Source organism: Mobula hypostoma, chromosome 30, assembly GCF_963921235.1.
Source record: "Mobula hypostoma chromosome 30, sMobHyp1.1, whole genome shotgun sequence".
Taxonomy (NCBI): domain Eukaryota; kingdom Metazoa; phylum Chordata; class Chondrichthyes; order Myliobatiformes; family Myliobatidae; genus Mobula; species Mobula hypostoma.
In genome coordinates, this window is record NC_086126.1 from 5,200,555 (window position 1) to 5,344,733 (window position 144,179).

Consider the following 144,179-nt stretch of genomic DNA (forward strand, 5'->3'; position numbering starts at 1 on the left):
TATATTGTCGAAGTGCGTATACGTCACCACATACCCGCTACCTTGACATTCAGTTTCTTGCAGGCACTCACAGTAGAAAAAAAAGAAATACAATAGAATAAATGAAAAACTACACACAAATAAAGACTGACAAGCAACCGATATGGAAAAGAAGACAAACTGCACAAATACTATAACAATAATAATAATAAATAAACAGAAGGGTTCTTAGGGCAATACAGGACCAGGTGGTTAACACAAAAATGACCAAAAATGCATAATAAAAGACCAACAAATTCAAGACAATAAAATGCAGAAAATCCTAAGGGAAACCAGAAACAATCTAACACTTCAAACACGAGGAAATCTGCAGATGCTGGAATTTCAAGCAACACACATCAAAGTTGCTGGTGAATGCAGCAGGCCAGGCAGCATCTCTAGGAAGAGGTACAGTTGACGTTTCGGGCCGAGACCCTTCGTCAGGACTAACTGAAAGAAGAGCTAGTAAGAGATTTGAAAGTGGGAGGGGGAGGGGGAGATCTGAAATGATAGGAGAAGACAGGAGGGGGAGGGATGGAGCCAAGAGCTGGACAGGTGATTGGCAAAAGGAATATGAGAGGGTCATGGGACAGGAGGCCCAGGGAGAAGGAAAAGGGGGAGGGGTGAAGCCCAGAGGATGGGCAAGGGGTATAGTCAGAGGGACAGAGGGAGAAAAAGGAGAGAGAGAAAAAGAATGTGTGTGTAAAAATAAATAACGGATGGGGTACGAGGGGGAGGTGGGGCATTAGCGGAAGTTAAAGAAGTCAATATTCACGCCATCAGGTTGGCGGCTACCCAGACGGAATATAAGGTGTTGTTCCTCCAACCTGAGTGTGGCTTCATCTTTACAGTAGAGGAGGCCGTGGATAGACATATCAGAATTAGAATGGGATGTGGAATTAAAATGTGTGGCCACTCTGGCGGACAGAGCGTAGGTGTTCAGCAAAGCGGTCTCCCAGTCTGCGTCGGGTCTCGCCAATACATAGAAGGCCACATTGGGAGCACCGGACGCAGTATATCACCCCAGCTAACTCACAGGTGAAGTGTCGCCTCACCTGGAAGGACTGTCTGGGGCCCTGAATGGTAGTGAGGGAGGAGGTGTAAGGGCATGTGTAGCACTTGTTCCGCTTACAAGGACAAGTGCCAGGAGGCACTTTACAGGATCCTGCAGCAGTTTAACTCAATCTGATTACTTATACAAGCACGGTCAAGGGGCAAACATCATTCCTCAAAACCTTGCTTTAAAATGCAAACTCATAAAAGACACCATACCTTCCAAGCCTTGATCCAGTTTTAGAGTCAGAGTCCCACATATTATATTACAACCAATTTGTTATTACAGATAGGACAAACCATAATAACTGGAAATAATATTACAGGATAAACAAGCAAGGATAATTTACTTAATAGATATAGCCATTCCAGACACTCATAACATACAGAAATCAGTAAGTGAAAGAACACCAGAAATATGCTGGATTAAAAGAGGAAATTGAAAGACTATGGAATATGAACAGGGTTTACATTATACCAATAGTAATATCAACAACTACTATTGGTATAGTATATACCTTGTTCATATTCCACGGTCTTTCTATGTGGGACCTAAGGGCTTCTGTGGCTCCGTCCCAATGGTAGTAGCAAGACGATAGCGTGGCCTAGATGGCGTTTCCTTGTGACAGTGCTCTTTGTAGCTGAGCTCAGTGGTAGGGAGGGCTTTGCCTGTGGTGGAGTGGGCTGTAGCCACCATTGTTGTAGATTCCTGGGCTCTGGCATCGCCAACGCAAATCACTTTACAACATGTTCGAACCACAATGCTCAAGATGTCGGAGGAGCTTAGTGGGCCAGGCAGAATCTATGGAGTGAGTGTCCCCTCCGCCATCTACCTATCACCCCTCCACCAAATTCTTGTCAGCTCTTGCTCTATCTCCTTAAACTGATTACCTCTTCTCTATAGAAACAGCCCAGTCCATCACGGGTAAAGCCCTCCCCACCATTGAGCGCCGATGTGGGAAAGCAGCATCCATCGTCAGAGACCCCCACCACCCAGGCCATGCTCTCTTCTCACTGCTGCCATCAGGTAGAAGGTCCAGGAGCCTCAGGACTCGCACCACCAGGTTCAAGAACAGTTACTACCCCTCAACCATCAGGCTCTTGAACCAGAGAGAATAACTTCATTCAGCCCATCACTGAACTGTTCCCACAACCTATGGACTCACTTTCAGGGATCTCATGTTCTCGATATTTTTTCTTTTTTTTCTTTTTGTATTTGCACAGTTTGTGTTCGTCCATCAAGTGTGCAATCTTTCTGTTGTGTTTCTTTGAATATACCGCAAACGCCCGCAAGAAAATGAATCTCAGGGTTCTGTATGGTGACACACAGTACATGCACTTTGAACTCTATGCTTTGAGTGCAGATGAGGCCCTCTGTGGAGGATGCAGAGGTTCGCCAGGATTAGAGGGCGTGAGCTGTAAGGAGAGGTTGGACGAGCTCGGGTTGTTCTCCCTCGAGCGTCGGACGCTGAGCGGATCAAAGTTCAAAGTAAATTTACGATCAGAGTACATATATGTCACCATTTACAACCCTGAGGTTCATTTACTTGCAGGCGTACTCAACAAATCCACAGGATAATAACCATTACAGAATCAGTAAAAGGCCGCATCGACTTGGGCGTTCAACCAGAGTGCGAAAGACAACAAACAAAAGGAAAGAAATAATAATAATAAAGAAATAAGCAATAGATATTGAGAACAGGAGATGAGGAGTCCTTCAAAGTGAGCCCATAGGTTGTGGGAACATTTCACTGATGGTGCACGAAGTTGAGTGAAGTTTCCCCCCCTGGTTCAGGAGCCTGATGGTTGAGGGGTAATAGCTGTTCCTGAATCTGATGGCATGAGTCCTGGGGCTCCCGTACCTCCTTCCTGATGGCAGCGGCGAGAAGAGAGGGTACCCTGGGCGGTGGGGGTCCCTGATGATGGACGCTGGTTTCCTGTGACCATGCTCCGTGAAGATGTGCTCAGTGATGGGGAGGGCTTTAACCAGGATACCATATCCACTACCTTTTATTGGGTTTTCCATTCAAAGGCATTGGTGTTTCCATACCAGGCTGTGATGCAGCCAGTCAGTATACTCTCCCCTACACATCTATAGAAACTTGTCACACTTTCAGATGTCGTGCCGAATCTTCGCAAACTCCTAAGGAAGCAGAGGCGCTGCCGTGCTTTCTTCGTAATCGCACTTACTGGACCTCCGAAACAATAACACCAGTCAGTCAGGCCGTCAGAATCTTTTCCCCCGGGGTAGAAATGTCGAGCGCCAGAGGGAATGAGTTTAAGGTTAGAAGGGGGAAGCTTGAAGGTGGAGGGAGAGGCAGGCATTTTTTTACGCCGAGAGCGGTAGGCGCCTCGAATGGGTTACCAGGGATACTAGTGGAGTGGGCACTTTGGTGGAGTTAAGGGGCTTTCAGATAGGCACGTGAATATCTCTCCTCGTTACCACCATCAGGGAGGAGGTACAGGAGCCTGAAGGCACACACTCAACACATTAGGAACAGCGTCAGTTATCCGATTTCTGAACAGTCCACAAACCACATTATCTTGCTCTCTTTACGCACTAATTCTTTTTCTATATTCCTACAGTAATTTACGATAATTTTTATGTACTGCACCCCCCTGCTGCCGCAAAACGTCAAATTTCACAACATATATTCCCGATAACAAATCTGATTCTGAGTTCTGAACTTGGATAATGAAGGGAATGGAGGGAGAGTGGTGAACCTGCGGAATTCGTTGCCTCAGGTGGAGGCCAAGTCATTCGGTATATTTAAGCCAGAGTTTGATAGATCCTTGATTGCTCAGGGCATGAAAGGTCCCATATCTCAGAAAGGAAGTGTTGTCATTGGAGAGAGTCCAGAGGAGGTTCACGAGGATGATTCCGGGAATGAAGGGGTTAACATATGAGGAGTATTTGGCAGCCTTGGGTCTGTACTCACTGCAATTTGGAAGAAGACTGGGGGATCTCATTGAAACCGACTGAATGTTGAAAGGACTGGAAAGGGTAGATATGGAGAGGACGTTTCCTATGCTGGGGATATCCTGAACTAGAGGGCACATCCTCAAAATTGAGGGGCGACCTTTTAGAACAGAGGAAGGGAGGAATTTTTTGAGCCAGGGAGCAGTAAATCTGTGGAATGCTCTGCAATAGACTGCAGTGGAGGCCAAGTCCATGGGTATATTTAAGCTGGAGCTTGATCGGAGACTGGTCAAGGACATGGCAAAAAGGCAGGTGTATAGGGTTGAGTGGGATCTGGGATCAGCCATGATGGTGGAGCAGACTCGATGGGCCAAATGGCCTAATTCTGCTCCTATATCTTATGGTCTTTTGCGGAGAATACACAGGAGGAGGACATTTAGTATAATTTGGCATTGAGATCAGAACAGCTTTATTGGGCCGAATGGCCTGTACTGTCCTGTGCACTGTGACCCAAGAGCATTTCCCTCCCCAGGTACACACAATGCTAGAGGAACTCAGCAGGTCAGGCAGCATCTATGGACGTGAATAGACAGTCGACGTTTCGGGCCGAGACCCTCCTTCAGGACCGGGAAGGAAAGGGGGTAGACAGCAGAATTAAAAGATGGGGGGGGGGGTGGGGAAGGAGGCTAGCTGGAAGGGTGAGAGGTGAAGCCAGGTGGGTGGGAAAGGTTAGAGAGGAAGGAATCTGATAGGAGAGAAGAGCGGCCCACAGCAGAAAGGGAAGGAGGAGGGGACCCAGGGGGAAGGTGATGGGCAGGTGAGAAGAGGTAAAAGGTCAGAGTGGGGAATAGAAGTGGGGGGGGGTAATTAGTTTATCTGAAGGAAAAATCGATATTCATGCCATCAGGGTGGAGGGTACCCGGACAGAATATAAGGAGTTGCTCCTCCACCCTGAGTGTGGCCTCATCCTGGTACAAAAATCCCTCCTCGGGTGCTGCCTGACCAGTCGAGCTTCTCCAGCATCTTGTGTGTCGCCCCAGATTCCAGCATTCGCGGTCTCTCTTCTGCTTCCATACCAACTCTGCTTTGGCACATCACTGGTTAAATTCTATCACAGCAGAGAAAGACTGGGTGGGGTGGGGTGGGGAGAGTGGGGGGTGGGTTTAGAAATAGCTGTGAGCTAACTGTCCCCTGAGTCATGCCTCCAGTTCCCTTGCCAATGGAATAGCTGAGGAAGAGAAGGAGGAGCTGGGAGTTCAGCTGCGTACCGAGACAGGCACCGGCAGGACGGACCGGCAGCCTCCCCCCCCAGTGATTCCAGCCACCTCCACCCAAAACCAGGGCCAAAGGCACCCAAACGGGGGCGGGACAGAGCCCCAAGGAAGACGGCGGGAACGTGGAGCCGGATAGGTGGGGCTCCTCAGCTGGGGCGGGGGAGTCAAGACTTCGTTTTAACTAGTCCACAGCAGTGTTACCTTGTCTTCGTTTCGGTGAGTCAGCCTCTGGCTGCACAGCGCCCGAGTGAAATGGGAATCCTCGACCAAGAGATGGAGTGCGTGCTTTGCGGCGCCAGCTGTCGGATCGGGGTTCGGTGACCAGCTGCTCTCTGTGAGCAGTTTGTACGTTCTCCCCCTGACTGCGTGGGTTTCTTCCCAGTGCCCTCATTGAACAGGGATCTGTCAACCTCCGCCTTAAGTATACCCAATGACTTGGCCTCCAGAGCCGCCAGTGTCAACAAATTCCACAGATTCACCACCCTCTGGCTAAAGAGAGTCGTCTCTGTTCTAAAAGGACACCCCTCTATTCCGAGGCTGTGTCCTCTGGTCTTAGACTCCCCCACCATGGAAAATGTCCTCTCTACATCCACTCAATAGAGGTCTTTCGACATTTGATAGGATTCAATGAGATCGCCCCGTCATTCCTCTGTATTCCAGTGAGTAGAGGCCCAGAGCCATCAAACACTCCTCATATGACAAGCCCTTCAATCCTGGAATCATTTTTGTGAGCAACACACATAAAAGTTGCTGGTGGACGCAGCAGGCCAGGCAGCATCTCTAGGAAGAGGTACAGTCGACGTTTCAGGCCGGGACCCTTTGTCAGGATTATCTGAAAGAAGAGCTTTCAAATCTCTTACCAGCTCTTCCTTCAGTTAGTCCTGACGAAGGGTCTCGGCCCGAAACGTCGACTGTACCTCTTCTGAGAGATGCTGCCTGGCCTGCTGCGTTCACCAGCAACTTTTATGTGTGTTGCTTGAAATTCCAGCATCTGCAGATTTCCTTGTGTTTGCATCATTTCTGTGAACCTCCTCTGAACCCTGTCCGATGTCAGCACATCCTTTCTAAGATACTGGGCCCAAAATTGCTCACAATACTCCAAGTGAGGCCTCACCAGTGCTTTATAAAGCCTCAACATTGCATCCGTGCTTTTATATTCCAGTCCTCTTGAAATGAATGCTAACACCACATTTGCCTTCCTCACCACAGACTCAACCCGCAAATTAACCTTTAGGGAGTCCTGCACAAGGACTACCAAGTCCCTTTGCACCTCAGATTTTTGAATTTTCTCTCCATTTAGAAAATAGTCTATGATTTATTTTTTCTACCGAAGTGCATGACCATATACTTCCCGAAACTGTATTCCATCTGCCACTTCTTTGCTTATTCTCCTAATCTGTCTAAGTCCTTCTGTAGCCTCTCTACTTCCTCAAAACTACGTGCCCCTCCACCTATCTTCGTATCATCTGCAAACTTGGTCACAAATTCCACCATCCAAATCATTGAAGTACAACGTAAAAAGAATTGGTCCCAACACAGACCCCTGTGGAACACCACTAGTCACTGGCAGCCAACCAGAAAAGGCTCCCTTTATTCCCGCTCTTTGCTTCGTGCCAATCAGCTAATGCTTTATCCATGCTAGGATCTTTCCTGTAATATCGTGGGCTCTTAATTTATTAAGCAGCCTTGTTTGTTCAAGGGCTCATTTATTATCAAAGCATGTGTCCATATACAACTCTGATATTTGTCTTCTCCAGATAGCCACGGAACAAAGAAAGAACATGAAAGCCATTCAGAGAGAAACATCAGACCCACCTCCCACCCCCGTACAAAAACAAATGGTATCCCAACCATCAAACCCCACTCTCCTACACAAAATGGAACAGGAACATCGATCCCCCCCAAAAAGAACCTCTCCCCCACACAAAGAACGAACAGAACATCAACCCCCAAACACGCTCCCCTCGCACAACTAAACGGAAAAGGAATGGGGAATTTTAAAAAAACACAGAATATAAAAACCATCAGTCTGGAAAAGTTCACAGTCCATAAACGCAATAGTGCAATCTATAAACGCAGAACCACGATACCATCCTACGATATCACTGATACTCATCGAAAGACAGGGACACCACACGAGGCAGAGAGGCCTACCCGCCCGCCACAGCCAGCCACACAGCGGTAGGCCCTTCCAGCAGCAATCAAAAGGAAGGCAGTTAGCGCTAAACTCTCACTCGTCTTCAATGTTCGCCTTGATGTCTCAATCTTCCTCGATGCTTTAACAGGGATTAATGGACACTCTAAACAGCGAAATGTAGTCAAACGTCGGCTCGCACGCCGTCTCAAAGCTTCTTCATATCGAGGCCGAGTACGCGCTCGCTTCATGGTGTCTTCTAGGAGACTGCAAAGCGCTGGATCGCTCAAGCAGTCTCCAAACTGTAAATCACAGGCACTAAGAGTCCCCGAAACAAAATTAAGATGGAAAACAGGCATGAAAGAAGCAAAAAGGATATTTTCGTGAGCTATCTGGAAGATGTTGACCAAAGGAGCGTTGTACGCTGGCGTTGCCTTTCTGAAAAAAGATGGGGCCTGTGTACCTTTGCGGAACCTTGTCAAAGGCCTTCTGAAACTCCAAGAACATAACATCCATCTATTGTCTATCTAGGCATCCTTTGTCTATCCTGCTTGTTATTTCGTCAAAGAATCCCGACAGGTTGTAAGGAAACTACACTGATTAGGTTTCAAAGGTGCATTTAATGTCAGAGAAATGTATACAATATACATCCTGAAATGCTTTTTCTTCACGACCATCCACGAAAACAGAGGAGTGCCCCAAAGAATGAATCACAGTTAAATGTTAGAACCCCAAAGTCCTCCACAGCTCCCCTCCCTCCCGCGCGTAAGTGGCAGCAAGCAACGATCTCCCCTCCACCCCGACAAAATAAAGCATTGGCACCCACCGAGCACTCAGACGTGAGCAAATCAACAGCAAAAACACAGACGCAGTTACTCCAAAGACTACTTGTTCAACATTACCACAAGCTCTCTCTCTCCCTAATAAGGGAGAAAGAGATGTCTCCATTTCACAGCGAGAGGGGAGACATAACAAACAACTCACTGGTTTACGATGTTAAAAGTCCGTTGCATCATTTTTTCTGAGCTCTGTGCCCAAAGATCTCAGGTCCCTGGGCACACAGCCAAAAATCTTCCAGCTCCCATGACACACTGGTCCGGGACACTGACCTTCAATCCGCCCGTTTCCAGAGGCCCGAGATCCCAGGCCTCCAAAGGCAGGCCGAACTCTTAGGCCACGCCCTTGGCAGGTCGGATAACAGCCCGTCGTGAAACCCCGGGAGCGGGTCCCAATCCCGCAAAGAACCAAAGTCAGCGTGTAACTCCAGGTCAGGGTCTTCAAAAGAACCCTGAAAGGGAAAAATAGAGATATTAAAGATGGAAAAAAAAATGTTTCTGAAGATGCAAGCAAAGGAGTTGCCATTTGGCGCCATCTTGACTAATCTCCGCCCTCCAAATTATGGCCTATTCTATCATGTTCCTCCAAGTACTACATCCTTAATAATCGACTCCAACATCTTTCCAGCTACTGAGGTCAGACTAACTGGCCTATAATTTCCCTTTCTTATACCTCTCTCCACTCTTGTAGAGTGGAGTGACATTTGCATTTCTCCGCTCCGCCAGAATCAATTGATTCTTGAAAGATCAACACCTCTTTTAGAACCCTGGGTTGTACACCGTCAGGTGACTTGTCTACCTTCAGGCCTTCCAGTTTCCCGAGAACCTTCTCCCTGGTAACGGCAGCTTCGCACACTTCTGCCCCCTGACGCTCTTGAACTTCCGGCCTACTGCTAGTGTCTTCCACATACATAACAGAGTGGCAGAGGAACAAATTATATATTTAAACACAGAACAACACTAACAATACCACTACAGAACAATAAAACTCTCCTTCCTAAGTTATCTACAGAGGAATTGATCTGTGTGAAGGCGTTGCTACTGACACAGTAGCGTGGGAGAGGCTCTGTGTGAGGGACCTCCTGCATGGCGAGTCAAACAGTGGTCCTGCAGTAATCACTACACCTGGAGGGGAGAGTAGACCTCCTTAAGTGAGCAGGACGTCCAGCCCAAGACTCACCTGTCCCCAAATAGGTATGTATTGCCACCTTAGGTAGATCCTGTTAATGAAAATATGAGGAGCAATTTGATGGCTCTGGGCCCGCACTCGCTGGAATGAGGTGGCGGGCGAAATCGCATTGAAACCTATTGAATATTTTAAGGCCTAGATAGAGTGGATGCCAGGAGGACGTTTCCTTTGGTTGGGGAGTCGCAGCCTTGGGAAAGAAGGACGTCTCTTTGGAACAGAGACGAGGAGGAAGCTCTTTAGCCAGAGGGTGAGGAATCTGTGGAATTCGTTGCCACAGGCGGCTGTGGAGGCCAAGTCACTGGATGTATTTAAAGCGGAGGTTGATAGGTTCATGGTTAGTCAGGGGGGCAAAGGTTACGGGGAGAAGGCAGGACAATTCGGTTAAGAGGGATAAGCCATGATGAAATGGTGGAGCAGACTCGATGGATCAAATGACCTAACTCTTCTCCTATGTCTTATGGTCTTATCATCAGTCAGGTCATCGAGTATAGAAGTTGGGACATTCTGTTGCAGATGTGTAAGTTGTCTGTGACGCCGTGGCTGGAGAACTGTGTGTGGTTTCGGTCACCCTGTTATAAGAAAGACGTGGTTAAAATGGAAAGAGTACGGGAAAGATTCACAAGGACGTTGCCAGGTCTCGAGGCCCTGAAGCTGGAACTCCTTGGAGAGGGCACCTTGCAGAAGGGTTTAGATTTACGGGGGACGCAGGTAAGGTGGATGGCCACGGTCTTTTCTCCGGGGTGGAGGAGTCCAAAACTGGGAGGGGGGGGGTAATCAGTTTAAGGTGAGAGGAGAAAGATTTAAAAGGGAGCAGAGGGGCAACTTCTTCACACAGAGGATGGTGAGTAGATGGAATGGGAGGCCCAAAGAAGTGATTGAGACAGATGTAATGGCATTGTATCAGAAGCATTTGAATAGGCATATGGAGGGGCAGGATTTAGCCGAACCATGTGGTTGGCGTGAACTGTGTAGAAGCCATCTATCTGTAAGGGGGTTCCGTCTTTTATGTTACTGCGGAGGCTAATCAAAATGGCTTCTTTGTTATGTTAAATGCTGAGAAAGCTTTGCGCTGGCAGCTTGTTGTGGGTTAGGGGGGTGATAAGAGGATGTTACGAACCAATTGGGATAGTTGTTATGACTTTGGTGTATCTGTAAGATATTGTATGTGCGGGGTTTTGAGGCAGAAGGCGGGAGAGCGAGACAGAGGATGGACCAGGTGCTGTGAGTCCGCTAACAGGGACGGACCCCGAGTGGGGCGTTCGGGTAGGAGACGGAGATGGACTCGCGTGGAGCGTCTGGTCGACCACCATTGTTGGTCCCAGGCAGCCGGTCGAGGTGGTCCGAGGGCGTCACAGGGTGAAGAAGAAGGGTCCCGAGCTCCAACTGTGCACGAAGAGATTGAACTTTGGTAAGTGTGGCGCCTTTTATTTTCCTTTTATATTTTATTCTCTATCAATTATATAGTTCCAGTAATATCTATAAACTGTAAATCATTTAATCGTATCTGGTGTATTGTCTGTTATTTGGGTGGGGTGGGGTACATCACACAGCATCCACACAAACTAGTTACCCAGTTTGGCTGTTTCCCTAGACGACAGCGAGCCCAGTGACCCTGAGGGTGGCGGGGGGGGGGTGCGGGGGGCTACATATCTATTTTCTATCTGCGATGAAGTTTGGTTCCTTATGGTTATCATAGTTGGGGGATGGTAATGGGGACAAGCTCCCACTACCTATTAAGTGCTCCCAATAACGTTAATCTCAAATCGCCTGTGACAACAAAGTCCAGATTCTGGCCTTCACGGGTGGTTTAGCTACTAAGCCCAGTGGAACCGTATCTACCGACAGGAGGAGGGGCAAAGGTAGGTTACTGGTGCCTTAAAACCAGTCACTTTGGGAAGATGGGGCTCGTCAGGCCGTGGTTGGCAACTCATCTAGGAGAAGGAAAACTCTGATCTCAAATCTCCGCTGCCTTGGAGCTGTACCCACTCATGGGGAAGGCTTTGGGAGTAAACTCTGAGGGAAAAGTCTGCAGTTGGATTCCCTAAGGCAGTCCTACGTTGACTGGCAACTCTTGCGACGCTCCTGGCACCAAACTGTATCGGTCTCTGCGGTTCCTTTGGGCTCATCAGATGCGTGGAGACGGGGAGCTCACTACATGGGCAACAGCTCGCTCTCCATATCGTACTGCCCTGGCTTATGTATCTAGACAGCTGGGACACAATATCATTGGTCGGCTCTGACCGATGGAGGCCCTCACCTCACCTCGCTGAACTTTGTGCTACGCGTTTATTATTTTACTGTTTGTATATCTATTTATTTATTCAGATAGAGCGCGGAACACGTCCTCCCAGCCCTTCGAGCCACTCCACCCAGCAATCCCCCAATTTAACCCTAAACTAATCACGGGACAGTTTACAACGACCAATTAACCTACTAACCAGTACGTCTTTGTTCTGTGGGAGGAAACTGGAGCATCCGGAGGAAACCCACGTGGTCACGAGGAGAACGTACAAACTCCTTGCGGGCAGTGGCGCGAATTGAAGTTGTGTTAACCGCTACTTTACCGGGCCACCAAATTATGTTAGTCAGTCACCTGGGTGGGGACGTTTCAGAAGCAAAGAGTTTAGTTACGCACTAATGCTTTATCTTTGAAGTTCAGTAGCGCTGGGGTGGTACCTTTATTGTTGGCCACTTAATTACAATTGAAATCGCTCAGCTTTGTTTAAACACACTTAATTAGCTTAATAGTGTTGAAGAAATCTCAATTATGTTCAATACACCAAGGCTGTTCATTTCGTTATATCGCTGGTTTTCGTTTCATTAGCTTTAATCGTTTGCTTTGCTAGATGCTTGATGAAAGATCCAAAATATTCTTCAAGTTTGGAGCCTTGTTATTTTTAGAACATAGAACATAGAACAACAGCACAGTGCAGGCCCTTCGCCCCACAATGTTGTGCCGACCCTTAAACCCTGCCTTCCATATAACCCCCCACATTAAATTTATTGGTTCAGGTTGGAGGGTGCATCATACAGGATCAACCTGCTCCCCCCTCCACCCGTGTTTAGCCACTAAGCGGTGTTGATTTGTTCGAGTAACTGCTATAGCCTGGTTGGGCCGAAAGGCCTGTACTCATGCTGCAGAGTTCTGTGACTCTGTCTCACGCTCTGGACCTGCGGGCAGAGGATTCCAGAGACTCTTCCCCCTCTCAGAGCGAAATTTCTACGCTGCCCAGTATTAAATCCATTCAAGTTGCAGTTTATCTTTTGCCCGGTACGCCGCTGGCGTTTAGGGCAGCGGTGAAGGTTGTCCGTCTCTGGCGGCTGTCACGGCTTCCTCCATCGTGGGCTCAGTTTTCACTACCGTCAGTCCTTCCAGGCCCGGGTGGAGACTCAGGAACACCGTCGCACTCAGATGTAGAAGGATTCTTCAGTGCTGTTTCCGTAACTATTCAGTTTTACCGGTCAGGGTTGTTAGCCCTGAGCTGAACTCCGAACCTGGAGGACCGGTGGACCACTCCCAGTCTCACCTCTCACCTTTGACCTGTTTGGCATGGGTGGCCCTACCAACAGCCAAAGCCCTGACTCCAACCAGTATAGCTCTCCAGGTCATTGGGGCATGCAAGCCTCCAAACCCAACGACAAGGTTGTGGTCCATCTTGGAGGAAATTGCAGTTATGACTCTCCCACTAATGAAAACATCTACTCTGCCACGGTCCCTGAGGATTAGTAAAGCAGCTTCCAACCCTTAATGAATCACAAGCGTTTCATATGACAATCCTAAGGTGTTAATTCATACCTCTAATGGCAATTTTATGTAATGACTTGAATTAAAATTCTCCAGCGGACCAGGTGTGATCCCAACTCTCGTCCCTGCTCAGGACATTGTCTTACGAATTATACTGAAGTTCACCAGGGGTTGCAGAAGCTTGGGAAGTGGCCTCACAGTCACAGATCTAATCGGGTATTCAGCAGAAGTGAGGCTTGACCAGGGTGGCACCACAGTGCAGCGGTTAGACAGCGCCTGTGAGCACCGACTGGAGTTCGATTCCCGCCACTGTCTGTAAGGAGTTTGTATGTTCTCCCTGAGATTGCGTGGGTTTTCTCCGGGTACTCTGGTTTCCTCCCACAGTCCAAAGACGTACTGGTTAGGGTGTACTCTGCTGTTGTGGGAAGTGTAGCGACACTTGTGGGCTACCCACAGCACATATAACCATATAACAATTACAGCACGGAAACAGGCCATCTCGGCCCTTCTAGTCCATGCTGAACTCCCACTCTCACCTAGTCCCACCGACCTGCACTCAGCCCATAACCCTCCATTCCTTTCCTGTCCATATATCTATCCAATTTAACTTTAAATGACAACATCGAACCTGCCTCAACCACTTCTGCTGGAAGCTCGTTCCACACAGCTACCACTCTCTGAGTAAAGAAATTCCCCCTCATGTTACCCCTAAACTTTTGCCCTTTAACTCTCAACTCATGTCCTCTTGTTTGAATCTCTCCCACTCCTATCCACGTCAACTCTATCTATCCCCCTCATAATTTTAAACACCTCTATCAAGTCTCCTCTCAACCTCCTACGCTCCAAAGAATAAAGACCTAACTTGTTCAACCTTTCGCGGACTGCGTTGGCCATTGGCGCAAATCGATGCATTTCACTGTGCGCTTCGATTTATGTGACAAATGAAGATTTTTTTTAAAATTAAACTTTACTGTCATTGTGCCGAGTACAGATACAAAGCCAATGAAGTGCATTTAGTATCTGACCAGAAATGCAAAGAATGGTGTTATTTACAAAATAACTGTGAATAAAAAAAGCGCTACAGCACACAAATATAAAACTACTGAGACAGTACAATACGGGTGCAATACGGGTGCAATACTGCTTAGCGCTGTGATGTGAGGTTCAGCAGGGTCACAGCCTCAGGGAAGAAGCTCTTCCTGTGCCTGCTGGTGCGGGAGCGGAGGCTCCTGTAGCACCTACCGGATGGGAGGAGAGTAAAAAGTCCACGGTTAGGGTGAGATGCATCCTTGATAATGCTTTTCGCCCTGCCCAGGCAGCGTTTATGGTAGGTGTTCTCAATGCTGGGCAATTGGGTGCCGATAATCCGCTGGGCAGTTTTCACCACACACTGGAGTGCTTTGCGGTCCGATACGGGACAATTGCCATATCACACTGAGATGCAGTTGGTGAGTATGCTCTCAATGGTACAGCGGCAAAATGAAGCTAATCTCTGAAAACAAAACTGCTTTCTCTGGCACGTCGGAAGCTGAAGGGGGAAGTGATAGAAGTTTATAAGATTATGAGAGGCAGGGGTAGGGCAGACAGTCAGAATCTTCTCTCCCCAAGGTAGAAATGTCAGATACTACTATTTGAGGAGACTTGGTATGTCACCAAGGACCCTCACAAGTTGCTACAGGTGGACCGCGGAAAACATTCTAAATTGTGGCATCACCATCTGGTTTGGATTGGCCACTGCACAGGTTCGGGGAAAGCTGCGGAAAGTTGTAAACTCAGCCGGCTCTGTCACGGGCACGAGTCTCCCCTCAATCCAGGACACCTTCAAAAGGCGATGCCTCAAAAATGAAGCATCCATCATTAGGGACCCCCATCACCCAGAACATGCCCTCTTCTCATTTTTACCATCAGGGGGAAGGTACAGCAGCCTGAAGACACACACTGAATGTTGGACGCAGAGGCTGGCCCGTCGAGCCTGCTCCACCACTTAGTAAGATCATGGCTGATCTGGCCATGGACTCATCTCCACCTACCTGCCTTTCCCCCATAACCCTTCATTCCCCTATTAGGCTAGACATGGCTCCTACATGTTCCATGCCAACCACGTCACTCACCTAATTTTTTTATATATGAAACAACAGACCCAACCTGTTCCCTTCCACCACCACACTCCTCTGTGTGGTGGAACTGGTCCTCACCCTCAACTATTTCCTACTTCCTTCAGACAAAAGGTGTAGCCATGGGCGCTCGCGTGGGACCCAGCTACACCTGCCTGTTTGCTGGCTGTGTGGAACAGTCTACGTCACAAACCTACACTGGCATCGCTCTCCTACTCTTCCTACTCCTCATCGATGATTGCAGCCACGCAGAGCTCGTCAATTTCATCAACTTCACCTCCAACTTCCACCCTGGCCCATATCTGACATCTCTCTCCCCTTTCTCGATCTCTCTGTCTCCATCTCTGGAGACGGTCTATCTACTGATGTCTTTTATAAACCCACTGACTCTCCCAGCGACCTGGACTATACCTCTTCCCACCCTGTCAACTTGTAAGAATGCCACACTCTTCTCTCAGTTCCTCCGTCTCCACCACATTTGCTCTCAGGGTGAGGCTTTTCATTCTAGATGTCCTCCTTTTTCAAAGAAAGGGGCTTCCCTTCCTTCACCATCAGCGTTGCCCTCAACCGCACCTCTTCCACTTCGTGCACGTCTGCTCTTACCCCATCCTCCCACCACCCTACCAGGGATAGGGTTCCTCTTGTCCTCATCTACCACCCCAGCAGCCTCTGCGTCCAGCATATAATTCTCTACAACTTCCTCCACCTCCAAATGGATCCCCCGACAAGCACATCTTTCCCTCCCCCCCCCCGCTTTCTGCAGGGATCGCTCCCTACATGACTCCCTTGTCCACTCGTCCCTCCTGGCACCTATCTTTGCAAGTGGAACAAGTGCCACACCTGCCCCTACACCTCCTCCCTACCATTCCAGGCCCCAAACAGTCCTTCCAGGTGAGGTGACACTTCACCTGTGAGTCTGTTGGGGTCACCTCCTGTATTCGGTGCTCCCGGTGTGGCCTCCTGTATATCGGTGAGATCTGACGTAGATTGGGAGACCGTTTCGCCGAGCACATTCACTCTGTCCTCCACAGAAAGAGGGATTCAGGTAGTCTCCTGATGCTGCTTTTGTTTGATATTACTGGCATACGTCGTGAAACATGTTGTTTCACATAATAATAACAGGCAAGGTTGTATGGAAGACCAGCAGTTGCCCATGCTGCAAGTCTTCCCTCTCCACGACACCAATGTTGTCCAAGGGAAGGGCATTAGGACCCATACAGCTTGGCACCAGTGTCGTCGCAGAGCAACGTGTGATTAAGTGCCTTGCTCAAGGACACAACACGCTGCCTCGGCTGGGGCTCGAACTCACGACCTTCAGATCGCTAGACGAATGCCTTAACCACTTGGCCATGCGCCAACACTTAAGGCACACAGTACATTGTAATATATAATAATAAAAGAACTATAAATACATTAAGAAACAAATATAAAATATTTAATTAAATTAGTGCAAAAAAAGAAAGAAAAAGAAAATAGTGAGGTAGTGTTCATGGGTTCAATGTCCATTCGGAAATCGGATGGCAGAGGGGAAGAAGCTGTTCCTGAATCGTTGAGTGTGTGTCTTCTGGCTCCTGTACCTTCTCCCTGGTGAGAAGCATGTCCTGGGTGGTGGGGGTCCTTAATGATGGACCTCGCATTTTTTGAGGCATCACTCCTTGAAGATGTCCGGGATGCTGGGGAGGCTGGTGCCCATGATGGAGCTGACTGACTTTACAACTCTCTGCAGCTTTTTTTGATCCTGTGCAGTGGCCCCTCCATGCCGAACAGTGATGCAACCAGTTAGAATGCTCTCCACGGTACGTCTGGAGAAATTTACAAGTATTTTTGGTGACATACCTAATCTCCTTGAACTCCGAATGAAATATAGACTTTGTCGTGCCTTCTCTGTAATTGCACCAATATGTTGAGCCCTGTAGAAATTGGGTATAATTTGTGTTTAAGTTTTCTTTGCAAATATGGTTTATCTGATGCCATGGGTAGTCAAAACTGCCTAGCACCAGCCCACCCGCCATCACGGACATGTATACAGAAAGGTGCTGGAAAAGGGCCAGTAACATCCTTAAGGATCCCACCCACCCTGCTCGTGGTCTGTTTGTCCCACTCCCATCAGGGAGGAGGCTATGTAGCATCCACGACAGGACCGCCAGACTCGAAAGCAGTTCCTTTCTCCGAGCAGTGAGGCTGATCAACACCTCCACCCACTAACCCACCCCTTCCACACCCCCCAACTACCACTACTTTATCATTTCCTGTCAGAGTCACCTTGTGTACAGACACTCCTGTGCCCAGCGTCACTTTATGGACGTGCAATCAATTTGTGTCTATAAGTTATCTTACCTATTTATATTCATTGTATTTTTAATTATTATGTTCTTTATCTTATTGTGTTTTTTTTGTGCTGCATCAGATCCTGAGTAACAATTATTTTGTTCTCCTTTACACTTGGGTACTGGGAGTGACATTAAACCATCTTGAATCTTGAATGTGCCAGAGGTGCTGCTGTGAGTCTTGCAATGCACCTATGCATGTGTAAATAAACTTGACTTCGACTTTAGAGTTAAATCCAGGCTCGGACTGGATAATGAGGGCAGATTTATGATGCTGGAGACTTCCATGAATCAGGTGAGATGTTTTGTGTTGTCTTTGCTAAAGGGCCAAGTTCTGGAAACTCCGCACGCCAATGGGCTGTTACCTTGTTCGAGCTGTGTTAATTAAATTCATATTTAGTTCATGCTTTACTTGCGAATGCTGCTTACGCGATTCGATTTGCCTGTGATGCTACTACAAGTAAGTTTTTCCATTGCCTCTTCGTCGAATTTACTTTCACAAGCACATGTTGTCACCGCTGTTCTTCTTCCGTGAGAGAGGGGTTGGGGGTTTTGGGTTTTTGATGTCCAGCTGACGTTTTCCGAGTGGGTGATCTGTTAGATTTTGTGCGAGGGAGGATCATTTCTTTTTCCTTTTCGTGCTGGGGGCAGGGGGGGGGCGGCTTATTGATGTCTTTCAACAACGCCCACGGTCTTTCTGTATTTCATGGCTATCTGGAGAAGACGGATATCAGAGTCGAATTGTACCTGCTTACCTTGACAATAAAATGAACTTTTGAATCTTTGGAAACCACTACAAATGTCAATATTTTAAAAATACTGTACCTGTTGGAAATCTGGGTTTAAAAAATTAGTTCTGGAAATGCTTAACAGGTCAGATCTGACAGGGCAATAAACCGAAGAGAGAACATGGCACCAGTGAACAACGTGACCTACAGCGACAGTTTACAAAATACTTCATTCAAATATGATTCTGTTACTATTGGAACCTGTGCTTCATATTTTGATGGTGTGTTTTTGAATGGATTGAGCGATCGGGCGCTTTGCTGCCTCTGAAGGAGTTTGGTGAGATTTCGAGCGGAGAGAGCGGCCCGGAGGCCACGAAACCTAGAGAGACCGTGATCGACTCTATTTTCCGCCAATTAAAGCGTCGGGCAAGATTGAAATCAACAAGGACAAGTACAGAGTGCTCAGCGCCGTCGGCCAGCGTTCGACCGGTCGCCGTCTCTCCCACAGCTGCCGGAGGAAGGTGCCTGCATTTGAACGCACTCTCTCTCCCTCCCTCCCTCTCACTCACAGCTCCTGTAGGAAGGAGCCTGCATTTGAACGTGCTCTCTCTCTCTCTCTCCCCCCCTCTCACTCGCAACTCCTGGAGGAAGGAAGGAAGGAGCTTACATTTGACTGCTCTTAGTCTCTCTTGCTCACAGCTCCTGGAGGAAGGTGCTTGCATTTGACTGGGTGGTCTCTCTCTCTCCCTTTTGCTCGATGCGGCCGGAGTCTTGGGCAAGGTTTAATCGACGCGGCTTATGCTGTGACATATTTCTGGTCATTCGGTTTTTTTTTGTGCAAATTTCATCAGGGCAGACTGGCTCTGTGACCGGCAGCCTACCAACGACACAGTCAATGAACTGAACTAAGCTGCACTTTTAACTAGACTGCTTCAAGGACTCTGTGGTCATATTCTGTGCGCAGTTTCTTTTGTCATTTGCTCCATTTGTCCTTTTATTTTGCACATTGGGTGTTTAATGTTTTCTTTCAGCGGGTTCCACAGTGTATCGTTGTTTCGTGACTGTGGAGAAGGCGAATCTCATGGTTACTTTGGTCATCAATGAATGTACCTCCGACCTGACGTCGCTCTCACCTGTCTGACGTCATCACGGCGTCACCCCTCACCTGGATCCCGACGTCCATCGCCCCACCCCTCCACGCCGAATCAGTGACGACACCACAGCGCGCCCCTCCCGGCTCTGCGAAGCCGCGTTCAAATTTCCCGCCCAAACGAGGGGTGGAGGCTGATGGGAGATGGGTCGGTCAGCTGACTGATCCGCGGAAGGAGGCCGCCGTCTGGAAAATTCTCTTCCCAAAGTTCATTTAAACAATCTCTCCCTCAGAAATCGACGTTAAACTAACGCAGTGTTCCGCTCCTACCCTTAAAGGCCATATTTATTTTTTTTAAATGTTACACAGACTTCTTAACTTCTTTTCTCTCGTTAAAGGAGAAAATTATCATCTTGAATCTCGTAGTAGTTTGAAGAGAAAAGTGTTTTTACGGTTTAAACCGGGCGGAAGTGCGGAGAGTTAAAATAATAACCACCAAATGCAAAACAGGGGTGGGGGGCGGGGAGTTTTTTTTACCTGTTTACCCTTAAGAACGGGGCGGACCGTTTTTGATTGACGGGATCGTGGACCAATGGGAGGCAGAAGGGCGAGCAGCCCAGCCAATCGGAGCCGCGGCCGGGCGAGCTACCGAGGAGGCGTGCGCGTTAACAAGAGGGCAGCGCGGACGGCGGGTTTCGTGGGCAGTCTGGACCTCCCACCGTCCTGAAGAGTCATCCCAGCCGGGACCGCAGACGTCCTGGTCAGCAGAGCGATGGAGGAGCGTACTCACCTGTTCGAGGGGGAAGATACCAAGGTAATATTCTTAACCAACAAACCTAATGAGCTAAAAACCCCTTTTGCCTCGTTCCTCAGTCAGCAGACCGGTTAAAAAGTGGGTCAGCTGATGCAGGCAGTCAAGTGCTGGGGGAGAGAGAGACATCGGTAATCTGCACTTTAATTTGCAACGAAACAGCTCTAATTTAACATTGTTAAACCTCTTGCTCATTCCATTCTTCAGTCTCTGAGCTCCCTTGTATTTTGCTGCCTACAGCCAATTGTACATTGTTTCTTGTTAACGCGATAAATCCCCTCTGTGGACTTGTGTTGAATCTGTGTCTTGTCTGTCTTTCTGTGCCTGTGTGTGTGTCTGTTGTTTTTTTCCCTCCATCAGTCCTATTCCACCTCCAGTACTGTTCATTCCTACTTGCTGGGATGAAACCTCCCCCCATTTTGACGGAGTTAACCCTCATAAACTAGGCCAGTGCTGAGGGAGGGGAGGGGCCATGTTTTCTGGAGGTGATACACTAAAAATCCTACCTTCTCTTGGGAAGAGCCGGATGTAACAGACGTAGTGGCCACTAATGGCATAAAAACTACAGCGAGATAATGCCCGCTGGTTGAGTGGTGTCGCAGCAACAACCTGGCACTCAACATCAGTGAGACCAAAGAACTGATTGTGGACTTCAGGAAGGGGAAGAAGAGGGAACACACACCAGTCCTGATAGAGTAGAGAGAGTGAGCAAATTCAAGCTCCTGGGCGTCAGGGCCTAACCTGGGCCCAACATATCAGTGCAGCTTTCAGGACGGTGACTATATTTCATGAGATTTGTTATGTTACCAAAATCACTTGCCAGTTCCAACAGATGTACTGTGGAGGGTATCAGTGTCTGGTATGGGGAGGGGGAAGAGGTGGGGACTACTGCAGAGGATTGAAATAAGCTGCAGAGAGTTGTAAACTCAGTTAGCTCCACCATGGGCGCCAGTCTCTGTAGTATCCAGGACATCTTCAAGGAGCGACGCCTCAGAAAGGTGGTGTCCATCATTAAGGACCCCCACCACCCAGGACATGCCCTCTTCTCACTGTTACCATCAGGAAGGAGGTACAGAAGCCTGAAGACACACACTCGGCAATTCAAGAACAGCTTCTTCCTCTCTGCCAGCTGATTTCTGAATGGACATTGAACCCATGAACACTATCTCACTACTTACTTTTTGCACACTATTTAATTTAGCTATTTAATATTTACTGTAACTCAGTTTTTTTCTATTATTATGTATTGTACTGCTGTCACAAAGACAAATTTCACAACATATGCCACAACCTGATTCTGAAGAGCCACGGTTTGGGATGGACACACACACACACACACACACACACCTGGAGAAACTCAGCAGGTCGGGCAGCATTTACGGAGAGGAATAAACGGTCGATGTTTCAGGCCAAGGCGCTTCCTCGGTGCTGGAACGGACGGGGGCTGAAGGCAGTCGACAGTCTGGGCTGCCCCGTTAAAGGAAGGATGCTATTAAACTAGAAAGAGTGCAGGAAAGGGTGCTGCCTGGACTCAGGAACCCAAGTTACAAGAAGAGGTTGCGTAGAGTGAGACTTTTATTCCCTGGAGCTTGAGAGGGGTCCACAAGGTCATGAAGGTGAAAAAACTTGGGCCTGTGCCCCAGAGAGCTAGAAATAAGGGGGCAAGCATTTAAGATGAAAAGTTAGAGATTTAAACGGGGCGTCGGCCAGCCTCTTCACTCGAAGAGTGGTGCATATTTGGAATGAGCTCCCAGGAGCGTTGGTTGAGTCGGGCGCATTAGCGGCATTTAAAAGCCATCTAGATATGTCCGTGGTGAGATAAAGTCGAAGAGGTCACTGACCAAACGCAGGCAGGTGGGACTGCCTCGCTGGACGGCGCTGCCGGTAGGGATGAGTTGGACCTTGCAACAGCTGGGAGCTTCTCTGTCCCTCGAGCACCGCGGACGCTGGGATCTGCCCGGGGCGGGGGGGGGGGACTTGGCAGGCCGAGCGGTATCGGGGGGGGGGGCGGGAAGGAATTGTTGAGGAATCTCCTCTTACGAGCGAAGTCTTCTTGGGCTGTCAGGGGGAACGAGAAGGAGTTTATTTGTCACGCACGCCGGGAGATCGCTAGAACCTTTCTCGCCACTTTGCACCTTAATTCTGTCCTCCTGCATCTCCTCATCCAGCCCCTTCGCGCCAACATCCAGGGCACCTCTTTTGAGAGCTGGCAAAGTCTTGGTCCCTCACTCTTCACCGTTCATAGAGGAGGTACAGGAGCCTGAAGGCACAAGCTCAATAGTCCAGCAACAGCTTCTTCCCCTCTGCTGTCAGATTTCTGAATGGCCCATGAACTCTTATCTTATTATTTTATTTTCTCTTTTAGAGGTACAGCACGGTAGCCAGCTCCTCAGGACCCACGAACCCACGTATGTCCAACTAACCCGGACACCTTTGGGATGTGGGAGGAAACTGGAGCACCCAAAGGATACACTGGTGTTCATGGGTGGGGGGGGGAGGTCGGGGTGTGTACAGACTCCTTGCAGACAGTGAAAGTGTTGAGCACAGTAACAGCGACGCGCTACCCTGCCGACTACAACATGAATTCGGCTTCGCGCTGCACTGCTGTCACAAAACGGTTTTGCATCGACGCAAGTCGGGGGGGGGGGTGGTTAATAAATCTGATTGTGGATGTCCCTGCTCCAGATGTGCCTCCCCACCCAGTCTCTTCCGCCGCTCCTCAGTTCACCATTCGCCTCGGGCTTCTGTCTCGTCACCAGCCCCCTCCACTCTCCGCCTTAGAATATCGATCGGTGCAGGCCCTTTCGCCCAGGATGTTGTGATTCTTTAACCTGTTTGGTGATCAATCCAACCCTTCCCTCTCTCATAGCCCTATGTTCTTCTGTCATCCATGTGCCTATCTAAGTGTCTCTAATTTATCTGCCTCTACGTGTTCCACGCTCCCACCACTCTTGTGTTTTTTTTTAAAAACTACCTCTTGATGCATGAATGAAGTCACTGGAGAAAAGTGTCAATAGGTGCATTTAATGTCAGAAATGTATACAATATACACCCTGAAAGTACTGATAGATACAAAGCAGCCTCATTCTTCGATGGAAGAAGATACAGGCATCATATTGAGGCCCTTACGATCTCTGGCGTAGCGTGAGGCTTGGTATTTTGTGTGCTAAGCGTCAAAGGGCAATTCCATATTTACGCTGCTTTTTTTTTGAAACTACACCACAAACTTCACACCCCGCAATTCACACGCACACACCGCAGATATCTTAAGTGAATTTTAATCAGCATTGTCTGGTCAGTGATTCGAGTTTTTTTTTAGGATCCTCTTGTTCAGAGCTGCATTTTAAGTCAAATCCACAATCCATTTTCAGATCTGAAGATTGGTGGCTGAAGTCATTTGCTAAATGTAAATGTGTTGAACCCAAAAATTGCTCTAAAACCTCTGACATCCCTTTCTCTTCCCCCCCCCCACTTTCTTCCAAACATCTTAAAGTTATAGCCCCCTCATATTAGCCATTCCTACCCTGGGGAAAAGTCCCTGGCTGTCCACTCGATCTATGCCTCTTATCATCTTGTACACCTCTATCAAGTCACCTCTCATCCTCCTTTGCTCCAAAGAGAAAAGGCTTAGCTTACTCAACCTATCCTCATAGGACACGTTCTCTAATCTAGGCAGCATCCTGGTGAATCTCCTCTGCACCCTCTCTAAAGCTTCCACCTCCTTCCTATAATAAGGCGTCCAGAACTGAGCACAATACTCCCAGACACGAGGAAATCTGCAGATGCTGGAAATTCAAGCAACACACACCAAATGCTGGTGGAACGCAGCAGGCCGGGCAGCATCTCTAGGAAGAGGTACAGTCGACGTTTCGGGCCGAGACCCTTCATCAGGACTAACTGAAGGAAGAGCTAATAAGAGATTTGAAAGGGGGAGGGGGAGACCGAAATGATAGGAGAAGACAGGAGGGGGAGGGATGGAGCTAAGAGCTGGACAGGTGATTGGCATGAGAAACAGGAATCATGTCTTGGGGACATGGAGGGCTTGGTGGATGAGCCTAGGGCCAGAAGGCACAGCCTTAGAAGGGGATTCCTTTAGAATGAGAGATGAGGAGGAATTTCTTTAGCCAGAGGGTGGTAAATCTGGAATTCGTTGTCACAGATGGCTGTGGAGGCCAAGTCATTGGGTATATTTAAATTGGAGATTGGTGGGTGTTGAAGGTTAGTTTTATTTGTCACTGTATATTGAAAGATGTAGGTGATAGATGTTGTTTACATCAATGACCACAATTGATTAGTCCAGGGCATGCGAGATTATGGGGGAGAAGGCAGGAGAATGGGATTGAGAGGGGAAAATAAATCAGCCATGATGGCGTAATTCTGCCCCTGGGTGTTATGACTCTCTCACACGGAGAGACTGTCTTTGATTGTTGGAAACGTTCTGAGAGCTGAACTGGGCTTGAAGGACCAAACGGCCTTCCTTTTTGGTGAGAAGCGAGAATAATATCTTTGGAGCTTCCTGACAGGGAGAGGGAATTAGTTTGCTTTTCACTAAATCCTTTTAAATTTCTTTATTGCGTTACCAGATGGGCAGGAAGTCTATTTATATAAGTGGGTTGAACACTGGAAACTGGGACATCGAGTGTGGTGATTCAGGATGAGACTTTCAGTAAAATGTATCATGCGTTTTCGCATGCCCTACTTTCATAAGATGGTAAAGGATTTCTACTTTTTTTATTTCTGAAGAGAGGTCAGTTTTATGTTGAAACCCTGTTAGCAACCTTTTTTATTTCCCACCACCTCCCCCATCCAGTCCTAACGTCTAAGGCTATGTCCACACTAGACCGGATAAATCCGTAACCGAAGCTTTTTCTCTTCGTTTTGACCCTCCGTCCACACTGAAACGGCGTTTTCTTCCCCCGAACGCGGAGCTTTTCAGAAACCTTCTCCAGAGTGAATAAATCTGAAAATGCCTAATATCCGGCGTAGTGTGTACGGGGTAACCGGCTATTTTAAAAACCGCTGTCATGACGTGCTGGAACAAATGGTGGTGGTAGCACGGCATCTCATTGTTTTCTTGAACGCAACCTCCAACACCACAACAATATCTGACAATAGATATGTAACAGCCTAATGTAACATTGTATGGAAATACAAGATAACACTGATGCAGACATGTTTTATCATTTAACAAGGTGTTTTATTAATGTATGGCTTGTGCAAACATTCAACAGATGCAATTGTCATTTTTGCCCAGTAACCGGTTTTATTGCACATGTTAAATACAGCAAAATAATACACAAAGACATGGCAAAAGTAAAGGCAAACAAATGAGGTAACAGCAAATTTCACTTTTGCCCAGTAACAAGCCGTATTGCATTTAGTTGTAGGTGTCGTCCCTTTCATCGGTGAAGAAACTTCTGTAGGAAATATTTCCGGACAAACGTGCACCAAGTACACTGTTTCCTCTTTGCTTGTTTTCTGTGTGTCCTGCGCATGCCCAGTAGGAGGAGATTCGCCCAAATATCTGTTTTAATGTGGGCTGAGGTATTTTCAAAAACGCCTAGTGTGGACGCCTGTTGTTTTTACGCAAAACCGGCATTTTCAAAATTAGCTGGTCTAGTGTGGGCATAGCCTCAGTTTGCTTTATAGGAAGCAGTAGTTGAGGTATATCTAGTCATCTGACTGTTCGTAGTGGTGGGATGGAGATGCATTTCTACCGAAGGAAGGGTAAGGTGCTCCTTCCCTCAGATCTACAAAACATCCCAGGGTCCCACTCTTCTCTCTGACAAGGCGCAGAACCAAGATCCCATGGTTGTTGTTTGCAAAGGCACACGGATGTCTAATAAAGTTGGCCATGGTTCATTTGGACAAGTACATTTTTGCCCAAATAAATGGCTGCCGCAATTAGTTGAAGCTTCATGGAGATAGTTAAGCATCTTAAGCCAAGTCAAAAAAATGTATTTAAATGAAAATACAGCACAAATTTGAACACTGTCAATAATACTGCAGTACAATAAAACTATTAGTTAATAGTTATTGATGGAGGAATTCATCCAGTGTACACTGTGTTCTTTTGATTCTGACTGTAAATAAACAAATTCAGCACCTGACACCTAGTACAGACTGCCTTCATACAATGCTTTCAATAATTGCATCCTCCAAATCTTCGTTTTCATTGTAACATTCAAGGTGATTGTCGATACGTTCAAATTCTTCATAGTTCCTAACTCATTGAAGTAGATGAATCATTTAATTTTCACTCCCAGCTGTTTCTGGCATCTCCAGGCCTGAATGCTTGAGACCGCAGTGAGCAAGAGAGTTACGATTTGTCTTGCTGCTTGTCTCTCGCCAGCTATCAGTGACAAAAATCACTGCCTTTTTGAGCACAGACACACGCTACTGATGCTGTTTTAAAAACTGCTCGCTGTAAGTGCGGTGTAGTGTCGAAAGGCCACACAAGTGCAGGCGACTGACGTGAGTTGGGACCTGTTCAGCAACAGTCTCCTGTCCCAATTAAATGGTTTAGTGTCACCCTTGGATTAAGTATAGCATCTGCTTAGCCCACCCCCCCCCCCACAGATCAGGGTCATGAGCAGGGGGCGGACAGTCATACGAGCAGCCGGTGCACACTACAAGTCCTGGTTATGCGACCACTGACGCCAGGCAGACAATCTCTTCAGAGTAATGATAATGGCTGGGGGTCACCCATCTCTTAAAGACACTGCCCAGAAGAAGGCGATGGCAAAACCACTTCTGTAGGAAAATCGTGGACAAAGACCGTGCTTGCCCAGGTCATACAACGTGGCGCATGATGATGTTAATGAGTGTCCCAAATAAATGAATAAAGTCCTAGCAATCTAATCGATTAATTTTAGAGTTGGCTCAATTAAGAGGCTGCCCTGATGAACTGATGGCCCAATTAAATGGAATCCGCTATTTGTTCATGAATGAATGTGTCTGAATTAAATAATCGGGGGCCTCTGCCAATTACCTGTCAAACACCCAGTGCATGGGAGGGGGTGGGGGGGGTTGTGCAAACAATAAAAGAAAGCAAATAGCATTTCTCCTTGGAGCAACAGAGGATGAGAGTTGACCTGGTAGAGGTGTACGAGATAATGAGAGGCTTTGATCGTCTGGATAGTCAGAGGCTTTTCCCCAGGGCTGAAATGGCTAGCACAAGAGGGCACAGTTTTAAGGTGCTTGGAAGTAGGTACAGAGGAGATGTCAGGGGTAAGATTTTTTTACACAGAGTAGTGGGTGCGTGGAATGGGCTGCCGACGACAGTGGTGGAGGCGGATGCGATAGGGTCTTTTAAGAGGCTCCTGGATAGGTACATGGAGCTTAGCAAAATAGAGGGCTATGGGTAAGCCTAGGTAATTCTAAGGTAAGGACATGTTCAGCACAGTTTTGTGGGCTGAAGGGCCTGTATTGTGCTGTAGGTTTTCTATGTTTCTACAATTATACCCACCATCATGGGCACTAGCTTCTGTAGTGTCCAGGGCAACATCAATAAACGATGCCTCAGAAAGGCAGCGTCCATTGTTACGGACCCCCACCACCCAGGACATGCTCCCTTCTCATTGCTACCATCAGGGAGGAGGTACAGAAGTCTGACGACACACACTCAGCGATTCAGGAACAGCTTCTTCCCCTCTGCCATCCAATTTCTGAACGGGCATTGAACCCATGAGCATTATCTTACTACTTTATTTCTTTCTATCTTTGCACTAATTTAATTTAACTATTTATATACTTCAATTCGCATTTTTCTCTATTATTGTGTATTGCGATGTACTGCTGCCGCAAAGACGACAGATTTCAAGACGTGTGCCGATGTTAATCGTGATTCTGATTTATTTTGCGAGGAAGAGCACAGTTGGAACAAACAAAATGCAAAGTGTTTAAAGTAATCATGGTCTTGTTCGTCTGTGTAATTAGGTGTGTGCCAAGACCAAATGGTTTAAGGCAGAGGTCCCCAACGCACAGTGAACGGACCCCTTGCTTAATGGTGTTGGTCCGTGGCACAAAAAAAGGGTTGTGAACCCTGGTTTAAGGGAAGTAGCTGTTCCTGAACTTGGTGGTGTAGGCTATTGGGCTTCTGCACTGCCTGCCCGACGGGAGCCGCGCAGAGATGGCGTGTCCCGGACGGTGGGGATCTCTGATAGATATTGCCTCCCTGGAGCAGAGCAGATACTAACATGATGTGACTGAATGTTGTCACAGGCTCAAAGGGCCGAGTGGCCACTGCTCATTTTGAGCATCAAGTTCTCAGGTGACTGGTCACCGACTACCGGTTCGGTGAGAGTTGGCTGCATACTCGTCCGTTTGCAGTTGGATTTGGTGAACTGTGCTCTGTCTCGTTCTGAATGCTCATTTCTGCTCAGCAGCCATCTGTTAAATTTTCTTTTTCAGTGTACAGCCCACAGGTTTGGCCCGGTTGCTGTCTCATCCCATTGAGTTGGGTGAGATTGCAAGATAAGGGGTGGGAGTGTATACATAAGGACTGAACATTTAAACTTTGCTCTCCCCCCCCACCCCCGGTGAAGTTTTGTGTATTTTGCCTTGTGAACTTTATACCCAGATTGATAACTCCTGTGTATACAGCACTCGGACTGCTGGGAAATGTCCCTGTGCAAATCACTACACTGTAAGCAAACAGTGCTGATGCTTTATAAGATAAGGAGACTGAGGAGCAGAATTAGGCTATTCAGCCCATCGAGTCTGCTCCACCGTTCGATCGTGGCCGATTTTATTTTCCCTCCCAACCCCATTTTCCTGCCTTCTCCCCCATAACCTTTGGCACTCCTACTAATGAAGAACCTCTCTCCCTCCGCTTTATCGGAGGTTGACGTTGGAGAGGGTTCAAGGGGGGGTTCGTGAAAATGATTCCAAAATTGAATGGCTAATCATACTCTACTCGCTGGAGTTCAGAAGAATGAGGGGGGGATCTCATTGAAACCTATCGAATGTTGAAAGGCCTAGGTAGAATGAAGGTGGAGAGGATGCTTCCTATGGTGGGGGGAGTTTAAGACCAGAGGACGCAGCCCTCCGAATAGAGGGAAGAAATGTGAGGTAAGTTACTTTGACTGTGGAATGTTTGTTGGTGCCAGATGGGGTGATATGAGTATTTCAGAAACTGCTGATCTCCTGGGGTTTTTCACCCACAAGACTTTCTAGAGTTTACAGAAAACAGTGCGGAAAAACAAAAAAAAAAATCCAAGAAAATTCGTAGAAGCATGGATTTCTACAAACAATTACGTAGATGGATATGTAGACCTCAATCCCGATTTATAAGCCAATGTAGGCAGAATTCCAGACCACAATGCGCAGAGTTTACCGTGCAACCAATCAGTGATGAGACCTCCTTCCTACATCATAAATGAGTTTCCATAATGACGGCCCGTCAGCTGATTGATACGAATATAAAGGCCAAACATTTGGAGGACACTCCGCGAATGAACGGCGCACTGATGATGTCTCCTCGAAAGCGTTTGCAAATGGATTGCCAAGATCGGAGAACAACCCAACCTTTCATTCCCACGATCCTTCTCCGATGCCGGTGTACAGGGTGGGGAGCGTTCTTGCTGCGTGGCATCGCCACCCGGTATGGAGTGTCCAGTGCACTGATACAGAGGGTTTGCAGTTTCAGCTGGCTTCCATCACTGGCTCCTTTTTCCCCCAGCCCCCCTCCTCCCCCAGAGGGGGCATCTTCAGGACGCTTGACTACAAGTTTTCTCACAAGATCTCCTGGTGTGCTGCATGCAGCTTTAATCAGGGCTGCTGGTTTGAGTCCAGCTCGCAGCTTGTGAGGGTGTTTCTGATCTGTGATTTATTTCCTTTTTTTTTTCCCTCACTGTCTCTGCAAATGTCCCGTTGCTGAAGCTGTAAACAGAGGCGGGAGTGCTGAGGTAATGCAGAAGGCATGGAGCCAGCTGATCAAATCCTTGCTCTCCGTGGCGTTGACGTTAACCAGCACTTGCAGCCCTGAACACTCCGGCAGTTGGCAGGAGGTGCCGCCTGTGATCTCGTCAAGCCTGATGTGCCCGTGGAGGGGAGAGGATGGAGTGGGGCAGCGTGCGTGCCCAGCGCTACTTCATAAGCTTGCTCTCACCGGCCATTCCTCCTAGGGCCTGAGTCTTGTCATGTGTGTGTGCCAGTTACTCCAGGCTTGCCAGGGCTGCTTCAAAATTCCTTTCCAAAGACGTGTGGGTTACGGCTAGTGAGTTGTCGGCATGCTGATTCGGTGCCGGAAGCATGCACGCTGACCCCTGGCATGTCCTCAGAGTGTGACCGTTGGGGCAAACGATACACTTCACTACGTTTCAATGTTCTGTACCTGTGACAAATAAAACTAATCCGTAATCGTCAGAAAGGGCAGGGTGAGGGATCAGAAGTGGAGGGGGGAGCAAGTTCGAGTTCCTGGGTGTCAGTCTCTCTGAGGATCTAACCTGGGCCCATCATATCAATACAGCTACAGAGCAGGCATGACAGCGGCTACATTTCATTGAGTTTGAGGAGATTTGGTTTGTCAGCTAAAGGACTTGAAAACTTCTACAGGTGTGCTATAGAGAGCATTCTGACTGGCTACATCACCGTCTGGTATAGGGAGGCGGGTGCAGCTACTGTACAGGATCGAAGTAAGCTGCAGAGAGTTGTAAACTCAGTCAGCTCCATCACGGGTACTGGTCTCCGTAGTATCCAGGACATCTTCAAGGAGCGATGCCTCAGAAAGGTGGCGTCCATCATTACAGAACCCACCAACCAGGACATGCCCTCTTCCCGATGGTAGCAATGAGGAGGAGGTAAAGGAGCCTGAAGACACACACTCAACTATTCAGGAACAGCTTCTTCCCCTCTGCCGTCCGATTTCTGAATGGACATTGAACCCATGAACACTACCTCCCTACTTTTTTTTATTTCTGTTTGCATGACTTATTTATATATGTTTACTGTAATTAAATTCTTTCTATTATTATGTGTTGCATTGTACTGCTGCGGCAAAGTTAACAAATTTCACGACAGATACCGGTGATATGAAATCTGATTCTGATTACAAGCTTCGCTGTTGGAGGTGTAATGCGTTGTGACACGGGTACATTGACAGATGCGGTGAAATGAATGAACTGAGGGCGTGCTCGGGGCAGCCCGCAAGGTGCTGTTACACTTTTCAGTTCGGTCCCTCTCCTTTGAGGCTGCCTGATCCACTGAGTCATCCCAGCCTTTGTATCCTTGAGTGACCTTGGCCCGATTTCCACGTAGCTGTGGAAACCATTCCCTTGCCGTGTACCTGTCCAAGTACTTATTTGCCTGGTAAGCCCAAGGGGTTTTGCGGATGCTGGAAATTTTGAGCAACAAATACAAAACGCTGGAGGAACTCAGCGAGTCGGGCACTATCTATGGAGGGGAATATAGGGTGCATATCGGACAGTTAGAATGCTCCCCATGGTCCATCTATGGAAATTTGGGTGACAAGCCAAATTTCCTCAAACTCCCAACGAAATATAGCCGCCATTGTGCTGTCTTTCTAAGGCACCGGGGAGAATATACAAGTTCCTTAAAGACAGCAGTGGGAACCGAAACCTTATCGATGGTTGCTGCCACTTGAAAGCGATTGTGTGTTAACAGCTACGCTGCTGTGAAGGCCCACACTCTGTGTTTCTTCCCCTCCACTACCAGATTTCTGACTAGTTCATGAACAGTACCCTTTCTGTTTTTTGCATTGTTTATATATGTTTGTAATCTATAGTAATTACTTTTAGTCTTTTCACTGAATTGCTGTAGCAAGACAAATTTCACACCCAAGTTGGTGGTGATAAATCTGATTCTGTAAAGACGTGATATTTCTTGCGTTAACACATTAAGAAAATGTTGATTCGAATGTTTTCAATTAATGTAACCTTAATGAAAATTTTTAAGCGTATTTTGAAATTTGTTTAGTTGCAAGACTTCCTCCATGCTGAACCGTCCAACTTTTTTCCCCCAGGCTTGTAGCGCGCGTTCAGAGCAATCTGTTCTTGTTTGATGGATCGCTGTGTTTGTTTTGTTTTTAATTGCAGTCGAGGACCATGTCAGTAGACCTGCAGGGAGACACCTCGCTCCAGGTTGAGATCTCGGATGCTGTCAGCGAGAGGGACAAAGTGAAGTTCACCGTCCACACCAAGGTATGGGGGGGGGAGGGGTCCTAGAGGTTGGCAGCTCGCCATCTCGTCCTGTGAGTGACGCAGGAACGTTACCTGCTGGGCCACCAGAGTGCGGGCATGACTCATGCCTTCTGGCTCGGTCGCCTGAAGCAGAAGCTTGTGTCTTTGAGCCCTTGTTTAAGGGACTGCTTCCTCCCCCTGGAGGTACTGGGGGGGCGGGGAGGAGGATGGGAAAGTTGCCCTGGGTGAAGAGTGAGGCATGAGAGATTTACAACACAGTTCAGGCCCTTTGGCCCGCAATGTTGTGCCAACCCTTTAACCAATCCAAGATCAATCTAACCCTTCCCTCCCGCATAGCCCTCCACTTTTCTAAGAGCCTCTTAAACGTCCATAATGTATCTGCTCCCACCACCACCCCCGGCAGGGCGTTCCACACACCCACCTCTCTGTGTTTTTTTAAAAAGAAAAGGTGTGACTCTGGCTTCCTGCTCTATACTTTCCTCCAATCACCCTGAAATGATGTCCCGCCTCATATTAGCCACTTCCACCTTTTGGGTGTGTCTCTGGCTGTCCATTCTATCTATGCCTCTTACCATCTTGCATGTCTCTATCAAGTCGCCTCTCATCCTTCTCTCCAAAGAGGAAAGCCCGAACTCGCTTAACCTATCCCCGTAAGACGTGCTCTCTAATCGAACCTCAAGGGCGTAATTTTAAGGCGTTTGCAGGAAAGTCAAGGGGAGATATCAGGGAAGTTCTCTGCATAGGGTGTGGTTGGTGTTTGTGGAACGTCCTGCCAGAAATGGAGGGAGATGTGTCAGCGGCAGCTAAGAAACTTGTAGGTGGGCACACGGATGAAAGAAAGGTGGAGGGCTGTGTGGGAGGGAAGGGTTAGATTGACCTTGCAGGAGGTAAAAGTTGGGCTGAAAGGCCTGTACTGTGCTGTAGTGTTCTGTATAACTGGAAGACCACCATAGCATAGTGGTCAGCGCAACGCTTTACAGTACAGGCGACCCGGGTTGCCTGTTTATTGTACAAACACGAGAAAGTCTGCAGAGATGGAAATCCCACGCAACATGCAATGCACGCATACACAGTAACTCAGCAGCTCGGGTAGCATCTATGGAAAAGAGTAAACAGTCAACTTTTCATGCCGAGATCCTCCTCCAGGACATGGGGAGTTTGTACGTTATCGCCCATGACTGCGTGCATTTTCTTCTACAGTCCAAAGATGTACCAGTTGGTAGGTTAATTGCTCATCGTAAATTGCCCCATGATTAGGCTAGGGTTAAACTGGGGGATCACTGGGCGGTGTGTCACAAAGAGCCTGTTCCACACTGTATCTCAATAGATACATTTTTTTATCGTCACGTGTACCGAGGTGCAGTGCAAATACTTAAATATTTTGCATGCTGTCTGTATAGATAATGTTATCAGGTCAATACACCGAGCTGGTATCGGGGAACTTCCAAGAGGACCACAATCTTGCAGGGTTTGGAGGCTTGCATGCTTCAGTGACCTGGAGAGCTATGTTGGCTGGAGTCGGGGCTTATTGCTTTGACTCTTGGCAGGGTCACCCATGGCAAACAGGTCAAAAGGTAGAGAGCACACGAAGGGCGGTCCACTGGTGCCGCAGGTTCGTGGGGTTCAGCTTGGGGCTAATAACCCTGACCGGTAAACCAAAACTGACGGAAACAGCAATGAAGAATCCTCCTTCAGCTCTGCGTGGCCAGACAGATGGAGGGCCACCTTTGCTGCCCTGAACTCCAGCGGCGTAACGGGCAGGGTGGCGTGGTGGCACCGGGCAAAGCAATAGCAGAATCTAAAATATTGTGTGACAGAGAAATGCAGGCAAAGTGCGCAGCCACGCCGAGCGAGGTTGGGGGTCAGGAGTCCATCTTGACCTTGGGCGAGGTCTGTTCAATAGTCTTGCGACAGGATTGAAGCTAGCCCTCAGCCTGCCGGTGCGTGCTTTCAAGCTTTTTCTATCTTCTTGGAATGTCCAGAGTGCGAGGGATCACGAATGGTGTTGGCTGCTTTACGGAGGTAGTGAAGAGACCATGGCGGGGAGGGTGGTCTCCATGTCTTGCTGAGCTGTGTCCCCGATCTCTCCGCAGTTTCTTGCGGTCACGTGCGGAGCAACTACTGGATCCAAAGCGTTGGATAGGATAACTCGTTGGTCAGTGGTTCCATTTACTATCAGAGAATGTGTGCAACCTGAAATTCTTACTCTTCACAGACGTCCATGAAACAGACGGGGAGAAAAACCCAAAGGATGAATGACAGAGAAATGTTAGAACTCCAAAGCCCCCCCCCCCACGCACAAGCAGCAGCAGAGCATCAGCCCTCCTCCTCCTTTCTCCCCGCCCCCCGCGCCGTGTTCCAGCAGGATACAACAGCACCCACTGCCCACCAAGCAAAAGCAAAGCCCCCCCAAGAGAGTCCATGATCTGCTGTCCAACAAAAACCATTGTTCACCCAACGTGTTCAATGTGCCACAGGCTTTCTCTAGCGAATGGGGCGGGGGGAGAGAGAGGGGGGTGTCACAGTGAGAGGGGAATCTAACAGCTCGCTGTTTCATTGTTACAACCTGAAGCGACACTTATTTGAGCTGGCCTGACTAGAGAACCTGCAGACTGCTTCCCACCCCCATTGAGATAGAGCCATCACCGGAGCGCAGAGGCTTCTGACCCCGCCGTCTCGATGTTCTGATCTCCTGCAACGCTTCAGTTGGCGAGACTGGCGTGGAATCGGGTCCGCAGTTGCCACTCCAGGCCGCTCCTGGAGATACCGAGGGCAGCCGGTGTCCAGGATTGGGGACCCACCGGAGTGACGAACCGCAGTTTGAGTGCATCTGTAGATCACAGAGTCGGACAGTACCCCGGTCACCTTGAAAAGTGGGGGGAAAAGACATTAAAGAGAGTAGTTCGGGCTTTTTCACAGATGAGCCTTCAGTCTCCCTCTGGTGCCATATTGGCTCCTGCCCTCAGTGAGCTTGGGGTAATGGTGGGTGTAGGGATCGGATCAGAGTTGGTTTATTTCTAAGGTATTAAATATAGATATCTCTCCTCACCCTATTACTGCTATCTTTGGACTACCTAAAATTTCTAGTAATCTTTCCCCTTCAGCCCGTAGAATGATTGCATTTCTTACTTTAATGGCGAAAAGATGTATTTTACAACATTGGAAAGAGCTTAATGCTCCAACTACCTTTTTTTGGTTTCCTCAGACGATTTTATGTTTGAATTTGGAGAAAATTAGAAGTAACCTTTATGATTCTTCATTTAAATTTGAACAGATTTGGGGACCTTTTATTCGATATTTTCATTTAATGTAATATTTACCCTTGTTTTTTTTTCACTGTTTTTAATGGAGGTCGGGATTGAGGACGTGATTTTAAGTTTAACTCTGTTTGGTTTCAAGTTAGCCCATTGCTTTGCCTTGCTTTTAGTTAGCTGCACGGTGGGTTTTTTTTTGGGTTTTTTTTTCTTTTTTTTCCATTGATATATATAAAATTTAGTATAATATTATGTTATCTTGGTTTCTTATGTTTAAATTACATTGTTTGTAGTATTTTCTTTTTGGTATTGATATCTTTTGGAATTTTATTATACTTTAACATTGTATTAATGTTTATATGGCTTACCTTTTTTGTATACTTACTCAATAAAAAGATTTAAAAAGAAAGAAAGGATCAGAGTTGGTTTACTTGTTGTCACAGGCACCGAGATACAGTGAAAAGCTATTCTTGTGTACTGTTCGTACAGATCAGATCATCGCACAGTCCATCGAGGTGGAACAGGGTAAATCAATAATAAAAGGCAGAATAAAGCGCAACAACTACAGAGAAAGTGCAGCGCAGGTTAGCAGGTGCAAGTCATAGCGAGGTAGATTGTGAGGTGGAGAGTCCGTCTTATCGTACAATAGTCTGATAGCAGTGGGGTCGAAGCCGTCCTTGGGGCCCGGTGGTACGTGCTTTCAGGCCTGACGGGAGGGGAATGTCTTGGGTGGGTGGGGTCTTTGATTATGTTGGCCGTTTTACTGAGGCAGCGGGAAGTGTAGGCAGAGCCCATGGGGGTGGGGGGGTGGTTGGTGGCGAGGCTGGTTTCCGTGGTGTGCTGAGTTGTGTCCACAACACTCTGCGGTTTCTTCTGGCCGCAGGCAGAGCCGTTGGCACACCGGCCCACGATGACTATTTTTTTTTAAGATTATGAGAACACTCAGTCCTCTTTTATTGTCATTTAGAAATGCATACATGCCTTAAGAAATGATACAATGTTCCTCCGGAGTGATATCACAGAAAAACAGGACAAACCAAAGACTAACACTAACAGAACCACATAATTATAACGTATAGTTACAGCAGTGCAAAGCAATACCATAATTTGATAAAGAACAGACCATGGGCACGGTAAAAAAAAAGTCTCAAAGTCCCGAGTCGATGGACTCCCGAGTCCCCGATAGCAGGCGGCAAAAGGGAGAAACTCCCTGCTATAAACCTCCAGGCACCGTCAACTTGCCGATGCCTTGGGAGCAGCCGACACTGAGTCCGTCCATCCAAAAACTTAGAGCTTCTGACCAGCCCTCCGATACAGCCTCCCGAGCGCCATCCTCTGCCGAGCACCTTCGACCTCTCCCCGGCCGCCGAAACAAGCAAAGCCGAGGATTCGAGGCCTTCTGCTCCGGAGATTCCGGTTACCTCACAGTAGCAGCGGCAGCGAAGCGGGCATTTCAGAAGTTTCTCCAGATGTTCCTCCGTACTCTCACGTCTGTCTCCATCAAATCAGGATTGTGCATGGTACCCTACTTGACGGATGACAGATACCATTCACCGAAGAGGCCGCGCGCGCTGCGTCACGCCGCCATCTTCTCCTCCTCCTCCAAGAATTGGGGAGGATTCTTTCTGTGTGCAATCGAGGAACGTGCCGAATTTCTTTAGCCTCCCGAGGAAATAGGGATGCTGGTTCACTTCCTTGGTCGTGGTGTGACCAAGTGGTTGGACCAGGACGGGCTGCTGGCAAAGTTTACTCCCGGGGGGCCTGGAAGTCCTCAACCCACGCGACCTCAGCACCGCTGACGTCAGCAAAGCCAACGGTGCATGGATAGGGAGCCAGGCAGGTGGGACTAACTCTCAAGGCAGCACGGGTCAGTATGGATGAGTTGGGCTGAATGGCCTGTCTCACTGAGGTACGACTCTGAGAACACTGTTGTATGCTGGCTGGGCCTGTGCGCGCTGTGGCAAAGTCATGGCAAAATTATTATCACGTACACGTAGGTCACCATATTCTACCGAGGTTCACCTCCTTGCGGGAATTTGCAGGGAAGTAAAGAAATGACACAGAATTTGTATTCTGCAAGAAGAAAATAGAGAAATGTATGTCCCACGGTAGCAGGGCGGTTGACACGACACCATGACAGCTTGGGGCATTCTGGAGTTCAATTCCGGTGCCAATCTCGAAGGAGTCTCTGTGCGTCCTCCCCCGTGGAATGGGTGTGTTTTCTCCGGATGCTCCGGTTTCCTCCCACAGGCCAAAGACGCGCCGGTTGGTAGTAAATTGGTGATTAACCCTCACCTCATCAGGCGCACCAGGGGTCACTGGGGCAACATGGCCTAAAGGATCAGAAGGGTCTGCTCCACACTGTATCGCTAGATAAGTAAAACTTTGTGTAAAACTATTCATAAAGACTGACAAGCAACCAATGTGCAAAGCAAGACAAACTCTACAAATAATAATATTGTGAACACAGGGTTCGGGGGGGCACGATGATCCTGATGAAGAGCCTCGGCCCGAAACGTGGACTGTTGACTCTTTTCCATAGACGCTGCCTGGCCGGCTGGGTTCCTCCAGCATTTTGTCCGTGTTGCTCTGGATTTCCAGCGTCTGCAGGTGTTTCTGAAGGGTGTGTTTCTGCGCCGAGCTTTTCACTTCTCTGAGGTGCAGAGTCGGTAAGCGTGTGCGGTCGGTGACCAGAAGGAAGAGCTGGGTGAGGTGGTGTGTGGGGTTGTTTCTCTCGCAGCCAGTGTAGCTTGTAAGCACATCATCTTCTTCACCGTGGTCTGTGGTTTGTAGCTCGTGAAATCCGGCTGCATGCTGCTCTTCACTTTGTACTTTCCACCTTTCAGACGAACCTCCCCCACTTCAAGCAGCCGGAGTTCTCTGTGGTTCGACAGCACGAAGAGTTCATTTGGCTCCACGATGCCTATCTGGAGAACGAGGACTACGCTGGGATCATTGTGAGTGTTTGTAGGCTGGAACGCAGTGGGGTCCCTTCAGGTAGCTGCCGGAGCACGGTGCCGTGGGTTAGTCACAGAGTGAAGCTCCCTCCGCACCGTCCCATCACACACTCCCGGGGTCAGACACAGAGTGAAGCTCCCTCCGCACCGTCCCATCACACTCTCCCGGGGTCAGTCACAGAGTGAAGCTCCCTCCGCACCGTCCCATCACACTCTCCCGGGGTCAGACACAGAGTGAAGCTCCCTCCGCACCGTCCCATCACACACTCCCGGGGTCAGACACAGAGTGAAGCTCCCTCCGCACCGTCCCATCACACACTCCCGGGGTCAGACACAGAGTGAAGCTCCCTCCGCACCGTCCCATCACACACTCCTGGGGTCAGACACAGAGTGAAGCTCCCTCTATACTGTCCCATCACACACTCCCGGGGTCAGTCACAGAGTGAAGCTCCCTCTACACTGTCCCATCTCTCACTCTCGGGGTCAGACTCAGAGTGAAGCCCCTGGATTCTACCACCAGCCTAGCAGCTGTTTAACATGCTCCCCTCCATGTGTTTGGAGTGTGGGAGGATACCGGAGCTGCCAGTGGGGGAGAATCCACACAGTCACAGGGAGAGTGTGCAAACTCCCCACAAACAGTGGCAGAGGTTGGGATCAAACCCAGTTCTCTGGGGCAGTGAGGCTCTGCCCCTCAAACCAAGTCACTAGCACTCACCTCTTCTGTGGGCCTCCTGCTGTGTACAAGTTGGCTGCTGAGGGATCTCATTGAAGCATACCAAATATTGAAAGGCCCAGACAGAACCGAAGTTGGGAAGATGTTTCCTATAGTGGGAGAGCCTAGGACCAGAGGACACAGCATCAGAATAGAAGGCTATCCCTTTAGAACGGAGGCGAGGAGTAATTTCTTTAGCCAGAGGGTGGCAAATCTGTGGAATTCCTTGCCACAGGCAACTGTGGAGGCCAAGTCATTGGGTATATTTAAGGCAGAGGTTGGTAAATGCTTGGTTATTGTTGAGATTAAGTGCAGGCTAAGTCTTCCTGGCCTTCGGAGCCACACCACCTAGCAATTCTCCAATTTAACGCTAGCCTAATCACGGGACAGTTTACAACGAATGACCAATTAACCTACCAACCGGTACGCCTTTGGCCTGTGGGAGGAAACCCACGCAGTCACGGGGTGAACTGTACAAGCTCCTTACGGGCAGCGTCAGGAATTGAACCCGGGTCACCCGCACTGTAAAGCGCCGTGCTGGCCACCACGCTACCGTACCGCCCTAGTCAGTGGCGTCGAAGGTCACGGGGAGAAGGCAGGAGAATAGGAGGTTGAGAGGGGTAACAAATCGGCCATGATGGACCGGCAGAGGAGACGCTGGTCAGGAAGAACGGAGCTGTTGGACCCAGATGCTTTTGTGCTCCAAGGGCTTCTTCGGAGGTTAAGAATGAGGCATAAAACTTGTTGCTTGCGATCAAGCGCTTGGTCACAGGAACAAAGAAAGACGGGAGAGGAGAGGAAGAGAGCCTAAGGGGGGGAAAAAAAAAAGAGAACTAACAAAGGTGGTCAGGTTCCTACAAAAAAATTTAACCAGTGAAATGCAAACAGGAGGAAACGTGCAGATGCTGGAGATTTAAGCACACCCAAAACGCTGGTGGAATGCAGCAGGCCAGGTAGCATCTACAGGAAGAAGCACAGTGGCCAGATTTAAGTAACATGACTCCTGCCACAAAAACCGAGCAGCTTCCTGAGAAATAGAGGTAACTGTAACCATATAATATAATTGGTCAGTGAGTTTTCCAATGGTTACAGTTACCTCTCGTTCTCAGGAAGCTGTGGCAGGAGTCACGTTACTTAAATCTGGCCATTTCTTTGGTTAAATGTCTTTGTTGGACGTGTATCACTCACGCACGCACGCCAGGGGCTGAGGGAAGATCTGATCAAGGTTTTTAAGGTTATGAGAGGCTTAGATAGAGTGGACAGGGAGTAGCTGTTTCCCAGGGTTGAAATGTCTAACACCAGAGGGCTTGCATTGGAGGAGAGAGGGGGTAGGTTCAAAGGGGGTTGTGAAGGGTAAGAGTTTTGTTTCCTCAGTGGTGGATGCCTGGTGTGGTGGTGGAGGCAAACACATTAGAGGCTTTAAGAGATGTTTGGATAGGCAGGTGGATGTGAGGAAGATGGAGGGATGTGGACATGGGGTAGGTAGGAGGGATTAGTGTTTGCTTTTGATTTTAGTTGGTCCGGCACAACATTATGGGCCGAATGGCCTGTTCCGGTGCTGTACTGTTCTATGTTCATAAGAAAGTTAGACTGCAAGGAAAGTAACTATTCTACCACCCAAAACAACGGAGCTGAGAGGGGAAAATAAGTCGGCCATGATCGGATGGCAGTGCAGACTCGGTGGGGTGAACGGCCGGATTCTGCTCCTGTATCTTGTGGTCTTGCAGTGGTAACCTGACCTCATCAGTACCCATTCCGTTTTACAGTGCCGAAGGGGAGACTAGTCCCTGTTCAAGTGTATCGCTGTCTGACTGTACATGTATACAACGAAACGAAACAACGTTCCTCCAGACCACGGTGCACCCACAAAGCATGTATCACACACAGAACATAAACCAAAACGTTACCATTATTAAGTTAATAAAATGTATGTAGTATGCAGCATAGGTTAAACACCTCCTTGTCCTGGTGACGAGACCTTGGTGGTGGCAGGGTTATTCAATAGTCTCACAGCCTGAGGAAAGAAGCTGTTACCCAGTCTGGCAGTCCGAGTCCTGATACTCCTGTACCTCCTTCCCGATGGTAGTGGGTCAAAGAGATTGTGGGATGGGTGATTGGGATCCTCAACGATGCTTTATTCCTCAGTCTGTCAAAAGTGGTAGGGAGGGAGACCCCGGTGGTCCTCTTGGCAGTTTTTACCTACAGGGTCTCTCAGTCCAGACAGGGCGCTCTCGATGGTGCTCCTGTAGAAAACTGTTAGAATTGGGGGGGTGGGGCGAATGAGTGTCTGAGCTCTTCCACTGTTCACAGATCCCGCCCGCGCCCCCGAGGCCCAACTTCGACGCGTCGAGAGAGAAGCTGCAGAAGCTTGGCGAGGGCGACGGCTCTATGACCCGCGAGGAGTTTGCCAAGATGAAGCAGGAGCTGGAGTCGTAAGCCGGGCTGGGGGCGATGTCGGGGGGTGGGTGTTATTGGTTGATTAGGGTGGATTGATCATAACTGTGATGGGGTGGGAAATTACCTACAGATGACCATTCCCAGGGAGAAAATTGCTAATATAAAGGGGCTTAATTTTTGAGGTGATCTGGCATCTTTCACCCTTCCTTCTCAGACCTGATGAAGGGTCCCGGCCTGAAACGTCAACTGTTTATTCATTTCCATAGATGTTGCCTGACCTGCTGAGTTCTTCCAGCATTTTGTGTGTGTTGCTTTGGATTTCCAGCATCTGCAGACTGTGTTCTGTATCTCCTTCCCGGTGATGATACTGAGAGCAGATCACATCCTTGGGGGTTCCTGATGAAGAATGCAGCTTTCTTGTGCCAGTGCTCCTTGCAGATGTGATCAGAGGTGGGAGGGAGCTTGCCTGTGATGGACTGGGCTATGTCCACCACTCTTCTGTTCCAGGGCACTCTACTGCTGCCACAAAACAACAAAATTTCGCCGCTATAGGACAGATGTGGAAGCTTTAAATGATGCAGAGGAGATTTATCAGGATGCTGCTGGGATTAGCGTGTCTTATGAGGAGAGGTTGAGCTCGCTAGGGCCTTTCTGTTTTGGAGCAAAGGAAAACTGAGAGCTGACTTTATCGAGGTGTACAAGGTAAAAGGAATAGATACTGGACAGCTAGAGACTTTTTCCCAAGGTGGAAATGGCTAATATGAAAGGCTATAATTTTTAGGTGTTGGGAGTAAAATATGGGGGGGGGGGTGAAGAGATGACAGAGGTAGGTTGATTGATTGATTTATTTATTTACAGAGAGTCATGGACGCATGAACTGCCCAGCCAGGGGTGGTGGTAAAGGTGGTTGCATTAGGGGAATTTAAGAGGCACATGAATGATAGAAAAATGGAGGGCTATGTAGGGGGAAAGAGATTGATCTTGGAGAAGGTTAAAACGTTGGCACAATACTATGGGCCAAAGGGCCTGTACTGTGCTATAATATTTTATGATGGAAAGCTGAAGTGATAACCGGGAAGGATGGAAACACTCAAAAGGTCGGGCGGCATCCGTGGGGAGAGAAACGGTTTGATTTCGGGTCTGAAGCACTTTGTCAGAGCTGTGAAAGAGAGATGGGTAGAGCAGGGCAAATATCTTTGATGGGGAGAGACCAAATGTGGAAGTTAAGGAGCAATTAACATTATTTCCTGGTGGCCAAATATTTTAATTCCAATTCTCATTCTGATATGTTGGTCCATGTGCCAAGGTGAGGCCACCCTCAGCGTGCAAGAGCAACACCTTAAAATCTGTCTAGGTAGCCTCCAACCTGATGGCGTGAATATCAATTTCAACTATCGAGTTTAAAAAAAAAAAAAAAATCCTCCTCCCCCCCCCCTTCTATTCCTCATTCTGGCCTCTTGCCTCTTCTCACCTGCCTATCACCTCCCCTGCCTCCTTTCCTTTCTCCCATGGTCCACTCTCCTCTCCTATCAGATTCCTTCCTCTCCAACCCTTGACCTTTCCCACACACCTGGTTTCACCTCTCTCCTTCCAGCTATCCTCTTTCCCAGCCCCTACCTTTCAAATCCTGGTGTCTTCCCATTTCCTTTTCAGCCCTGAAGAAACGTCTCAGCCCGACAAGTCGACTGTCTGTTCACTTCCATAGATGCAGCCCGGTCTGCTGAGTTCCTCCAGCATTTTGTGTGTGTTGCTCTGGATTTCCAGCATCTGCAGACTGCCTCGTGTTTAACATTGATTAAAGCTGCTTTTTTCTGTGTAACATCTTGTAACCTTATAGGGCTTAGCCAGATCACAAGACTTTACCAAAAAAAAAGGAAGTTAAATTAAAGGCATCCGTTAGCCTTGCGAGACCATGGATCTGCGCCTGGAAAGTCTTCACTCTCCAGGGTGCAGGCCTGGGCAAGGTTGTATGGAAGACCGGCAGTTGCCCATGCTGCAAGTCTCCCCTCTCCACGACACTGATGTTGTCCAAGGGAAGGGCATTAGGATCCATACAGCTTGGCACCAGTGTCGTCGCAGAGCAATGTGTGATTAAGTGCCTTGCTCAAGGACACAACACGTTGCCTCGGCTGGGGCTCGAACTCTCGACCTTCAGGTCGCTAGTCCAAAGCCTTAACCACTTGGCCACCTGCCCACCAAAACAAGGAAGGAGCAGTTTTTATAATGTCAGGGAATCTGATATTGCGTCCTGTCAGAAAGTGTCATATCCAGGCAGAAGTAGATGTATTATTCCTTGAGTATTGAATACAGGAATTGGGATGCTGTAGAAGTTTTATAAGACTTAATTTGGAGTATTCGAATCCTGATGAAGGGTCTCGGCCTGAAACGTTGACTGTTGGCTCTTTTCCATAGGTGCTCTCTGGCCTGCTGAGTTTCTCCGCACATCTTGTGTGTGTTGCTCGGAGATGTATGTAATTCTTGTCACCTACCTACAGGAAGGATGTAAATAAGTTTGAAAGCGTGCAGAGAAAGCTTACAAGGATGTTGCCAGGACTTGAGGACCCGAGTTATCGGGAAAGGATGAATAGGTCAGAATGCGGGAAGATTTGATAGAGGTATACAGCACTGAGGGTATAGATCAGGCAAATACAAGCAGGCTTTTTCCACTGGGGTTGGGTGAGACTAGGACTAGAGGTCATGGGTTAATGGTGAAATGTTTAAGGGGAGACTGAGGGGAACTTTCTCACTCAGTGGGTGGTGTAAGTGTGGGATGAGTGCCAGCGGAAGTGGCAGCTGCACGTTTAATTCCAACTCTTAAGAGAAGTTTTGATAGGTACGTGGATGGGAGGATATGGGGGCCATGGTCTGGCTGGGACTGGGCAGAATAACAGTTTGGCATGGACTAGATGGGTCATCTGCGCTTAAGTGAGACTAGAACTAGAGCCCATAGTTGAGGGGCAAAAGCTGAAATATTTAAGGGGAACTTGCGGAGGGACTTTCCTCACTCAGAGGCTGTTGAGTTTGGAATGAGCCTCCATTCATTAGCGTGTTCCTCTGGCTCTCCCGTTCATTCCCAACCCCTCTGCAGGTGGGGAATGAGGAAGCGGGCGGAGCATTTCGACAACTGCTTTGTGCCTGTTTTCACTGGGAGAACGCACAGACTGGGAGTAAATGAATCTGGGCTGTCTGAGTTGTTGGGGTGGGGGTCCGCTACGCTTTGGGATGGAAGGAGCTTGGGGTTTACAATCTCGCGTTTGGCAGGGAGGAGTCCGTGTTCTATTTAAATCAAATCGAGTTTAATTTGTCATTCAACTGTACATGGAGACAGCAAAACGAAGCAGGGTTCCTCTGGGGGCCAAAGTACATGGCACGTTCAAAATAGCAAGCAAAAAGAAAACAGTCACACAAAAAAAAAACAACAGATAGTCCAGGGGTTCTCATCCTTGAGTCCACAGACCCCCTCAGTGAATGGTGCAAAATCCATGACATAAAGGCTGGGAACCCCTGTTCTACTCACGTGCCCAGTGTGGTTACAAGAGTAGGTGAGAGGCTGGGAACCCTGTGGGGAACAACTCTCCTCCTGGCTCCCCAAAGCCCATCCACCCCCTACAAGGCTCGGGTCAGGAACACAACGGGATGCTCCCTTCTAGCCTGGACGAGTGCAGTTTCTACGGTGTGCAGGAAGGCTGACACCAACCTGGACATAGTGCTCCCCATCCACAACCATTCGCTCCCTCCCGCCACTGACCCACAGTAGCAGCAGTTTGTGCCGACTACAGGGAGCACTACAGCAACTCACCAAGACTTCTGAGACAGCTTTTTCCAAAACTGTAATCTTTTCCAGAAGCATAAAAGCTGAATTACATCATCGTCTGCTCTGCCGTTCAGTCATGAGTGGTTTATCCCTCTCAACTCCATTTCCTGTCTTCATATCCTTTGACACCCTTACTAATCAAGGACCTAGCAACCTCCACATGTGACTTAGCCTTTATAGCCGTCTGTGGCAGTGAATTCTACAGATTCACCACAGTCTGGCCAACAAAATTCCTCCTCATCCTTCTAGATGTCCTTCTATAAGACTGTGTTCTCTAGGCCTAGATTTCCCCCACTTTAAGAAACATCCTCTCCAATTCTGCTTTATCTAGGCCTTTCAATATTGGATAGGTTTCAACGCGATTTCCCCTTCCCTCTTCATTTAAACGCACAGAGCCATCAAGTATTCCTCATATGTTAACCCTTTCATTCCCGGAATCCTTCTCATGAACCTCCTCTGGACCCTCTCCAATGCTAGCACATCTTTTCTTGGATAAGGAGCACAAAACTGCTCACGATACTCCCAAGTGTGGACAGAACAATGTAAAGCCTCAGCACTACATCCTTGCTTTTGTATTCTAGTCCTCTCGAAATGATCACAAACATTGCATGTGCCTTCCTCGCCACCAACTCAATCTGCAAGTTAGCCTTCAGGGAACCCCCTGCGAGGACTCTCAAGTCACCTTGCACCTCCTGATTTTTGGATTGTCTCTCCATTTAGAAAATAGTCTACGCCTTCATTCCTTCTACCAAAGTGCATGACCATACACTTTCCTGCACTGTATTCCACCTGCCATTTCTTTACCTATTCTCCTAAACTGTCGAAGTCCTTCTGCAAACTCCTTCTTCGACACAAACTGGCCCTCCACCTATCTTCACATCATCCACAAACTTAGCCTCGAAGCCGTCAATCCTGTCGACTGAACATCGACTGTTTATTCCCCTCTGTAGATGCTGCCCTGACTTGCTGAGTTTCTCCAGCAGACTAGGAGCTCTGACAGGGACCTTAGTGGTAAGGAAAGATTTAATAACCAGTTTTACGCTGACACAGAAGGGTGCTGATGCAGGCACCTTTAACATCTCTGCCGATGCTGGAAACCTGGAGTAACTCACAAAATGCTGGAGCAACTCAGCCAGCCAAGCAGTATCTGTGGAGGGAAATGGACAATTGGCATCTCAGGTCATCCAGTGTCGACCTTAAGCATTTTCTATCCATCTCCCTCCACAGATGCACTTCGACTCGCTCGGTTTCTCCAGTAGTCTTCTTTGCTTCGGAGGGATCAGTCTGACTGTATAAGTGTGGCCAATGATCTCTCCTTCTCCCCTACAGCGAGTACTTGGCCATCTTCAAGAAGACGGTGGCCATGCACGAGGTCTTCCTGCAGCGGCTGGCTGGTCACCCTGTGCTCAGAAAGGATCACAACTTCTACGTATTTCTGGAGTACGATCAGGATGTAAGTCCGGCTGCCATGGCGCCGCGATAGTCCGGCGGTTAGCGTAACGCCGTTACGTCGTGCAGCGTCAGTGACCCAAACGCCACAGCCTGTAAGGCATTTGTCCGATCTCCCAAGTATTTTCCCGAGTTCAATGTATTGTCTTTCCAAGCAATCTGTACGCAGATTTTAAATGTGCCACCTCCTCGATGGTAGTAATGTGAAGAGGCATGCCCTGGGTGATGGGGGCCCTTAATGACGGACGCTATCTTCGTGAGGCATCCGTCACCCTTTGAAGATGTCGAGGTGGGGAGGCTACTGCCAATGATATACCTAGTTAGAACTTCCTGCAGCCTTCTCCGATCCTGGGGCGTGGCCCCCTCCGTACCATACGAATCCTCAGGCTTCTGTGCCTCCTGCCCGATTGGGGGTGAGGAGGAATGGTGTGGTCTGGGTGGTGGGGATCCTTTGCAGCACCTCCCGCAGATACAGCCGACGGTGGGGGAGGGACGTGCCTGTCATGTAGCGAGCTGCTTTCTTCCAACAGCTAAGCGTCCGCGGGAAGAACAAGAAGGAGATCCTGGGCGGGTTTCTGAAAAACATTGTGAAGAGCGCCGATGAGGCGCTGATCACCGGCATCTCTGGCATCAAGGTGAGGCTCAAACTGCTTAACTCGTTGCACTCCGTAAAGCAAAATGCTAATAATTGGCCGCGCTCTTGACCCTGGTGCAGGATTGACGGATGCTTTCAATTCGCTTTAAACTTTACACAGTATAATAAAATCTTCCAGGAAGACTGGAAACAAATCCTCGTGGGTATCAGCAGGGTGCAGTAAATATCTCCCCAGTAAAGCAGATGTCTGAATGAATCAGAATTGGGTTTAATATCGCTGGCATATGTCTTGAAGTTTGTTTGTTTTAGGGCAGCAGTACACTGCAATACATAGTAACAAAAAAAACTATATAAGTATTCATTAAGAAATTAAGCAGTGCAAAAAGAGAGCAAATAGCAAATAAAAGAGTAAAACATAGGTAGTGTTCATGGGTTAGATTATGAGGACACTCAGTCCTCTTTTATTGTCATTTAGAAATGTATTCGTGTACTAAGAAATGATACAATGTTCCTCCGGAGTGATATCACAGAAAACAGGACAAACCAAAGACTAACACTAACAGAACCACATAATTATAACGTATAGTTATAGCAGTGCAAAGCAATACCATAATTTGATAAAGAACAGACCATGGGCACGGTAAAAAAAAAAGTCTCAGAATCACGAGTCGATGGACTCCCGAGTCCCCGATAGCAGGCGGCAAAAGGGAGAAACTCCCTGCCATAAACCTCCAGGCACAGCCAACTTGCCGATGCCTTGGAAGCAGCCGACCCCAGCTGACCCTGACCCCATCCGTCCGAAAACTCCGAACTTCCGACCAGCCCCTCCGATACAGCCTCCCGAGCGCCATCCTCTGCCGAATGACCTCTCCCCGGCCGCTGAAACACGCAAAGCTGAGGATTTCAGGGCCTTCAGCTCCGGAGATTTTGGTTTCCGCACAGTAGCAGCGGCAGCAAAGCGGCATTTCAGAAGTTTTCCAGATGTTCCGCTGTGCTCTCATGTCCATCTCCATCAAATCAGGATTGTGCACGGTCCCCTCCTTGACAGATAGCAGACACCATCACCGAAGTGGCCATGCGTGCTGCCATTTTCTCCCCCCCTCCCTGTCCATTTAGAAATCTGACGGCGGAGGGGAAGAAGCTGTTCCTAGGACATTGAGTGCAGCTCCTGTAGCACCACCTCATCGGTAGCAATGAGAAGAGGGCATGTCCTGGGTGGTGGGGGTCCTTGTTGAAGGGCGCTCTCTTTTTGAGGCATCGCCGTTTGAATGTCTCCTGGGTGCTAACAGGCTGGTGCCCGCGATGGAGCTGGCCGAGTTCACAACTCTCTGCCTCTTCTTCCGATCCTGTGGAGTGGCCCCCTCCGTGCCGAACGGCGATACGATGCTGTCCACGGTACATCTGTAGAAACTTGCGAGAGTCTTCGGTGACAGCGAGAAGACGTGGAGACCTTCAGAGAGCAAGGGGGAGGGCAGAGCGTAGAAGCTATGGGCTGAGAAAATGTAAGCAGAGGGTAAACTGTGATATTTACACCAGGAATACAATAGCTTTAGAGGGATTCCTCCATAAATAAAGGCATCCGTTAGTCTTGCCAGACCATGGATCTGCGCCTGGAAAATCTTCACTCTCCAGGGCGCAGGCCTGGGCAAGGTTGTATGGAAGACCGGCAGTTGCCCATGCTGCAAGTCTCCCCTCTCCACAACACCGATGTTGTCCAAGGGAAGGGCATTAGGACCCATACAGCTTGGCACCGGTGTTGTCGCAGAGCAATGTGTGGTTAAGTGCCTTGCTCGAGGACACAACACGTTCCCTCAGCTGGGGCTCGAACTCACGACCTTCAGGTCACTAGTCCAATGCCTTAACCACTTGGCCACGTGCCCACTGGGATTCCTCCAACAGTGTGCTAATATGGTGTGTGTTCTTGCGTCCTGTGGGTGGATCACACATGATGTCACTGGGCACCAACTCTGACTGGGGACGCTCCGCCAAACATAACCAAGTCTCCTTGGACTCCCAGTGAAATGTAGCTGTCGTGCCTTCTTCTCGCGTCCTTGAGGAACGCCAGGGTTGATTGTCGGCGAGGAGGAGATGTTAACGCCGCTCCGCACTGACTGTGGTCGCCCGGTGAGAGGAAGTCAACCATCCAGTCGGACCAAGGGTAGATCTTCAGAGATACTGACACCCAGGAACTTGAACCTGCTCACCCTTTCCAGTGCTGATTTCCCCCGACGAGGACTGGCGTGTCTTCCTCGTCTTCCCCTTCCTGAGGTCCGCGATCAGTTCGTTGGCCCTGCTGACGTTCAGTACGGGGCTGTTACTGTAACACCACTCGGCAATGACCCATCGCTTTCCTGTACACCAATGTGACGTTCAGCCAACAGTAGTAGTGTCATCAGACGGCGTTTGAGATGTGCCCAGCCACACAGTCATGGGTGTAGAGAGGCTAGGCACGCATCCTTAAGGTGTGCCAGTGTTGATTGTCAGCGAGGAGGAGACGTTATTTCCAATCCGCGCTGACTCTGGTCTCTCGACGGGACGAAGACAAGGGTCCAGTTGCAGAGGGCAGGTTCGGAGGCCCAGGTTTTGGAGCTTGTTGATGGTATGATGGAGTTGCAGTCAATAAGAAAACAGCCAGGCGTAGGTATTGCTGTGGTCCAGGTGATCCAAGGCCAGGTTGAGAGCCAGTGAGACTGCATCTGCTGTAGACCTATTGTGATGGGCAGGAGTTGATTCTGGCCCTGAACCTCTCAAAGCACTTCATGGCAGGAGATGTGAGTGCAACTGGGCAATGTCTGAATGTTGGGATTTAATGATAGTGGATACTGGAGTATTGTTGCATCTTTGATACTTCCCACAGGTGATACAAGCTGCTGACATGGGGATGGGGTTTAGAGCAAATGTAACCGCTACACTAGTCACACTGTCCCGGAGAGAGACACTGAGATGTTCCTAGGGTCAGACATAGAGTGAAGCTCCCTCTACCCCGTCCCATCACACACTCCAGGGGTCAGACTGAGTGAAGCTCCCTCCACACCGTCCCATCACACACTCCCGGGGTCAGACACAGAGTGAAACTCCCTCCACACCGTCCTATCACACACTCCTGGGGTCAGACACAGAGTGAAACTCCCTCCACACCGTCCCATCACACACTCCCGGGGTCAGACACAGAGTGAAGCTCCCTCTACACCATCCCATCACACACTCCCGGGGTCGGACACAGAGTGAAACTCCCTCCACACCGTCCCATCACACACTCCCGGGGTCAGACACAGAGTGAAGCTCCCTCCACACCGTCCCATCACACACTCCCGGGGGTCAGACACAGAGTGAAGCTCCTTCTACGCCATCCCATCACACACTGCCGGGGTCAGACACAGAGTGAAGCTCCCTCCACACCGTCCCATCACACACTCCCGGGGTCAGACACAGAGTGACATTGCCCCTAAAACTGTTACCGGGGTGGAACAGCGTGGAAAGGAAGTGTCTGAAACGTTTTACTTGCTTCTGTCTTGACTCTCCTGCAGGAAGTGGATGAATTCTTTGAGCACGAGAGAACCTTTCTGATTGAGTATCACAATCGGGTCAAGGATGCCACCCTGAAAGCAGACCGCAAGACACGATCTCACAAAAGTACGTACCCCACCACCCCCATGGCCAAGTTGACTGTTCATCTGGGTTTTATTTAATCCCACTTTGTCCAACTTCTCTACAACTGGGTTCCCTGTTGTCCAGACCCACCACCACAGCCACCTCGTTTGAACCCGACCCTGTTGTGTAACAAAATTAGATTTTAGTTGATCGCAAACTTGCAGTGTGTGCTTGCCTTATTCCAGCCATCTTCATCCATTATAATTTTTTTTTAAAAAGAGAAACTTCTATGAATTTTAGCATGGGTTCCCAAGATCAGGATTGTTTGATGTCATTTCCAATACACCAGTGCACAGGAGAACAAATAATTGTTACTCCGGATCTGAGGGGTGGGTCAGTGGGTGGAGGTGTTGATCAGCCTTGCTGCTTGGGGAAAGTAACCGGTTTTCGAGTCTGGCGGTCCTGGTGTGGACGCTACGTAGCCTCCTCCCTGATGGGAGTGAGACAAACGGTCCGCGAGCAGGGCAGGTGAAATGCTTCCTGATGTTACTGGCCGGTTTCCGGCATCCTTCTGAATTGTTGTCCTTGATGATGGGAAGGCTGTTGCTGGTGATGTGTCTGGCAGCTTGGTCTCATCTTAATCCGATTTTAAAACCTAACGGTCCTTCTCCTGCAAGCTCTCACCTGGCCAGTCTAGGGTTTAATCTAATCTTAAAACCTCTGGAGTTGTGAGCACTGTTCCCTAACTCTTTTGATTTATTTTTATCATTGAGGTGCAGCGTGGGACTGGCTCTTCAAGCCACACCACCTAGTCACATCACAGGACAACTTACAGTGACCAACCGGTTCATCCTTGGGCTGCGGGAGGGAACCCACGCGGTCACGGGGAGATCGTACGAACTCCTTACAGGCATAAGCGGGGATTGAACCTGAGTCAGCTGTACTGTAAAGCGTTGTGCCAACCACTGCACTCTAATTCAAGCTGAGTTTTCTGTGCTTTGCATGAAGGAGGGGTGTAAGCTATTCGTTTAATTTGCTACCCTTTCTCTTTAATCTCTGGCCTCGATGGGACCCACAGTGGTGCTTCTGTCCGTAAATCACCGCACCAGTTTAAGAGACTCACTAGTGCCCCCGTGAGGGCATTTGGGGAAAGCCAATACAGATCAGCTTTTTTCTGAATGCTTGCAATCTGAATGTTATTTTTTTTAATTGCCTTGGTTAACCACCACCCCCCCCCGGCAAATATTCCTCTAACCTTCTTAACTTTTCCTGTTGGCTTCCATACTTGAAATTGTATTTAATTTTTTTAGAGCTGCAGTGCGGTTCAGACTGTTCTGGCCCAACAAGCCACACTGCCCAGCAACCCGCCATTTTACCCTTTGCCTAATCACGGGGCAATTTACAATGATCAATTAACCTACTAACCAGTACGTCTTCGGACTGTGGGAGGAAACCCACGTGGTCACGGGAAGAACGTACAGACTCCTTACAGAGGACACTGGATTTGAACTCCAAACTCTGCCCTGAGGTGTAACGGTGTTGAGCTAACCTCTACACTATCGTGGCACCTTTTAGGGCATAGAACGTAGGACAGAACAGCACCATACAGGCTCTCGATGTGCCAACCTTTTAACCTACTATTACTTGCTGCCCGTTGCACCACTGGCGTTTCGGGCAGCAGTGAAGGTCCTCCATCTCTGGCGGTGCTCACGGTGTCAGTGGCTTCCTCTCTGTTTTCACCACTGTCAAGTTGAGCAAGTTCCAGAGGGAGACTCGGGAATACTGTCTCACCCAAGTGTAGAAAGGTTCTTCATTGCCATTCCCGTTACAATTTTGTTTGACCAGTCAGGGTTGTCAGCCCTGAGTTGAATCTCCGAGTCTGGAGGACTGGTGGGCCACTCTTAGTCTGGCTTTTACCCTTTGACCCTGTTTTGGCCTGGGTGACCTTACCAAGAGCCAAAGCATCAAGTCCTGACTCCAGCCCATATAGCTCTCTCGGTCATTGACACACAGAAGTGTCCAAACCCTACGACAAGGTTGTAGGTTTAGTCTACTCTATAATCAATCTAACCTTTCCCTCCTACATGACCCTCCATTTCTTATTTTTCTTTTATCCATGTGCCTATCTCAGTGTCTCTCAGATGTCCCTAATGTATCTGCTTCTACCACTACCCTGGCAGGGTGTTCCACACGTGTCTCTCTGTCTCTGTGCCTCTCTCTCTGGAAAAAAAACAGCAACCATCTCTGACATCTGCTCCCCCCAAGTATTCCTCCATTCTCCTTAAAGTTATACCCCTCTCATATTACCCATTTCCACCCTGGAACTAGGTTTCTGGCTGTCCAGTCGATCTGTGCTGCTTATCATCTTTGTCAAGTCTTCCTTCGCTCCAAAGGGAAAAGCCCTAGCTCACTCAACCTCCCCTCACAAGTCGTGCTGTGTAAATCTCCTCTGCACCCTCCAGACCCTCCAGAGGTTAATCTTGGTTTTCAGTTTCCTGCCCCTTGCCACCAGCAAGGCCACTTTGCTCGGACTTGCAGTAACTTAAAGTTACCATTTGTTGCGGTGTTTAGTCTGCTGGCATTGCCAAACTTGACCAGGTGCGTCCACACCCTTTATTTTTAATTTATTTTTGTGGGGGGTGGGGTGTGTGGGGGTAGCACGGCCGTTAGCTCATCAATTCGCAGCACCAGACAATGATCAACGATCGGGTTTCAGTTCCTGCCACTGACTGTAAGGAGTCTGTACGTTCTCCCCGTGACAGTGTGGGTTTCCTCCGGGTGCCCCGGTTTCCCCCCACATTTAGGTTTAGAGTTGTGAGCGTTCTGTGGTCCGTCAGTGTCGGGGAGCAGGAGTGAGTGCCATTGCTATTACAAAGGAAAATCTGCCAGGCAAACTGAAAGGTCTTAAGATGGATAGGTCACCTGGGCCAGATGGACTACATCCCAGAGTCCTGAGAGAGGTTGCTGAAGAGATAACGGATGCATCGGTCGCGATCTTTCAAGAATCAATTGATTCTAGCATGGTCCAAGAGGACTGGAAAATTGCAAATGTCACTCCACTCTTTGAGGAGGGAGGAAGGCAAGAGAAAGGAAATTATAGGCCAGTTAGTCTAACCTCAGTGGTTGGGAAAGTGTTGGAGCCTATTATTAAGGATGAAGTTTTGAAGTGCTTGGAGACTAATGATAAAATAAGTCAAAAGTTAGCATGGTTTCTGTAAAAGGAAATCTTGCCTGACAGATCTGCTAGAGTTCTTCGAGGAAGTAACAAGCAGGATGGACAAAGGGGAGGCAGTGGATGTCATTTACTTGGATTTTCAGAAGGTGTTTGATAAGGTGCCACATGAGGCTGCTTAACAAGATAAAATCTGATGGTGTTACAGGAAAGATACTGGCATGGGTAGAGGAATGGCTAACAGGCAGGAGGCAGCGAGTGGGAATAAAAGAGGGCCTTTTCTGGTTGGCTTCCTTTTACTAGTGTTCCTTGGGTCAGTATTGGGGCCGTTACTTTTCACATTGTTTGTCAATGATTTAGATAATGGAATTGATGGCTTTGTGGCAAAGTTTACAGATGATATGAAGATGGGTGAAGGGTTAGGTAGTACTGAGGAAGCAATGCGATTACAAAAGGACTTAGAAAAAATTGAAGAATAGGCAAAGAAGTATGAGGGGCTATGGGTATCCCTAGGTAATTTCTATAGTAAGGGCATGTTCGGCACAGCTTTGTGGGCCGAAGGGCCTGCATTGTGCTGTAGGCTTGCTATGTTTCTAAGTGGCAGATGGAATACAGTGTTGGGAAATGTATGATGCATTTTGGTAAAAGGAACAATAGTGCGGACTATTATCTAAATGGGGAGAAGGTTCAAACATCAGAGGTACAGAGGGACTTGGGAGTCCTCGTGCAAGACTCCCAGAAGGTTAATTTTCAGGTTGAGTCTGTGGTAAAAGAAGGCAAATGCAATGTTGGCATTTATTTCAAGAGGAATCGAATATAAAAGCAAGGAGATAGTGCTGAGCCTTTGTAAGACACTAGGCAGGCCGCACTAGGAGTATTGTGAAAGGTTTTGGTCATTGGAGAGAATCCAGAGGAGGTTCACAAGGATGATTCTGAGAATGATGGGGTTAACAGAAGAGCATTTCGTTGCTTTGGGCCTGTACTCACTGGAATTTAGAAGAATGCAGGGGGGATCTCACTGAAACCTCCTGAATGTTGAAAGGACTAGATAGGGTGGATGTGTAGAGGATATCTCCTGTGGTGGAGGTATCCACAACTAGAGGGCATAGACTCAAAATTGAGGGTGACCCTTTGGAACGGAGGCAAGGAGGAACTTTTTTAGCCAGAAATCTGTGGAGTGCTCTGCCACAGACTGCGGTGGAGGCCAAGTCCATGTGTACATTTAAGGTGAAAGTTGATCACTTCCTGATCAGTCAGGCCATCAAAGGGTATGGCGAGAAGGCAGATGTATGAGGTTGAGTGGGAGCCTGGATCAGCCATGATAGAATGACTGAGCAGACTCGATGGGCGGAATGGCCTAATTCGGCTCCTATGTCGTATGGTGTTGGCATCGGATGACTGGAGACACTTGCAGGCTACCTCCCTGCCTCACAAACCCCACTGATTTGATTCGGCACAACTGTCAGATTTCACTATCTTTCAACACGTGTGACTTCATTGTCTGCGAGCAGTTTGTACGTTTTCCTCGTGACCGCGTGGGTTTCCTCCGGGTGCTCTGGTTTCCTCCCACAGTCCAAAGACGTACCGATTTATTTTCCCTCTCAACCCCATTTTCCTGCCTCCTTCCCTTTTCAAAGACTCATCTCATGCTTTCAATGTTTATGTATTTATTTATTTCTCTTCGTACTTACACAGCTTGTTGTCTTGTGCAGACTGGTTGTCCGCCCTGCCGGTGTGATCTTTCGCTCAGTCACGGTTATTGGATTTATTGAGGGAAAAACAAAATAAACCTCAGGGCTTGTATATTGTGACACAGGTGTGCTTTGATAATAAACTTACTTTGAACCTTTCACACCCTTGCTAATCAAGAACCTGTTGACCTCCGATTCAAGTATACCCAATGACTTGTCCTCCAGAGCCGTCTGTGGCAATGAATTCTGCAGATTCGCCACAGACTGGTTGAAGAAATTCCTCCTCATCTCCATTCTAAAGGGGCTTCCCTCTATTCCCTCTGGTCTTACACTCCCGCTATAGGAAACCTCCTCTCCACTTCAACCCTACCTAGGCCCCTCAATATTTCGATGAGATTCCTCCTCCCTCTCCCCCCCGCCCCACCATTCTTCTGAACTCCAGCAAGTGTAGGCCCAGAGCTATTAAACACTCCTGATACATTCTTCTGAACGACCTCTGGAACTTCTCCAATGCCAGTAGATCCTTCCTTAGATACTGCTCACGATACTTCCAAGTGCGGTCCGACCAGTGCCTTGTAAAACCTCAGCATTACGTCCTTGTGATCTTACCTTTTTTTTTTGTGTGTGTGAAGGCTAATTTATACTTGTGCGTACGAGCTTACGCCGTAGCCTACGCAAGTGGGTTACGGCGTTGTGAGCATTTATACTTGTGCGTTGGTGTGTCTGCGTCGCTCTGCAATTCACCGCCGAAACGCTAGTTGGCGGTGGGGTTTCTGTGCCACTGTGTTGAAACTCAAACTTCAAACAATGGCGACTGAAACTGAAGCGGGGTGTACAGTACCGTTTCTGTAGGTACAGTGTAGTTTCACTTAACAGAATCGGGAAGTTTGAGCCAAAATTTGATTTGTCAAAAAAATTCAGCATGTACACGCATGTGCACACACCTGCCCACGCAAGGCTTCATGGTCATGGTAGTCTTTCTCCGGGTAAACACAAGTTTAAAGCGAGCGTCTTTTTTTCGTAAAAAGCGCAAATCCTCTTTCAGTTAACGAAAACAGGTACTACTGTAGGTCTTTCGTAAAAGCGAAATGTCGTAAAGAGAATGTTCGGAAAGCGGGGGACACCTGTACTCGGAGACTGGCAATCACCATTTGAGTTTTAGCTTCGGGTGGAAGTCAACAGGCTGTAGCAGCTAGCTACAAACTGGCATCAAGCACAGGGTCCTCCCTAATTTCGGAGGTCTGGTCTGTAAAGCTTTATTGAAAGCACTGCAGCCAGAGTTCCTTCCCTGCCCTTCAGTCGCCCAGTGGGGAGCTATTGCAGCGTAGGAGGAAATGCGATGCTACCAAGCGGACCGATCACAGTTGTTGCGGTCTGCGACGCCGCGACACGTTGTTACATTTTGGGGGAGGTGCACGTTGGGCTACGACGTAGGGTTCGCGGCATAGGATTATGCATACATTTGACGCACAAGTATAAATCAGCCTTAAGCCTTGATCTGGCTCTGGGGTCACTGGGCCTACATCCAAATGACCAGAAATGTCGCTTCTTGCCTCCGCAGACGTGGCTGAAGACTACATTCCAATCTCCTCCTCGCTGTCCAGTTTGGGAACCTTGGACGCAAGCCCCCTCAGCAAGTATGGGAGCCCAGTTTTCCGAATATTGTTTTCTGCTTTGTTTGATTCTGGTCGCTTTCAGTGGCTGGAGTTGGGGGTGATGGGGGTGGAGGAGTAGGGGTAATGGTGGGGGGGAAAAGAGACTTGCTGTTACCTCAGTGAGACGTTCTTGAGTCAAGTCCTGCTCCAGTGACCCATAATCTAGACCCATAATCAAGGACTGGAGGAACTCAGCAGGTCAGGCAGCACCAGAATAGAGCTTAGAATCAGGTTTAGCGTCACCGACGTGCATCGTGAAATCTGCTGTTTTGCGGCGGCGGGCAGCACGTTGCAATGCATAATAATTTTTTTTTAAACTATAAATTACAATGAGAAGTGAGACTTGTTTGCAGGAGGGGCAGGACTGGCAGCTCAATGTTCCTGGGTTCTGTTGTTTTAGACGCGACAGAGCGGAAGGGGTTAAAGGAGGAGGGGCGGTGTTCCTAGTCAGGGAAAATGTCACGCCAGTGCTCAGACAGGACAGATCGGAGAATTTGTCTAGTGAGGACTCGTGGGTGGAATCAAGGAATAAGAAAGGTATGACCACGATATTACAGACCACCCAACAGTCCTAGGGATTTAAAGGAACAAATCCGTAGAGAGATTGCAGACTGTTGCAAGGTAAATAAAATTGTTATAGTAGGTGGATTTTAACTTTCCACATAGTGACTGGGACTCCCATACTGTAAAATGACTAGATGGGATAGAGTTTGTCAAAAATGTTTAGGGAAGTTTCCTTCATCAGTACATAGAAGTCCCAATGAGAGAGTGTGCGATACTGAATTTGCTGTTGGGGAAAGTGACGGAAGTTTGTGTGGGGGAACACTTTGCATCTAGTGCCCATGATGCCAGTAGTTTCAAAGGGAATGTGCAGATAAGCAGGTCTAGTCTGTGAGTTGAGATTCTAAATTGGAGAAAGGCCAATTTTGACGGTATCAGAGAGGATCTGGCAAGTGTGGATTGGAACAGGCTGTTTTCTGGCAAAGGTCAACTTGGTAAGTGGGAGGCCTTGACACTTTGAGGGTGCAAAGCTTGTATGTGCTTGTTGAATAAAAGGCAAAGATAACAGGTGTGGGGAACCTTGGTTTTCAAGAGATATCGAGGCCCTGGTTAAGTGTTTTAAGGTGCATAGCAGGTAGGAACAACTGAGGTACTCGTGGAGTAAAAGAAATGTAAGAGAACACTTGAAAAAGAAATCAGGAGGGGTAAAAGAGGTTGTAGCAGACGAAGTGAAGGAGAATCCTAAGGGATGTTAAGAGCAAAAGGATTGTAAGGGACAAAAGTGGTCTTCTGGAAGATTAAAATAATAATCCATACATGGCACTAGGAGAGATCTTAAATGGATATTTTGCATCTGTATTTCCTCAGGAGGCGGACACAGAGTCTATAGAAGTGAGGCAAACCAGCATCAACTTCATGGACCATGTACAGATTGCAGAGGAGGAGGTGTTAGCTGCCTTGAGGCAAACTAGGGTGGATAAATCCCCAGGGCCCTAACAAGGTGTTTCCTTGGACCCTGCGGAGGCAAGTGCAGAAATTGCCAGGGCCCTGGCAGAGAGATTTAAAGCATCTTTAGCCTCAGGTGATGTACTGGAGGACTAGACGATCGCTAATGTTGCTTTCTTATTTAAGAAAAGCTCTAAATGTAAACCAGGAAATTGTAGGCCAGTGAGCCTGACGTCAGTAGTGGAAAAGTTGTTAGAAGGTATTCTGAGGGACCAGATATACAAGTATTTGAGCAGATGTAGACTGATTAAGGATAGTCAGCATGGCTTTCTGTATGGTGGGTCTTGTCTAACCAGTAGAGTTTTTCGAGGAAGTTACCAGGAAAGTTCATGAAGGCAAGATAGTGGATGTTGTCTACATGGACTTCAGTGAGGCATTGGGCCAAGGTCCCGCATCTGGTCAAGAAGGTTCAATGGCTTGGTATTCAGGATGAGGTAGTAAATTGGATTAGACATTGGCTTTGAGGGAGAAGCCAGAGAGTGGTGGTAAAGGATTGTCTCTCTGACTGGAGGCCTGTGACTGGTGGAGTGCCGCAGGGATCAGTGCTGGGTCCGTTGTTGTTTGTCATCTACTTCGATGAACTGGATAATGTGGTTAACTGGATCAGCAAATTTGTTGATGACGCCAAGATCGGGGGCGTAGTGGACAGTGAAGAAGACTATCGTGGCTCTCAGCAGGTTCTAGACCAGCTGGGAACGTGGGCTAAAAAATGTCAGATGGAATTTAATGCAGACTAGTGCGAGGTGTTACACTTCAGTAGGGTAGGTCTTACGTAGTGAATGGTGAGGCACGAAAGAGTGCAGTAGAGGGTCATAAAGAAAGCTGTTGGCACATTGGCAGCTTTAAGTATGGAGTACAGAAGAAGGGATGTTATGTTGAAGTTGTATATGACATTGAGGCCCAAGTTAGAGTATTGTCTGCAGCTTTACTCACCTACATACAGGAGAAATGTAAATATTCTATCAAATCTGCTGTCGGAATCCTGGAAGTATGAGATGGGACGGTGTAGAGGGAGCTTCAGTCTGTGTCTGACCCCGGGAGTGTGTGATGGGACGGTGCGGAGGGAGCTTCACTCTGTGTCTGACCCCGGGAGTGTGTGATGGGACGGTGTGGAGGGAGTTTCAGTCTGTGTCTGACCCCGGGGAGTGTGTGATGGGACGGTGTGGAAGGAGCTTCACTCTGTGTCTGACCCCGGGAGTGTGTGATGGGACGGTGTGGAAGGAGCTTCACTCTGTGTCTGACCCTGGGAGTGTGTGATGGGACGGTGTGGAAGGAGCTTCACTCTGTGTCTGACCCCGGGAGTGTGTGATGGGACGGTGTGGAGGGAGCTTCACTCTGTGTCTGACCCCGGGAGTGTGTGATGGGACGGTGTGGAGGGAGCTTCACTCTGTGTCTGACCCCGGGAGTGTGTGATGGGACGGTGTGGAGGGAGCCTCACTCTGTGTCTGACCCCGGGAGTGTGTGATGGGACGGTGTGGAGGGAGCTTCACTCTGTGTCTGACCCCGGGAGTGTGTGATGGGACGGTGTGGAGGGAGCTTCACTCTGTGTCTGACCCCGGGAGTGTGTGATGGGACGGTGTGGAGGGAGCTTCACTCTGTGTCTGACCCCGGGAGTGTGTGATGGGACGGTGTGGAAGGAGCTTCACTCTGTGTCTGACCCCGGGAGTGTGTGATGGGACGGTGTGGAAGGAGCTTCACTCTGTGTCTGACCCTTGGAGTGTGTGATGGGACGGTTCGGAGGGAGATTCATTCTCTGACTGACCCCGGGAGTGTGTGATGGGACGGTGCGGAGGGAGCTTCACTCTGTGTCTGACCCCGGGAGTGTGTGATGGGACGGTGCGGAGGGAGCTTCACTCTGTGTCTGACCCCGGGAGTGTGTGATGGGACGGTGTGGAGGGAGCTTCACTCTGTGTCTGACCCCGGGAGTGTGTGATGGGACGGTGTGGAGGGAGCTTCACTCTGTGTCTGACCCCCGGGAGTGTGTGATGGGACGGTGTGGAGGGAGCTTCACTCTGTGTCTGACCCCGGGAGTGTGTGATGGGACGGTGTGGAGGGAGCTTCACTCTGTGTCTGACCCCGGGAGTGTGTGATGGGACGGTGTGGAGGGAGCTTCACTCTGTGTCTGACCCCGGGAGTGTGTGATGGGACGGTGTGGAGGGAGCTTCACTCTGTGTCTGACCCCGGGAGTGTGTGATGGGACGGTGTGGAGGGAGCTTCACTCTGTGTCTGACCCCGGGGAGTGTGTGATGGGACGGTGTGGAAGGAGCTTCACTCTGTGTCTGACCCGAATACTCCAAATTAGACCTCGCCGACATCTTGCACAACTTCAACATAACTCCCCAACTCCTGTACTTAGTACTGTGAGTTGCGAAGGAAGGCTTCTCGTCGCTGCCCCCTTGGTGACTGCAGGGACTGTGTGACGGGTGGATTGAGGAGTGTGGTGGGCCGGTGCTGAATTTCATTGATGCCGACGCCCGACTCTTTTCATCTCTCTTGCAGGAATCTACTCAAGCTAGCTGAGCTTTTCGAGAAACTCCGGGTAAGTAGGTTCTCTCCACACCCTCCACCCCACCCCTGCCAATGTGGCATCAGCCCAGTCCCTCCCTTCCACATCTCCCCTTCAGGAGGATGCTTAAAGGTCAAGGATCAACTTTACTCGTCTTGTGCGCACAGTGGCCACTTTATTAGATACGGGTCTTCCGCTGTAGCCTGTCCACTTCAAAGTTCGACGTGCTCTGTGTTCAGAGAAGCTCTTCTGCACACCACTGTTGTAACACATTGAGCTACAGGTACCTTCCTGTCAGTGTGAACCGGTCTGGCTATTCTCCTCTGATCTCTCTCTCATTAACGAGGCGTTTTCACCCACAGAACTGCTACCTACTTGTTTATTTTTGCACCATTCTCTGTAAACTCTTCAGACCGTTGTGTGTGGGGAAAAATCCCGGGAGATGAGCCGTTTCTGAGATGCTCAAACCACCCCATCTGGCACCAACAATCGTTCCACGGTCAAGGTCACTCGGGTCACATTTCCTCCTCCCCTCCCCATTCTGATATTTGGCCTGAACAACGACTGAACCTCATGACCACGTCGGCATGCTTTTATACATCGAGTTGCTGCCACGTGATTGGCTGGTTGGATATTTGCACTGATTGGGTTTACCTCGTAAAGTGGCCACTGAGTGTGTATGAGGTGAGAGGTTAAAGTACAGATGTGGAATAAGATGTGTGTAAATACCAGCATGTGTGTGTACAGTGTGAGCAGCTTTGCTTAAAGTATGGGGGTGGGGTAATAGATGGAGAGGGATGGGGGGGGTGGGGTGCTAACCAGAATGATCGATCAGATTAACTGCCTGGGGGAAGAAACTTCGAAGATGGACTGAAGTTTTCATTTTAATAGCCCTGTAGAGCCTTCCGGAAGGGATGCTTTGAGAAAAGGCAGTTTACTTATTTTACTTAGAGATACACGACAGGCCCTTCTGGCCCTCATGAGCCGCCCAGCCACCGATTCAACCCGAGCCTCGTCACGGGACAATTTATAGTGACCAATTAAACCTGCTAACCAGTACGCCTTTGGACTGTGGGAGGAGACCCATGCGTTCATGGGGAGGAAGCACGAAGTCCTTACAGGTGATGTCAGAATTGAACTCGGGGCTTCGACATCTCACACGGTGATAGTGTCCCACTAGCCACGATGCTGCTGTGGTGCGATAATTTTCCCTGTCCTCCTCTTTTGTCCCGGACACCTACGAGTCCCAGAGCGGTGGCAGGCTGCAGCCAATGTCCTTTTCCACTGCCCTGACAATTCGCTTCAACCCCATATTTACGTTTTTTGTGTGTGTGTATGTGTGTGTGTGTGACTGGAGCTTCAATTTAAAAAGCTGTTGGTTTATCTTTCTCCAGAAATTAGAGGGGCGAGTGGCGTCGGATGAAGACTTGAAGCTGTCTGACTTGTTGCGGTACTACACGAGAGATTCGCAGGCAGCCAAGGTAAGCGGAACGTCGAGTCCACCCGTTACTTCACCCCGGCTAGCTGCTGCCTCGTCCCTCCTTGTCTGTCCGGGATACCAGTGAATTTGGCTAGGTGCACCCTCTTTCCCCCCTCCTGCTTGCCCCTCTTGCCCCTTGCCTTGATCAGCAACGAATTTCACGACAGGTCTCAGTGATAGCAAGCCTAATCCTGATTCCTGTCGAGCGTCCCCTCAATGGGATGCGAAATATCATCGGCCGAACAAGTCATGCGAAAGCTTCACAGTGGATGGGGTGGGTTAGAAAGTTTACAGGTGGCGCGAAGGCTGGTGGTGTTGCAGACGGTGTGGAAAATCGTCACAAAAGGGACACAGACAGGATGCAGAGCTGGGCTGCGAAGTGATAGATGGAGTCCAGCCCAGAGAAGCGTGAAATGGTGCAATCCTTACCGTATATCACTGGTCACAGTGTTCCAGTCAGAAACAGTTCTCCACCAGCGCTCTCTGCTTCCTATTCCAGCCTGTTACAGCCAGGAAGAGAGTCCCCACACAGCCCCAATAAACCCACACTGCTGGCCCCCCCCCCCCCAACGTTAGGTGGTACTTGTGGGCTGTACACAGGTCAGGTTCTTGCAAAGTGGAGGGGGTCTGCAAAAGGCCATTTCGCAGAGATGCTCTGCATCCCTTCTGCTCTGAACGTTGGAGGTTTAATTATCACTGAACACATGAATGTTGGAGGTTTAATTATCACATGAATATCATCAGATCAGAATCGGGTTTATTATCATGTGACATGAAATCTGTTAACGTAGTAGCAGCAGTGCAATGCAGGAAAAAAATGATAATAAAATAAAATAAAGCATAATAAATAAACAAATCAATTGCATATATTGAATAGGTTTTTTTAAAAGTGCAAAAACAAAAATACTATATATTTTGGGGGGTGTGGGGGGGGGGAGAAGTGAGGTAGTGTCCAAAGACTCAATGTCCATTTAGGAATCAGATGACAGAGAGGAAGAAGCTGTTCCTGAATCACTGAGTGTGTGTCTTCAGGCTTCTGTACCTCCTACCTGATGGTAACAATGAGAAAAGGGCATGCCCTGGGTGCTGGAGGTCCTTAATAATGGACACTGCCTTTCTGAGACACCGCTCCCTGAAGATGTCCTGGGTACTTTGTAGGCTAGTGCCCAAGATGGAGCTGACTAGATTTACAACCTTCTGCAGCTTCTTTCAGTCCTGTGCAGTAGCCCCTCCATACCAGACAGTGATGCAGCCTGTCAGAATGCTGTCCATGGTACAACTATAGAAGTTTTTGAGTGTATTTGTTGACATACCAAATCTTTTCAAACTCCTAATGAAGTATAGCCGCTGTCTTGCCGCCTTTATAACTACATCGATATGTTGGGACCAGGTTAGATCCTCAGAGATCTTGACACCCAGGAACTTGAAACTGCTCACTCTCTCCACTTCTGATCCCTCTATGAGGTTTGGTATGTGTTCTTTCATCTTGCCCTTCCTGAAGTCCACAATCAGCTCTTTCGTCTTACTGACGTTGAGTGCCAGGTTGTTGCTGTGACACCACTCCACTAGTTGGCATATCTCACTCCTGTACGCCCTCTTGTCACCACCTGGGATTCTACCAACAATGATTGTATCGTCAGCAAATTTATAGATGGTATTTGAGCTATGCCTAGCCACACAGTCATATGTAGATAGAGGGTAGAGCAGTGGGCTAAGTACACACCCCTGAGGTGCGTCAGTGTTGATCGTCAGCGAGGAGGAGATGTTATCACCAATCTGCACAGATTATGGTCTTTTGGTTAGGAAGACGAGGATCCAATTGCAGAGGGAGGTACAGAGGCCCAGGTTCTGCAACTTCTTAATCAGGATTGTGGGACTGATGGTATTAAATGCTGAGCTATAGTCGATGAACAGCATCCTGACGTGGGTGTGTGTGTTGTCCAGGTGATCTAAAGCTGTGTGGAGAGCCATTGAGATTGTGTCTGCCATTGACCTATTGTGGCGATAGGCAAATTGCAATGGATCCAGGTCCTTGCAGAGGCAGGAGTTCAGTCTAGTCATGACCAACCTCTCAAAGCATTTCATCACTGTCAATGTGAGTGCTACCGGGTGATAGTCATTAAGGCAGCTCACATTATTCTTCTTAGGCACTGGTATAATTGTTGCCTTTTTGAAGCAAGTGGGAACTTCCGCCTGTAGCAGTGCGAGGTTGAAAACGCCCCTGAATACTCCTGCTAGTTGGTTGGCACAGGTTTTCAGAGTCTTACCAGGTACTCCATCGGGACCTTCCTCCTTGCGAGGATTCACCCTCTTTAATGAAAGCCTAACATCGGCTTCTGAGACAGAGATCACAGGGTCATCAGGTGCAGCAGGGATTTTCACAGCTGTAGTTGTATTCTCCATTTCAAAGTGGGCATAGGAGGCATTGAGTTCATCTGGTCGTGAAGCATCGCCGCCATTCATACTATTGGGTTTCACTTTGTAGGAAGTAATGTTTTGCAGACCCTTCCAGAGTTGCCGTGCATCTGATATTGCCTCCAACCTCGTTCGAAATTGTCTCTTCGCCCTTGAAATAGTCCTCCGCAAATCATACCTGGTTTTCTGGTACAGGCCTGGGTTATCAGATTTGAATGCCACAGATCCAGCCTTCAGCAGACAATGTACCTCCTGGTTCATCCTTGGCTTTTGGTTTGGGAATGAACAGTAAGTCCTTGTGGGCTCACACTCATCCACACAGGTTTTAATGAAGTCGGTAACAGCTGCAGCCAGATTCAAAGATGAATCCCTGAATACAGTCCAGTCCACCGATTCAAAGCAGTCCTGTAGGCACTCCTGTGCTTCCCTTGTCCACACCACCTTGGTCCTCACTGCTGGTGCTGCAGTCTTCAGTCTCTGCCAATACTCAGGGAGTAGAAATACTGCTAGGTGATCAGACTTCCCAAAGCGAGGGCGTGGAATAGCACGGTAAGCATACTTGATGGTGGTGTAGCAATGGTGCAGTGTGTTGTTTCCCCTGGTATTGCAAGTAATCTGTTGATGGTGATTGCTTAGTGATTTTTTTCAGACTCCAAAACGATGGTGAAGGTGTTAGGGTGCGCTGTTTCATGCATGTCGACCCCATTACTCAGATCATCTAAAGCCTGCTTGACATTGGCCTGAGGTGGAATATAAACTGCTACCAAAATGGCCCCAGAGAACTCCTGTGGTAGGTAAAAAGGATGTCACTTTACTGCTAGATATTCCGGGTCTGGTGAGCAGAATTGGGACAGCACTGATATATTTGTGCACCAAGAGGAGTTGATCATGAGGCATACTTCTCCACCTCTGCTTTTGAGCGACTCTATAGATCTATCCTGACAGTGTATAGTAAACCCGTCGATCTGAATAACTGCATCCAGTACAGAATGGGTTAACCGGGATTCCATGAAACAAAGGACACACGTGGTCCTAACGTCCCTCTGATTCAGTACCCTAGCTTTGAGATCGTCAATTTTATTCACCAGAGTTCACCAGCAAGATAGTCGGTATAGGGAGTTTAAAACCCCGTCTCCTAAAACACACTTGTAATCCTGATGTATGCCCGCACCTCCTCCGAGGTGTCCTCCGTGGGCACTTCGGACCACAATCAGTGTTGTTTCTGTCAGTTTTAAGCAGCGATAGTTCATTTAAACGCACTAAGACATCTTTGTTGACTGTACTGACCTGGGGAGCAGTTGTGCTTTTTAGCTGTATCAGGATGAAATGGGAATATTTAATCGTATCCATTGAGAGTACTGCTGCTACTCGAGTCACGCCTAGGTGCAGCCGTGTTCCTCTGGGACCAAGGTGGAAAACACATTACCCACAGCGCACAGCACGCATGATTACAGTTTCTCAAAGAAAAATATATTGTAGCCCAAGTCCCTGAGTGGCAATTAATGGCAAGTCATCCTGGTCCAGCTTGTTCTTCCACTGGGTGAACACTGGAGGGCAGCACCAAACAAACTTTGGGACCAGTCCCCCATGTCTGACATGACTAAAATCAATACTGTCCTTGCCAATAGAGTTTGTGTCTTCCCAGTTGCTTTAGAAGGGATCTCGCTCAAAAAAAAATGCCATCTTTGATTAATCCCTGCCCAGAATCAAAATCAGGTTTATTATCCCTGACATACGTTGTGAAACTTGTCCTTTTGCAGCAGCACTGCAGTGAAATACTTTAAACTATAATTATGAAAAACTATATTAAGAAGGGAGCAAAAACAGTGAGGTAGTATTCATGGGTTTTCCCTGTCCCCTCACCACTGCCACGGGGACCTGAGGCTCCTATCCCTGCTGCCCAGTGGTGGTAGCAAGAAGGGAGAATGGATCATGGGAGGGGTGTCCCTTGAGGATGGATACCACTCTCCTGTGGCAGCGTTCCATATAAATGCGCTCACAGGTGGGGAGGGCTTTGCCTGTTCACCACCCTCTGTCGCCCTTTTCCATTCCTTGCCGTTGGTGTTTCCGTACCAGGCCGTGCTGCCGCCCAGGCTACAGGATAACACTGTCCTCAAATTCTAGTTTCTGCCTCTCAGGCTGGGGGAGCAGTACCTCGTAGTCCGTCCTGAACTCCTGTCATCAGCCTCGGTTTCTTTAACTCCTGGTAATTTCTCTGCGCCGCCTTCCATTCCCCATCCTGGTTCCCCTCTCGCCCCATCTCCTCCTCACCTGGCCCATCACCTCCTTCCGGTTCCCCTTCTTCCTTTACTCCCACAGTCTGCACTCCTCTCCTTCTACCAGATTCTTTCTTCAGTCTTTTACCTTTTCCACCTATCACCCCCCCACCCCGATTCTTATTTCAACAGTCCTCCCCCCTCACCTGGATTCACCTGTCAGCTTGTGCTCCTACCCTTCTCCACCCCCCATTCTTATTTCAACAGCCCTCCCCCCTCACCTGGATTCACCTGTCAGCTCGTACTCCTACCCTTCCCCCCCCACCCTGATTCTTATTTCAACAGCCCTCCCCCCTCACCTGGATTCACCTGTCAGCTCATACTCCTACCCTTCTCCCCCCCCATTCTTATTTCAACAACCCTCCCCCCTCACCTGGATTCACCTGTCAGCTTGTACTCCTACCCTTCCCCCCCACCCCGATTCTTATTTCAACAGCCCTCCCCCCTCACCTGGATTCAACTGTCAGCTCGTACTCCTACCCTTCTCCCCCCCGATTCGTATTTCAACAGCCCTCCCCCCTCACCTGGATTCACCTGTCAGCTTGTACTCCTACCCTTCCCCCCACCCCGATTCTTATTTCAACAGCCCTCCCCCCTCACCTGGATTCACCTGTCAGCTTGTACTCCTACCCTTCCCCCCCACCCCGATTCTTATTTCAACAGCCCTCCCCCCTCACCTGGATTCACCTGTCAGCTTGTACTCCTACCCTTCCCCCCCCAACCCGATTCTTATTTCAACAGCCCTCCCCCCCCTCACCTGGATTCACCTGTCAGCTTGTACTCCTACCCTTCCCCTCCCACACCCCCTACCACCTTACTCTGGCTTCTTTCCCCCTCCTTTCCAGTTCTGATGAAGGGTCTCGTCCTGCAACACTTATTCCTATCGAGAGATGTTGCCTGGCCTGCTGAGTTCCTCCAGCGTTTTGTACGTGTAACTGAAGTACTAGGGTATTTAACATTGTACTAGGGTCTAGGGTAATATTCATCAGTTGGCAAGATGAGTAGGGCCCATGGGAGGTGACTTAGTCCTGATAAGTCATAAATGCACCTTATGATTAATTTATTTGTAGCAATATTACTTTGTGTTTTATGTGTGGGTTTGTTATATATACTTTGTTGTGTACCTTGGTCCGGAGGAACATTTGTTTCGTTTGGTGGTATACGTGTACAGTTCAAGGGAAAAAAAAGTTCAAAGTAAACTTATTTATCAAAGTCCATATATGTCAACCCTGAGATTTTGTTTTCTTGTGGGCATACACAGTAAATCCAAGAAACACCTCGGAATCAATGCAAGACCACACCCAAGGGGGTGGACTGGGGTGTGTGTGTGTGTGTACGTACAAAATACTATGAAAATACAAAAGATTCAAGGGGGATATTAGGGGAAAGTTTCTTACTCAGAGTTGTTTGCGCGTGAAATGCACTGCCTGAGTCAGTGGTGGAGGCAGATACACTAGTGAAATTTAAGAGACTACTGGACAGGTATATGGAGGAATTTAAGATGGGGGGTTATATGGGAGGCAGGGTTTAACATTGGGCCGAAGGGCCTGTACTGTGCTGTACTATTATACATGCTTAAAAAAAAAAGTTTATCTATTTATTTAGCCCCGGGGCAATTTACAATGACCAATTAACTTGCCAACCGATACGCCTTTGGACTGTGGGAGGAAACCAGAGCACCCAGAGGAGACCCACGCGGCCCCAGGGAGAAGGTACAGGCAGTGGCGGGAATTGAACGCCAGCGTAATCACGGGGGACAGCTGGTACTGTAAGCCACTGTGCTGCCGTGCTACCCAAGCAATAAACGTCGAGAACGTGGGATGAAGAGTCATTGAACGTGAGCCCATAGGTTGTGGGAACAGTTCAGTGTTGAGTGAAGTTATCCCTCTGGCTCACGCTCCCGACGGCTGAAAGACAGTAAACTGAACTTGGTGAACTTTGTCGGGGACTAGTAAGGGTAGGATGAACATAAGATATAGGAGCAGAATTAGGCCATTTGGCCCATCGAGTCTGCTACCCCATTTCAACATGGCTGATTTAATTTCCCCCTCAGCCCCAATCTAGCTTCTCCCCCCACCGTATCCCTTCATGCCCTGACTAATCAAGAATCTAGCAACCTCTGCCTTGCATATACATAAAGACAGCCTCCACAGCTGCCTGTGGCAACGAAATTCCACAGATTCACCATTCTCTGGCTAAAGAAATTCCTCCTCATCTCTGTTCTAAAAGGACACCCCTATATTCAGAGGCTAAGTCCGCTGGTCTGGGCCTCTTCCCACCAGAGGAAGCATCCTGTCCATATCCACTCTATCAAGACTTTTCACCATTCGATGGGTTTCAATGAGGTGGCTCTTCATTCTAGTGAATACAGGCCCTGAGCCATCAAATGCTTTTCGTATGACAAGCCATCCGATCCTGAAATAATTTTTGTGAACCTCCTTTGAACCCTCTCTAATTTCAGCACATCCTTGCTTTTATATTCTAGTCCGACATGAAGGCTGGTAGGGCCTTGAAGTATCGGGGAAGAGAAGGATCTCTGTACAAGTCCACAAACTCCTCAAGGTGGCAGCACAGACAGATAAGCTGATACCGAAAGTAAACTAAGTTCACTCCTACATTTGTCAGAACACAGAAAATACGAACAAGCAAGTATCTAAAATAGAAAAAAAACGAGTGCCCAAAAATACTCAGCAGGGCAGACACAATATTTCAAGTTGGCCCTTTGACAGAACTCTAAGGGAAACTGAAGGGGGTTGTGGGTCAGGGCATCACTGTAGCCTAGCAGTTAGCACAACAGCTGCGACCTGGGGTCAATTCCCGCTGCTGTCTGTACACTCTCCCTGTAAATGCGTGGGTTTCCTCCAGGTGCTCCGGTTTCCTCCCACATTCCAAAGACATACGGGTTGGGGTTAGTGCGCTGTGTTGGGACAGGAAGCATGGCAACCCTTGTGGGCTGCCCCCAGCACATCCTCGGACTGTGTTGGTTGTTGACACAAGCGACTCATTTCACAGTGTGTTCCAATGTACATCACTAATAAAGCTAATCTTTAATAGATTTTTATTCTTTTCTGCGCCTTGTCAATTCAAGGGCTCTTCTGAATACTACAATCTTGTGACCTCTGGCCTAGAGCGTCCTCCTGCCTGGGAGTATATATTTTTCTGAAAGATGCTGGAAATCCAGAGCAACACACACACAATCAATACTGGAGGAACTCGGCAGGTCAGGCAGCATCTATGGGGAGGAATAAAGAGTAGATATTCTGGCTGTGTGGATTCAAATACCACCCTTGGAAGGGTCTCAGACTGTTTATTCCTCTCCACAGATGCTGCCTGACCTGCCAAGTTCAAGTATTTAGCGTGTATAACTTGTTTTCTGTGTTAACCTCTGGGTGAAGCGTCTCTTTCGCCAGGTTGAAGGTGCCATGTGAGTTCAGCTGCCCTGTCGTTCCTCTTTAGGACCTCCTGTACCGGCGAGCGCGCTCCCTATCCGATTACGAGAACGCTAACAAAGCCCTGGACCGGGCCCGCATGAAAAACAAGGACGTGAAGCAGGCCGAAGCCAGCCAGCAGCTCTCCTGTCAGAGGTTCGAGAAGCTCTCTGAGTCAGCCAAACAAGGTAGGATGACAAGACATGGGAGCAGAACCTGACCCATCAAGTCTGCCCTACCATTCCATCTCGGCTGATTTATTATCCCCCTCCATCCCATTCTCTCACCTTCTCCCCATAACTCTTGATGCTCTGACTAATCAAGAACCTATCAACCTTTACTTTAAATATACCCAATGAATTGGCCTCCATAGCTGTCTGTGGCAATGCATTCCACAGATTCGCCACCCTCTGGTTAAAGAAATTCCTCCCTGTGTCCGTTCTAAAGTGACATCTTCTATTCCAGTCCCAGACTCTTCCACTATGGGAAATAATCTCTCAACGTCCACTCTGTCTAGTCCTTTCAATATTGTGTGTGAGAGAGAAACTTGTGTGTGACTGAAAGACTGCTTGGGTTTGTCCACCGTTTATGAGACTTGGAGGATTGCCATCCCTACCTTCTCCAGGTAAGCTAAGTCACCAGAAAGATGTAGCTGTTCGATATGAAGTAGTCTTTTGTTTGACAAAAATGAGACACTCTTTGAAGGAAGAGGCCGATTTAACCCGATATTGCATGATGTTTTGTATACTGAGGGAAAATTCCATATTTACAATGCATCTACAATGCTTCCTTTGAATTACATGCACCTCTTTTGCACCCACACTCCGGACACCCAAAGTGAATGTTAAATCGGCATTGTCTCGTTTTTGTAATTGGAGCCTATTGTTCAGAGCTGCACTTTAAATTTAATCTGCAGTCCACATTCAGGTTTAAAGTTTGGTTGATGAAATTAGTTCCTGAATTAATACTTTGCGATACAGCCCAAGTCCAGAATATTCCCTGGCACCTGCAGTCCCACGGTGTTATGCCAAACTTTTCACCTGCTCTAAAACCAGTCTAGCCCTTCCCTCGCACGTGATGCTCCTTGCTCTCTCAACCATGTGCCTTGTCTTACGTGGAGGGAAGTGTTAAGATTCAGATTCGGTTAGATTTGGACTTGTTTATCGAAACACAGTGAAATGCGCCGTTTGCGTTTACAACCAACACACCCAAGGATGTGCTGTGGGCAGCCGGCAAATGTCGCCGCATGTTCTGGCGCCAGCATAGCACGCCCACCATGCTGAACAGAACAAGAAGAAACAAAACAACGCCCTTCCCTCTCTCCCACCCCCACACAGACAGCCCTCCAACTCCAGGTTAGACTTCCGGGTTTCCAGTCTTCAGCAGGAAGTACTGATTGGAACCGATTCAATAGCGAAGGTCGATTGGAAGTCGGAAGGTTTTATCCCAGTGGCCTCCAGCTTTCAGCCATCAGGCTACAACTTCCCAACTTCTAATTGACCTTCAGTATCGATCCCTGGACCAGCCGATGACAGGACCCTGTGGTTCAAACTCCGAGCACACAGACTGACCAGCCCTCCTGTTGGAACAACAACGGGTGTCCTTTATTCCGTCCATATCACTGGCCTTCGAGCACAGAGCAGTGGTTTGCACCGATGCCAGTAGTCACATTCGCTCTCTCGCTCTTCCATCTTTTATTGATGGGGTGGTAAATTGGATGAGTAAGTATGCAGATGATACTAAGATAGGTGGAGTTGTGGATAATGAAGTAGGTTTTCAAGGCCCGCAGAGAGATTTAGGCCAGTTAGAAGAGTGGGCTGAAAGATGGCAGATGGAGTTTAATGCTGAAAAATGTGAGGTGCTACATTTTGGTAGGACTAATCAAAATAGGACATACATGGTAAATGGTAGGGCATTGAAGAATGCAGTAGAACAGAGGGATAGGGTGGTGAAGAAAGCTTTTGGTATGCTGGCCTTTATAAATCGGAGCATTGAGTATAGGAGTTGGGATGTAATGTTAAAATTGTACAAGGCGTTGGTAAGGCCAGATTTGGAGTATTGTGTACAGTTTTGGTCACCGAATTATAGGACAGATGTCAACAAAATAGAGAGAGTACAGAGAAGAATTACTAGAATGTTTCATCACTTAAGTTACAGAGAAAGGTTGAACAAGTTGGGTCTTTATTCGTTGGAGCGTAGAAGGTTGAGGGGGACTTGGTAGAGGTATTTAAAATTATGAGGGGGATAGATAGAGCTGACATGGATAGGCTCTTTCCATTGAGAGTGGGGGAGATTCAAACGAGAGGACATGAGAGTTAAAGGGCAAAAGTTGAGGGGTAACACGAAGGGGAACTTCTTTACTCAGAGAGTGGTAGCTGTGTGGAACGAGCTTCCAGCAGAAGTGGTTGAGGCAGGTTCGATGTTGTCGTTTAAAGTTAAATTGGATGGATATATGGACAGGAAAGGAATGGAGGGTGATGGGCTGAGTGCAGGTCGGTGGGACTAGGATAGGGTAAGAGTTCGGCACGGACTAGAAGGGCCGAGATGGCCTGTTTCCGTGCTGTAATTGTTATATGGTTATTCTCCCCTTCAATTCTTCCCTGCCACTTAACTAAGCTACAGCGGCCGTTGTAACTCGTGTCTGTGGGATGTGGGAGGAAAATGGAAACTTGTTAACTCCAGGTACAGCCACTGCTCACAGATCCAAGTTCCATCCCAACCTCTTGTGCTGTCTGTGTGGCGTTTGCACGTTCTTCACCGTAGATTCAGGCACGGGTCGAGTGGGCAGCCAGAGACAGACGTGGCTATACCAGGGAGCGCGATTTTAAGATGATTGGAGGAAAGTGTAGGAGAGATGTCTGGGGTATTTTATTTACACAAAGAGCGGTGGGTGTCTGAAATGCACTACCAGGAGTGGTGGTGTAGGCAGATACATTAGGAACGTTTCAGAGACTCTTGGGTACATGGATGATAGGAAAAATAGAGCGATACGTGGGAGGGAAGGGTCAGATCGATCCTGGAGGAGGTTAAAGGGTCAGCACAACATTGTGGGCCGAAGGGCCTGCACTGTGCTGTCGTGTTCCCAGTGACCGTCCGGGTATCCCCTGGGTGCTTCAGTGTCCCCCCACACCCTAATGACATGGGGGGAGGGTGCAGGGGTGGTGGGTTAAATCCCCCCCCCCAGTGTATGGGTGAGGGTAGAACCTTGGGAGGGGGTATATGTCCTGTCCCTGTTGGGGTGGGGAGGTGTAACCAGTCCCCCACTGAGGGTCAGAGTTGTGTGTGTGTGTGAGATCTGTGCCCCAGTGAGGGGGTGTGTGTGTGTGTCAAGTTCCTAGTGACGGTCAGAGAGAGAGTGTGTGTGTCAAGTCCCAAGTGACGGTCAGAGAGAGAGAGTGTGTGTGTGAAATTTTCCTTCCCTCTGTCTCCGCCAGTCTCACCTCCTCCTCCTTCCTCCGCAGAACTCACAGACTTCAAAGTTCGCAGAGTCTCCGCCTTCCGAAAAAACATGATCGAGATGACCGAACTGCAGCTGAAACACGCCAAGGTGGGTATTGGCCATCCAGGGGTAGCACTGTCCCTCCAGCAGGTGCTCAAGGGCAAATCCAACCCCGTGCTCTGGTTTCCTCCCACGTTCCAAAGGCGCACGGGTTAGGGTTGGAGTTAGCGAGTTGTGGGCGTGCCATATTAGCGCTGGGAACGTGGCGACACTTGCAGGCTGCCCTCAGTCCCATCCTCTGACTGTGTTGGTTGTTGACGCAGGTAACACATTTCTGCAGACGCTGGAAATCCGGCAATACAGACAAAATGCTGGAGGAAGAGCAGGTCGGGCAGCATCTATGGAGGGGAATAAACTGTTGGGATTCTGGGCGGAGACCCTTCGTCAGGACTGGAGAGGGAGGGGGAAGAAGCCAGGGTAAGTTGAGGGGGAGGGGGACAAGCTGCCAGCTGGGTGGGAGAGGGGAATGAAGTAGGAAGCTGGGTGGAAGAGGTAAAGGACTGGAGAAGAAGGAATCTGACTGGAGAGGAGAGTGGGCCATGGGCGGAAGGGAAGGAGAGGGGAACCAGAATGGAGAATAGAAAAAGCAAGAAGGGGGAGAAATCGACGTTCGTGCCATCAGGTTGGAGGCTAACCCAGATGGAGTACGAGGTGTTGTTCCTCCAACCTGAATGTAGCCTCCTCTTGACAGTAGAGGAGGCCACGTCAGAAAGTCAAATTGAAACGGGAGGCAGCTGGGAAACCCCACCTTTTGCGGTGGATGGAATGGAGGGGTATGTTTCAATGAACCTGTGACAAGTAAGTCGAGTCTTTAAAATCTTTAAGTCGGACTACCTTCGCAATTAACATCTGCAGAGGGAAAACAAGTGACCATTCGGCCCTTTGAGTCTGCTACCCCCCTCCCCCCAGACTATTCGTTAGGATCGAGATTGACCATCAATCGCAATATGTGATCACGTCCCTCTGTCGAGAAACTTCAGTCACAGAATGGACTCAGGCCCTTTGGCCCAACTCGTCTCTGCCAGCCCAGAATCCCAGTTAAGCTACTCCCATTTGGTTTATCTCTGAATCAGGGGTTCCCAACCTGGAGTCCACTGACCCCCTTGCTTAACGGTATCAGTTCATTGCACTTTAGAAAAAAGGTTGGGAACTGCTGCTCTAGACCCTTCCTATCCATCTACCTGATTAAAGACATAAATCAGCTTTATTTCTTTCACACAGTGAAGTGCGTCATTTGCGTCAACAAGTATCACAGCCCAAGGATGTGCTGGGGGCAGCCCGCAAGGGTCACCACGCTTCCGGCGCCAACATGGCATGCCCAGAACTCCCTAACCCTAACCCATATGTCTGTCTTTGGACTCTTGGGGGAAACCGGAGCATCCGGAGGAATCCTACGTGGTCACGGGGAGAACGTGCGGACTCCTTGCAGAGAATTGAACTTCGATCTTGCCTCTGCCTCTCTTCTCAAGGGGCAGTCGGCAGGACAGTAACTCCTTGCCTTGCTGGTGACACACAGATCCAATTTTTTGGTAGATCTCTTCTTGTGGTCTTGCGCAAAAAAAAAAAAAAGTTCTTCATTTGGAAAACTCGCTGCTTGCTGTCTAGAACTCAGCAGGTCGGGCAGCATCTAGAGACGGAAATAAGCAGTCGACATTTTGCTCCGACTCCCTTCTTCAGCCCTTAACGGCTTCAACTCTTCCCTTCCACCCACCACCCCCCCAACTCATCTGGTCCCATCTATCACCTGTCAGCTTGTACTCCTTCCCTCCCCCTCCCCACCCCACCTCTGAGCGTTTCCACAACTTGCACCACAAGCAGGACTTCCTGGTGGCCAAACGTTTAAATTTTCGTTCCCATTCCCATGCGTCCATCCATGGCCTCTTGTGCCAAGCTGACGCCTGCAGGGTGGAGGAGCGACACCTTGTATTTTGTCTGGGCAGCCTCCAACCTGATGGCGTGAATATCAATTTCTCCTTCGGGTGAACGAGTTTCTGTGCCCATTCCCCACTCTGACCTTTTGCTTCTTCTCACCTGCCTATAACTTCTCCCGGGCCCCCTCCTTCCCTTTCTCCCATGGTCCACTCCCCTATCATATTCTTTCCTCACCAGCCCTTGACCTATCCTACCCACCTGTCCTCACCTTTCACCTTCCACCCATCCTCTTTTTCCCTCACCCCCATCTTTTTATTCTGGCAGCTTTCCCTCGTCCTTCTCAGTCCCGACCCAAAACATTGACTGTTAATTCTTCCCCGTAAGTGTGCTGAGTTCCTCCAGCATTTTGTGTGTGTTGCTCTGGGATTTCCAACATCTGCAGAATCCCTTGTTACAGCTGTTTATTTAAGTTTACTATCGTGCTCTGATCCTCAATTAAGTAATTTTTTAAATGTTCCCTTAGTGTTTTTAAATATTCTCACCTTTGTTTTAAATGCCTTTACTTTCTTACACCCCGTTACCCCGCTGGCGTTGGGGGGTAACAGTGAAGGTCCTCCATCTCTGGCTGTGTCCGTGGCTTCCTTCATCGTGTCAGGAGCTTCCTCTCGGCTTTCCCCACTGTCAGTCACGCGAGTCCCGGGTGGAGACTCGGGAATACCGTCACACTCGGATGGAGAAGGATTCGTCGTTACTGTTTCCATAGAGTTCTGTTTGACCAGTCAGGGTTGTTTCAGCTGAACCCTGAACCTGGCGGACCACTCGTAGTCTGACCTCTACCCTTTGACCTGTTTGGCATGGGTGACCCTCCCATTCTAGCCCTGAGCTCTGAAATTCTCTCCCTTTTTTTTTAAATATTAAGGTTAAATATTTGTAACACACGCAAACCACTGGAGGTCCACAGCCTCCTGTACTGCCACGATGAGGGCCCCCTCAGTTGGGGGAGCGGCACCTCGTATTTCCTCTGGGTCGCCTCCAACCTGACGGCACGAATCTCCCCTGGTTAAGTTCTCGGTCTCCAAATATTTTTGCGAAGAGAAGCAGGCTTCAGCTGTGCAGCAAGTTGCAAGGCGTTTGAAAACGTGGCGATGTTAATCATTTATTTTTCCTTTTCCCCTTCCAGGCCAACCTGCTGCTCCTGAGAAATTGCCTGAGCACGTTGCGAGAAGAACAGTAGTTAATTGTTTCCACGTGTGTGTGTGTGTGTGTGTGTGTGTGTGTGTGTGTGTGTGTGTGTGTGTGTGTGTGTGTGTGTGTGTGTATGTTGAGGTGCGGTCCCCCGCTCTGTTCAACATCATGTTCCCATTGTTTTTGGGGCTGGGGCGGTGGAATGTCAGCACTCCTGCTTGCTGTCAGTTCCCCCCCCCCCCCATTTTTAAAAAAACAATTTTGTCTCGAGTCTTAAGCACCCCACAATTTGGCGACAGGCTCAGCGGACAGCAAGAGTTCTGACCGTTCTCCCACCGATTAAGGGTGCACACGTTCTCACTCCTGCCCAGCCCCGGAGGATCTGTACAGGGTGGACGGGGAAGCCTGTCGGAAGTTCGCAACCACTCGACCTCTCACTGCAGATAGATCCCCTCCTCTGTTGTAACCTTCACCCACCCCCCCAACTACAGTTGACTCTGAGCTCTCCCAGTGTTGACTCCGTGCAGTACTGACTGATCCCCCTGCCTGACTTGACACTTCCCTCTATGAATTTCGGGCCCCCCCCTCAATTTGATTCTACCCCCTGAAGATGACCCTCAGAGGTCTGCTTGCGATCTTAAAACCCAATTGCAAGAAGACGCCTTGCAATCACCAGCTCTCCAGGGCTAGTTAAATACAAACAAACCACTGGTTATACTCAGCGGGACAGGCAGCATCTGTGGGGGAAAGTGGTTCACTAGCACTTGAAGGTCTTCGACCTGAAATATTAATTCCCTTCCGCTGCTCTGCCTATACTTGTTATTTATAAATGCATCTATACCTGATGCAAGAATGCCACGATACAGGAGAGAAAATGGTCACTTAACTGCCCGTCGTGAGCCTGGACCCCCCCCTCCCCCCGCACTTTGCAGGTCAACGTTCTTGCCCGTCCTCTGTCCTAACCCTGCCGCAGGTTTGTCTGGCACACTGGTGTAGAGCAAGTTTTCCCCTGTCTGACTTGTGCTGTCCTTGCCCAGGGAGTGTTTGAAGTGCCAATGTGTTCTTCGTCTTTGGTCCCATCAATCCCTTACGCTTTTTTTTTAAAAAAACAACAGATCGGGGACCAAAACGCCCGCCGCCCTTGTCAAGAGACCTTGCTCCTTGCAGGTGTGGCCGTTTGGAGTGCCTAGTTATCTCTGTTGTTGGAGTCAGTCGTACTTGAGGTAAAGCTCGGGCTGTTGTATAAAAGGCAGCAAGAGTTCAGCTTGGCTGCTTCCACGCAAAATTTTTGTTTTGTCCTAATGGGTAAATGTTTAAATTCTTCATCTTGGGCAATTCTTCACCCAGCTCCCAATCAGTTTAACCCTCTGATTTCTAAATAAAACGTGGCTGAATTTCATTTGCGTGCGTTGATTCTCCCACGTGTTTCGGAGCGTCTTGCCAGCTGGCCAGGGGTCTGTCGTTCTGGTGGGAGTGATCGCGGGTGACGGTGCATGGCGATCGTCAGTGTTGCTGTGTGGAAAGACTGCCTCTGGGGAATGAGAAGTCTGGTTTCGTTAACTGGCGAAGAACAGGATTCTTTGTGAATGTTCAGAACCTTTCTGTGTGAGCCCTTGGAATAGTGAGGACATAGAATGTGAAGGAACAGTACAGGCCTTTCGATCTACGATGTTGTGCCAATCTCTCAACCAGTCTAAGACCAATCTAACCATTCTCTCCTACATAGGCACCTGAATGATAGACAAATAGAGGACTATTTAAGAGTTTCTTAAATCCTCCTAATACTGCAGACTCTTCGATTAATGGTAAGGCTACATGGCATAAAGATTAGATTAAAGGCATCCGTTAGCCTTGCGAGACCATGGATCTGCGCCTGGAAAGTCTTCACTCTCCAGGGCGCAGGCCTGGGCAAGGTTGTGTGGAAGACCATGATGCAAGTCTCTCCTCTCCACGACACCGATGTTGTCCAAGGGAAGGGCATTAGGACCCATACAGCTTGGCACCAGTGTCGTCGCAGAGCAAAGTGTGCTTAAGGACACAACACGCTGCCTCGGCTGGGGCTCGAACTAGCGACCTTCAGATCACTAGTCAAATGCCTTAACCACTTGGCCACTTGGCCACGTGCCCACATAGGCACCTGAATGATAGACGAGTCGAGGACTTGTGTAAGCATAGCATAAATTCATGGCATAAAAAAGAGCAGGGTTTCCCCAACCTATCTGTAATACCCCCACCCTTGGGGGGGGCAGGGAATGAACCACTTCTGATGACCCTTCCCAATAATTTCCTCCAATCACCTACAAATTATGCCCCCCCCCCCCATATTAGCCATATCCGCCCTCGGAAAGTGTCTCTGACTGCCCTGTTTACTCACTCTATGCCTCTTGTTATCTTGTACATCTCTATCAAGTCACCTCTCTAAAAGAGAAAAGCCCCAGCTCGCTCAACATCTCCTCTGAAGACACGCTCTCTAATCCAGGCAGCATCCTGGTGAATCTCCTCTGCGCCCTCTCTGAAGCTGCAGCATCCTTCCTATAGTGAGGCGACCAGAATTGAACACCGTACCGCAAATACAGGCTCACAACCCAGTAGTGAGTGGGCACACAGCTCGTTCCAAGCCCCCCTCCCCATCACTCCAAAGTCACCTCAGGTCGAACGGCAGATTTCACTGCGTCCATTTAATTATTTTATTTGGAATAGGGCGCAGGACGCGACCACCATGCTCCCGACGCCAACGTGGCATGCGCACAACTCACGAACCCTGGTCCGTACGTCTTCGGGCCATGGGAACACCCGGAAGAAGCCCGCGCTGTCACCGGGAGAACGTACAAACTCCTCTCAGCGGCAGGAATTGCACCCCGATCTCGCAGCTGGCGTCGGGGAGCGAGGTGCTAACCATTACCCGACCATAAAGGAGGCAGGAGGAACTCGGAGGGTCAGTCAGCATCTGTGGAGGCAGAGGGACAGTGAACATCTCTGGGCATCGGGCTGAAGTGTTGATCCTCTATCTGCCTCCGCAGATGGCTGCCTGACCTGCTGAGTTCCTCCAGTGGATCATTTTTTAAATATATATATATTGTTGTCTGACAAGCAAGCTGATTCTTGCATTGTATGCTCTGTGCATTAACCAGTAGACGCACTTAACTCCTTATAGCTAGGCTTTGGGAATGGGCCTCCAAGCGTGCCTTTGTACCCTCATCCCATCAACCGACCGTGCCTTGCTTTGGGAATGCTGAGCGGTAAGGTTATAAGCTGGAAGGAGTCATGGGGGGGCCTGGGTCGCTGCAGTTTGAGGCTCGTGGGTCAGCCTTGTTGGGATTTGGAGGCCCAGTGTCTGAGAGTCTGGGGCCAAGGACTGGAAAGCCAGAGGTAGCCTGTGCTGGGGTTAGAGAGGTGTGTGTGTGTTTTGATGTTTTGTCTCGTTTCATTATTTTCTGCTGAACGCGGTGGAGGGGCTACGTTAGTGCCAGAATGTGCACTTGCCAGCTGGCCACCTTGGGTTGCGTTGGTTGTTGACACAAACGCTGCTTTTTCACTGCAACGCACAAAATGCTGGGGGAGCTCGGCGGGTCGGGCAGCATCTGTGGAATAAGAGTACAGTCAACATTTTGGACCAAGACCCATCATCAGGACTGGAAAGGAAGTGGGTGGGGGGGATGCCCGAATAAACAGGTGGAGCGAGGGGAAGGATGACAAGTTAGATGGGTAGGAAAGCTAAAGAGTTGAAGGAAGAGGAATCTGATAGGAGAGGAGACATTTCACTGTATGTTCCAATCTACATGTGACTTTGAATCTAATGGTGCTGTATTCAGTTAAAGATGGACCTGCCCTGGGACCACACCCCTCCCATCCATGTACTTGTCCAAACTTCCCTTCAACGCTGAAATTGAGCTCACGTCCACCACTTGTGCTGGTAACTCGTTCCACACTCTCACCACCTGAGTGAAGAAGTTTCCCCTCATGCTCCCCTTAAACTTAACCTTTCACCCTTAACCCCCTCTGGTTGTAGTCCCACCCAACCTCTATCCCTTGGAACATAGAAGATTGAGGAGAGATTTGATAAAGTCAATCTTTCCTTGTAACTCAGGTCCTCCAGACGCAGCAACACCTTTGTAAATTTTCTCTGTACTCTTTCAACCTTGTTTATATCTTTCTTTTCAATAGATGACCAGAACTGTACACTATATGCCAAATTTGGCCTCACCAACATCTTATACAACTTCAACATAACATCCCATCTCCTGTACTCAATATATTGATTTATGAAGGCCAATGTGCCAAATGCTTTCTTTACAACCCTATCTACCTGTGATGTCACTTTCAATGAATTATGGACCTGTATTCCCAGATCCCTCTGTTCTACCACACTCCTCAGTGCCCTACCGTTCACTGTGTAAGACCTACCTTGGTTAATCCTACCAAAGTGCAAAGCCTCACTCTTAAGTAACACACACAAAATGCTGGTGGAACGCAGCAGGCCAGGCAGCATCTATAGGAAGGGTTACAGTCAATGTTTCGAGCCGAGACCCTTCGTCAGGACTAACTGAAAGAAGAGATAGAGATTTGAAAGGGGGAGGGGGAGATCCGAAATGATAGGAGAAGACAGGAGGAACCAAGAGCTGGAAAGTTGATTGGCAAAAGGGATATGAGAGGATCATGGGACGGGAGGCCCAGGGAGAAAGAAAGGGGAAGGGGGGAAGCCCAGAGAATGGACAAGAAGTATAGTGAGAGCGACAGAGGGAGGAAAAAAAATAATAACAGATGGGGTAGGGAGGGGAGATGGGGTACTCTTGTCTGACCATAAGACATGGGAGCAGAATTAGGCCTATTAAGTCATTTAATCATGGCTGATCGTTTTTATTCCCCACTCCCCTCAGCCACGTTCCCTGGCCTTCTCCCTGTAACCTCTGATGCCATGTCCAGTGGAGCTCTGCCTTGAATACACCCAACGATTTTCCCTCCACCACTGCCTGTGGTGATAAATTGCACAAGTTCACCACCGCATTAAATTCCATCGGCCTTTTTTCAGCTGATGCAGATCCCTCTGCAAGTCTTCATAGCCTTCCTCGCTGTCCACTACACCCCCAATCTTGGCGACATCTTCAAATTTGCTGATCCAGTTAACCACATTATCATCTAGATCATTGATTAAATGACAAATAACAACTGATCCCTGCATCACTCCGCTAGTCACAGGCAACCATCTACTACCACTCTGGTTTCTCCCAGTGAATAATCCAATTTACTACCTCATGTTAAATGTTGTCCTGTTGTATGACTTGGGAGATCGTGGTCTTTTGACCATGACTGTGCTGGGAAAATTTTTCTACAAAAGTGGTTTTCTACTGCCGCCTTCTGAGCAGTGTCTTTACAAGGTGGGTGATACCTCTGGTGATTATCAGTACTCTTCAGAGATTGTCTAGCCTGGGGTCAGTGGTTGCATAACCAGGACTTGCGATATGCACCGGCTGCTCGTACGACCATCCGCCACCTGCTCCCCTGGCTTTGCGTCACCCTGATCAAAGGAGCTACACCTTGCCCAAGGGTGACCTGCAGGCTAGCAGAGGGAAGGAGCACCTTACACCTCCTTTGGTAGAGACGTCGACACCCAAATACAGCCCCTTTAAGTTCAGGTTTACCACGTGTAAATCAAACTCACAAATAAAGCTAATCTCATGATTTTAGAACTAATCCCTCTGCTTAACTCAAAACAGCACCATTGAAGTCAGACTCAGATGTATGTAGTAAAGATCCAAAATACATTTATTATCAAAGTTTTTATGCAGTATACAACCCTGACACTCGTCTTCTCCACAGACAGCCACGAAACACAGAAACACCATGGAACCCGTTCAGAGAAAAATATCAATCTCGCCCCTCATGCGCAAAAAAAGGTGAGGAATACTGAATATAAAACACAAGATCAAAAATGTCCAGGCATGTTCAGTTCCATTCAGTTATCACACGTACATCAGGACTCGCAGTGGAATGTGTGTTTGCCTCAAATTAAATCAGCGAGGATTGTGCTGGAGGCAGCCATAGGTTTTGCTGGGTGCTAACAACCCACCCCACGACTTTCTAACCTTAACCCGTGTACAGTATATTTTGGGAATGTGGGAAAAAAGTTGGGCAGTCAAGAGGAGAACATACAAGCTCCTCGCAGGCAGCGCTGATAACTGAACCCTGATTTTCTACACTACCACGCTGCCCTCGTTTCGGTAAATGCGCAGAAAAGCTGCCGCCAGCTTTTGTGCCGTACGTCCCTGGACTGGGGAGGGCGAAGAGAATCTTTAAGTTTACACTGTAGGTTGAGTCTGCAGTGAGGAAGGCAAATGCAACGTTGGCACTCATTTCAGGAGGACTAGGACATTAAAAAGAATGATGTAATGCTGTGGCTTAATAAGTCGTTGGTCAGACCACATTTTTTTTTCCAAGTCAAGTTTATTGTCACTTAACTACATTCATGTGTACCGTCAAACGAAACACACAATAACTTAGCCAAGTAAGGATAAAATCTACAAATGAGTTACGCACAGATAAACAATCTGAAGTGCATAAACTAAATACTGCCAGCCACAGTACATCGCTTCAAATGCGACGTGGCAGGGAGTTCAGAAGCCTGACGGTCTGAGGGAAGAAACTGTTTCCCATCCTGACCGTTCTTGTCTTTACGCATCGGAGTCTCCTGCCTGATGGTAGAAAGTCAAAGAGGATGCTGGATGGATGGGTGGGATCCTTGATAATACTAAGGGCCCTGCACGCTGATAAATGTCCTCGATGGATGGTAGGGAGACCCCTATGATCCCAGCTGATCATTTTCACTGTGGGGATTTCCGATCCGATGCCTGTCTGCTCCCACACCAGATGGAGATGTAACTTGTCAGGGCACCTGAATGGTGCTCCCGTAAAATTAAGATGGTAGCCTCATTTGGCTCAATATCCTCAGGACGTGGAAGTGTTGCTGTGCCTTCTTGTTCAGGGAGGTGATATTAAGGGACCAGGTGAGGTCATCCGTGATGTGAACTCCAAGGAACTTGGTGCAGCATTGCACTCTCTCTACAGAGGAGCTGTGTATCCACCTCCCTGAAGTCCTCAATGATTTCCTTTGTCTTCTCCAAGTTCAGACCTGGGTTGTTCTTCTCACACCAATCCAGCAGCTGCTTCACTTCCTCTCTGTACTCCGTCTCATATTGTTGTTGCCGAGGCCAAGCTCTGTCGTGTCGTCCGCAAACTTGCCACGGTTTGAGTTGGATCGTGCGTCAGCAGTGTGAGCGGCCGCGGGCTGAGGTCACAGCCTCGGGGAGTGCCAGTGCTCAGTGAAATGGGACGAGAGACATTTCTGCCCACACAACTTGACTGTCCTTTCTGCTAAGAAGTCCAGGATCCAGTTGCAGAGGGAGGTGTTGAGACCCAGCGAGGACAGTGTCCCCACGTTTCTGGGGTATGATGGTGGTTAAACACTGAACTGAAATCTATAAACAGTCTTATATGGGACCACATTTTCCAGTTGGGACAGGACTGAGAGGTGGGCAGAGGCTATAGCATCATCGGTGGATCGATTCGAGCGAAAAGGTACAATGTAGCCGGAAGATAGACTTTTATGTGCTCCGTGACCAGCCGTTCAAAGCAGTTCATGATGGTGGATGTTAATGCCAGTGGACGATGGTCACTTAGACAGTTTCTGTCACTTCCATTGGCACTGGATGGTTGCTGTCTTGAAAACCGGGAGGACAATGGGTTGCTCCAGAGAGACGTTGACTACATCCGTCGGTGCCTCAGTTAGCTGTGCTGAAGTATTGTGAGCAGGTTTAGACTCCATATCTAGGAAAGGTTGTGCTAGCATTCAAGACGATCCAGAGGAGGTTCACAAGAATTATCCTGGAAATGATCTGGGCTAGTACTCTCTGGAGCTTAGAATAACATAGGGGGAATTTCATTGAGACTTAGCGAATATTAAAAGGTGTAGAGAGATTGGATATGATGTTGTTCATATCGTGGGGGAGTCTAGGATCAGAGGGCACAGCCCCAGAATAGAGGGAAGTCCATTTACAACAGAGATGAGGAAGAATTTCTTTGGCCGGAGGGTGGTGAATCTGTGGAATTCATTATCACAGACGGCTGTGGAGGCCAAGTCATTGGATATATTTAAAGTGGAGGTTGATAGGTTCTTGATTAGTCAGGATGTCAAAGGTTACGGGGAGAAGGCAGGAGAATGGGGTTGAGAGGGATAATAAATCAGCCATGATCCAATAGCAGACACACGGTGAATGGTCTAATTCAGCACCAATGTCTTTAAGGTCTAAAAGTATTTACTGAGTTAGATAAGTAGAAATCTTTATTGTATTTGCCCCAGTCCTGCTTGAAACTTTAAACCCTGCAGTGCTACGGTGCTACAGAACTTGGAATTGAAATACAAAAATTAATAATTGGGTGGTTAGGGCAGCACTGATCCACACCACTCCTCTGCTGATTGCTGGAGGTGATCTTCGACTGGTCCACTCACCCACAGTTAAAGATTGGGATTGGGAGTCAAAGGCCTTAAGAGCGGTACTGGGTCATCTTGCCATGGCTGATTTGTTTTCCCTCTCAGCCCTATTCTCCCCGAAGCCCTTGAGGCCCTCACTAGTCAAGAACCTGTCAAACTCCGTTTTTAAGTGTACCCCATGACTTGGCCTTCACAGCCGTCTGGGGCAATGAATCCCACAGATTCGCTGTCCTGTGGCACAAGAAATTCCTGGTATGTACATTCTGAAGATATTTTGTGAAACAAAATCGCACTGCGCACAAGCCCGGGCCAGTTGGAGGAGACCGGATGACAAGCAGGACGCCTCTGCCTTTGATAACAGTAGAGATTTGCAAGGATGTTACCGGGACTGGAGGGCTTGGGTTCTAAGGAGAGACTGGATGGGCTGCGGCTGGTTTTAAACACAAGATGCTAGAAATCCAGAGCAACGCACACAGGAGGAACGTGGCAGGTCGGGCAGCATTGACAGAAATGAATAAGCAGTCGACGTTTCAGTCCGAGACCCTTCCTCGGGGCTGAGAAAGGAAGGGGGGGGGGAGATGCCAGGATAAGAAGGTGGAGGGAGGGGAAGGAGGATAGGTGAAACCAGGTGGGTGGGAGAGGTAAAGGGCTGGAGAAGGAGGAATCTGATCGGAGAGGAGAAAGGGATCCGGGGAGGGTGACAGAAGAGGTAAAAGGCCAGAGGGGGAGGATTATTTTTTTTCCGGGAAGGAGAAATCTATATTCATACCATCAGGCTGGAGGCTGATTTTATTTCATTTAGAGATACAGGGTGGAACACCCTCTCCGGCCCAACCAGCTACACCACCCTCCCCCACACCTCCGATTTAACCCAAGATTTTGCTCCCCACATCACAACTGAGTTCCCGAAATGACCAGTCAGCTGACTGATACAGAAGCCAATAAATATAATTACATAAGATATGTTATTTACTGATTGTGTGTCCATAAGGTGACATTCAAGTCAAGTCAGGTTTATTGTCATTTAACTATATTCATGTATTTAAACTGGCCAAGTGGTTAAGGCATTGGACTAGTGACCTGAAGGTCGTGAGTTCGAGCCCCAGCCGAGGCAACGTGTTGTGTCCTTGAGCAAGGCACTTAATCACACATTGCTCTGCGACGACACCGGTGCCAAGCTGTATGGATCCTAATGCCCTTCCCTTGGACAACATCGGTGTCGTGGAGAGGGGAGACTTGCAGCATAGGCAACTGCCGGTCTTCCATACAACCTTGCCCAGGCCTGCGCCCTGGAGAGTGAAGACTTTCCAGGCACAGATCTATGGTCTCGCAAGACTAACGGATGCCTAAAACCTATTTAACTGTATAACATATACAGAAACGAGACGGAAACTAGGGCGTAAAGCACAGCGGTACACGTAACACCTGGTAACTTGTGAAGGTAAAGATAAAATCTGTCAGTCACATTATGTACAAAGTAGTGGAGTTGGTGGGTGGAGGTGTTGATCAACCTCACTGCTTGGGGAAAGGAACTGTCTTTGAGCCTGGTGGTCCTGTTGTGGGTGCTACATAGCCCCCTCCCCAATGGGCCATTGCCTTTGCTGGGTGAGTTTTTTTTAAGAGATCACCAGCTCGTAACCCAGCACAGATGGAGAGCGTGCAAGGGTGCCGGCTGGAATCGAACTCGGGACCCCTCATTGTGTCAGGTGGTAGAGAAAACAATGGAATATTAAAAAGGGAGAGAGAAGGACAGTTGGGGAGATGTGAATCTCAAAAGAGATTTCAAGAATCTTGCATGATTTCTCTCAGCGAATATTGAGCCATAAAAGACCACAGGCAGTGGTTATCAGTAGGTACAATGTGACAGTAAAGGGAAGTTCCCCATGACCAACGAACAAGGACAGAATGATCGATTTAATCAGGATGTACAGATATGATGTGTAATTGTAACAGAAATATTGAAAAGGTGCCGCCTTACAAAGGTTTGTGTGGACGCTGTGTGATTTGCTACCCTGTTACAACCCAGTGCCGAGAAACAACAGACAGCACACTGTGTACGATTAAAGGAATTATGAATATTAACTAAAGGGTTGGTAAAGAAAAGAAAGAAGAAAAAAAAGGGCCCATTCTAATTCAACAGTCAAATGTGCACCAGTTGGAGCTCAACTCTTCCAAACTTCACACGTGTTCACCGATCCTCGCTAGACCCTAGCACCTTGCTCCAGCGAATCACAGTCCCCCACCGGGTCGAGTCCTAAGCCCAGTTCTCTCCAGCGTCTTCTCTCTTCATCTCCAACTGAACCCCTATCATATCGTCCTTCACCACCACGTTCCCAGGCACCCACCACTCTCTGGGGTTAAAAAAAAAATTGCCCCTCGCACCTCCTTGAAACTTTACTCCTGTCGCCTTCAAGATGCCCTCTAGTACTAGACATTTCAACCCTGGAAAACAGATGCTCCCTGTCCACTCTATCTATGCCTGTCAGCATCTCTGTCACGTAAAGATTCACTTATTAATCAGAATCGGGTTTAATATCGCCGGCGTATGTCGTGAAATTTGTTAACTTTGCAGCAGCGGTACAATGGAATACATGATAATAGAGAGAAAACTGTGAATGACAGTAAGTATATATCTGTATATTAAATATGTATGTTAAATAGTGCTAAAAGATAGTGAGGTCGTGTCCATGGGTTCAATGTCCATTCAGAAATCAGCTGGCAGAGGGGAAGAAGCTGTTCCTGAATCGCTGAGTGTGTGTCTTCAGGCTCCTGTACCTCCTCCCTGATGGTAGCAATGAGAAGAGGGCACGTCCTGGGTGGTGGGGGTCCTTAATGATGGACGCTGCCTTTCTGAGGCATCGCTCCTTGAAGATGTCCTGGATACTGACTGAGTTTACAACTCTCTGCAGCTTGTTTCGACCCTGTGCACTAGCATCCGACCCCATACCAGACGGTGATGCAGCCCGTCAGAATGCTCTCCATATCACATATACATCTGAAGTGCATCGTTTGCGTTACCAACCAACACAACCCAAGGGTGTGCTGGGGGCAGCTCGCAAGTGCCACCACGCACCGATATAGCATGGCCACAATGCTAACACAATGTCTCTCACCCCCCCTCTCTTACTCTCTCTCACACTCTCACACGCACACAGTTCATCCACCTCCAGGACAGACCACACCTCGCCTCCAGCGGACTCGTAGAGGTCGGGACCCTGACGTCCCTCGCAGACTCGGGGCCTCATATTCCAGACGTTCCAACCCTCGGCCTCCGACCTTCAGGATCCAACCCTCGGTCTCCCCTCAGCGTCTGCCGCTCCAGAGTAAACCTCTCGTGACAGCAGGCGCTCTCTCATCCAGGCAGCATCCTGGTGAACCTCTTCTGCGCCCTCTTGAAAAGGCCCTGCATCCTTCCTGCAGTGGCCTTCCGGTTTAAGAGGACGCTGGTGAACTTCAGTGACTTCTGGCCGGGTGGCTCACAAAACAAAGAAAGGAACTGAATATTTCTGTTAACCACACTTTTTCGGGCAAACGGCCATCGCAAGAGAAAGTCTGCAACTTCCCTTTGGACTTGCGGGCAATTCGAAGTGGCAGAGCCAACACGAGGCGAGGCAGCGGGCCCAGTCGATTTCGGGCCGAATTAAGGTGGCGAGGTTCGGGCCCTAGAGCGTATGGAGGCCATTAAACCCGACGTCCGGTTGTCGATTTGGACACCGGGCCAGATTGAAAAGGCCCAGGTGTCAAGGACGTTTCAGATTACTGCTCCACAACTCATCTCTACACTGAACTGCGGGACTGTCTTGGCAGACTTCAACTCAGAACGCAATTTACTTGCTTGTTCTCCCTGCCCACTGGGCATTCGACAGTCTTCCCTTTTTATATTGTCTCTTTTATTTTACTTTTTCTGGACATGATGCATTTTTTTTCTCTGCACATTGGATAAACACCCGCCTTCCTTTTGTTTTATACACGGGGATTTTTGGGCGTTTCTCCGATGTGTAAAGGAGACAAATCTCAAGGTTGTATAATATATACGTACTTTGATCATTAATGTACTTGGAGCTTAACGGGGCAGCCAGAGTTGAATCCAATAGGGTGAGACGAGGGAACACGTACCAATCCTCACAGAGGGATCAGAAGTGGAGAGAGTGAGCAGTTTCAAGTTCCTGGGCGTCAAGGTCTCTGAGGACCTAACTTGGTCCCAATATATCGATGTAGTTATAAAGAAGGCAAGACAGCGACTATACTTCATAACTATGGTATTTAGTATGTCAACAAATACACTCAAAAACTCCTATAGATGTACCATGGAGAGCATTCTGACAGGCTGCATCACTGTCTGGTATGGAGGGGCTACTGCACAGGACTGAAAGCAGCTGCAGAAGGTTGTAAATCTAGTCAACTCCATCTTGGTCACTAACCTACAAAGTACCCAGGACATCTTCAGGGAGTGGTGTCTCAGAAAGGCAGCGTCCATTATTAAGGACCTCCAGCACCCAGGACATGCCCTTTTCTCACTGTTACCATCAGGGGGGAGGTACAGGAGCCTGAAGACACACACTCAGCGATTCAGGAACAGCTTCTTCCCCTCTGTCGTCCGATTCCTAAATGGACATTGAACCCGTGAACACTACCTCACTTTTTAAAATATATATTATTTCTGTTTTTGCATGATTTTAATCTATTCAATATGCATATACTTTAATTGATTTATTTGTTATTATTATTTCTTTTATATTATGTATTGCAATGAACTGCTGCTGCTAAGTTAACAAATTTCACGTCACGTGCTGGTGATAATAAACCGGATTCGGATTCAATCACCCAGATGAGGTCTAACCGGAATTTGGTGCTCGGGAAGAAGCAAGCCTACAGTTGACAAGCAAGTGATTAGTATTCTCGCTAGTGCCCTCTGCACCATCTCAATTCCCTTAAAGTCTTTAGTAAAAGATCAGTTACAGTTCCGGTCATCCGGCTATAAAAGGCCTCCGTTAGTCTTGCGAGACCATGGATCTGTGCCTGGAAAGTCTTCACTCTCCAGGGTGCAGACCTGGGCAAGGTTGTATGGAAGACCAGCAGTTGCCCATGCTGCAAGTCTCCTTGGCTATAGGGAAGATGGTATTAAACCGTCAAGAGAACAGAACAGATTTACCAGGATGTCGCCCGGACCCGGGGGGGGGTCTGAGTTACAAGGGGAGGTTGTAAAGAAAATAGAAGAGTACAGCACAGGAACAGGCCATTCGGCCCACAATGTTGTGCTATCCCAGCTAAAAAGCAAATCAAAAACACCCAAACACTATTCCTTCCTACCCGCACAATGTCCATATCCCTCCATCTTCCTCACATCCACATGCCTATCAACCGTCTCTTAGAAGCCTCGAATGTATTTGCTTCTACCACCACACCAGGCATCCACCACTCTCTGAGTAAAAAACTTAACCCCTCACATCCCCCTTTGAACCAACCCCCTCTCTCCTTCAATGCATGCCCTCTGGTATTAGACATTTCTGCCCTGGGAAAAAGATACTCTCTGTCCACTCTATCTGTGCCTTTTATAATCTTATAAACCTCAATCAGATCTCCCCTCCACTGCTCCAGAGAAAACAACCCAAGTTTATCCGGCCTCTCGTGGTAGCACACGCTCTCTAAACCAGGCAGCATCCTGGTGAACCTCTTCTGCCCCCTCTCCAAAGCCTCAACGTCCTCCCGATAGTGGGGTGACCGGAACTGTACACAATAATCAAAGAAGTCATCGTGATGGCAGAGGGGAAGAATCTGTTGCTGGTACCTAGACTGAGGCAATGTGTTGAGTGGGAAGCGCGAGGACTGTCGGGAAGGAAGTTGCCCCCGATGAACAGGTCCTGAGGACAACGTTCTGTCAAATCCTCCTCCTCGCCAGAGCAGGGAACGGTTTCAGTCAAGACCTGACCTGTCCAGTGTTGTCAAAATTCAGTGGTTCGAGGCGGAATAGTTGCAGAAAGGAATTTTTGCCCGGATCTTATAGAAGGATCGCAACGCAGCAAGTCGGAGCAAACACTATCATCTCTGAAACTCCTTCTAATAACACCATGAGGAGCTCAGGCAGATCTTTTCTCCAAGGCCAGAGTTTACAGTAAATACAGCTCCACAATTCCTTGAAAGTGGCGACACGGGTTGATAGGGGTCGTAAGAAAAGCTTTTGGCCTCCATCAATCAAAGTATTGAACGCACAGCCCTGTGGCGCCCCTGTCCTGGTGGAGAGGCTGTTGCTAGAACTGGCTTTGGAAAATGGGAAGCAGCTCGCGCGGTCAGCGGGAGAATGGACAAGCCCCTCGCAGACAGCGGCGGGGACCGAACCCTGATCTGTAATTGCTGGTGATGTAAAGCGACCGTCTGAACCACTGGCGCTAATGTGGCACTCTGCTCATTGACGCCCTGGGGTGAGGATGGCGTCCATTCTCCCTCTCCGTGCTGTTATGCTTTTACAAACCTCATCCGACTGGAGGAGGAGATATTTACCCGTGGATCAATTCCAGCGGAGCATTAAGTTTCCAAGGAGAAGAATCTTCCATGGACAGTTCAGAGAAGCTAAACATGCCATCGAGAACGCAGGTGATACAGGTCCCTGTAAAGAATAATGCTAGCCTTTTTTTTTTGAAGTGCAACTTAAGAAGAACTCACATCCCTCTTCACACCCTGTGAGTGCCCTTCACACACAACCTGTCCTGGTCCCGGAACACATCAGGAGAGCTCACCAACGCCCCTACTTTCTGGGGAGGCTGAAGAGAGCCGGGCCTTGCGCATCTATGCTCACATCGTTCTACAGACACGCGGTGGAGAACATCCCGACAAGCTGCGTCGCTGCACGGTTTGGAAACTGAACTGTGTGGTGGACAGGAAGCCTCTACAATGTGTAGTCAAGACTGCCCCTGCGCATCACTGGTACCACCCTACTCGTAAACCCGAGATAAGTTCAGACAGGTGCTGGAAAGGGCCAGTAACGGAATGAGGGACCTTACCCACCCTGCTCATGGACTGTTTGTCCCACTCCCATCAGAGGAGGTTATGTAGCATCGAAACCAGGAGCACCAGACTCAAAAACAGTAAGGCTGGTCATATGGATTAGGGTTAAGAAAGCTGTGCAGACAGCTCAGACTGTCCTGGTCGCTGATGCTGTGTGTTTTGATGTTCATGTAATAGATGAAGACAGTTTTTAATTTGCATTACCTTTATACACTGGGGAACCTGTGCCCATGACAGCGAACTCAAGTCAGTCCTGATAAAGACCTGAAATGCCGCCTCTGTGTGTCTGTAAGTGTGAGTCTGTGTGTGTGTGTGAGTGTGTATGTCCGTGTGTGTCTGTAAGTGTGAGTCTGTGTGTGTGTATGTCTGTGTGTGTCTGTAAGTGTGAGTCTGTGTGTGTGTGTGTATCTGTAAGTGTGAGTCTGTGTGTGTGTGTCTCTGTGAGTGTGTGAGTGTCTCTCTCTCTGTTTCTGTATGTATGTGTTGAATGAGTGTGTGTCTCTGTGTGCGTGTGTGTCTGTGTGTGTGTCTCTGTATGTATCAGTTGAATGAGTGTGTGTCTCTGTGTGCGTGTATATCTGTGTCTGTCTGTCTGTAAGGGTGAGTCTGTGTGTGTGTCTGTGAGTGTCTCTCTGTATGTATGTGTTGAATGAGCGTCTCTCTGTATGTATGTGTTGAATGAGCGTGTGTCTCTGTGTGCGTGTGTATGTCTGTCTGTAAGTGTGAGTCTGTGTGTGTGTCTGTGAGTGTGTATGCCTATGTGTGAATGTGTGTGAGTGTGTATGTCTGTGTGTGTCTGTAAGTGTGTGAGTGTCTCTCTCCGTTTCTCTATGTATGTGTTGAATGGGTGTGTGTCTCTGTGTGCGTGTGTATGTCTGTGTGTGTCTGTCTGTAAGTGTGAGTCTGTGTGTGTGTGTGTGTGTCTGTGTGTGTGTGTGTGTGTCTGTGTGTGTCTGTGAGTGTCTCTCTCTCTGTACGTACGTGTTGAGTGAGTGTGTGCAGCTCCAGAATCCCAGTACCAGCCATCTCTCGGGTCTCTGGGAAGCTTCGAACATGTTTGAGACAAACAGATTCTTGTCAAGAACAAACACTTTCCAATAGGAATGCGGTTGAGCTGAAAGTGAGATCAGCCGAGCGGTAATCAAATATTGGAGTAGACTCCAGAGGCTTCATCATAAATCATGCTGACTTTTCAGTTCAGCATAGATCAGTTAATATTACAAAACTACAGCACAAGTGGAGAAATCTCAAATATAAATTCACAATCGAGGCTTTGGCAGTTCTCAATCCCACGCTCCACCACCCCTGCTCCCACCCACATCTCTGAATTCCCCAGCTCCCATCAGGCAGAAGGTACAAAAGCCTGAAAGCTCGTCCTGCCAGCTTCTACCCCGACGCTATCAGAGTCTTGAATGGTTTCCTAGGACGATAAGATGGACTCTCGACCTCACGATCTACCTCGTTCTGATCTTCTGCCCCTATTGTTTACCTGCACTGCACGTTCTCTGTACCTGTTCCGAAATCCGACAGCCGACGGGAAGGAAACATTTCCAAATCATCGTGTGTGAGTCTTCAGACTCCCTCCTGTCGCCATCTTTATGTGCCACGTCGTATAACATCATCATAACGCGCCATGTCGTACGAGGTGGGCGATGATGGCTGTGATTGTTCTTGGCAAATTTTTCTACAGAAGTGGTTTGCCATCGCTGACTTCTGGGCAGTGACTTTACAAGCAAGTGACCCCCCCCCCCACAACCCCAGCCACTGTCAATACTCTGTCAGAGATTGTCTGCCTGGTGTCAATTGTCGCATAACCAGGACTTGTGATAGGCATTGGCTGCTCGAACGACCATCCACTGTGTCACCCTGATTCGGGGAGTGGTGGAGGGAGCTAAGCAGGTGCTACATCTTGCCCAAGGGTGACCTAGCAGCGGGAAGGAGCGCCTTACACCTCCTTTGTTGGCCGGTAGGCCGTTGCTGACGTTGAGGGGTAGGTTATTGTCTTCGCACCATGCCACCAGGTTCTTAATTTCCTCTCTGTACGGCCTACAATTGTGGTGTCATCAGCAAACTTATACATTGATTTCGACGGAAACTTGGCTACACAATCATGGGTGTACAGTGAGTACAGCAGGGGGCTGAGTACACAGCCTTGTGGGGCTCCGGTGCTCAGAGTGATTGTAGAGGAGAGCTTGTCCCCTATTTTTACAGCCTGGGTCCTGTCTGTGAGGAAGTTGAAGATCCAGCTGCAGATCTGAGTGCTAAGGCCCAGGTTCCGGAGCTTAGGAATTCGTTTATTTGGAATGATGGTATTAAAGGCAGAGCTGTAGTCAATGAAAAGGAGCCTTACGTATGCGTCTTTATTCTCCAGGTGTTCTAAGGAGAAAAGTAGGTCCAGAGAGATGGCATCTGCCATTGACCTGTTGCTCCGGTAGGCGAATTGCAAAGCATCGAGGTTGACCGGTAGGCTGTGGTTGATGTGTGCCATAACCAATCTCTGGAAGCACTTCACGGCAATTGATGTCAGAGCCACGATCGACCTCTCGGGCTGAAACCCGTCAGCCAGACTTTGAAGGGTTTCAGCCCAAAACGTCAACCGTAATTTCTCCATAGACGCTGTCTAGCCCGCTGAGTTCCTCCAGCATTTTGTGTTTGTGTTGCTCGGACTTCCAGCGTCTGCAGACCTTCTCTCATTTGGGAGTGGGAGGAGGGGCCAGAATGAGGAGTGGGAAAAGGGAGGGGGAAGAAATGATTAGAAGTTGGAGGAAGTGGATGTGCAGGCCATCAGGTTGGGGGCTACCCGGATGGGACGCGAGGCGTTTCTCCTCCGGTCTGACATGAACCTCACTGGGGCGGGAACGGGAAGCTGAGGTGCGCGTGTGGCAGTGACCGGGGTCGAGCAGACTGGTTCACCGCCACGGGGAAACCCCGACCGCGGTGTCCCTGGCCCGGATCTGTTGGCGAAGTCAAGGACTGCTCTGGAGAGGAGACACAGTGATACGCCAGCGAGAGCGTGCGGAGAATGTGGAACAAGCCCTGGCACGAAGCTGTCGACGCCCAGAACAGAGACGCATTTGAGGGGAAATGAAAGTAGCATAAGCAGAAGGCAGAAATAGAAGATTTTCTCGAATGTGCTGGGACCTTATTCCTTGGAACGCAGGAGGACGGGGAGGGGTGGGTAAATTTGATAGGCTGTACAGAATGATGAGGGGTTAATGCAAGCAGGCTTTCCACTGAGGTCCCGGGTTAAGGGTGAGAGCTGAAAAGTTTAAAGGGAACATGAGGGGAAACTTCTTCACTCAGAGGGTGGTGAGAGTGTGGAACGAGCTGCCAGCGGAAGTGGTGGATGTGGGTTCGATTGCAACATCTGGAGCCGTAGAAAAGCACAGCACAAAAAACAGGCCCTTCAGCCCATCTAGTCCGTGCTGATCCATTTAACCTGCCTTCTCCCATTGACCTGCACCGGGACCACACCTCCCATCCATGTACCTACCTAAACTTCTCTTAAATGTTGAAATCGAGCTCGCGTCCACCACTTGTGCCGGAAGCTCGTTCCACCCTCTGAGTGAAGTTGTTTCCCCTCATGTTCCCCTTAAACCTCTCACCTTTCACCCTTAACCCCATGACCTCCAGTTGTAGTCCCACCCAACCTCGATGGAAAAAGCCTGCTTGCATTTACCCTGTCTATATACCCATCATAATTCTATACACCTCTGTCTAATCTCCCCTCTATCTTCTACGTTCCAAGGAGTAAAATTCTAACCTGCTCACTCTTATAACTCAAGTCCTCCAGACCCGACAACGTTCTCTCTGTACTCTTTCAACCTTATTTACATCTTTCCTGTTGGTAGGTGACCACGCAATACTCCAAATTAAGCCTCACCAAGAGCTTTGGATGGGTTCAGGAGGGCTATGGTCCAACTGTGGGTCAATGAGACTGGACAGAGTAATTCAGCACAGAATGATGCTGTCATTTTGTGACTCAATACTGTCTGTCTGTCTGGGTACCACATCCGATGCAGACTTTGGTGACCATGGTTTTCCATATAGATCTATCCTTCATTTTTTGGAAGACTTCCATTTCCTCGATGTGGAGCCACCTGGCTAGGCTTTTGATGTACATAAGCTGAGGTCTTCCTCTAGGTTTACTTCCCTCAATCTTTCCAGAGAGTGTGAGTTTTTCTAGTTCATCTTTCCGCATGATGTGTCCTAGGAATCTGAGTTGTCTTTCTCTTATTGTTGGTATGAATGATCGAACTGCTTGGGTTCTTCTGACAACTTCTTCATTTGACGTGTGTGTGTGTTCCATGATATTTTTAACATTCTCCTGTAGAACCATTATTCAGCTGCTTCTAGTCTCTTTTCCATTGCTGAGGAAATGGTCCAGCATTCACTTCCATAAGTCAGGATAGAATAAATGTAGCACTGCAGTATTCTGTTTTTAGTGTACGTGCTCATCTTCCCGTCTGTTAATATGGTCTTCATTTTTTGGAAAGCTTCCTTCGCCATTGCTATTCTGTATTTGATATCTGTGTCGCACTTGCCATCACTTGTTATTAGGCTGCCAAGATGTCTGAATTTGTTGACTTGTTTGATGGTTGTATTTCCAATCTTGATCACACATTGTGGGATGTTTGTCTTTCTGGAGATGACCATGCTTTCTGTCTTCTTGGTGTTGATTGAGAGGCCTCTGCGATTACCTTCTGCTGCCACTATAGTGAGTAGTTCTTGAAGTTTTGTTTCTGAGTCAGCTATTAGTACGATGTCATCAGCATATCTCATGTTATTTATATTATGGCCTCCAACTGTGAATCCTTTCTTTGATACTTCTCAAGATATTTTCACTCTACAGGTTGAATAAGTCTGGTGAAGAGACACAACCTTGCCTGACTCCTCTCATGATATTCACATACTCACTCACTTCTCCTATTCTGATGGATGCTGTCTGGTCCCAGTATAAGTTTCTTAAGAAACGTGTATCTTTCCCATCTATGTCAAGATCTTGAAGCATTTCCAGAAGATCTTGCTGTCTGACAGTGTCGAAAGCTTTAAATACTCAAATGACTCAATACTAGCTGGTCAAATTACGAGACAGCACAAGGAGTACGTAATCAATATTATAAATAATTATAGACATGACCATCTGGAATTCAATTCGGAAAAGTGTTGGAGGTCAGACTTGAAGGCAGAGTTCAGGGCTAATGGCAGGATGCTTATCCGTGTGGAGGGACAGGGGGAACCTCGGCATCCACATCCATAGATCCCTCATAGTTGCGGGCAGGTTGATAATGTGGTTCAGAAGGTGTGTTGGCCTTCAGGGGATTGAATGCAAGAGCCACAAGGTAATGTTGCAGGTCTGTAAAGCCCTGGTCAGACCACACTGGGAGTATCGTGTGCAGTTCTGGTCGCCTCATTATAGGAAGGACGTAGGGAGGGTGCAGAGGAGATTTACCAGGGTGCTGCCTGGACTAGAGAGCACAAGGGTAGATTTTCTCTTTGGAGCCAAGGAGGATGAGAGGTGATTTGGGAGAGGTGCGCAAGGTGTTAAGAGGCACAGATCGAGTGGACAGCCAGGGACATTTCTCCCCCAGGGAAGAAATGGCCAATACAAGTGGGCATGATTTTAGGGTGGTTGGAGCAAAGTATGGGGCTGGGGGGGGAGAAGAGTCAAAGAGCACTAGAAACAGGCTGTTCGGCCCTTCTCACCTGACATTTAGGGTGTATGGAGGAAGCACTGAGAGTGGAGGGCATGCGGAACGTGCCGCCAGGGGTGGTGGGAGAGATGAAAACCCACAGAAGGCAACTAAAAAAAGCCACAAGGCGGAAAGAAGATGAATTATGAAGGTAAACTAGCCAACAATATCAAAGAAGGTACCAGGAGTCTTTTTTATAGATATATAAAGAGTAAAAGAGAGGTGTGTTGGCAAGTGGTTAGGGCGTCGGTCTAGTGATCTGAAGGTCGCTAGTTCGAGCCCCAGCCGAGGCAGCGTGTTGTGTCCCTGAGCAAGGCACTTAATCACACATTGCTCTGCGACGACACTGGTGCCAAGCTGTACGGGTCCTAATGCCCTTCCCTTGGACAACATCGGTGTCGTGGAGAGGGGAGACTTGCAGCATGGGCAACTGCCGGTCTTCCATACAACCTTCCAAGGCGCAAATCCATGGTCTCACGAGACTAACAGATGCCTATAAAAAGAGAGGTGAGAGCAGATATTGAACCACTAGAAGACGACGCTGCAGAGATAGTAATGGGGGACAAGGAAATGGAAGACAAACCAATTAAATACTTTGCTTTAGTCTTCACTGTGGAAGACACTAGCCGTAAGTCGGAAGTTCGAGACTGTCAGGGGGCAGAAGTGAGGGCAGTTGCTATTACTAGGGAGAAGGAGCTTGGGAATCTGAAAGGTCTGAAGGCAGATAAGTCACCTGGACCAGAAGGACTACGCACCAGCAATCTGAAGGAGATAGCTGGTACCATTAGTAATGATCTTTCAAGAAGCAGTAGATTCTGGAATGGTTCCAGAGGACTGGAAAATTGCAAATGTCGCTCCACTCTTCAAGAAGGGAGAGAGGCAGAAGTAAGGAAATTATGGGCCAGTTAGTCTGACCTCAGTGGTTGGGAAGATGTTGGAGTCGATTGTTAAGGATGTGGTTTCTGGGTACTTGGAGGCACATGATAAAATAGGCTATAGTCAGCATGGTTCCCTTCAGGGAAAATTTTGCCTGACAAATCTGTTGGAATTCTATGAGGAAGTAACACACGGGCAGGAGAGACAAAGGCAGGCTAGACAAAGTATTGAGTATAAGAGCTGGAATGTTATGATGAGGTTGTATAAGGCATTGGTGAGGCCGAATCTGGAGTATTGTGTTCAGTTTTGGTCACCAAATTACAGGAAGGGTATAAATAAGGTTGAAAGAGTGCAGAGAAGGTTTACAAGGATGTTGCCAGGACTTGAGAAACTCAGTTACAGAGAAAGGTTGAATAGGTTAGGACTTTATTCCCTGGAGCGTAGAAGAATGAGGGGAGATTTGATAGAGGTATATAAAATTATGATGGGTATAGACAGAGTGAATGCAAGCAGGCTTTTTCCACTGAGGCAAGGGGAGAAAAAAACCAGAGGACATGGGTTAAGGGTGAGGGGGGGAAAGTTTAAAGGGAACATTAGGGGGGGCTTCTTCACACAGAGAGTGGTGGGAGTACGGAATGAGCTGCCAGACGAGGTGGTAAATGCGGGTTCTTTTTTAACATTTAAGAATAAATTGGACAGATACATGGATGAGAGGTGTATGGAGGGATATGGTCCGTGTGCAGGTCAGTGGGACTAGGCAGAAAATGGTTCGGCACAGCCAAGAAGGGCCAAAAGGCCTGTTTCTGTGCTGTAGTTTCTATGGTTCTATGGTTTCTATGGATGTTTATTGAGATTTTCAGCTATGAGCCCGTGGAATTACAGGAAAGATTCTCGCATGGATAAAGCAGTGGCTGATTGGCGAAGAGTGGGAATAAAAAGGGAGCCTTTTCTGGTTGTCTGCCAGTGACTCTAGTGCTGTTCCACAGGGGTCTGTGTTGGGACCGATTCTTTTTCTGTTGTGTCAGTGATTTGGATGTCAGAATTGATGGCCTTTGGCCAAGTTTGTGGACGATATGAAGATAGGCGGAGGGGCAAATAGTGTTGAGGAAGGAGGGAGGCTGCAGAAGGACTTAAGACATTAAGAGAATGGGCAAAAAATGGTCGATGGAATGCAGTGTTGGGAAGTGTACAGTCATGCACTTTGGTAGACGGATTAAGAGCATAAACTATTTTCCAAATGGGGAGAAAATTAAAATATCCAAAGTACAAGGGAATCTTTGTGCATGAAAGGTTAATTTGCATGTTGAGTTAGTGGTGAGGAAGGCAAATGCAATGTTAGCATTCATTTCAATCAAATTAGAATATAAAAGCAAGGATGTAATGTTGAGGCTTTATAGGGCACTGGTGAGGCCTCACTTGGAGTATTGTGAGCAGTTTTGGGCCCTTATTTGAGAAAGGCTGTGCTGAGAGGTTTCAGAGGAGGTCCACAAGAACGGTTCCGGAAAACAAGGAGCGATTAATGGCTCTGGGCCGTTATTTGCTGGAATTTAGAAGAATGAAGGGGGGGATCTCGTTGAAACCCATTAAATGTTGAAAGGCCTAGGTTGAGTGGATATGAAGCAGACGGTTCCTCTGGTGGGGGAGTCGAGGACCAGAGGGCACAGCCTCGGAATAGAGGGGCATCCTTTTAGAACGGAGATGAGGAGGAATTTCTTCAGCCAGAGGGTGATGAATCTGTGGAATTCATTGCCACAGATGGCTGTGGAGGCCAAGTCATTGGGTGTACTTAAGGAGGAGTTTGATCTGCTTTTGATTAGTCAGGGCATGAAAGGTTACGGGGAGGAGGCAGGAGAATGGGATTGAGAGGGAAATGGACCAATTTTGCTCCTATGTCGTATGGTCTTACAGTAGGGATGTTTAAGATATTCTGAAGTAGGTGTGAGAATGATTGAAAACATGGAGGTCTATGTGAGAGAGAAGAGTTGGATTGATTTTAGAGTACGTTAAAAGGTCGATGCAGCATCATGGGCCAAAGGGTCTGGACTGTGCTGTACCGAGCTATCTTCGACTGTCCAACAATATTTTCAGTGATTCTCCATTGGTAGAGTAACTTGAAGAAAACAGTTCACTGCAGCTTCTCAGAATCAGAATCAGGTTTATTATCACCGGCATGTCACGTGAAATTTGTTAACTTAGCAGCAGCAGTTCAATGCAGTACATAATCTAGCAGAGAGAAAAAAAAATAATAAACAAGTAAAGCAATTACGAATATTGAATAGATCATTAAAAAATGTGCAAAAACAGAAATACTGTGTATTTTAAAAAGTGAGGTAGTGTCCAAGGGTTCAATGCCCATTTAGGAATCGGATGGCAGAGGGGAAGAAGCTGTTCCTGAATCGCTGAGTGTGTGTCTTCAGGCTTCTGTACCTCCTACCTGATGGTAACAGTGAGAAAAGGGCATGTCCTGGGTGCTGGAGGTCCTTGATAATGGATGCTGCCTTTCTGAGACACCGCTCCCTGAAGATGTCCTGGGTACTTTGTAGGCTCGTGCCCAGGATGGAGCTGACTAGATTTACGACCTTCTGCAGCTTCTTTCAGTCCTGTGCAGTAGCCCCTCCATACCAGACAGTGATGCAACCTGTCAGAATGCTCTCCATGGTACAACTATAGAAGTTTCTGAGTGTATTTATTGACATGCCAAATCGCTTCAAACTCCTAATAAAGCTGTCTTGCCTTCTTTATGGCTACATCAATACGTTGGGGCCGGGTAAGATCCTCAGAGATCTTGACACTTGTCTGCTTGCTGCATCTGTAATTCAATAAATTTCTGACGAATTCCATGTCAAATGCATGGGAGCATTTTCACTGCAGCCCAACGCAGTTGACTAATCTCTCTCTTTGGCCCATAGCAGCATTTTGAGGAACAAAGCTGCCTTCTGTGCCTTCTCAGCAAGACGTCGTTGTTTGTGGGTCCTGAAGAAAGCAGGTTTCTGGTCTTAATAACGATGAGGTGCTGTTAGTCCTGAGCAATTGGGGGATCTCAGTAGGTCAGCCAGCATCTATGAAGGGGAATTAACTGCTGACGAGACGCTTTGTCTGATATGCCACGATGAGCCCACTGTCGGGTAGGAGAAGCAACGCCCCACATTCCATCTGGGCAGCTTCCGACCTGATGGTGTGGACATCGATTTCTCTAACCTCCAGCGAATTTCTGCTCCTTCTCCCTCTTTGTCCATTCTTGTTCCCATCTCAGCCCCTTCTCCTCTCAACCGCCCATCATCTCCTGCCCTGCTCCACTCCCTTCTCCTTGTTCAGTCCTCTGCCTCAAAGCTTTAGTCCACCTTCCCCCACCTCCCCCCCCCCCAGCTTCACCTATCCAAGGACCCCTCGGTTAACGGTAGGGGTCCCTGGCATAGAAATGGTGGGGAACCCCGGTCTAGCCCTCCTCCTTCCCCCACCTGGCTTCTTCCCCCTTCCTGATGAAGGGTCTTGGTCCGAAACATCAACTGTTTTATTCCCCTCCATAGACGCTGCCCAGTTCCTCCAACATTTTTCCTTTTTATTGAGATGCATCCGGCCTTTCGAGCTGCAAACCCCGATTTACCCCTAGTCGGATCACAGGGCTACCAAACTGCCACGTCTTTGGACTGTGGGAGAAGACTGGAGCAAGCCCCACAGTCAGGGGGAGAACATGCAACCTCCTTACGGGCAGTGGCGGGGAATTGAACCCGGGTCGCCCGTACCATAGAGCGTTGTGCCAACCACTATGCCACCATGTTGCTCATGTCGTGACTGCTTTGGTTCACAGTGCCTCCCGCCTGTCCTCACACATCCCCCACTTCCTCAGCTCTTCTCATGGCCATTCATCTGAACGTCTCTTAAATGTAACCGTAACTGGTTCTACCACCATCCCATGGAAGAAACCTTCTGGTCACTGTGTTTTTTTAAAAAAAATACTTCTTTAAACTTTTAACCACACCCCTCAGTGGCCATTTTATTAGGTTCCTCCTGTACCCAGTAAAGAGGCCGGAGTTTATGTCCGCGGTCCACTCCAGGGTTCGACATCTTGTGTGTTCAGAGACGCCCTTCTGCACACCACTGCTGTAGTTCAATTAAATTGACTTTATTGCTTACATCCTTAATATATGTGAGGAGTAAAAATCTTTACATCTCCATCTAAATGTGGAATGTGCAATTTATAATAAATAGTATGTACAACAGGATAGTCAATACAACACAGAAATACAGTTGTGTCAGTGTGAGTTAGTCAGTCTGATGGCCTGGTGGAAGAAGCTGTCCCGGAGCCTGTTGGTCCTGGCTTTTATCTTGCGGTACCGTTTTCCAGATGGTAGCAGCTGGACCAGTTTGTGGTTTTAGTGACTCGGGCCCCCAATGATCCTTTTACACACCTGTCCCTTGTAAATGTCCTGAATAGTGGGAAGTTCACATTTACAGGTGCGCTGGGCTGTCCGCACCTCTCTCGGTTATTTGAGTCAGTCATCTTGAACCAGTCTGGCGGTTCTCCTGTTAAAACTTTTCGCACCATTCTCTGTAAACTGCTGTACATGAAAATTCCAGATCATCAGTTTCTGAAATACTGACCCTATCTGGCACCAACGATCACTTGGTCAAAGTCACTTCGATCACATTTCTTCCCCATTCTGACGTTTGGTCTGAACAACTGAGCCTCTTAACCGTGTCTGCATGCTTTTATACATTGAGTTGCTGCCACGTGATCAGCTGATTAGAAATTTGCATTCAGACCATTAGATATAGGATGCAGAAGGAGACTGTTTGGCCCATCAAGTCAACTCCACCATTTCATTGCTGCTGACCCATTTTCCCCTCTCAGCCCCAGTCTCCTGTCTTCTTCCTGTATCCCTTCATGCCTTGACCAATCAAGAATTTAGCAACCTCTGCCTTAAATATACATTAAGACTTGGCCTCCACAGCTGCTCATGGAAGAGAATTCCAGATTCAGCACTCTCTGGTTAAAGAAATTCCTCACCTTCATTCTAGAAGGACACCCCTCTATTCCGAGTGTGTCCTCTCATCTTAAAACTCTCCCACCATAGGAAACATTCTCTCTACATCCACTCAATCAAAGCCTTTTGTGGTGGTTTTTCTTGTATGTTACTGCAAAGGCTAACAAAATGGCTTCTTTATTATAATAAAAATGGCTTTTCTGTAATAACAACTGCGATGTAAGGAGTTCTCTCTCTCTCTCTCTGCTTGTTTGGGTTATGTTATTGATGAGAGGGAACAAACCGATTGGGATAGATGTTATTCTTTCTTGTGTGTCTGTAAGCTGTTGTTTTTCGCAGGCTTTGGGGGAGAGGGCACTATGCTGTAAGCTGGGCGGCAGAACGGACCCTAAGCAGGAGTCCGAGGCCCAGGGTCTTTGGCGGGGAGAGGAGATGAAGAGACTCATGTGGAGTGTCTGGTCAACCACCGTGGTTGGTCCCAGGCAGCGGGTCGAGGAAGTCGGAGGGGAATCGAATGGTGGAAAGACAACTCGGTCAACTGAGCTCCAACGGTTGTGCACACGAAGTGCTTGAACTTTGATAAGTTTGGTGCCTTTCACTTTCCTTTCATATTTTATCTCTATTAATTATAGTTCCAGTAAGTGTGATCATTTAATCACATCTGGTGTATTGTCTGTTATTTTGGCAGGGTGGGGTACATCACACAGCATCGACACAAACTTGATTACTTAGTTTGGCAGGGCCAAGGGCTGCTCCCCCTAGACAGAAGCCAGCCTGAGGCTTACCAAGGGGCTACAGAGGTCACCCCCCCCCCCATTCTTCTGAATTCTAGTGAATACAGACCCAGAGCCATCAAGTCATTCAACTCTGGAATAATCATGAACCTCCTACGAACTCTCTCCAGTTTCAGCACGTTCTACAGTGCCCAAAGATGAACTCGAACATCGGGCTTGCCTTCCTCAGACTCAACCTGCAAATTAACCTTAAGGAAACCTGCACAAGTCCCTTTGCACCTCAACGTTTTGTATATTTAGAAAACAGTCAACACTTTCATTTCTTCTACCCAAGTAGAAGCACTGTATTCCATCTGCCATTTCTTTGCCTATTCTCCCAATCCAAGTCCTTCTGTACCCTAATTCCTCAAAACTATCGTTCTTCATATTGTCTGCAAACTTCGCAACAAAGCCATCAGCCAAACCATTGACGAGTAACATAATAAAAAGAATCAGTCCCAAGAGACTTCTGTTGAGCATCACCAACCAGAGAAGGCTCCCTTTATTTCTAATCTTTGCCTCCTGCCAGTCAGCCATTGCTTTATCCATGTAAACACGAGGAATTCTGCAGATGCTGGAAATTTCAAGCAACACACATCTAAGTTGGTGGAACACAGCAGGCCAGGCAGCATCTCTAGGAAGAGACCCTGACAAAGGGTCTCGGCCCGCAACGTCGACTGTACCTCTTCCTAGAGATGCTGCGTTCACCAGCAACTTTGATGTGTGATGCTTTATCCATGCTAGAATCTTTCCTGTAATACCACAGGCTCCTAGATTGTCAAAAGCCTTCTGAAAATTCAAGTACACAACATCAACCAATTCTCCTTTGTCTATCCTGCTTGTTTTCTTCAAAGAATTCCAACAAATTTGTCAGGCAAGATTTTCTCTTGAGGAAGCCATGCTGACTACATCCTATTTAATTATGTGCCTTCCAGTACCCCAAGACCTCATCCTTAATATTAACTCCCAACATCTACCCAACCACCAAGATCAGACTAACTGGCCTATTCTCTCTCCCTTGAAGAGTGGAGTGACATTAGCAATTTTCAGGTCTTCCAGATTCCTGTGATTCTTGAAAGAACATTACTAATGCCTCCACTATTTCCTCAGCCACCTCTTTCAGAACCCTGGGGTGTAGCCCATCTGGTCCGGGTGACCTCTCTACCTTCAGACCTTCCAGTTTCCTGAGAACCTTCTCTCTAGTTTATGGTAACTTTGCACACTTCACGACTCCTGGAACTTGCGCATTACTGCTAGTACCTTCCAGTGAAGACTGGTGCAAAATATGTATTCAGCTTGCCTGCCATCTATTTCCTTGTCCCCCATTACTACCTCTCCAGTACTGTTGCTCAGCGGTCTGATATACACACTCAGCCCCTCTTTTACACTTCAACGAGGTGTACCAATGACCCTAACAGAGAGGCCACTGAAAGTCAGTGATAATAAACCTGATTCTGGAAATTTCTACGAGTTGGCTGTGCTTGCAACCCTTCACCCCAATCTTTGTGATCGGCGTATTGAGCTCAGAAATCAAAAGAACAGAGACACAAAATACTGACGGTAATTTTATTTAGATGTTAATGGTGCTATTTCCAAATTAGTAGGTCAGGGGTTCATTTTCCAATCTATCAACATTTCACAAGACACTGATTCATGCCCTCCTTTGAACTGGCGGGCAGCCCCTTTCCATGGCCCCCCCTCCCCGCAAGCAATGAAAATTTGATCACAGTATACATGCAGAATGATTACAATGTTTGACCACCGACTGTCAAATCTTGTTAAAATATTAGGAACGCTTACAAAACATCAATTACACATTGATCTGCATTAAGAGTTCTAACGAGAGTTGCAGACACTCAGAATTGTTAAACGTTGATTACAAGGATCTAAAAAATCATCCAGCAACCCCCCCCCCACCCCCAACTAACCGAAGGTTGCCCGATGTCAACAGAAATCCCGATTACTGCCCGAGCAACAACCCACCATCTTAGAAGAATGGTCTGGGAATAGGATTAGGACATCAAGGTTTTTTTTACCCCCCAATAAATTCAACGCACACTGATCACCCCCCCGCCCTTTTGTCGCAATTTGTTCCGCATTGTTCCAGGCCTGGACACGCTAAGGAATTTGGCAGCAAATTTCCACCCACAGAAGGTCCCACTGCACTGGTACAGGCGTCCTTTAAATAACTGGTCCCAATCACAAATAGGAGGGTTAAGCAAGCAGATAGGAAGTCAAAGACATGTATACAAACTGAAGGTATTTAGTAGGCCCAAAAAAAAACAGGACAAGACTCTAATGACATTTAACAGTTTGCTGCATGGGCATTACAACTTTACGAGACTCCACAGACATCACGCTAGGTCCCAACTTTTCGGCCCATGTGTTAACATCTATAATCTCATCCATGTCTCCAAACTGCCAATCATGTTTAATGCCTGCAAATCAAACAGACAAGTTCAGTCAGGTCAAAACTTGAGAGAGCACACACATATACTCACAAGGCCACACTGAAGCTGGAGGTGCAGGACCTCATATTCCAGCCTGGCAGCATCGATTTCTCTAACTTCCCTTCTCCCTGTCTATCCCTTTCCATTCCCCACACTGGCTCCCCTCATTCCTCTTCACCTCCTCTTTTTCCCATGCTTCATTCTCCTCTCCCGTCATATTCTTCTTCCACCCATCACCTCCCTTTCATGTGGACTCAAAGTTATACTTCAGCCCTCCCCTGCCTTCCTATTCTGACACCTGCTTTTCCAGTCTTGATGACGGGTCTCGGCCCAAAACTTGGAAACGTTTATTCCCCTCCACAGATGCTGCCTGACCTGCTGAGCTCAGGTGAGGCCAAATTTGGAGAATTGTGGTCACCCACCTACAGGAAAGATCTAAATAGAGTGCAGAGGAAAAAAAGACTTACGAGGATGTTGCTGTGACTTGAGAATATGAATTGGGACTGGACTGCCTGGAGCATAGGAGAGTGAGGGAGATGTGACAGAGGCACTGAACGCTATGAGGGGTAAATGCAAGCAGGCTTTTTCCACGGAGGTTGGAAGAGACTAGAACTAGAGGTGAAAGGTGAAACTTCCCTCCGAGGGTGGTGCGAGCACTTCCAATGGAATGCGGGTTCAATATAGCGGAGGTCTGGGTAACTACATGGATGGGAATGGCATGTAAGGCCATAGTCCAGTTGTAGATTGATGGGCTGAAGGGTCTGTCTGTGTTGTAGTGCGCTCGATACTTCCTACCAAGATTGATCAGTAGTTTACTAAAGCAGCCAACTTCTGACTTCCGAGCAGATGTTTCCTCAGCTATGCCATAGTGCTCTGACCCCACGCAGGCATCTGTAACCCAACATCTTGCCCATGAGCTGTCCCCACCCGATGCTCACCACAGCTCAAGTCTACTCTGCCTATTTGCTGTTGGATGCCTCGTGGCACCTCAGACAGCCACCTTACTGTTTCTCTCACATTTTGTCTCTTTTTTCCCCCAAAATGAGACCCAGTTTCTGGCTCGACGCTCAACTCAGCACGGATGGAAAGCATGCAAGGAGCCAGCCGGATTCAAACCCAGAACGATTCACTTCGAAGTCTGGTGCAGAAGTCACTACCACCACTGGCCGGTCATTTTGCTATTAGTAACTGCATTTTCAGGCCAAGCTCACACTGAAGCCACGCGAGGGCTGAAGCTAACTTAAAGGCTCTGCCCCTCCCCAGTGTCTGATGGACGATGCCTGGAGACAGGAAGCCCCAGAGGCCTAAGGTTGGAGGACTATCCGTGTGTATACTGCGAGGGAAAGGGGGGGGGGTGGAGAAAGTGTGTGTCCCAGGTTTATTTCCCTCCATAGATACTGCCTGACCTGCTGTGTTTAGAACAATGTGACAAGAGTACAGGAATTGTGATGAATTGATGCTAGTGAGGCCAAGTTTGGAGAATTGTGGTCACCTACCTAGAGCAAAGGAAGAAAAAGATCAAAAGTGCAGAAAAAACTTACAAGGACGTTGCCAGGACTTGAGGATCTGGATTAGGGTTTTATTCTCCGGAGCAGAGGACAGCGAGGGGAGATTTGACAGAGGTATACAAAACTATGAGGGGTATATAGAGAGGCTAAGTGTAAGCAGACTTGGTGCATAGGTGATGTTGGTGCTGTATGGTGACTTGTGGGCTGCCCCCAGCTCATCCTGACAGCAGCACTGGTCGTTGACACATTCCACCGTATGTTTCAGTAACCTCGTGATGCATCTTCTCGCTGGGCTGCCCAGATCAGAGATAGTTATTTTTATGTATCGCACTCAACTGCTATCACTACGACAATAAACCTGATTGCGACAGTCGGCTGTGAGGTTAACCCACTGTCAAAAACTGCCCCTTGTACAGATGGGGTGGTGGGGAAATGGGAATGCCCTGAGCAAACAAGATGGGGCAGAAGAAATATCACCTTACCCACAAACTTCTTCTTCAGTGCATCTTTGCTGCTGGCATACAGCATCTTATCCTTGACGGGCGCACTGTCTGGATTCCTGATGGGATAAAATAGATAAAAACCAGAGGAAATCAATCAGGGATTGCTAAGGAGCTGTGGAATTAGGTGGATATATCAAATATTAATTCAGGCAAGCAGTCTTCAGTTCTTAATGCAAATCACAACCAGTAATTAGTTTGAAGTTAAAAGAACACATTTGGAAATAAACGATAGTATCTGTACAGCACTGGCTGGTCCACAGCATGGGGCTGTCTGGCAAGACACACAATTTACAAAGTGGGGTGACCATGAGGCAACTTCATGCATAAGCCAGATGTTACACGTTAATTGGACTGCATCAGACCAGGAAAATAAACAATGAGCTTAAATCTTTTGCACCTTGTAAACCACCTTGCAAACCAGACTGATATTACCAAATATCTGATCTATCAATAGCTGGGAGTCAGCTCCCACAATACTAATCTTGGGCATCTGGCTCTCTGTCCTCAGAAGTTTGTAGACCATCTGTGTGAATTACTTTGTCCCAGCAAAGGCGTTTGAACATTCAACGGTGGTTGCCGCAGTAGATATGTAATTCAAAAGAAAAACTGTCAGCCTTAAACACCGGAAGGAACAATGTCATTGTAACTATCCACCCGCCTTGTTGGTAGCTTTGATCTTACTGATATGAACATTTATTAATTGACATAAGAGCGTGGAATAGACCCTTCCTGAGACGCGCCACCCAGCAATCCCCCAATTTAACCCTAGCCTAATCACAGAACAATTTACAATGACCAATTAACCCACCAACTGGTATGCCTTTGGACTGAGGGTGGAAACCAGAAGCACCCAGAGGAAACCCACACAATCATGGGGAGAACGTGCAAACTTCTTTCAGGCAACAACGGGAATAGAACCTGGGTTACCTGTGCTATGAAGTGTTGTGCTAACCACTACGCTGCCATGACTGATGCCCCAGTGCGACAGACTTTGTGTTTGAGAGACTCGGCTGAGAGGGTCTCCAGAAGGATGGCTGCTTGTCACGATGAATTGACTTCTACATCACCACCAGTTTCAGTGTCTTGCTGGTGACAGATAAGACCTTCCCTTCAACTATGCAGCACACCCCAAAGGCTTACTCCACAATTCGGTTGGAGAACGGGATAACATCTGCTCAGAGACAAAGTTAGAACCAAATTCAAACACACTCTCTTCCATATTCCAGTACTGGACAAGGCAACTGAAGGGGCAATTCTTTGAGGATATGACAAAGCACGTTGATGAAGGCAGAGTGGTAGATATGGATTTTAGTGAGGCATTTGACCATTTCCTATAGTAGGCTCTTTCTGAAAGTCTAAGTTAGGAGGCATAGGAAGCAGGGAAACTTGGCTGCGTGATTCAGAGCCAGTTTGCCCATGGAAAACAGAGGGCATTTGTAGATAGGGCACATTCTGCCGGGATGTCAGGGACCAGCAATGTTCCGTGCAGATCTGTCCTGGGATCCTTGTCTTTGTCATTTCTTACAAATGACCCCAATGAGGAAGGGGAAGAGTGGGTTAATAAATTTGTAAGCGATACAAAGTTATGGGCAATGATTGCCGAAGGGTGTGTAAGGTTACAACAAGATATTGACAGGATGCAGAGCTGGGCTGAGAAGTGGCAGGCTGAGTTCAACCCAGAGAAAAATGTGGAGGAACGAGGGCTCCACATCCACTGATCCTTCGAAGTTGAGGGACTGATTCCACCAACAATATTCGCCCCTGCCCAGAGGAAGTGCCCTGGTGAAGCTGCTTGCATGAGGCACATTATCCTCATTCTACCTTAATGAACCTTCACCCCCCGCCAAAAAAAACCATTCCAAGAATGCCAGCGGAATTGAAAACGGGGCATCCTGAAGGCGATGTGAACTGTCAGGGATCTTCAGCTAACCCAACTCTCCCTGCAAGAAGCCAGCGGACAAGTGAAGTTCAAAGAGCCAGGCGACAATCGCAGCTGTAATGATGAAGACCTGAGGGTCAGCGTAGCCCCGTCCCTGACCAAGGGCAGCTACAGCCCCGACGGTTGCTTGAACCAACCCAGTTCACCAAACACAGAGAACTGCTTATCAGTAAGATTGAAAAAGTACAGAAAAAATTAATAGCATGTTTGCCGTGAGTCGAGGACCCAAATTATAGGATATGATTGAATAGGTCAGGACACTATTCCCTGGAGCACAGGAGAAGAGGCATACAAAATTATGTGGGGTATAGACAGGGTAAATGCAAACAGGCCTTTTCCACCGAGGTTGGGTGAGAGAAAAACTAGAGGGTATAGATTAAAGGTGAAATGTTTGAGGGGAACATAGGGGCAACCTCTTCACTCAGAGGGTGGAACGAGCAGTCAGTGGAAGTGCAGGTTTGATTTCAACATCTGACAAGTTTAGATAGGTACATGGATGGGAGGGGTATGGAGTGCTGTGGTCTGGGTGTGGGTCGATGGGTCCAGGCAGGTTAATAGTTCAGCATGGATTAAATGGGCTGAAGGGCCAGTTTCTGTGCTGTAGTACTCTCCCGACTATGAAGCATGCTCATGCAAACGACTCCAACGAGAAGGGCCAACTCCACTCAAGACAAATAAAAACAGCCCGCCAGATGCACACCGAGCAGCACTTTCAGTGCACAGGGCTTGCAGTTAGTCTTCAAGGGTCTGTCCACAACGCACGACAAACGCACAACCTGCATGCAGAAAATGCAACCCCTGCCAGTTCCTGAAGAGGCAAGCGCCACCCCAACTTGAAAAACGCAAACTCTCTTCCTTCATCACTGGCCAAACAAATAACAATGGAGCTTGGAACTCCCCTCCCAACACTCCAACCTTTGTCCAGACTGCACACAGAAAATCTCAGATTGGCAGAATCCCTTCTCATTACATTATGAATCTAAGTATAAAAGCTATACTTGGGAGAACTGAGAGGTTCTGGGCCCCTTATGTGCTGGCGCTGGAGAGGATCCAGAGTGTATTTCCTGAGAATGAAGCCAGGAATGAAAGGGTTAACATATGAGAAGCATTCAATGGCCCTGCCCCTGGAGTTTTGCTAGAGTTTAGAAGATTGGAGGAGGGAATCCTCGTTGAATAGAGAGGATGTTTTGAATAGCAGGGGAGTTTAGGACCAGACAGCACTGCCCCAGAATAGAGGGATGTCCCTTTAGAACAGAGATGAGGAGGAATTTCTTTAGCCAGAGGGTGGCGAATCTGTGGAATTCATTGCAACAGACGGCTGTGGAGGCCTAGTCATTGGGGATATTTAAACTGGAGATTGGTAGGTTCTTGATTAGTGAGGGCATTTTGGGGAGATGGCAGGAGAATGGGATTGAGAGGGATAATAAGTCAGCCACGATGGAATGGTGGAGTATATTTGATGGGCCAAATAGCCCGGTTCTGTTCCTATATCTTATTCGGTGCTATAGAACTGTTTCTGTGCAACAGACAATCAGTGCCTAATCTACTAGGTACACCCACTTGTTAATGCAAATATCTAATCAGCCAATCATGTGGCAGCCACTCAGTGCGTTAAAGCATGCAGACATGGTCAAGAGGTTCAGCTGTAGTTCAGACCAAACATCAGAAACGGGCAAGAAAAGTAACCTGAGTTTTTGTCTGAGGAATGATGGTTGGCGCCAGACAGGGTGGTTTGAGTATCTCAGATGCTGCTGATGTCCTGGAATTTTCATGCACAACGAATTCTAGATACAAGGAATGGTGCGAGAAACAAAAAATGGATTCTGTGGGGGGTGGGGGCACACCTCGATAATGAGAGAGGTCAGAGAATAGCCAGACAGGAAGGCAACAATAACTCAAGTAACCATGTGTCACTACAGTGGCGTGCAGAACAGCAACTCCGAATGCACATGTCGAACCTCCACGACCACACCACGTCCCACGCCTCTACACAATACCTAAAGTGGCCAGTGACAGAGATTCTCATCCTGTGACCAAGATGTTAAAGAAAAAATCCCCACTAGAGGAACAGGTCGAGCGGCATCTAGAGGGGAAAGGAAAGAAACGTCAATTCCACCTGCCCCCCCCCATTAAAGTTAACTGCACAAGCTAATTTCCTCCAGAAGATTAAATGTCCCTCCAGATCTCAGTAGGTGTAGTTCCTAGCATCTCCAATGATACTCTCCAACCTTCAGGGCCCTGAGTCAGCAAGAGATAATCTCACTCACCACACCAATACCACATCAGCTTTTTTCATTTGCACTCCCCGTTATCTTTTGCACACTGGCTGTTTGTCAATCTTTATGTATGATTTTTCATAGATTCTGTTGTACTTCTCTACTTTTCCGGTTCTGACTGCAAGAAATCTCAGGATGTACAGTGGATTGGGACAACTCTGAAGAGCAAAACAACCCTGACTGCTCAAACAAAAAACGGTCACAGAAACAGCAATGAAGAATGCTTCTATGCAGAGATGGAGGATCTGCATTGCTGTCCTAAACGCCAGCGGCTTAACAGGCTAAAGTTAAAGAATTACCACCAATCGAGAACAGCCAGGATTGCTCCAGTTCGTCTGGGACCCTATGCCACTTGATTGGGAACGGAGACTACTGCCCAACAGTTTCTAAATCATCATGTGCACTTGTGTGGCATCTGATGCTACACTGTGCTTAGTGACTAGTTTTTAAAATAGCATCAGTGGCACGTTCTTGCGTTATGTTATCCATTTGGGAGAATGGACGCCAATTCAAGTGATCTGTAATAATTTTTTTTTAAATTTCAGACCCTTGCTGAAATGCCACAAATAGATTTGACACTAGCCAATAAAATGTTCGCAGTTATTTATTGTTCAATAAAAAGAACACTAGATGAATTCCTCTTGTCGATAACTATTAGCAACTAATAAAAAGCTTAATGGTTTGTACGTTCTCCCTGTGACCGTGTAGGTTTCCTCCGGGTGCTCCGGTTTCCACCCACAGTCCAAAGACGTACCGGTTGATAGGCTAACTGGTCATTGTAAATGCAAATTGGGCCTATTCCGTGCCGTATTTCAATAAATAAAATTATTACTCCATTAAATGGCAGTTTGTCTTTTTATTAAACTATTTCCATGAAATTTTGGGTAGTTGGGGCTTACTGAGCCAAAATGTACTGGTGCTGATGTGTCCTAATTAACCGGAATCCGCTGTACACAATAGCGTTTACGTACATCGTTTATGCTTGCTCCCCACCCGTCATACATTCTGTTATCAGGTTTTGGCTGCAAGAAATCCTAAGATGGTAAATGGTAACTTACACATACTTGATTAAGTTTAGACTATAGACGTCATGTTACACAGCAATGCAGATGGAAAGACCACATGAGGCAGATTTTGGGGGTGGGGGGGTTAAGAGACGAGCACTTGCATTTGTAACTTCACAGAACTCTGGTTAAGCTACGTCTGGAGTTCCAGCTGCCCCCCCCCCCCAATACAAAGGATGTTCAGGCTTCGGAGAGAGTGCAGAAGAGGTTCACCAGGATGTTGCCTGGATTAGAGAGCATGAGCTATCACGAGAGGCTGAGTAAACGTGGGTTGTTATCTCTGGAGCATCGGAGGCTGGGGGAGATCTGATAGAGGTTTAAAAGATTATAAGAGACACAGAGTAGACAGGGCGTATCTGTTTCCCCAGACAGAAATGTCTAATACCAGAGGGCATACATTGAAGGTGAGAGGGGGTTGGTTCAAAGGGGATGCGAATGGCAAGGTCTTTCCCCCCAACTCAGAGCAGTGGATGCCTGGAATGCACGGCCTGGTGTGGTGGTAGAGACAAACACACTACAGGCTTTTAAGAGACGTTCAGGTAGACACATGAACGTGAGGAAGATGGAGGGACGTGGATATTGTGTTAGTTATCGGGTGTTTTTTGTTGACTTTCGGCTAGTTTGGCACAACATTGTGGGCCAAAGGGCCTGCTTCTGTGCTGTACTCTTCTACGTAGAACAAAGCGCAGCCAGCCCAAAATGGGGAAACAACAGGTAACAAATAAATTTGTCTAAACACTACAGAATTCAGGGATTCAATGGAAAAACGAGAAATGGGCTGGCCATTTACACACCCGACTTGCGTTCTCACGTAACGAGCAATAAATTAAAAACTTACCAATGAATTAAGACCAGCTCCTCCTTCTTGGACTCATTCGTCTCGAAGGACACATCAAAGAGAGCATAACAGCAGCGATCCTTGGGAAGCATACTTATAAATTTGTGGAACGGGTCTTTTACTGAGCCTTCCACAACATCACCAACAAGAATCTCGTTCTGTTCATCTAGAACTACTAACTCCTCCGAATCATTCAACTTTAACAGGACCGCCTTCTTCCGCTTCATGCTCTCCTCTTTGGAGCACACCTTACGCACCTTCATGTGGTTGAAGCAGGTAACAACAGAGTCGCAGATTTTTACACCAGATGCCTGTGGGAAGATTTTTTAAAAAACGTGAACTGATTTTTGAGTTCACAGGTCTGGATAAACCTGCATATACGAACAATGTAGTACAGATACACAAAATTCATTGCCACTGATGTCTGCGGGTATATTTGGAGAAGAGATTACTAGGTTCTTGATCAGCAGGGTTATGGGGGAATGGGCAGCAGAACGAGGTTCAGAGGGATAAGAAGTCAGTCAGGACAGAATGGCCAAGCAGACTCAGTAAGGCTTGCTCCTACATCGTACGGTCTGTACGGTCATGGTACCACTCACTGGAGTTAGAAGAATGAGAGCGGATCTCGTTGAAACCTAATCCAATACTGAAAGGCCTGGATAGAGCGAACGTGGAGAGTGTGAGCCCAGAAACAGAGGATACGGCCTCAGGATAGAGGGACATCCCTTTAGAACAGAGATGAGGAGGAATTTCTTCAGCCAGTTGGCGAATCTGTGGAATTCATTGCCAGATAGTTGTGGTGGTGGTGGGGGGCAAGTCAGATGATGATGAGATCCTCAATAGTCAGGAATCAAAGGTTACAGAAAAAAGGGGCTGAGAGGGTTAAAAAATCAGCTGTGATGGAATGGCAGAGCAGACTCGATGGGCCGAATGGTGTTGCTGTGTGTTTTATTTAAATGCTGCATTGGATCCAGAGTAACAATCATTTTGTTCTCCTTTACGCTCGTGTACTGAAGAATGGTAATGAACAATCTTCAGTCAGTTATGAAGGTGAAAATTAATGCAAGACTCATGATCAGACCAGAGGCTCTGTGCATTCTGGTTAGAATGAGTGGTGTCTGCATGCCCTCAGAAAGCTGATGCTGGGACTGGAATCTGACCCAGTTACTTGTATTGCCTGCAGCATCCACTTCTCTTGTCCTGTTCAAATCAAGCAGTGTCTGCATTCAAGCACTGGCCTGCTCAACTAATGAAACAAAAATTTGGCAGGGAGAAGCTCTGAATAGAGCTGCAACTTTTCTTACAATCCAAAAACAAGGCATGAGGTTGAACACAGACTGCTTCTGTCTACTGTGCGAACACCAAGCAGTCCTTAATGACAAGTCCACCAAGGATGGGCTAAGTCAGCTGGGGTTTCTCTCCTTGGGAGTAGAGGAGGATGAGAGGTGATTTGATAACAGACATAGATCAAGTGGGCAGCCAGAGACATTTCTCCCCCAGGACAGATACCAGGGGGCATAATTTTAAGTTGACTGAAGGACCCTAACCTATTCAACCTTTCTCTGTAACTCAGGTCACGTCTTGGAAACTGCCTTGTAAACCTTCTGTACTCTTTCAGTGTAATTGACATCTTTCCTGTAGTTAGGTGACAAGAACTGTACACAGTACTCCAAATTTGGCCTCACCGTCTCATACAACTTCAAAAGCCCAACTTTCACCATATTAACATTAAAACATGCATTTATACAATCTCCATTTCTCCAAACCTTTTAAAAGGGGAAATAAGAATCGAGCACAAGAGAGTTTGGATTAAAATAGCTGGAGTGACTGTACTGTAACCACACCTCATGTGACACAGCTCTCAAGACAGCCATATTAGGTCAAAAAATTTCCTCACTTCAAGGATGGATGTTCGATTTTAACTTGCTGAGAAAAAGTCAACTATTACTAATAACTGCTTCATTATTTGAAGACATTTTCAACACACATCAACTTGCCCAGCATTCCAAAGACATCTACAACAAGACACAAACCCAATAGGCCAGATTCAGTGACTAAACCCACTGCACCTTCCCTCTGTCTACAAGACAGAATTTCACTGTGGCCAATGCATTTAATTCCAGCCCCTATTCCAACATGTCATGTCTGCCACAATGAGGCCACTCATGTTTGGAGGACCAACATCTCATACTGATGGCATGAACACTGGTTTCTCCAACTTCCGGTAATTCTCCCCCCCCCGCCTTTTTCCATTCCCCATTCTAGTTCCCCGCTCACCCCTTCTCTTCTCCTCACCTGCCCATCACCTCTCTCTAGTCCCCCCCACTCCTTCCCTTTCTCTCTTGGTCCACGTTCCTATCAAATTCCTTCTTCTTCAGCTGTAAACTCTTCCATCTATCACCTCCCAGCTTCTTACTCAAATTCCTCCCCCACACCTCACCCAACTGGCTTCGCCCATCACCTTCTAGTTTGAACTCCTTCCCATTCAACCCACCCTCTTATTCTGGCCCTTCCTTTCCGGTAATGATGAAGGGTCTGGACCCGGAGTCATCCAACTCTAATCCCCTCTATAAACCGGCCAAGGCCAGTGGTCCTAGGTTCAAATCTGGATAGTTCCTTGCACACCTTACTTCCATGCTGAGTTGCCACTGAGTTAGCAACTCGGTCTCGTAAAAACAACTGCCAAAAGAGATGGCAAGATTGCCACCTGATGCCCCACAAGCTGCGGGAGAAGAACAGGAACAAAATTCCCCTCTAACAGATGCTGCCTGACCTGCTGAGTTCCTCCAATGTGATTCCCCTGCTCCAATACAATCTAAACTCAGCACCAAAATCGCAAGACTCTCTGAATGCTGGAAATACAGAGCAACACACGTAAAGTGCCGGAGGAGCTCAGCAGATCAGGCAGCATTTCAGACCGAGACCTTTCATCAGGACTGGAAGGAAAGGGGAAAATATTAGAATAAGGTGGGGGGGGGAGGTCAAGCGAAGTGGGGGAGCAGCGGAGATTACAGAAGGAACCAATGAGAGAGAGTCTCAACTGATCTTCTGTCAAAGAGAAGATTTAAAACTTCTTCAGCATAGGCAAACCCCAAAGAGACTTTGCAGAAAATCATGAACACAAGAGATTCTGGAAATCCTCAGCTTTAAATATACCCAATGGACTCCACCCCAATCTGTGGCAACAAATTCCAGATTCACCACCCTATGGCTGAAGAAATTCCTTCTCATCTCTGCTCTAAAGGGACGTCCCTCAATTCTGAGATTGTGCCCACTGGTCCTAAACTCCCCCCGTTGATGGAACACTACATCCTAAACCTTTCAATATTGCTAAGAAATTCAGCAGATGCTGGAAATCTAGGCTGGAACAGACAAAATGCTGGAGGAACTCAAGAGGTCAGGCAGCATCTATGCAAAAGAATAGCTGATGCTTCAGACTGAGACCCTTCATCAGGGTTTTCAATGAGATTCTCTCTCTCTCTCTGATTTGATTTGAGCACGTGAGCACAAACTGCACATTTTACAAAATGGAAGCATGGTTACAAATTCAGTCAGGAATCTTAAGTCCTGGTTAGCAAGACTGAGCCACTGTTGCCAAGACAGATGCGTGTCGTTAAGATCCAGGAAAGAAAAGAGAAATTGGCAGAGTAAGTGACATTGGTAGTTAAGAGTAAAATTTCAGAAGAGAGGAATTTTATTTAGGAATAGAATTGCAAAATTGGAAAGGATTTAAGATTTTGAAGAAGTTGTGTAGCGTAGGGATGGTGGAAAACAAATTACTTGAGTAATTCTCACTTGAGAAATGTTAAAGCTAGAAGTGAAAGGATTAACGCATGTCTCTGGGCCTTGTACTTGCTGGATCGAAGAATGGAGGTGGGGATTTCATTGAAGCCTATTGTAAAGTCCAGAGAGAGTGAATGTCGAGAGTATATTTCCAGAAGTGGGGGAGTCTAGGGCCAGGGGGCACAGCCTTAGAATACAAGAATGTTCCTTTAGAACAGAGATGAAGAGGAATTTCTTTAGCCAGGAGGGACCAACGCAGTACAATGGCAGCCTGCATGTGTTGCCATACTCACTACGACTCGCTAACCCTACCTGTACATCTTTGGAATGTGGGAGGAAACCCACGTGGCCAAGGAGACAATGTACAAACTCCTTATAGGTGGGGGGGGGGGGAATTGAACTCCGATTACTGGTGCTGTTAAACCGACGGCACTTACAGCTATTACACCACCCTGGAATGGGAGTTTGTTGAACAGAAGTTACATGAGGAAGTTCGGCTCAGGAAATGCTTGCTCAAGTCTACATTTCTGAATTTTTTTTTAAAGCTAGTTTTTGACAATGTCTGGAACACGTGACAAGACCACAAACCCTACAAAGGATTGCAAGGAGTGGATCATCAGGGTCTCTCCACCAGCCATCTGGGATATCTATCACAGGAACACTTAGTATTGCCAAGGATGCTTCCCATCCACCCAACAATTCCTCTGGCCGCCTACCACAAGGCAGGAGGTACCAGAGCACGAGGACAAGGACTGTTAGGATGGGAAACATCTTTATCTCCCCCCCCGGCCATGAAACTACTGAACTCCCTGCCATCACCTGGGTCTGATCACGTGAAACACCAGCACCGTTATACTGCTTACATTTTAAAACTGGTGTCGTTAATGTACCTTATACTAGATGTCAATCTTCTGGAATATACGACTTTATACGTTGTGTACCTTGGTTCAGAGGAACTTTGTTTCATTTGGCAGTATACGTGCATATGGTTGAATGACAATAAACTCCAGTCATCCTCCAGATTTGCAACTGAACTAGACTCTCAGCGTAGAAAGCAAAGGGAGAAATGTGAAGCAGCTTCCAAGGTTTGGATGAGACCTGAATGGTGGCAAGCCAGCTTCAGAAGTAAAAATAAACATCCTTCCTGGACACCGCAGAACAGCCCGCTGCTGAACCAGTGCCAGCGACAAGCGACAGAAGAGGAACAAAGTGAATGGTGTTTCTGTGAGTTTAAGGAACTGCAAAATCTGATGAAACATCAGAGTACTGTGAAATATTTTTTTTGAAGATTGCAAGGATATCGTGTGCTTTGAAAAATACATCAGATTCCTTATGTATACAAAGGGATGCAAACGTGTGACTGTGAGTTTAAGATGTGTTGGAGATTATCATTATTTTCACCACCTATCTTAGAAGAGAATACTGCCTACTTAGGAATTGGATGGTAAACTTGGATAGGTGCATGCCAGGTTATGTAAACAAATTAACGCTACACATTCCATCCCAAACTCTTAAAGATTATTAATGGTAATTAATCTATAATGCCCCAATGTGACTTTATAAGTTGAAGCTTTAAAAGGCATCAGTCAGACTGCACTTGGGAGTAATGTGACCAGCTCTGGGCTGGCATTGGTGAGGGCCCAAAGGAGACTGATTCTGGGAATGAAAGGGTTTAGGGGGAGTGTTTGATGGGGTTGGGGAGGGTGGGGATCTCATCAAAAAGCCATTGGTACATTTAAAGCAGGAGATGATAGGTTCCAGGTTAGTCAGGGCATCAAAGGTTATGGGGTTTGAGAGGGACAATAAATCAGCCCTGATGCAATGGCAGAGCAGACTCCATGGGCATCTACCCCAGTTCTGATTCTATGCCCCTTCTACCTCCTGTGAGGTCTTTACCCAAAACCAGCACCATCCTTGGTCACTGACAACCTGCTCAGTCCTTCCATAATTCTGCATCTTGCTGCTTTGTTTTCACCCCTCCCCACATCCCCTCCACTTGTATCTTCTTGCCAGTAGCCATATGGAGGAACAGAGGGATCTCAGGGCCCAGGTCCATAGAACCCACAGTTGCCACACAAGCTGATAGGGTGGTTAAGGCGGCCTATGGTGTGTTGGCCTTCGTTAGCCAGGGCACTGAATTCAAGGGACGCAGGGTAATGCTGAAGGTTTATCCTGCAAAACCGTTTAGACCACACTTTTAAGTATTGCCTTCATTTCTGGTCATCTCATTATAGGAAGGACGTGGAGGCTTTAGACAGGGTGCAGAGGAGACTTACCAGGACGCTGCCTGGATTAGAGAGCACGCCTTATAAGGAAACAGCGAGTGAGCCCGGGCTTTTCTCTTTGGAGCGAATGAGAATGAGGTGACCTGATAGGGGTGTACAACAGGCTCTGATAGTGGATAGTGAGACATGTTCCAGATGGTTAATACCAGGGAGCATAATTTTAAAGTATGGAAATGTTAGAAGCAAGTTGTTTTTTTTTTAAAAAGAGAGAAGCAGGTACTTGGAATGCCCTGCCAGGGGCGGTGACAGATACATTAGACAAATAGTATTTAAGAAACTCTCATATAGGCACTTAAATGATGGGAAGGAACACAAGAGTGTAGTTTAAAAGGTCAGCTCATTATAGAAAGGATGTGGAAAGGAGAGTAGAGAGGAGACTGACAAGTGAGGAACAAAGCCCCTCTACTGTAATGCTCTAACCTACTTATTTCAAACCCCCAGGTGGAACACGTCCCAGTATTATCCCTTCCTCCTGTCCCAGTACCACCAATGGGCCCCACCATCATGACACTCTGTCAGCCCGTCGGTCAACTCCTGGCTGACCCATCACTATACCAACTGTCATGATTGTGACCAACATTACCAAAGAATAAAAAGACTCGACCTGAAAAGTTTTAGGTCACACATCATCTACTTTCACGCTTTTTGACTAAATTAACGTCCGATTGAAGGGCCCTGGCCCAAAACGTCAACTTTCTTCCTCTCCATGGATGCTGCCTGACCTGCTGAGTTCCTCCAACATTTTGTGTGTGTTGCCCATCGAGTCTGCTCTGCCATTCCATCACAACTCATTCATTTTCCCTCTCAACCCTATTCTCCCCGTAACCTTTGAAGCCCTAATCAAGAATCTATTTACCTCCACTTTAAATATACCCAGAAACTCGGCCTCCACAGCCGAATATAGCAATGAATTCCACAGACGTAACGCTGTCTAGCTAAAGAAAGTCCTCATCTCTTTTCCAAAGGTACAACCCTTGTATTCTGAGGCTGTGCCCTCTAGTCACAGGAAAGATCCTCCATGCATCCACTCTAACTGTGCTCCAGGGTGTGTAGTGACCATCAAACTAACTCCATTATAAGAGCATAACACAGCTGGGCCATTCAGCCCATCAAGTCTGCACTCCCATTCGATCACAGCTGATTCATTTTCCCCCTCAATCCCATTCTCCTGCCTTCTCCCCGTAACCTTTGACACCCTGACTAATCGAGAACCTACCAACCTCTGCTTCAAATATAGCCAATGACTTAAGTCTCCACAGCCATCTATGGCAATGATTTTCACAAATTCCTCTGGCTAAAGTGGGAGCTACACTTGGCATCACGTTACAATTAATGGTACATTTCCTAAAGGGATTTTCAAAAATTCCACTGGTAAGACTCTGAAGTAATCCATTTCTCTATTTCCTCCTCCCTCCAAATTGCCCACAATATTTACATATTCATAGTTCTTTTAATAATTAAAAGATTAACATATTCACCACACACTTAGGGAACAGGCTATTCTTAACCTGATATTATACGACACCAGTGGATTGAATAGTTAATATTAATGATTGGTTTAATATTAGCTGCAAACGTTAACAACTGAATTTCAGACATACTCAGAAAAGAACAGTTCAAAACATGCCTGTTTTATAAGGAAAACAGCCAAGTTGGGGGCGTTACCTTAGCTTTGCAGTTAGCATAGCATTTTAGAGTCAGCGATCAGAATTTAATTCCCAGTTTGTTAGGAGTTTGAAAAAGTTTGAAGTAAAATTATCAAAGCACATACATGACACCATATACTACCCCAATTCATTTTCTTGTGAGCATTTACAGAAAATATAAAGAAACACTGATGTAAGTAATGAAAAAACTGACAGCCAAAGTGCAAAGACAACAAACTTTACAAACAGAAAAAACACCTCTGGGTCACAAACTATAGAGCCCGGGGTCATGAAATTGGCTCAGCATTGAGGAAGTGAAGTTATCCCCTTCGGTTCAAGAGCCTGATAGTCGAGGGGCCATAACCGTTCCTGAACCTTGTCATGATGGTATGTACAGTCCTCCCCGTGACCCTTTGGGTTTCCTCTAACCAATGCATAGTCTCACGGGTCAGTGAGCAGTGAATGTTATGTTGGCTCCGGAAGCACTTGTGGGCTGCCCCCAGTACAATCCCTAGACTACACTGATGCAAGCGGCAGTTTGGCGCGCATCGGACAAATAATCTTTCAAGTCAAGCGAAAGGGAATGGGGGACACTTTCTGGGACCTTTAGATCCGGTACATTCTAGTAATTAGTAAAAACTGCTGTTAACAGAAAAAGTTTAAGACTTAAACATACAATTAATTTTTTATAAACACAAACCCCGCTTTGTACTTTTTGAAAGATTAAAGTGCACATAGCATCTACAGGAATTAATGGAGAACAAGGTCAATTAAATTGAACAGGCACAGAAAAGCCACAACTCAGGAATTAAAAATTGCGGGAAGGAGGGGAACTCAGGGAGTAGCAAGTACTAAGAACTTCAGGCTTCTCTAATTGCATTGTTTGAGGTTGTGAATCGTTACACTTTATTATTTGCAGAGGGTACAGCTGCTGGTGGGCAAGCGAATCAAACTGCGTCACAAATTTAAGGTTCCTTAGATTGGAATGCAAAAAAGAGAAATTCTTTTATTCAAGAAGGGAGACAGAAAACATGAATCTAGCCAGTTTCAAATTAGAAGTGGGTAGGAAACACTGGAGGAAATCAGCAGGCCAGGCAGAATCTATAGAAAAGATTAAAGTCAACACTTCAGGCCAAGACCCTTCATCAGGACTGAATATTTATTTAAACAACCATCTTGACAAAAATAGCATTACTGCTTTACGTATTACTTTGATTTCCAGCATCTGCAGACTCTCTCTTGATTGTGTTAGGGAAAGTAAGGCCAAGTTATTATTGTTTCTGGATATAGTAATTTTCTGACAGGGAAAGACAACAGGCAAGACCACATCTGTTGAACTCCCAATAGTGGTCGTCTTAGGTTAGGGAACTAATCCGGTGGTAGAAGGTTTACAAGGCTTTAACCAGGACAGGGTGAGCTTCACAACTGAAAGGGCGGGCAGGCTGGGCAACAGCCCAAATGGGAGGAAATATCAGTTAACATTTTTTAAAAATTGTGAATGATCCTGACAGGATGAATGGGGAAGCCAATTTCCTCGTACAGTAGCAACTCATTGTTCAAAAATAGGTGCCCATTTACAAAGTGAACCTAATGTATTCCCCCCCTGACTGTAGCTTATAAAAAAATCTTTGGAAATGTTCCTCAGTGGATAACCAAGACAAATGCAGATTCATACTGAACAGGAAATTTTGTTTTTGAATTAAGGGGGCCATCCACTTTTCCCCTCAATAAATCTTTGAAACTTTGGAAATTTATGAAGTTCTTAAGACATAAGAGCAGATTTAGGCCATTTGGCCCAAAGAGGAGGAAAGGGGATGAGGCTAATTCAATTCATAAATCAGATGGCAAGAGGTTTGGGGTGGGACTAGTGGCCCGCAGTTTACACGTGGAAGAGTTAATGCTTCAAAAAAAAAATTAAATTGCTACGGTCTTAATCATACATTTAGCAAACAGCGTCATGAAAATTGACCGCCTTGGGCCCTCTGGCAAGTGACCAGCGGCTGCACCCTCTTCGAATCATGAGTTGCAAAACCTCAAGAAAAAATGCAATGCAAAAAAAAGTCAGAAGATGGGAAGAAATCCGAAGACTTTTTTTCGGGTCAGACCCCGGCAAAATGGAGCGCGGGCTTTTCTCTCTCTCTCTGCGAGATAATGGATCCCGGACAAAGGGGAAAATAGGCTCTCCTTCTGAAAGAAATAACGAGCTGGAGGTGAGAAAAGAAGGGTGGGGCCGTCGAACTCAAGCAGAGAAAAAAATCGACTGAGGAAGGGAAAATTTAGAAATTGAGAGAGAGCATTTTTTTTTAATTCTCGCGGCCGACCGACACAAAATCGGGGCGTGGGTGGGGAGCGTCGTGAAACAATTTTTTTCCCCCCCATCTCTCTCTGACTCGAGGGCCCGCGCGACCGGCGCCGGCTCGCGGACTCGGTCGTGCGCTTGCGCCGGAATCTGCGTGGGGGATGGGAGGCCGGTGGCGACCAACGCGCGCAATCGTGAGGTGGGGAAAAGAGAAGCGCGGCCCGCGCACCCGCGCGGGGTTTCCCTCCTTCGCCCCTGCGCGCTCTCCCCCCCCCCACCACCACCCCTCAAAAAAAAACACATCCGCGCCGGTTCTCGCGTCCCATTAACCGCCCCGCGCGGCGGAACACCCGGCCTCGCGTCATGGGATCATTCCGCCTGCGGCAACGAAACCCTCAGAGCCCCGCCGACGCCATTTTACACAACGGGTTTTCTTTCTTCCCCCCACCCCGTCTTATTTTTACCTCAGAGACAGGAGTTTAAAAAAAAGGATAAATAGCGCCATATATACTCACCATGTTGTCGACTTCTCTGTGGGCGGGGGGGCTCGGGAAGATAAAGGGGAGAGAGAGAGAAAGAAAAAAGAAGAATCCCTTCCGACCGTAGATAAAGCCGCCCGCTATAGCCCGCAGCTCCACTCGGCAAGAGTCCTTCCGACGACAGGAAACTGCGCGCTGTTCTCGCACTGAGAAGACCGGGCGACAGTCAGTCCCCGCCTTTTCCCCCCTCCCAGTCAGGCGAAAGAGGGAGGGCGGATGCGCGCGCATCAACCCACCCCCGGGGGCGGGGGTTAGGTCTATAATCTCCGACGGAGAAGAATGCCTGCGTCCCCTAATCCTCGGAGCGCGGAGGGGTGGGGGGGATAAATATCACCGGCTCCCTTTATTTTGGAGATGCCCCCTACTGTGGAAAAAAGGGCGGCGGGGGGGTGGTTAAAGTGATCGGACTACAATTCCCAGAGCGCAGTGCGCGTCCCGTCTCAGGGGCCCGGGTGGCGGGCGGGCTTCGGTGCCTTCTGGGAAAGCGAGTTCCGTGGCTCGCCCTGACGAGGAGGAGGGGGGGAACCAAGTTAGAAGATGGCGCTCGGCGGTTTTCGGGCTGCTTTGAGGAAGGGAGGGGGTGTCGGATAATAAAAGGGAAGCTTATCACGGCGTCGGTACTCTGGGGAGGTGAAAACAGGAGTTAAAAATGCCGATTTAGGCGTCGCTGACTATAACTCCCAGCATTCAGCGCAGTGCATTGATCCGAACGGGCCTCAAATTGTCCGCTAATTTCCGAAGTAAACCCTGCGACCTTGCGCCGGTGGCGGTGGGGAGGATGGGGCGGTGGGGGGCAAGCATTCGCCGAGTTTGGAAAAGTTTTTAATTTCGACCCTGGATTTTAGGGAGCGGGGCAGCCAATGACAGCGTCGGGAGAGGAGTCATCGCCATATATGGAGAAGAGCTTGTAACTGGCATAGCGTGAGCCCAGGGGCGACCTGTTACTTCCTTATTAGGAAATGATGCGCAAGCCTTTTATTCCCTCTCTCACTCGTCCCACCCCTGCCTCACGAAAGCAGAGGCTGTTAAAGGAGCCCTACCCCCCCACTCTACAACCCCAAAACATTCCCCCTCCCTTAAAGTCTCAGTCTCAACTTGCACCTGTTGCCAACTTAGCTACACATGTAATTTTACACCTTCTGTTACAGCAGCAGGCCATTAATGCTATCTCAGGTCTTTCTCCCCCCCCCCACACACACACACACACTATTCTTTAAATCATTATGCAAGTTATTCTTTCAGCTGTCATCTTGGATAAAGTGGTCCTTGCTCTCGGCAGCCTGACACGCTTTCAGCTGCCAACTGCTGCTCCCAGAGATGCCAAATCGAGTCAAGTTTATTGTCATTTAGCTGCATTGTCCTCTTCATGATCCTCTCACCATCCCTTTTGCCAACCACCTGTCCAGCTCTTGGCTCCATCCCTCCCCCTCCTGTCTTCTCCTATCATTTTGGATCTCCCCCTCCCACTTTCAAATCTCTCACTAGCTCTTCCTTCAGTTAGTCCTGACGAAGGGTCTCGGCCCGAAACGTCGATTGTACCTCTTCCTAGAGATGCCTGGCAACTTTGATGTGTGTAGCTACATTCATGTATACCGTCAAACGAGACGACGTTTCTCCGGACCAGGGTGTAAAGCACTGTAGTACAACATAGTAACTTGGAAAAGTAGGAATTAAATCTACAAATGAATTATGCATGGCTAAACAAAGTAAAGTGCATAATTTAAAACAGAAAATCTGCAGGTGCTGGTAATCCAAGTGACACTTGGAATGCTTGCATAATTTAAATATTGTCAGGTTATGAACAGATTATCCAGTGACACTTTGATTGGGATACAGCAAGGATTTCAGAAGCCTAATGGCCTGGGGGAAGGAACTGTCTCTCTTCCTGACTGCTCTTTATACATCAGAGTCTCCTCCCTGATGGTAGAAAGTCAGAGAGAATGCTGGATGTCTCCTTAATACTACTAAGGGCCCTGTGTATGCAGCACTCCTGATAAGTAGGGAGGCCCCTATAATCCTCTCAGCCTTTGTAGGGACTTACGGTCTCGGCTGCTCCCAGACCAGATGGAGATGCAACTTGTCAGGACGCACTCAATGGTGCTCCTGTAAAATTAAGTTAAGATGGAGGAAGTGGGGGGGGGAGTCTCGCTCCGCCTGAAGAGGCGGAGGCACTGCTATGCCTTCTTATTCAGGGAGGTGGTATTGACGGACCAGGTGAGATGAACTCCCAGGATCTTGGTGCATGTAACTCCCTCTATAGTGGAGCCATGTATGCACAGAGGGATGGTTCATCTGCGCCTTCCAGGGTCCACAACTATCTCCCCCTCCTGGTTCCTCTCCTCCGTTCCTTGGTCTGCTGTCCTCTCCTACTAGATTTCCTCCCCCACCTCTTTACCGGTACCCTCCCAGCTTCCTACTTCATCACCCCGTCCCCGTCTCGTGGTCTCAACCTGCCAGCGTGCACTCCATTCCTCCCCAAACCCCTCCAGCTTTTTATTCCAGTTTCCTTTCCAATCCCGATGATTCTCCTCCGTGGGCGCTGAGTTCCTCCAGCACTTTGTGCGCGCCGCTCAAAGTTTCCAGTGTTGGCAGAATCTCTTGTGCTTATGATCGACTGCATAGTTTTCAACCGACTGCTTTTGAAGCACTGATTATATATCTTGTTCTTGAACCAGCAAAAAAAAGATTGTTTGTGATAGTAACGATTAAGAGGCCTTCTGACAGATGCTTGGAATGGAAGGATGTAGACCATGTGCTGGCAGATGAGATTAGCAACATCGTGGACTGACAGTCCTCTTTCTGTAGTATATTGTTTTATGTTTCTGTGGAATGGAATTGCAAGTAGAATTAAAAGGACCGCTTCATCGAGCACCTCCGCTCTGTCCACCACAACAGACAGGATCTCCCGGTAGCCACCCACTTCAACTCTGCTTCCCATTCCCATTCAGATATGTCCATACACGGCCTCCTCTACTGCTATGATGAGGCTAAACTCAGGTTGGAGGAGCAACACCTCATATACTGTCTAGGTAGTCTCCAGCCCCTTGGTATGAACACAGAATTCTCCAACTTCCGGTAATTCCCTCCCCCTCCCTTCCTCTATCCCTATTTCACTCTGCCCCCTCTCCCAGCTGCCTATCACCTCCCTCATGGTTCCACCTCCTTCTACTCCCCTTTGTGTTTTCCCCTATTCCTTCTTCACCTTTCCTGCCTGTCACCTCCCTGCTTCCTCTCCCCCGCCCCTTTATCTTTCCCCTTACTGGTTTTTCACCTGGAACCTACCAGCCTTCTCCTTCCCACCTTCTTTATAGGGCCTCTGCCCCTTCCCTCTTCAGTCCTGACGAAGGGTTCCGGCCCGAAACGTCAACTGAGCATTTCCACGGATGCTGCCCGACCTGCTGAGTTCCTCCAGCGTGTTGTGAGTGTTGCTTTGACCCCAGCATCTGCAGATTGTTTGTGTTTAGAATTAAAAGGAACCACTTGGACTATTGTCAGTTACAACAAGAGAGAAAAGCCCTGTCCAGTGCCATTTCTCCTTCTCCGCCCCCTTCTTCGTCCCATCACCGCCGACAGCGGCTCACCAGCCTTCTCTGCCCTGGGCTGCTCTTTCAAGTTGTCCCCGGCTGTAGCCCGTCTTTGAAGATCCTTCCACCCCACCCCCCCCCCCAGGGGTGAGGTCCGTAGAACTTCTGTTGGCGTTTCTTGTCGCTCTGGGATTTGCAGCTGAGCTGAGGGCCGGCTGGTGGTGTGGCAGGATCCACACCGGACTTGTGGCAAGTGGTCTCGGGCTGAGCGTCGAGCTAGCAACTGGGCCTTGTAAAAAAAAAACAGGCAATAACGCTAAAGGAGTGGTATAGATGGCGCGGAAGGGGGCAACGATAGTGCAGATGAGACTTTCGATGACTATGACAAACACTATCTGCAAGGCTCTCTAAATCAGGGCCTCTTGCGTAATGGTATTGGTCCATGGCATAAAAAAAGGTTGGGAACCCCTGTTCTCAATCCATTAGCAGCTTAAGTGAACTGATATCATCCCCATGTCCCAGCGTCACTCTACACTTGGTCAACTCTCATCCGCTAAGATCAAATTCCTAGAGTAGGCGCCCTTCCCCACCGTGGCAGACGATTTAGAGATACAACGCGGAACAGGGTCTTAGCCCCAGCCCAATCACGGGACAATTTACAGCGACCAATTAACCTACCAACCGGCACGTCTTTGGACTGTGGGAGGAAACCGGAGCACCCGGAGGAAACCCACGCGGTCACCGGGGTGCGTGGGGGTAACGTACCATCTCCGAACTCTTGACTCGGGGCGAGCTGCAATCGCCAACCGCGTCACTGCTGCGGATGAATGTGGGGAGTGGCTCATAGGCGCTGTCGAACCCACCTTGAACGAATCTGATGCCTTGGTCCGTGACTGCTCAACACCAAAACAGGTAGCGCGCACAAAATACTGGAGGAGGAAGTACAAGGCGGTAGGTGATAGGTGAAACCGGGAGAGGGGGAGGGAAGTTGATTGGGGAAAAGAGATAAAGGGCTGGAGAAGGGGGAACCTAACAGGAGAGGGTAGAACACTGAGGCTGTCGACAGGAAGGGTCAGAGCCGTCTCTATTTCCTGAGGAGACTGAGGTCCTTCAACATCTGTCGGACGATGCTGAGGATGTTCTACGAGTCTGCGGTGGCCAGTGCGATCATGTTTGCTGTTGTGTGCTGGGGCAGCAGGCTGAGGGTGGCAGACACCAACAGAATCAACAAACTCATTCGTAAGGCCAGTGATGTTGTGGGGATGGAAATGGACTCTCTGACGGTGGTGTCTGAAAAGAGGATGCTGTCCAAGTTGCATGCCATCTTGGACAGTGTCTCCCATCCACTACATAATGGACTGGGTGGGCACAGGAGTACATTCAGCCAGAGACTCATTCCACCGGGATGCAACACAGAGCGTCATAGGAAGTCATTCCTGCCTGTGGCCATCAAACTTTACAACTCCTCCCTTGGAGGGTCAGACACCCTGAGCCAATAGGCTGCTCCTGGACTTATTTCATAATTTACTGGCATAATTACATATTACTATTTAACTATTTATGGTTCTATTACTATTTGTTATTTATGGAGCAACTGTAACGAAAATCAATTTCCCCCGGGATCAATAAAGTATGACTATGACTATAGAAGACTGCGGAAGAAAGGCGGAAAGAGCACAGGAGGGCAAAGATGGGCAGATAAGTTGATATGGAGGAATGGTGAGATTACCGGAAGTCCGAGAAGTCAATGTTCATGCCGTCAGGTTGGCGGCTACCCAGATAAGGTGTTGCTCTTCCAGCCCGAGTGTGGCCCCATCATGACAGTATGGACTAACATATGGTAACGGGAAGTAGATTCCATTTTTTCGGAGCGTAGTGCCTGGTAAAGCGGTCTCAAAGTAGGTGTTGCGAAAGATGCTGAGCGCCTTGAGCCAAATCCCCAAACGTTAATGACGAAGGAGTGCATTCCAAACGGGGTCCCACCTGGAATGCTCTACTCCACGTCTAGGGGAGCCTGCACATCACAACCTCGTCAGCCACAGAACTGGACTTGAAGCAAGAATCCTCAGTACTGGTATGGAAGTTGTCCTGTCCAAGACCGGAAGGAGCTGCAGAAGATCGTGAACACAGCCCAGCACATCACACAAACCAATCTTCCGTCCTTGGACTCACTTTACACCGCACGCTGTCAGAACAGTGCTGCCAGGATAATCAAGGACACGATCCACCCAGCCAACACACTTTTCGTCCCTCTTCCATCCGGGAGAAGGCTCAGGAGCTTGGAGACTCGTACAGCCAGATTTGGGAACAGCTTCTTTCCAACTGTGATAAGACTGCTGCACAGATCCTGACCCGGATCTGGGCCGTACCCTCCAAATATCCGGACCTGCCTCTCGGTTTTTTTGCACTACCTTACTTTCCATTTTTCTATTTTCTGTTTATGATTTATAATTTAAATTTTTAATATTTACTAATTTTTACTATTTTTAATATTTAATATTTGTAATCCAAGGAGCAGGAAGCGCAGAATCAAATATTGCTGTGATGATTGTACATTCTAGTATCAATTGTTTGGTGACAATAAAGTATAAAGTTGGATAGATATATTCTATGTTGTCGTTTAAAGTTAAATTGGATAGATATATGGACAGGAAAGGAATGGAGGGTTATGGGCTGAGTGCAGGTTGGTGGGAATAGGATAGGGTAAGAGTTTGGCATGGACTAGAAGGGTCGAGATGGCCTGTTTCCGTGCTGTAATTGTTATATTGTTATATGGTTAAAGTATAAAAGTACTGAGGGAGACACAAGAGACTGGAGGTGCCAGAGGGACTCAGGAGGCAAAGGGATGTCCAACTTTTCAGGTCGGAACCCCGCATCAGGTTTGTTATCAGTAACATAAGACATAACAATATGTTTTGTAGTGGTACCAGTACAGTACAGGCTTAATAGATAAATCACAATTAAGGAAAATGGAGCGAAAGTGAAATAGTGAGGTCGTGTCCATGACTTCAATGTCCATTTAGACAATGTCCAACGAGGCAGGAGCGGGTCAGTGACAGGTGGATCCACAGTGGATGCATTAGACCATAACATGTAAGAACAGAGTTAGGCCGTTCAGCCCATCGAGTCTGCTCCACCATTCCCTCATGGCTGATTTATTATCGCCCTCAACCCCATTCCCCTGCCTTCCCCCCTGTAATTTTCAACTGCCTGATTAATCAAGAATCTACCAACTTCCATTTTAAATACTAGATTATGAGGACACTCAGTCCTCATTTATTGTCATTTAGAAATGCATACATTAAAAAATGATACAATGTTCCTCCAGTATGCTATCACAGAAACACAAGACAGACCAAGACTAAAATTGACAAAAACCACATAATTATAACATATAGTTACACCAGTGCAAAGCAACACCGTAATTTGATAAAGAGCAGACCATGGGCACGGTTAAAAAGAAGTATACCCAATGACTTGGCCTCCACGGCCCCCTGTGGCGATAAATTCCACAGATTCATCACCCTCCAGCTAAAGAAATTCCTCCTCACCTCTGTTGTAAAGGGATGTCCTTTTACGCTGGGGCTGTGCCCTCTGATCCTAGAACACTACAGTGTATGTCCTCTCCGTGCCCACTCTATCTCGGCCTTTCAATATTCAGTAAGTTGAGGAACAGACGGAGCCAGGTTGGGGGGTGGGGAGGAATGGCGATAGAGGCTGGGATAGAATAGAAGCAACAAAAGGGCCAAAGATGGTGGAATTTGATATAATGATCTATCATTAGTGATACCCACCACCCAGGACACACTCTCTTCTCGCTGCTGTCGCCAGGCAAAAAGGTACAGGAGCCTCAGGACCCGCACCACCAGGTTCAGGAACGGTTACTACCCCTCAACTGTCAGGCTCCTGAATGAAAGGGGATAACTTCATTTGCCCCATCATCGAAATGTTCCCACAACCAATGGACTCACTTTTAAGGACTCTTCATCTTTATTCCTAAGTAACTATTGTTCATTCTTTTTACATTTGAACAACTTGTTGTCTTCTGCACTCTAGTTGAGCGCCCTGGTTGGGCGGTCTGTCACTGATGCTGTTATAGTTCCTATTCTATAGATTGTTGGGTATGCCTGCAAGAAAATGGTTGTACGGGGTGACATAGACGCACTTTGATCATAAAATTTACTTTCAACTTTCGATGAAGGTTGAAGACCTGGTGTCCACAAGTTTGGGAGACCGAGGTTTAAGAGTCTCAGAGGCAGCCTGTCCTGGAGTGAAGGCCTATGTGAGTGTGAGGGGGTGGGGGGGATGGAAAAGGGGACCGTTTTGCGGCTCTTGTGTGTTCTGAGTTGTGTTGAACATGGTCAAACATAGAAAATAGGTGCAGGAGTAGGCCATTCGGCCCTTCGAGCCTGCACCGCCATTCAGTATGATCATAGCTGATCATCCAACTCAGAACCCTGTACCAGCCTTCCCTCCATACCCCCTGATCCCTTTAGCCACAAGGGCCATAGCTAACTCCCTCTTAAATATAACCAATGAACTGGCCTCAACTGTTTCCTGTGGCAGAGAATTCCACAGATTCACCACTCTCTGTGTGAAGAGGTTTTTCCTCATCTCGGTCCTAAAAGGCTTCCCCTTTACCCTCAAACTGTGACCCCTCGTTATGGACTTCCCCGACATTGGGAACAATCTTTCTGCATCTAGCCTGTCCAATCCCTTTAGGATTTTATACGTTTCAATAAGATCCACCCTCAATCTTCTAAAGTCCAACGAGTATAAGCCTAGTCGATCCAGTCTTTCATCATATGAAAGTCCTGCCTTCCCAGGAATCAATCTGGTGAACCTTCTTTGTACTCCCTCTATGGCAAGAATGTCTTTCCTCAGATTAGGGGACCAAAACTGCACACAATACTCCAGGTGTGGTCTCACCAAGGCCTTGTACAACTGCAGTAGTACCTCCCTGCTCCTGTACTCGAATCCTCTTGCTATGAATGCTAGCATACATACATGCAGAGAGTGGTGAGTGCGTGGAATGGGCTGCCAGTGACGGTGGTGGAGGCGGATACGATAGGGTCTTTTAAGAGACTCCTGGATAGGTAGATGGAGCTCAGAAAAATAGAGGGCTATGGGTAACCCTAGGTAATTTATAAGGTAAGGACATGTTCGGCATAGCTTTGTGGGCCTGTATTGCGCTGTAGGTTTTCTATATTTCTATTGCGTTTCTTATTTACTACGAATACCTGCAAGAAGATGAGTCGCAGGGATGTTTATGTACTTTGATAATAAATTGACTTTGAACTCTGAATTTTTATCTACAATGGCACCTCCCTTTGTCAGCAAACAAACCCTCCCATCCACATTTTTATCCAAGTCATAAATATATCATTACGTGCCATGTTGGGTGATCATAATGTCTCTCCCACAACTATGATTGTTCTTGGCAAATTTTTCTACACAAGTGGTTTGCCATCGCCTTCTTCTGGGCAGTGTCTTCACAAGACAGGTGACCCCGGCCATTATCAATACTCTTCAGAGTTTGTCTGCCTGGGGTCAGTGGTCGCATAACCAGGACTTGCGATCTGCACCGGCTGCTCGTACGACCATCCACTGTTTGCCCCCATGGCTTCACCCTGATTGAGGGGCTAAGCAGGTGCTACACCTTGCACCAAGGGTGACTGGCAGGCTAGCAGAGGGAAGGAGAGCCTTACACCTCCTTTGATTGAGACGTATCTCCACCCCGATACCCACAGAAGTACAGATCTCACAAATAGAAGAGGTCCTGATACAGATCCCTGCAGAACGCCACAAGTCACAGACTCCCTGCTAGAATACGTCCCATCAACCACTATCCTCTCCTGTCGGCAGCCCAGTGTTGAGTCCAAACGGCCAATTCACCAAGGACCCCGTGCACCTCAATCAGCTGGATGGTTTTCTAGTAAATTTCCAGGACCTGCAATTCAAAACTGCCTTTTCTTTCTGTATAAATGCACTGTCTACCCCTCAAACAACTCCAAAGGTAAATGAAAAAATGTAAACTGGTTCCCTTCTTGTCTGTAGTCGTTAATAATAGAACAGAGAGACTAACTAATTGTGGACTTCAGAAAAGGGAAGTTGAGGGAACATATGCCAGTCCTCATCAAGAGGTCTGCAGTGGAAAGGGTTAGCAGTTTCTTTTTTTAAAAAATTTTTATTTTTATTCGGATAAGGAACTCAGAAGTATCATGAACTTTTTTCACATGTATAACCTTTTCCATTTTTTTACATATGTATAATTATTTATATAATCCTAAGTACACATTAAGATGATATAAAAAAAATTAGACACCTACATAGATAATTATGTGCAGTTGAAATTCTATTCTTTTAGGCTAAATAATGATATTCGTTGTTGAGAAAGATAGTAGTAATAGAGGATTAATAATAGTTTCCATATATCCCTTCTGGACCATTTCTCTGGTCCAAAATGTTGTATGTAAGCCTATGTAACTACCATTGCAGGTGTTTATATCCTAACTTGTTCATGTTTGCTCCTACCCCCAAACATAATTATCCAATCCCTATGTACTTATTTACTTAATTTTATCATTTTTTTTATCCCAAAAGGGTTAGCAGTTTCAGGTTCCTGGGTGTCCTGGCCCAGGGCCCAACATATTGATGCGATTACAAAGAAGGCAGGACAGCGGTGTATTTCATTAGGAGTTTCAGGAAATTTGGGATGTCACGAAAGACACTCGCAAATTTCTAAGATGTACCATGGGGAGAATACTAACGGGCTGCAGCTGCCTGGTACGGAGCGCGTCCACTGTGAAGGATCGGAAAAGAAAGTTCTAGACTCAGTCAGCTTCATCATGGGCCGTAGTCTCCCCACTACCGAGGGTACCTCCAAGAGGGCGAGGCCTCAAAGAAGCAGTATTCATCATGAAGCATCTCCCTACCCCTCACCCTCTTCTCATTGCTACCGTCAGGGAGGAGGTACAAAGTCAACGCTTCAGGAACAGCTTCTTCCCCTCCGCCATCCGATCTCTGAATGGACAACAAACCCGTGAACACGGCCGCACTATTTCGCTCGCTAATTTGTCAAATTAAAACTTCAAATTTCACCACGTCTGACAGAGAAAGTAAAAGTTACTCAGGCTCAACTCAGGCAATTCCTCTCCCTCTTTAACCTCAACACATGAAAGGCTTCATCAAACGCAATTCAAATGCCTGCCGGGAAAAGTGATTTTTTTTTTAAAAGAGTGCCTTCTCCGGGTTGTTACACAACCGCCACCTCGAACCTTTGCATTCTGCTCCAGAAGGAGGTCAGAGTCTTTGTTGTGAACTTATTTCCTTAATATGGTGCTCGTGGTCGAGGGTGCGAGATTGGTGTCGCTGACAAAGCTGACGTACAAGCAGCAGCCTTTAAGGTGTGGCGAGATAACGATTTGCCATAAAAAGGCGGCGGCTGGGGTGGGGGCGGGGAGAGGGGAAATTAATTGATTTCCCTTCAGCGGACGCTGTTTACCCTCGGTGTTGCCCTGCGTGATTCATTCCCACAAATGGAGTTTCACCCAAGACGATGCAAGGTCAAAGTGGCAGGGAGTTAGCAGGAGATCCGATGTAGTTGCCACTGGTTTTCCACAGCCCAAGCTCCTTGTGTCTCAATGGTGTCTCAATGGCTGGCCGACTGATAAGTTATTTTCCTTTCCTTGTGTTACTTCAACTTCCCCTGAAATGTGTCACTCTCAGCCACTTCCTGCTGGTGTGAGTTTTTATATCCTCTCTGAGTGGTTTCAGCAGAATTCTTATTCCTAGTAATGTCTTTCAGGCAAGACATTAAAGACACGGGGGCGGAATTAGGCCACTGGGCCTATTCAGTCTGCTCTGCTGTTCGGTCACTGCTGACTTATCATCCCTCTGAACCCTATTCTCCAGCCTTCTCCCTGAGACCTTGGATTCCGCTTTGAATGTACCCAATGACTCGGCCTGCACAGCTGCCCGTGGCGATGAACTCCCCAGATTCACCTCCCTCTGGCTGAAGAGACTCCTGCTCACCCCCGCTCTGAAGGGAGGTCTTTGTATTCCGAGGCTGTGCCCTCTCCTACACATGGAAGCATCCTCTCCACACCCACCCTTTCATCATTCGATCGGTTTCAATGACATCCCCCCCCCCTTCATTCTTCTAAACTCCAGCGAGTACGAGCCCAGAGCCATCAAATGCTCCTCGTATGTTGCCGCTGGATCATTATAGTAAACCTCCTCTTGACCCTCTCCAATGCCTAAACTGAGACCCCTCTCCCTTCTACCTTATCAAGGTGACGCCAACGCTATCTGATGCAGTTTAGATTTTCTTAGATTATGAAGACACGTAGTGCTCTTTTATTGTCATTTAGTAATGCATGCATTGAGAAATGATACATTATTTCCTCCAGTGTGATAGGAACATAGAAAATACCATCCCCAACCTCACTACTACTGTTAGGTGGCCTGTACACAACTCCCACCAGCGTTTTCTGCCCCTTAGTGTTATGCAGCTCTACCCATATCGATTCCACATCCTCCCGGCTAATGTCCTTCCTTCCTATTGCGTTAATCTCCTCTCTAACCAGCAATGCTACCCCACCTCCTTTTCTTTCATGTTTGTCCCTCCTGAATATTGAATATCCCTGAATGTTGAGCTCCCATCCCTGGTCACCCTGGAGCCATGTCTCTGTGATCCCAACTATATCATATTCATTAATACCAATCTGCACTTTTAATTCATCCACCTTGTTACGAATGCTCCTTGCATTGACACACAAAGCCTTCAGGCTCGCTTTTACAACTCTCTTAGCCCTTATACAATTATGTTGAAAAGTGGCCCTTTTGATGCTTGCCCTGGATTTTCCGGCCTGCCACTTTTACTTTTCACCCTACTACTTTTTGCTTCTACCCTCGTTTTACACCCCTCTGTCTCTCTGCACTGGTTCCCATCCCCCTGTTGTGAACTAACCTCCTCTCTCCTAGTCTCTTTAATTTGATTCCCACCCCCCAACCATTCTAGTTTAAAGTCACCTCAGTAGCCCTCGCTAATCTCCCCGCCAGGATATTGGTCCCCCGAGGATTCAAGTGTAACCCGTCATCTTTGTACAGGTCATACCAGTGCCAAAAAAATCACAAAACACAGGACAGACCAAGACTGAAAAAACTGACAAAACCACATAACTATAACATATAGTTACAGCAGTGCAACAGCACCATACTTGATGAAGAAGTCCCTGAGCACAGTAGAGTTCAAAGTTTCTCAAATGTCCCACATCTCACGCAGACGGGAGAAGGAAGAAAACTCTCCCTGCCATACCCGACCACAATCCAACTCTGAGTCATCCGAAAACTTCAAGCTCTAATCAGCCCTCCGACACCGAGTACTGAGCGCCATCTCTGTCCGAACGATTCGACCTCCTTCTCGGTCACCAACAGCAGGCAAGGCCGGGGATTTTGAGGCCTAGCCTCCGAAAGATTCCCAACCACACAGTAATGACAGCAGCGAATGAGCGTTTCAGAAATTTCTCCAGATGTTCCTCTGTGCTTTCACGTCCATTCTCCATCAAATCAGAATTGTCCACGGCCCCTATTTAACAGATACGATATCATTTTTCACCGGAGGGCTGCGCACACGCAGGCGCGCCGCCATCTTCTCCTCCCGCTTGCCTAGGTAGGGTGCTGAAGAGGTTTCCTCAGTACCAGGCTACGGCTACCCCTCTGTCAAAGCCGCTAGAAGGGTTTGTCTCATCGTGAATTCGCTGCATTTAGACCTCCCACCGGTGGTAGTCATGGGGAGGTTACAGCACCGAAGGATGGCATCAAATCTCAACCTGAGCATACGCATTTCCACCGATCAGCCCTTTCTCGGCAGGACTGGTCTCCACCTGCCCCCACCACACCGGCAGTGCGGGCGCCGAACTCCAAATTCACTGTCAGCCAAATGCAAACTAGAGGAATCACACTTTGTACTTTGCCTGGGGAGTCAACAGCCCAGTGGGATGAGCTTTGAGTTATCCAGTTTTGAGGTAACCCGCACTACTCTCTGCTTCTAATCCACCTGGTTCCTCTCTCACACCCCTTCTTTCTGAGCTCCCCTGTTCCCTTGCCTTCCACCACCTGATTCCGTTCACCCATCACTTGGTCTCCTATGCTTTCTGACTTTTTGCCCTCCAGTCCCGACGACGGGTCTCGGCCTGACCCGCCGAGTTCCTCCAGCATTCTGTGTGTGCTGTGCCTAACTTCCGCAATGTGCAGTCTCTCTTGTGGTACGTTGGTTGGCCTCATCTCAAATCATAACGAGGCAGCCTACAGAGAAGTCATCGTCCTGACACAGTGGTGTCAAGAAAACAACCTCTCCCCCAATGTCGCAAAAACCGAGGAGCTGGTTGTGGACGACAGGAGGAATGGAGATGGGCCAACCCCTATTGACATCAATGGATCTGGGGTTGAGAGGGTGAACAGCTTTAAGTTCCTTGGCATAAATATCATCGAGGATCTCACCTAGTCTGTATTACCGGCTGTGTGGTGAAAGAGGCACACCAGCGCCTCTTTCACCTCAGATGGTTGAGGAAGTTTGGCATGAGTCCCCAAATCCTAAGGACTTTCTGCAGGGGCGTAATTGGGAGCATCCTGACTGGCTGCATCACTGCCTGGAGTGGGAAATGTACCTCCCTCAATCGCAGGACCCTGCAGAGAGTGGTGCGGACAGCCCAGCGCATCTGTAGATGTGAACTTCCCACGATTCAGGACATTTACAGAGGCAGGCGTGTAAAAAGAGCCCGAAGGATCATTCGAGACCTGAGTCACCCCAACCACAAACTGTTCCAGCTGCTACCATCTGGAAAACGGTACCGCAGCATAAAAGCCAGGACCAACAGGCTCCGGGACAGCTTCTTCCACCAGGCCATCAGACTGATTAACTCATGCTGACACAACTGTATTTCTGTGTATGTGAAGGAAGTAAGAAATAAAGTCAATTCAATTATTCCCTCCCTTGTTTTCCCCCCACGGCATCCATCTGGATCCACTCACCACCTTTCCTTGAGATTCAGATTTATTTCTCATGCCTACATCGAAACATACAGTGAAATGCATCGTTTGTGTTGACAACCAACACACCCGAAGACAGCCCATTCCAGCGCCAACATAGCATGTATGTATGCTAGCATTCATAGCAAGAGGATTCGAGTACAGGAGCAGGGAGGTACTACTGCAGTTGTACAAGGCCTTGGTGAGACCACACCTGGAGTATTGTGTGCAGTTTTGGTCCCCTAATCTGAGGAAAGACATTCTTGCCATAGAGAGAGTACAAAGGAGGTTCACCAGATTGATTCCTGGGATGGCAGGACTTTCATATGATGAAAGACTGGATGAACTGGGCTTGTACTCATTGGAATTTAGAAGATTGAGGGGGGATCTTATTGAAACGTATAAAATCCTAAAGGGATTGGACAGGCTAGATGCAGGAAGATTGTTCCCGATGTTGGGGAAGTCCAGAACAAGGGGTCACAGTTTGAGGATAAAGGGGAAGCCTTTTAGGACCGAGATGAGGGAAAACTTCTTCACACAGAGAGTGGTGAATCTGTGGAATTCTCTGCCACAGGAAACAGTTGAGGCCAGTTCATTGGCTATATTTAAGAGGGAGTTAGATATGGCCCTTGTGGCTAAAGGGATCAGGGGGTATGGAGAGAAGGCAGGTACAGGGTTCTGAGTTGGATGATCAGCCATGATCATACTGAAAAGCAGTGCAGGCTTGAAGGGTCGAATGGCCTACTCCTGCACCTATTTTCTATGTTCCTATAAGACTACCAAACGATGCAGCAGGAGGTAGATCATTTGCAAAAAGGGCAGATGGGGTCATTAATCCGGCCAAGTTTGTGGTTGCATTTTGGTAGGTGAATAGTGTAAGGATAGTGCCCTCTTAACAGTGTTGATGTACAGGGGAGACTCGCGGTCCCTGTCCACAGGTCCCTGGAGGAGGCTGCATGAGCTTATATGGTGGCACTGAAGGCTTATTCACATTTGGATGTAATTATCACATGTATATTGAAACCTAAAGTGAAATGCGTTATTTGCATTCACAACCATCTCAGCCAAGAGCATGCTGGGGAGAGCCTGCAAGTAGAACATAGAAAACCCACACCACAATACAGGCCCTTCGGCCCACAAAGCTGTGCTGCACATGTCCTTACCTTAGAACTACGAGTGTCACCACATGTTCTGGCGCTGCCGTGACTGTCGATGAAGTCAGCAGAGGGACGCAGCTGGTAGATGTATTCGGGGCACACACGTGCTGACAGCTGTTGGAGTCACTAGAGAGAAAGAGAGACTCCCCGATCCAACATTACTGTATATTTTTAATATGTTAATTAATTAAGGTAACAGGACAATTTCTATAGTTCCAACACCCTCGTAATGCTTCTTTCGAGTTACATAATTTTTTTAAATGCCCACCAACTCACCCAAAATGAGTGTTGATTACAGTGCTCTTTGAGTCATATTTGCAATGGTGTGTTGATTGCATTCATATCTATGCAGACATCTGAAGTCTTTTAGGTGTCTCAATAGACAATAGGTGCAGGAGTAGGCCATTTGGCCCTTCGAGCCAGCACCGCCATTCACTGTGATCATGGCTGATCATCCACAATCAGTACCCCGTTCCTGCCTTCTCCCCATATCCCTTCACTCCGCTATCATGAAGAGCTCCATCTAACTCTTTCTTGAAAGCATCCAGAGAATTGGCCCCCACTGCCTTCTGAGACAGAGCGTTCCATGGATCCACAACTCTCTGGGTGAAAAAGTTTTTCCTCAACTCCATTCTAAATGGCCTACCCCTTATTCTCAAACTGTGGCCTCTGGTTCTGGACTCCCCCAACATCAGGAACATGTTTCCTGGCCTACAATTTACTGTAACATGCTGCTTCAGGAAGACCATTGTTCCAAGCTGCATTTTAAACCGAACCTACAATCCATATTCAGATCTGAAGCTGGTTGCTGTTGAAATTAATATATGCTATATTGCATCTCAAAAATACGCCCTACTATTGCCAACATAGCATGCCCACAGTGCTCTACACAACACAGCAAACACAACACGCAGCAAAACAAGCCCTGTTCCCACCTTCATCTCACCCACTCCCACAATCAGTTTTCCAACTCCAAGACTGGCTTCCACTTTCGGCTTCAACTTCTGGACTGCTGATCGACCTTCAGGATCCAGTTTTCAGTATCAGCATCTGGAGCAGCTGATGACGGGAGCCCAAACTCCGAAAGCTCGCAAGCCTTTATTGGTCAAAGCTTTTGACTTCAAGAATCAGGAAGCTATGTTGCAGATTTTCTAAAGCTGGTGACGCTGCATCTGGAGTATTGCACTGAGTTTGGATCACCTTGTTATAGGAAGGATGTGGAGGTTTTGGAGAGGGCGGAGAAGAGATTCATAGAACATAGAATAGTACAGCACAGTTCAGGCCCTTCGGCCCACAATGTTGTGCCGACCCTCAAACCCTGCCTCCCATATAAGCCCCCACCTTAAATTCCTCCATATACCTGTCTAGTAGTCTCTTAAACTTCACTAGTGTATCTGCCTCCACCACTGACTCAGGCAGTGCATTCCACGCACCAACCACTCTCTGAGTAAGAAACCTTCCTCTAATATCCCCCTTGAACTTCCCACCCCTTACCTTAAAGCCATGTCCTCTTGTATTCAGCAGTGGTGCCCTGGGGAAGAGGTGCTGGCTGTCCACTCTATCTATTCCTCTTATTATCTTATTATCACGACATATGCCGGTGAAATTAACCCTGATTCTGAATTCCCACCGCTTTCCGTAAGGGAGTCTGTACATTCTCCCCATGACA

At 48.0% G+C, this 144,179-nt stretch overlaps 2 protein-coding genes across 4 annotated transcripts; one reads left to right on the plus strand and one right to left on the minus strand.

Moving 5' to 3' along the window:
* Positions 1-20,050: 20,050 nt before the first annotated feature.
* LOC134339761 (sorting nexin-32-like) lies at positions 20,051-79,328 on the plus strand. 3 transcript variants are annotated; one of them, XM_063036527.1, is made up of 13 exons: positions 20,051-20,242; positions 32,296-32,400; positions 38,501-38,611; positions 41,634-41,755; positions 46,864-46,987; positions 47,514-47,618; positions 51,106-51,211; positions 57,594-57,669; positions 61,693-61,732; positions 63,094-63,180; positions 71,327-71,486; positions 74,760-74,845; positions 77,850-79,318. In XM_063036527.1, exons 1-13 carry the CDS (start codon positions 20,201-20,203, stop codon positions 77,901-77,903), a joined length of 1,218 nt encoding a protein of 405 aa, XP_062892597.1. In that variant the 5' UTR covers positions 20,051-20,200; the 3' UTR covers positions 77,904-79,318. The 3 variants fall into 3 exon arrangements, with proteins under 3 accessions (XP_062892597.1, XP_062892596.1, XP_062892598.1); XM_063036526.1 differs by lacking the exon at positions 20,051-20,242 and adding an exon at positions 29,693-29,843 and having other exon boundaries at positions 77,850-79,328; XM_063036528.1 differs by lacking the exon at positions 20,051-20,242 and adding an exon at positions 30,673-31,041 and having other exon boundaries at positions 77,850-79,321.
* Positions 79,329-107,220: 27,892 nt separating this feature from the next.
* On the minus strand, positions 107,221-127,041 carry LOC134339752 (cofilin-2-like). The gene is made up of 4 exons (XM_063036508.1): positions 126,775-127,041; positions 116,247-116,557; positions 110,109-110,185; positions 107,221-108,106 (listed from the first exon to the last, which is right to left on the minus strand). Exons 1-4 carry the CDS (start codon positions 127,024-127,026, stop codon positions 107,964-107,966), a joined length of 783 nt encoding a protein of 260 aa, XP_062892578.1. The 5' UTR covers positions 127,027-127,041; the 3' UTR covers positions 107,221-107,963.
* Between the last annotated feature and the right edge of the window lie 17,138 nt (positions 127,042-144,179).

What these genes read in the sequence shown, in the direction of transcription:
- LOC134339761 (XM_063036526.1), top strand. Translation starts at nt 29,793, where the DNA reads ATGCCGGTGTACAGGGTGGGGAGCGTTCTTGCTGCGTGGCATCGCCAC. An exon ending in CAAGACACGATCTCACAAAA is followed by an intron (nt 51,212 to 57,593) that starts GTACGTACCCCA and finishes TTGCCTCCGCAG; the next exon opens with ACGTGGCTGAAGACTACATT. An exon ending in GACGCAAGCCCCCTCAGCAA is followed by an intron (nt 57,670 to 61,692) that starts GTATGGGAGCCC and finishes TCTCTCTTGCAG; the next exon opens with GAATCTACTCAAGCTAGCTG.
- LOC134339752 (XM_063036508.1), bottom strand. Translation starts at nt 127,026, where the DNA reads ATGCGCGCGCATCCGCCCTCCCTCTTTCGCCTGACTGGGAGGGGGGAA. An exon ending in GAGCTGGTCTTAATTCATTG is followed by an intron (nt 110,186 to 116,246) that starts GTAAGTTTTTAA and finishes TTATCCCATCAG; the next exon opens with GAATCCAGACAGTGCGCCCG. An exon ending in ACTGAAGAAGAAGTTTGTGG is followed by an intron (nt 108,107 to 110,108) that starts GTAAGGTGATAT and finishes TTTGATTTGCAG; the next exon opens with GCATTAAACATGATTGGCAG.